General features: G+C 47.8%; 7 protein-coding genes across 55 annotated transcripts; 3 read left to right on the plus strand and 4 right to left on the minus strand.

Moving 5' to 3' along the window:
* Nucleotides 1-5354: 5354 nt before the first annotated feature.
* Nucleotides 5355-20719, minus strand: Unc5cl (unc-5 family C-terminal like). Of its 9 annotated transcripts, XM_006244422.4 has the most exons (11): nt 20087-20719; nt 19870-19953; nt 19427-19707; nt 13634-14083; nt 12856-13156; nt 11329-11591; nt 10563-10664; nt 10388-10455; nt 9477-9577; nt 8936-9049; nt 5355-6821 (listed from the first exon to the last, which is right to left on the minus strand). In XM_006244422.4, the coding sequence occupies exons 4-11, from the start codon at nt 14016-14018 to the stop codon at nt 6599-6601; spliced, it is 1557 nt and encodes a 518-aa protein (XP_006244484.1). In that variant the 5' UTR covers nt 14019-14083; nt 19427-19707; nt 19870-19953; nt 20087-20719; the 3' UTR covers nt 5355-6598. The 9 variants fall into 9 exon arrangements, 6 of the variants coding, with proteins under 6 accessions (XP_006244484.1, XP_063122913.1, XP_006244485.1 ...); XR_005488861.2 differs by lacking the exon at nt 20087-20719 and having other exon boundaries at nt 5355-6318; nt 6415-6821; nt 19427-20036; XM_063266843.1 differs by having other exon boundaries at nt 19427-19953.
* A 1023-nt stretch (nt 20720-21742) lies between these two features.
* Tspo2 (translocator protein 2) lies at nt 21743-25805 on the plus strand. Of its 11 annotated transcripts, XM_039084457.2 has the most exons (6): nt 22208-22306; nt 22755-22849; nt 23741-23813; nt 24213-24402; nt 25076-25217; nt 25436-25805. In XM_039084457.2, exons 2-6 carry the CDS (start codon nt 22778-22780, stop codon nt 25610-25612), a joined length of 654 nt encoding a protein of 217 aa, XP_038940385.1. In that variant the 5' UTR covers nt 22208-22306; nt 22755-22777; the 3' UTR covers nt 25613-25805. The 11 variants fall into 11 exon arrangements, with proteins under 11 accessions (XP_008765116.1, XP_038940392.1, XP_008765115.1 ...); XM_039084464.2 differs by lacking the exon at nt 25076-25217 and having other exon boundaries at nt 22187-22306; nt 25436-25573; XM_039084463.2 differs by lacking the exon at nt 23741-23813 and having other exon boundaries at nt 22203-22306; nt 24308-24402.
* Nucleotides 25806-42196: 16391 nt separating this feature from the next.
* Nucleotides 42197-55710, plus strand: Apobec2 (apolipoprotein B mRNA editing enzyme catalytic subunit 2). The gene is made up of 3 exons (NM_001106883.1): nt 42197-42450; nt 51314-51877; nt 55331-55710. Exons 1-2 carry the CDS (start codon nt 42320-42322, stop codon nt 51855-51857), a joined length of 675 nt encoding a protein of 224 aa, NP_001100353.1. The 5' UTR covers nt 42197-42319; the 3' UTR covers nt 51858-51877; nt 55331-55710.
* On the minus strand, nt 54143-64582 carry Oard1 (O-acyl-ADP-ribose deacylase 1). 19 transcript variants are annotated; one of them, XM_063267496.1, is made up of 8 exons: nt 64214-64456; nt 63810-64080; nt 63530-63606; nt 63026-63170; nt 60596-60654; nt 59534-59646; nt 58124-58230; nt 56207-56895 (listed from the first exon to the last, which is right to left on the minus strand). In XM_063267496.1, the coding sequence occupies exons 3-7, from the start codon at nt 63566-63568 to the stop codon at nt 58128-58130; spliced, it is 459 nt and encodes a 152-aa protein (XP_063123566.1). In that variant the 5' UTR covers nt 63569-63606; nt 63810-64080; nt 64214-64456; the 3' UTR covers nt 56207-56895; nt 58124-58127. The 19 variants fall into 19 exon arrangements, with proteins under 19 accessions (NP_001386066.1, NP_001386067.1, XP_063123566.1 ...); NM_001399137.1 differs by lacking the exon at nt 63810-64080 and having other exon boundaries at nt 54143-56895; nt 64081-64238; NM_001399138.1 differs by having other exon boundaries at nt 55084-56895; nt 63530-63609; nt 63810-64238.
* A 120-nt stretch (nt 64583-64702) lies between these two features.
* Nfya (nuclear transcription factor Y subunit alpha) lies at nt 64703-91157 on the plus strand. Of its 10 annotated transcripts, none has more exons than XM_006244411.5 (10): nt 64703-64841; nt 73477-73617; nt 74994-75077; nt 78455-78601; nt 80767-80898; nt 81005-81110; nt 81807-81973; nt 82250-82423; nt 82894-82995; nt 88782-91154. In XM_006244411.5, exons 2-10 carry the CDS (start codon nt 73543-73545, stop codon nt 88833-88835), a joined length of 1041 nt encoding a protein of 346 aa, XP_006244473.1. In that variant the 5' UTR covers nt 64703-64841; nt 73477-73542; the 3' UTR covers nt 88836-91154. The 10 variants fall into 10 exon arrangements, with proteins under 10 accessions (XP_006244473.1, XP_063122885.1, XP_006244472.1 ...); XM_063266815.1 differs by having other exon boundaries at nt 81825-81973; XM_006244410.3 differs by having other exon boundaries at nt 74997-75080.
* A 21671-nt stretch (nt 91158-112828) lies between these two features.
* Nucleotides 112829-119569, minus strand: Treml1 (triggering receptor expressed on myeloid cells-like 1). Of its 2 annotated transcripts, none has more exons than NM_001419518.1 (6): nt 119505-119569; nt 119015-119347; nt 115094-115232; nt 114433-114518; nt 113969-114021; nt 112829-113387 (listed from the first exon to the last, which is right to left on the minus strand). In NM_001419518.1, the coding sequence occupies exons 1-6, from the start codon at nt 119542-119544 to the stop codon at nt 113091-113093; spliced, it is 948 nt and encodes a 315-aa protein (NP_001406447.1). In that variant the 5' UTR covers nt 119545-119569; the 3' UTR covers nt 112829-113090. The 2 variants fall into 2 exon arrangements, with proteins under 2 accessions (NP_001406447.1, NP_001178930.1); NM_001192001.2 differs by having other exon boundaries at nt 115079-115232.
* A 5281-nt stretch (nt 119570-124850) lies between these two features.
* Trem2 (triggering receptor expressed on myeloid cells 2) lies at nt 124851-131433 on the minus strand. 3 transcript variants are annotated; one of them, XM_006244425.5, is made up of 5 exons: nt 131204-131433; nt 128693-129043; nt 125954-126044; nt 125191-125381; nt 124851-124987 (listed from the first exon to the last, which is right to left on the minus strand). In XM_006244425.5, the coding sequence occupies exons 1-5, from the start codon at nt 131241-131243 to the stop codon at nt 124971-124973; spliced, it is 690 nt and encodes a 229-aa protein (XP_006244487.1). In that variant the 5' UTR covers nt 131244-131433; the 3' UTR covers nt 124851-124970. The 3 variants fall into 3 exon arrangements, with proteins under 3 accessions (XP_006244487.1, XP_063122914.1, NP_001100354.1); XM_063266844.1 differs by having other exon boundaries at nt 124851-125115; nt 131204-131432; NM_001106884.1 differs by having other exon boundaries at nt 124853-125115; nt 125191-125430; nt 131204-131415.
* Between the last annotated feature and the right edge of the window lie 7746 nt (nt 131434-139179).

Here is a 139179-nt window from a genome sequence, read left to right on the forward strand (position 1 = left end):
AGTACAAAGTAAGATTACACACACACACACACACACACACACACACACACACACACACACACACACGGCTTTTAAAAGAATGAATAAATGTACTGGAGAGAGGGCTCAGTGGTTAAGAGCATCATATGCTCTTCCAGAGGACCTAGATTCTCCATCAAGAATGATATTGGTGCCCAAAACCATCTATAACTCCACATCCAGGGAATCTGGTACCCTCTTCTAGCCTCCTTGGGCATAGATGCACATAGTATAAATACATACATGCAGGCAAAATATCCATACACATAAAGCAAGTTAAATTCTTTTAAAGATGGCATATCTTAAAAAAAAAAAAGCCTCTAGCTCTCACACCTGTAATTCCAGCACTCAGGACATGAAGATAAGAGAATTGTTATAGGTTTGAGGCTAGCCTGGGCTACATTGTGAAATATCACATAAAAATTTATTCAAGGCTTTCGTTATTTTCAGTTTTGCTTTTTAATATAGGAAATGATGATTTCGATAATGATGATTTTTCAATGTAAGATTATCATTGTTTTTAAAGTTTTGTTGCATTTGTGTTTTATATGTATGTGGGCGTGTCCGTGTTGAGGATACTTCATGAATACAGCGTCCATAGAGCTAGAAGAGGCCAGCAGATTCCCCTCGAGCTGGAGTTACAGGCAGTTGCGAGCCTCCCATTGTGGGTGCTGAGAACCAAACTTGGATCCCCTGAGAGAGCAGTGAGGGCTGTAACTGCTACTGATCTCCCAGCCAGGACTGCCATATTTTTGTTTTGTGTAGTAGGGATGTGTTGTTATTATTATTTCTCTTAATACTCTCCCATTATATCACAGACCCTTTAACATCTGCAGGAGAGGAAGAGTGTGGTGCAGAATAATGGCTGGGCCTGATCAGGGAACACTTGGCACGTTGACAGGGAGAGAACAATAATTCAATTCAGCATTGCTGCTCAACTCTGTGTCTGTGTGTCTCTGTATGTGAGAAAACCAGAGGACAGCCTTGGATGTCGCCCCTCTGGGCTGTGTTGTGTTTGTTTGTTTGTTTGTTTGTTTGTTTGTTTAGAAACAGGTTCTCTCACTGGACTGGAGCTTGTCAAGCAGCTAGGTAGCAGGCCAGCAAACCCCAGGGATCCTCATGCCCCCACCTCCCCAGCACACACACCTCCCAAGCATGCACCGCTACACCCAACGTTTTAAAATCTGGGTTTTGAGGCTCAAACTTAGGTTTTACAAGCCACACGCTTTACAAGAGGGCTATTCTTCCAACCTTATGGTACTTTTGCCAGATACTTACTGGTCTTCTCCATTTTATTCCTGAGTAAAATGTGAGAGGCATGCAAAAAGAATAAGTGCCTTTCCCTCTGACTCCTACCATCGCAAAAACTCCAAGAGAACAAGACACTCTTCATCACTGAATTTTTATCACCAGTAACTTGTGCAGGGCTTAGCATAGGATAGATGCTCAAAAAATGTAAGATGGATAGGAGGTTGGAAGGATATGGATAAGCAAATAAATGGAGATGGATGGATGGATGGATGGATGGATGGATGGATGGGTGGATGGATGGATGGATGGATGGATGGATAGTCATGGGTATGTGGATAGACAGATAGATGTATGAATGGGTGGATGGATGCATGGATATGGATGTGTGGGTGGATAGATGGATGGATAGAAGGATGGATGGGTGGATGGATGATGGACATGGGTGTTGGGTGGATAGATGGATGGATGGATAGATGAATGGATGGGTGGATGGATGGAAAGGTGGGTGGGTCATGGATATAGATGAGTGAATGGATACAACAGATGGTTGATATGGATTGATGAATGGAGACAGATGGGTGGATGTTCAAACACAGTACAAAATTTTAATCTGCTGGATCCAAAATCTAGTCAGTCCTATCTCTAATATATATATATATATATATATATATATATATATATATATATATATATATCTCACACACATAGCTACTGAGCCTTTGAGATGTAGCTAGAGCAATCGAGGAATTAAGTCTTCATTTTACCTTGTTTCAGTAAATTTAAATTCTAAGATAAATTCCTAATTCTATTTTTTTTTTTTTTTGGTTCTTTTTTTCGGAGCTGGGGACCGAACCCAGGGCCTTGCGCTTCCTAGGTAAGCGCTCTACCACTGAGCTAAATCCCCAGCCCCCTCCTAATTCTATTTTTAAGAACGCGTAGTCTGTTTGTCTTATGAATGCAAGCGTCCTCTTTCGACTATAAATGTAACGAAAGCCAAATAGATATTACGCTCTCAAATGGCCAATTAGCAAACACTGCTTTCTATCACTGTGAAAGAACACCTGAAGTTAGTAACGTGTAAGGCAGGAAGGTTTGGGCTCGGTTTCCAAGGTTCCCCCTCGGCCAATAAGCCCAGTGTCTCTGGCCATGTGGTGGCCTAGAAGACCATGGTGGGGACATGGAGAAAGAAGAGCACCTCAGGGTGGCTGGGAAGCAAAGACAGCGTCAAGGAAGATGTTAGGCTCCATCTCCTAAAGGTTTCATTACCTCTCTCTTAGGGACCAAGCCTTTAACTAAGCATGGGCTCTGCAGAGACATTTCAGATAGAAACGAGAGCAGCACACAGGTCGAATGCGCCATAACTGTAAAGTGCATCCCAGATGCCAGACCCTTCATATAGAAAATAACCTGAAATATGCTGATGGGCCAGCAAGACAGCTTACTTAGTAAGTAGAGGTTCTTGGCTCAAAGCTCTGAGACCTCAGTGCAGTGCCTGGAACTCACGTAAAGGTGGGAGAAGTGAACCAAGCCCACAGAGCTCCTTCTGGGCTCCACGTAGGTGTGCACCCATCACACATAGCAACGACACAGCAATAATAATAGTAAATGAGGACCAGGGAGGTAGCTCAGCACATGAAGAGCTTGCTGCACATGGCTGATGACCTGAATTCAGTGCCTAGAACCCTCAATGGAAGGAGAGAACTGATTCCCAAAAGTTGGCCTCTGAGCCTATACATGCCTGCTCTATGTGTCTCTGTCTCTGTCTCTCTCTCTCTGTCTCTCTCTCGCACACACACACACACACACACACACACACACACACACACACACACACAAATTAATTCAAAATAGTAAATTTTAAAATCTTTTAAATATGCCGCTAATTTTTGAACAATTGCATGTGGAAATGATAACATCTGGGACATACTAAATTTTACAAAAATATATTATCCGAATCGATGGCCCATGCCTCTTTTTTACATTAAGTTTTTATTCCACTTGTTTGTGGAGCAGGAAGTCACATTTGTACCATAGTGCATGTGTGGAGGTCAGACGTTAACATGCAGGAGTCTGTGTTCTCTCCTCCCACCAGCTGGGTCCTAGGTATTGAACTCAGGCCGTCAGGCTTGGCAGCAAGCACCTCTGAGCCATCTCAGTATTCTTTTTTACCTCTTCTGATGTGACTCGTAGAAAACATGAACTCGCATGTGATTCTCACTGTATTTCAATCGGATGGCACAGATCTGGATCTCACTATGTCATCACTGGCGTTCAGAATGCATACTGAGCTAGGCACACTGGTGAGGGTCTAACCCCACATCACCCACGGACTCCCCCTGCCTGCTCCAAGACTCTAACCCCATGGGAGCAAGATTAGACAAGGCCTCTCTGACGTTCATGAGAGCAGTGTCTTGAGTTTGTGTCTCAGGATCAGACAGGTGTCCTATCAGGGAAAGCAGCTGGAAACGAAGTCACAAGTAGCCACCAATGGATCTAGTCAAGGGCAATGCACAGGGGAAAGCAATCTCCATCAGCTGCGTCCCTGTGTGACATCATTGCCCAGTCTGTGGACTTGTGTGCCTTGGTGAACTTCTATTATTGCTTTGTTCCAAGAATAAAAAGGCCCCACCCAAGTCAGCTCCAAAGTGAGGACTAATCGCTAAGTCTTCTGACACTCATTAGGGCACACCCTTTCTTGACTTTAACTGCCGGAAAGATTTACTAATCAGGTGAGAACCGGTCCTCCCTACAGCACCCACACAGCCTGCACCTGCCCCAGGCTGTCCAAGCATCCGTTTTCTAACCCTAGAAACATTCTGAGAAACTGGCCTGGGCAGTCTGTGATTGATTAATCTTGGTTGTCAAGTTGACTGGATCTGGAATCAACTCCAAGGCAATCTTTGGATACACTTATGAGGGATTGGCTTTGATTTTCTTATTTGAAGTGGGAAAGACCCATCACATGGTTGGGCAGGGAGGGGCACCTTCCAGTGGCAGCTCCAATAAAAAGAAAAATCAAAAGGAAAGGCTTTGCCTTTTGCCTGCTTGCCTTTGCTCAGGCTGACAAGTTTATCAACTCTGTTGCTGCTGTAGTGGCTGCAGCTCTTCACTGATTCCCCTTGCCCTTCTTCAGGCTTCCAATGTGGACCAAAGTGGCTCTCCAGGAATCATCTGTACCTTTAGCACACATCGGAACCGCTTAGGAACCCAGCTACATGCACTAAACAACTACCAGGTTCTCAAGTCTCTTCGGTGCCAAGGCAGCCATGTTGAATGTTCAGATCCTATCCTATAAGCCAATCCAATAGTCACTCTTTTAAAGGATGCACATCCTTTAAAGGGGGATAGTTTAACGGATAGTCCTGTTCCCTTAACAAGCCCTAACACAAGCCAGAAAGCATTCTGGGATGGATAACTGGACTCCCACAATCCCCCTCTCTGTAACCCCCGTAGCTTCAGTTTGCAACATAAAATTGATTGTTCCAGAAAGGACTCCAACAATGCCTTTGATTGGCCTGCAGAGCCGAGAAGGAGCTGCAGGAGCTGGAAGGGAGGAAGGTAACCTTCAATGGCCAATTCTGAGCCAGGGCACCCACTTGGACAGGCCAGCAGTGGAGTAGGAAAATAAGGGCCGAGGGGGACAAGTCTGATGTGCAGAACATGGAGGAAGCATCCACCCCAAATCTGAAGGCTTGCCTCAAGAATGAGGAATGAGCTGCCTGAGTGACCGGTCTGTGTTCATCCCAGAAGAGCAAATTGCAAAATGCTCGTTTGTATGATCTTATGATCCAAAGTCACTGGGGGCTGGAGAGACGCCTCAGTGGTTAGGGTCATACACTGCTCTTGTAGAGGACCCAGAGTTCAGTTCCCAGCAGCCAAGTCAGGAGGTTCGTAACCTCCTGAAACTCCAGCTCCAGGGGATCCGACGGCCTCTTCTGCCCTCCATTGACACCTGTGCTCACACCCACACATATCCACACGTTATATAATCGAAAATTAAAAATTCAGACCTTCGTATCAATCTTGGCAAAACAGAATTATGAAGAAAGGCATTTTCACATCTAATAATTAATATTGCTCACCAATCAAAAGTACCAATATTTTAATTAAATACCGAAGCGGATTGTTATTACCTCCAAAGAGATTGTCTACCTTTGGACAAATGAAGAAAACTATCCGTAAGCAGGAGTATTAGTAGCCAGCACTGCTGACTGGATCGGGTCGGGGATGGGGGTCCTTTAACCCCTAGTCTTTAATCCTGACCCTAAGGGGGATCTTGATCTGTGAGGGAAATAGCTCTACTCGTTCACTCCTGGAATAGCCGAGGTTCTCTCAGTAGCCTTCATACATAGCATTAGCTCAGACACTTGCCTGAGGGAGTGACTGGATTTCTCTTCCTAATAGAGAAAGAAACACAAAGATGGGATTCCATAGCTAGATGGAGACAGAGCAACATGAAGACACAAGTAACGGAGAGGCTGACTCTGAGACAGGGCAAGGGCAGGAAAAGGAAGCGGGAGACTTAACACTCTCAGCTGGAGGCGGAGAGGCAGGGGGTGTGCGTCCTGAGGCTTCTCAGCTCCGTGATGAGAGAAACAATGGCTGGGAAGGAAGACAAGGTGGGAGCTGCCCGTGAAGAGATGAAGGGGGAGGAGCAGGGCCTTGAACCCTCTGCTACCCATCCCTCACATCAATGAAGCGAGCTCGTTACAGCATCCCTGTGCACCCACCCTGTGCACCCACCTATTCCCCGAGCCCCCCAAAGATCTTCCCCAATATCCTCTCTAGAGATTTCTCTTTGTTCCAGCCCACCTCAGCGCCCTCCCTTCTCAACAAAGTTACACACCCGTGACATCCCCTAACCACAGGGAGATACTGTCAAGAATGTTGCTCTCAGCTAGCTGGTAGAACATCTCCATTTCGAAGAACCGACTCCAAGGCAAGTTCAAAGAAGCCGACGTTCCTCACAATCCCAGCTTGGTGCTGAGACTCAGTGCTCCATGAATATTTGTGGACTGAGCAGTCTCTGAGGTATGCCTGCAGGGCCACCTGGCCGTCCGCGAGAAAATTAAACAGCATCTTGGAAGCTGGCTTAGCTGTGGCCATCTCCCAGACTCCCGCGCCCCCTACTGACCAAGAGCGAACCTGCACGCAGGGCAAAGTTGGCCGGTAGGATACAGAGTTATCCTGATGCAGGGCAGATGATAAGGCTATCTGGCCTCACTGGGGGTTCCAGCTCGATCCACCTGGAACTGCAGAATTGGTCCCCAGCTCAAAGGCATGGCATGACATGGCCTCTTGAAGCACCCTGCACGGCCGCGGAGCCTGCTTAGAATTTCTCATCCAGCTCTAGGCCACAGTTCTCCCAGGTACCTCCGCGCAACCTGGTAGGGCTGTCCCCCGGAGTCCGGTTAAGGTAGTTCTGAATGGCAGAAGCGCAGTCCAGCCGCTCCATGGAGGTCATGAGGTAGTGCAGCTCTTGCAGACTGCCATTCTGTTCCTCAAACAATTCCAGAATGGCCGCGGCGGGGCTACGCTGGCAGGACAAGAACCTGTCTCCAAGGGCCAGGGGTAATGATGAGAGGAGAGCAAGGAGCTCAGGAGACGTATGAGATCCACTCCGCACCTCTGCACCCCACCCCTCCCCTCCTTGAGCTCCGCTCCTGCTAGCCTTGCCTACTTCCCATGAAGGGCGGGGGTTTGCAAGCTAAGAGAAGCCAGCCCTCGGCTCCTTTTAGGTCAACCTGAGTGGTATACTAAAGCAAGCTTAAGCAAGCCATGGGAGCAAGGCAGTTAGCAGCATCCCTCCATGTCCTCTGCATCAGGACAACTCCCCACCTCCACCCCACCTCACCCCGTTCTCCCTTGAGTTCCTGCCCTGGTTTGCCTACAAAACGGGCTGTTGCTGCGATAAGCAAATAAACCCTTTCCTTCCCAAGTTGCTTTTGGTCATGGTGCTTCATCACAGCGATAGAAAGCAAACTGAGACAGGTGTTAGCTACACATTTCTCACTCGGGAACCATGAACATTAAAGGAACCAAACAAACAAGCCCATGCTTTAAGTATGCTTATGATTTTGTGTTGGATCCCGTTCATAGTTACTATGACGACCCTCCATTGTTTGGGAACCTTTCAGAGTACCTTTTACTTAGCAGCCAATCTCCAACTCCTGACTGCCTCCTTCATGCTGGGGATGCTGTGCCTTTCTGACCTGCCCTGTCCTCCCCCCATCCTAAGCCTCCTGTCCCCACCCACCTCTAACCTATTCTGCGCCTACTCTGCACCTCAGCGGCTCCCCCCAACCGGAGCATCCTCTCTGGTGTCCTTTCTTATTCCAGTTCTGCAGCCCTCTGGTTATTTTTTCTTCTTCTTCAACTGTTTCTGTCTCTTTCTCTTCAGTGCTCTGTAATACTGAACGCACACAGGGGGCACCCGGAGTGTTTGTTGTTATTCTCAAGTTCTCAGAGCCCCTTGTTATCGATCATTTGTGCTCCTGGGAGGCGAAAACCTATTTCACTCTTGGATCCAGGCACATAGACAAGCACTTGACAACTGTTTAAATCTCTTCTGCTTCCAAGGTCTGGCTCTAGCTCATCTCTGACTGCTGCATTCACAGCCTGGACTCTAGGACCTAGCACGGAGTGGTTCTTCTACTGATCCCTTTGCGAGCCCCTTGGCAGGAGCTCCAGTTGCACTGCCACCGTGATGGCTAACACCTACTGTGTTAACAAGCAACAGGCGTCCTGCTCCACACTGTACACACATCATCCTATAATCTTCTTTTCTGTGCCTTGAGCTACAGTGTGGCAAGCTAGTACCAGTGACTTGTATGGTTCCTTGTGAAATATTTATTGCACCCCCTACAATGAGACAGACTCATGCCAAAAGAATGGGCTTGAAGCCCTGGGGCGACAGCGAGGTGTTCTAAATTCTGCAGAGGCACCCGGGACCCTTCTCTTCAACTGTGAGGCTCTCACTACTTTGTGTCTTTCACTTTCGAAATTCACAGGACAGACACAGAGGCGTGTGACAATATACAAATGGTGTCCACTCTACACCTATCCAAAGAATGAACTAGGAAGAAGGAACTTGGTCAAGCTCGGACATACAGAGGGCGGTGTTTACATCACTGCACCAAAAAATCCCGGAGACTCTTAGAAAATAACTGGAAACTTAGGATCCATCTGCATCCTTCATCCCTGGACTTGAACAATGTTAAAATAAAACTCTGTAGTAGAGAACTGAGACCCTGAGGGTGTCCTGGGACCAAGTCACCTTCCCCAGACCCTGAGAGAGTCTACCTGTCTTCTGGTCTTTGTCCCGTGACTAAATTCTAAGGCAGTGATGAGGAACTGGAGTCTTTCTCTCCCCAGTTTGGCTAAACTAGACATAGCTTTTTATCAGTTTCTATTTCTCAACTTCTTTGGGAATACGAGGAAAAGAGGTGGCCAGTATACAAACCTGAGTGTCTGGTGACAGTCACTCTGGCCCTTGAAGATGTAGAACTGACAGAAAGAGCTGTCCCAAAGGGACTTTAGAGGGACTCAGTAGCTGTTCACTAACTTTCAAGTCACCCCCTTATTCCTAGCGCAGCTCCCAGGATATCAGGAAGTCCCCCACCCCAGCCTACCTTCGAACTCCACTATAGATGTACTTGTGGCTTACCGGATTTTCATGCCACAGAGCCCCAGGTGGGAGGCCAGTTTGCGCCAGTCATTCCCAGTGACACTGCTGGGCTCCAACAACATCTGCAGCTGCTCAAAGAGCTCTGGGGGCAGCCTGAGGCAGGGAATAGGGGGTTTACAGAAGGAAGGTTCCACGCCCAAGGGCTGCCACACAGTCACGAGGTCCTGAGTTCAATAATCAGCACCCACATAAACAGTCTAGTGTGATGGCACGCACGTGTGACCTAGCCACAGGAGGAGAAGGAGACCCGCAGATTTCTGGGGTTTGCTGGCTATCTAGAGCTCCATGTTTACCTCAACAACACCCACGGTTCACCTCTGGCCTCCATGTGCTTACACACACACACGCACGCACGCACACACGCACATGCACACACACATGCACACACACATGCACACACCACACGCACACGTATGTACACACACAGAGATCCAGTCACTCTCCCATCCTCTCTACCTACTGGTGCCGAGACAGGATTGGCGAACATCCCTAGGCAGTAGCCAAAGCCACCTTTACTCACCTGTTGCACAGGGGCGGCTGGGAGACAGGAGGGGGAACCGCCCAGGTCTCCTCCTCTGAGGCCTGGAATCTGAGGATTTCCATGTATTTGGTTTCCAAGCCCTGAATCACCAACAGGGACGGGGACACACTCAGGGAGTCATGAGAAACTCCTTCCCCGAGCCCCCCTCCATTCCTCATGACTCTCTTGCAACCTGTCGCCAGAAGATACAGCCCCCTCCCTACCCAGCACCCTGGATCCTCTGCCTCCCAGACTGCAGAACCCTACAGTCAGACTGAGGTTTGCCCCTGAGAACAATAAAGTTGCATACGGTGCATCCTATGCTGGCAGAACACAGAAGACACAGGCCACCACCCAGTCACAGAGCTTGACCTCCAGCTCTCATCCCCAAATGACAAGGTGTGGCTGGCTGCCTGCCTTCATCTTGCAACATGCTACTTTGGTTTTCCAAACACTCTCAAACCTGACCTGTTCATCTCTTCCCTGAGGCTGCGGGAGGGAGCGAGGGAGAGAGGGAAGGAGGAGAAAATATCTACCCCCCCCCCAACTTGGTCAAGCCCTCCTTCCTTCCTAGTCTCCCCCCACCCCCCAAAGAGACATGGAGATGGTCACCTTGGAGGAGACCAGGTCTCCCAGATGCCCCCTAGCGGTCCTAAGTTGGAAGAAAGAGTTAATGCGGGATTCGAGGGTTTTTTAACTTTCTGATGCATTCATCCATCCATAGAAAGGGCGCAGGGATGCAGAATAGCTAGGGGGCCAGTCGGTCTAAGTCCTTCAAAGATCTGGCATGGTGGCTCTACGTCCTCTTTCACTGCTTTGTAATTAGGACCCTATGCAGTGTGTACCGGACCCATCCCCCTTCCTAGACCTTCCAAGGCCCTGCCCTTCCTCTATGCCTCTGCACAACTCACATCCTGGAAGGTGTGCATGGTGACAATGATCTCATTGGTTAAAGTCGAGCACTCTTCATTCCCATTGGCTACAAAGAGAAGCAAGATGGGTGAGCAAGAAAAAGACTCAGGGGAGGACTGCAGAGCAGGGTGGCTAGGAGGGGAGAACCAGGATCGAACGGGGCTCCTGGCCTACCTGACTTTCTCCGGAAGCAGAAGGAACGGAAGGGGCACTTTCCATGCCAGATGTGGAGATGGGGAACCAGTTGGCTACTGCTGTCATCCACATTCTCCCAACCTGGGGAAGGACAGGGCAGAGGGCCTTAGAGGGTAAGGCCTGCCCCAAGTCAGAGGTTGAGGGGAGGCATCAGGATGGCTCAAGGCAGAAGGGTCTCAAGCCAATGGGAATCAGTGAGCTTGAGGGGCCGCCTCAAAGTGGTTGTTCTATGGCTTTGCTTTTATTCTACTAGTACTAGAATATATTATACTAGTAGTATACTACTACTACTACACACACGCGCGCGCACACGCACACGCATGCACACACGCGCGCGCACACACACACAGCCCTCAGCCTCCCATCCTCTACCTGACCTCTTGAAACTGCAGAACACCCCCAGAAATGTGCCTGTCCACAATCACAGAGAGGATTCCAGAAACACGGCCAGCAGTTCGAGCTTTAAGAAAAAGGCCCTGGCAGGCAGACAAGCTCAGAACACAATTCCCAATCCAAGGTTCCTCTCACTTCCAGCCTCCCACCTAGCGTCCCTCTGTTCTAGGCTGGCAAGGGCTGAGCAGGAGATAGAGGAAAGAGAGCAAAGCCAGGAGGTCCTCACAAGGCCACTGGTAACCCATTCCAGGAAATAAACCTGGGGTTTCTGGATTTCTTGGAAGGCTAGAGGGGGGGGCCTCCCTCTTATCCAACTTCCTATCCTTCACCCCCTGGGGCCCACTCCCCTCACCCTCGGAGATGTACTTGAGCTTCAGGCATTGGTCTGCTCGGGCCCCAGTGAAGTCGAAGAGCTGGCAGGGCCCGCGCATGCGTCCTCCATGCGGCTGTTCGTTGGTGATAGCCCACTGCAGGGCGCAGGGAGTATTGTTTAGGAAGTAGACGCGCAGCTGAAGGTGTGTCTGCCCTGGTGCCAGTGGGGAGCAGAACATTGCCAGCTGCAGCCACTTGCGGGCTGTCTGGCCCAGGGGTGGCTCCAGAACACAGGTGTAGAGACTGTGGAGGGAGAGGATGGCAGAGAGCTACACATAGGCACCCAGAAAGATCGGATAGACCCCAAGGTGCCTACCACCAGGCTCCTGTCATCTGAGGGGTCTCTATGTGGGTGAGGAGACCACTCCAAATAGGCATAGAGGGAGGACCAGGTGAAGGACAGAGTGGCTTAGAGGATCAAGAAGTGAGTGGGCCATGAGGACTGCGGTGTTCATACTGACAGGCCCTAGAATCACCTTGGGGACAAATCTCTGGGCATATCAATAAGGGAGTTTGTCACTTGAGTTACAGAAGTGGCAAGACCCACCCTGATGAACAGGATGGGATTCCCGGACTGGGCGGAAAAAACAAACGGAGTAGTGAAAGCCATCTCTTTCTCCAGTGCTTGACTGAAGAGGTCAAGCTGCCTCAAACGCCTGCCGCCGTGGTTAACTGTACCCTTGCGATGGGAACCCAACTAACTACTCCTTTCTTCAATTGCTTATGTCAAGTCCATGTCACGGCAGTAAATGACAGTACTAATACAGTGACCGCCACCTCCTAGGGAGGAGAGCCAGTGTGCATTATCTGGCAGTGGAGATGAAGTCACCACAGGGTCCCCATGACTCGAAGCGGGTACACATGGTTCTCAGGTCAATGGGTGATGAGCAGTATAGGAAACAGGGGATCTAAGAGCCTACGAGATGGAGGACAGACATGGCATGGGCCTGAAGGGGACAAGCTACCCTTAAGAGTTTAGAGACCGTCCTGAAAAAAGACACAGGGTAAACAGAGGCAGCATTAAAAGACAGATGTGGAGATGGGGCAAACTCACTACAGGAGTGCCCAACCTTTTGACACTGAACACAATGACGTCATCCGCAAAGTCACATTCAAGAACCACGCAATTGAATTTCAAAAAAAAAAAAAAATCTAATGTTCTAAGCAAGGTCTACTATTTTGTGTTGGGTCTTGTTTGTAGATATTCAGGCTGCCTGTGGGTTGTGGGTTGGACATGTTTGCGAGACAGAGGGATGAGTTGAACCGCGTGCCTCCATACAGGCACTGAGACAGCAAGGGGTCATGGTCTCAGATGGCATTTTGAGGATAGGACTATCATGAACATTAGAACAGTGGGCTCAGAGAGGGACACGCACAGGGAGTTCAGACAAAGCTAAGAAGGAGGCAGAGAGAAAAGACAGTCAGAGAAACACAGACCGAGAGGACCTGCCAATGGGGACAATCAGAGATGCACAGGAGGAGGACGGGCCAATGGACAGAGCCCCACCTGAAGTGAGAGAGCAGGATACGGCACTCATCCCTGGAGGTATGAGTCCCCGGCTGGCCCAGGGGCCTCCAGTCCTTGGCATCCAGCAAGGAGGTATTGCTGCTGTAGGCACAGACTTGACTCGGCTGCTGGGCGCAGTGCTTGAATGTGAGTATGCAGGGCTTCAGGAAAGAGGCCCCGTGAGGGCCGCAGGCCACCACAGGACTCACTAGTCCCTGTTTGTGAGACAACGACGGGGCATCTGTCAGGTCCCAAACCAGAACCAAGGACACCCTTTCCTGGCGACCCACGGTCACGGCACCTGGAGAGTCAAAGGGTGGAAGTGAGTCTAGCAACTAGAAATGTTCTGCCCCTTGGAGGAGGCCAGTCATAGTGGGTACAGAATCAGAGCCCCGAGCCTGCAGAATGCTGAGAGGCTGAATGGAATGAGGAAGCCCACCATGAACTATCTTGGGGTGCAATTTCAAGGCAGTCATCCGTTTCCTCCCAGGGTCATAGCTACTTGTAATGGGGATCTGTGTGACTACGAACCACAGTTTGCCTTCTTTTGTTTGGAGAATTGTCACAGCAGGCTGGCTTTCAAGCCAAGCATTTTACCTCCACTTGCTGGTAAACTGTCCCCTGCCCAAAGTGGAGATGCCATCTTTGGAATCAAAGAAGCTAAACTATAAATACAGTTTCCCAAATTCCAAAGTTGTCTATGGGTGGAGCTCAGGTAGGGTACCCTAACCTGATGTCTGAAGAAGTCCTTGCCCAGAAGGAGGCTGGGAGTGGTTACCTGGAGGGATGAGCAGGGAGATGCCCGTGTCTTGCAGCATCAGGCATCCGCCGCGGTGATCTACCTCTCGAGCAGAAAACACCAGCAGCTTGTTCATCAGCTGTCGGGTGATGGTCTGGCCCCGGGTAGGCATGTGGAGTTCCTGATAGAATGCAGCTACCTCCGGTAGCGTGGGGGCTTGGCACTGCTTTGGGAGCTCATATTCTGGTAATGGAGTAGATGGGGACACTGGCTCTTCTGGGTCATCCGGCTTCTGGCAGGACCCTGGCGGCCACCGACAACGGTGCCATCGAAGACACTGAACCAGAAGAAGAACACTGGCCACAGGGATCCCCACCAGCAGGAGGAACTGGAAAGGTTGCACAGAACTCTCCTGGGGGCTCATCCGCCTGGTCACTCAATCAGTGCTGCTGGCTCTTCCACACCCCTGCATCAGTCAAGGCCGAGGGCCTGGAGGGAGAGTGGGTAGAGTCAGTGGGACTGGCCTAAGTCTTTTTAATGTGTGGAAGTCAAGGCTACATCACCTGCAGAAATATCCCTCCCCTTTCTCTTCCCTTCCCCCCATTTGTTCACACACACACACACACACACACACACACACACACACACACACACCCCTTCCAGAGCTAGGCATGGTGGTACACATCTCTAAATCCAGCTATAATGAGGCAGGAAGATTGGGGTTCAAGGCCAACCTGGGCTATCAACTGAGACACTGTCTCAAAAATAAAGAGCTTCCCACAGTTCTCCGCGACCTAGTTATAGCAAAGTAAATCCCGGGACATAAAGAATTGGTGTCCAGAGTTAGGGGACAGGAGTACAAAGCCTGCCAATCACTTTATCTTTATGCTCGATGTATTGTTTAGTTTACCCCAGTGTCTTCACCCGTCCAAACATCTACTTCTGAGTCAGTAGCAATACACACCTATAATTCTAGAAATCAGTAGGCTGAGGCAGGAGGATCCTGAGTTGGAGGCCAGCCTGAGCTACATAGCATCTCAAAGACACAATCCACCTTTGTCTATGAACCCTCATTTAAAAAAAAATGTGCAAGGGAAAAAAGCAACCTCCAATCTCGTGAGTGTAAAGCACATGTATAAGCTGAGGGAAGAGCTTAAGGGTAGAGGCTTCTGCACACACGAGGCCCTGGGTTTGAGCCTGAGGCATACTGCATGTGTGTGAGCAGGGGTTGAGGGGTGGAGAGAGAGAGAGAGAGAGAGAGAGAGAGAGAGAGAGAGAGAGAGAGAGAATTTGTATTTAATCCCACATGCTCAAGTGTTATTTTGGCATGCTGCGGATATGAGCTCTGCAGTCCACACTCGCTCTGTAGGGAACGACTCCTGTCTTTGGAAGAGTCTGGAAAGATACAGCCCCGGCCTGTTCTAGTGATCCCCACTGACAGTCGTGACCACTGGAGAATACGTACGGGAATGAATTCTAGCAATCTCTGTATTCCTTGGATTCTCTTCACCACAGGCATGCCCTTTGTGTAAGCTTTATAATTGTGTGTCTGTGCGTGTAGGACAGCATGCGTGTGAATGTCGGATGTCAGCCTTGAAAATCACTCTTCAGGACCCATCTATCTACCTTAGGCTTTTTTAAAAAGATTTATTTTTATCATTTTTTAATTACATGTAGGAGATCTAGTGCCTAGAGAGGTCAGAGGCATCAGATTCCTCTGAATCGGGGGTCACAGACAGTTGTGAGCTACCTGACATGGGTGCTGGGAAACCAAACTCTGGTCCTCTAGAAGAGCAGCAAATGCTCTCAACTACTGAGCTACCTACCTCTCCAGACCCCACCTTTTTGTTTGTTTGTTTGTTTGTTTGTTTGTTTGGCTGGCTGGCTGGCTGGCTGGCTGGTGAGTTGGCTGGCTGGCTGGTTTGTTTGGGCTTTCACTTACTTACTTACTTCATGTACATGGGTGTTTTGTCTGCATGTATGTCTGCGCACCAGAAGAGGATGTAAGAACACACTGGGAGTACAGACGGTTTTAGACGGTTGGAAGCTACCATTTGGGTGCTAGGAATTGAACTCAGGACCTCTGGAAGAACAAGCAATGTTCTTAACTGATGAACATCTCTCCTGCTCCTGGCTTGGGCTGTTTGTTTGTTTGATTGTTTGTTTGTTTGTTTGTTTGTTTGTTTTTGGGACAGGTTCTCTCACTAGGACTTCCTGGAGCTCACTGTGGAGGCTTGGACGGATGGCCATAATCCCCAGGAATCCACCTATCTCCCCCTTTCCAGTTCTGAGATCACTAATGCAAGCCACCACACACAGATTTTCCCATGGGTACCAGGGATCCAACTCAGTCCCCATATTTGCACAGGAAGTACACTGCCACTTGGGCCATCACCCCAGTCCTGGGAGAGGGAGACCTGGAGTCCCAGGACTTTGCACATCTTAAGCAGGCTCTCTGATACTCAGCTCTAAGTCCAATCTGATGGTTCCTCCTCGAATTTCTTGAAGGTCGGAGGGGAAAAAAAACAAAAAAACAAAAAAAAAACAAAAAAAAAAAAAACAAAAAAAAAAACCTCTACCTGGCAATTAATGGGGCTGGAGCGGGGTCATGTGAGAAACACCTGTAGATGATAAAGCACTATGCAGATGTGTGTTTATTCATGCCCCGCCTTGTGCCCGAAAGGTCCGAAGGTAGCTCCCAGTCACTCAGTACAGCATGATCAGCAAAAGTTAAAAGTGGAAATGAAAAAGAGAAAAAGAGGAAGAAGGGGGGAAAGGCACGGCCTGCAGAGATGAATTGAGGTGAGCTAAAAGCACACGTTCACTGAGGGCTCACCTGATAACCTAGCAGTGGTAGTCATTGAAAGTTTGGAACTTTCTGGTAACCTCCAGTATACATGTCAGCTCCCTTGCATCTGTTTCCCCCCTTCTATCTCCTCCTTGAACCCTGCTAATTCCTAAGGCCCCACACTCGGGTGGGACCAGACTTTCCATGCCCTGTGCACTCCGGCCCGTGGCTTTGGCTCGATGCAGCCCTCGAGTGGTTTACAATCTCCCGGCTGTCAATCGGCCTGAGAAGCTCTTCCTTACATGTTGTCACACCAGCTTTCTCACCAGCTGCACATGAGCACCGGGGAGGAGGGGTGGGGGAAGTGGGTTCCAAAAGTGCCAGCAACGTCTTGTTCAGCCCCGGAAGAGCTGTTGAAGGAACGCAATTTCTCCATCTGGCAGCTGGATTCCTGGAGACAAGATGTCTTCCTTCATAGGAGGCTTCTGTCATTTATCGGGTTGTTCGATAACCAGAAAAGCTTCCACTGCCCCCTTCCTCTCCACCAGTCGCCTGACGCTAAGCTTAGACACTTCGTTCCCTCCCGAAGACCTAAAAGACTTCTCTCCCTTCCCAGCCCCTTCCCAACAGGGACAGACACTCCTCTGCATCAGCATCATGGAGAACCTGGGAGGGACCGGTCTCCCCTGCATCCTAACTGTGTACAGGAGATGGGATTTGGCTCATGTGACCTTGAAACGCAACCTAGAGGCCTCAGCCTGCTTCAGCCAGGCCAACTGCAAGGCCACAGGTGAATGAGGCAAGTTGGCAGTAGCCGGAAGCAGGCTTAGTTAAGGAGGCAAGTTCCCCCAATCCTCATATCCTTCAGCACTTTCACCATTAATGATAGTTACGACTACGAAACCTGTAATAGTAACGGCTTGGCTCACATCATCCTCACATGGGCCACTGCTGTTTGTGTCTTCCTTGCACAGATAAGGAAGCTGAGGGGGGTTTGCCTGACGCAGGAATGAGGAAGGATTGTTAAGGAGCAGCATCAGATGTCCAGCTGGGAGTGATGGGTTTAGAGACACACACCCACTTACCCCACTCCTCCTAGGGCTCTTCATTCCCAGAGGGGGGGGGGTGAGAAAAGAACAGAAGTGAAGAAGAGAAGGATGGTTCTGCTTTGAGATAGCAGCACTTGGGAGGCTAAGACAGGAGGATTAAGAGTTTGAGGACATATAATGAGACTGCATCTCAAAGGAAGTCAGACAAGCAGGAAGGAAGGAAGGAAAAAAGGAGGAAGGAAGAAAGAAAAAGGAAGGGGCTAGAGATGGATCTGTGGTTAGAGCACTGGCTGCTCTTTCAGAGTACATGAGTTTGATTCTGAGCACACACATGGGGGCCCATGACCATACATAACTCCAGTCCTAAATATAATCTGACCTCTTCTTTGTGCGCATTACATAATCATGGTACACACACACACACACACACACACACACACACACACACAGGCAAAACACTCACGCAAAGTAAATAAAACCAAGAAAGCAGGAAATAGGAGGAGGAGGAGGGGGAGACATGGAGAAGGACAGAAGGAGAAAGAGGGAGAAGAGAAGAAACAGAGGGGAGGGAGGAGAACAGGAGAAGAGGGAGAAGGAGAAGAAGAGGAGGGGGAACTAAAGGGAACCAAATAGAATAAAGGCATCTCTGGGTCCCACGACAAGTGATGACATTTCATGCCAGCCCTTTAAGGTTCCAGTGGCAGGGAGGGGCAGATACAAGAGAATGAAATGGGAGGAACTACTCTGTTACTATAACAACAGCCTTCTCAGGGCCTCTAAAGACCAGAGTCCAAATCCCCTCCACCTCACTGGGTCACGTCCCCTCGCCCGGCTGCCTCACCTGTAAAATTGGTGTGTACCACCCTTACAGCTCCCTGGGCCTCTCAAGGGAGCCTGCTCACTTCTCTGGCCTGAAGCAACCTAACTCTTCCCCAGCCCCAGCCTGGGGTCTAGCGGATCACTCTTCCAGACTTTCTTAGCCCTCACCCCATCCCCCACTCTGATCTCAAGAAGGGAAAGAAGCCAAAGTTTAGTAGGAGGCTAGTCTATAGCGCTACAAACTCACTGGCTTCTCCAGCTCTGCACTGGACTCCTCAGAACCCAATTCTTCCAACTCGACTGTCTCCAGAGTGCAGAGCACTCTGGGTAGCATTTCCCCTAAACAAGGGGCATTAGAATTCCATTGTCACCTGCCTTCAGAACAAAGACCCAGACTCCTGCTGCAAAGATCTGTTCATATTTGCACATACTTAGCCCTCCCCTCCTTCCTGTTTCTCACCGCACCTCCTGATAGAGTGCCGAGTGCTTTTTGAAGACAGTAGTAAGTACGAGCCTGATCTGGGCTTGGCGGGCACAAGCCAGTAATCCTAGCTACCCCGGAGACTGGAGGAGGAGGATCACAAGTTCAAAGCCTGCCTGAACAAACAGATGGAATTCAAGACCATCCCAGGCAATGTTGTAAGAGCCTGTCTTAGAAAGTAAGAACCCTGCGTGGTGGGGCATGCCTTTAATCTCAGCACCTGAGAGGCAGAGGCAGGCAGATCTCTGTGAGTCTGAAGTCAGCCTGGTCTACATAGTGAGTTCCAGGCCAGCCAGGGCTACATAGTAAGATTCTGTCTCAAGCAAACAAACAGAAATGTAAAGTCAAAAGGGGACTGAGGAAGTAGCCCAGTGGTGGAACACTTGTCTCGTACACCCAAATCTCTAAACCCCAAGTCTGTAAACCCCAGTACCAGGACACACACACACACACACACACACACACACACACACACACACTCCAAGACAGAATGAATGAAGCCACACCCGGTTCAAGGCCCCTATTCATGCCCCCACTCCTGACCACAGTGGAGTCCTTCCTTAAGGACTAGCCCTTCCTTAAGACCTCTTTCCTTCTCTCCCTGTGCCACCCCACAAGGTGGTAAACCTGGCTCATCCCTGGCTCTTCCCTGGACCCCATAGTATACCCATTCCCTTGCCCCAGATAGCACTTGCCTTAATGTCGACTGGCTACCCACGGGGCCCGTCCAGAAGCAATAGCTCCCTCTGTAAGAAACAGAGAGGTCTGCCAGACCAGTCTTCAGGCCAGCAGACAAGTAGGTTTGGGCGGGGAATCCAGGTAGGTGTGGTCTACCATTTCCCGGCACAGTCCAGCCTCCTGGTCCTGCTGGTGGGGGATGGGGGCAGGCGGAGAGTGTCTTTGTCCATCGGCCAAGTCCAGGTAAAGATCGGAAGTAGCAGAGGATGCCAGAAGTCAGTACACTTCCAGGGCAGGTCTGGGAGGGGGTAGGAAGAAAGGCAGCTTTGGTGCAGGTCTTGCATCTAGAAACCCTCTTGTCACAGTGCCCTCTGCTGGTGAGCGGCCGTCCCTACCAAAGGCAGTATGGCAGAAGACTAGAGAACGGAACCTTTGCCAGAGTTTGTCAGAAGATTCTTACAGGGTCTGGGCCAGAGATTGCTGCTCAAAGAAACTCCCTGGTGACAGTGTAGCTGGTCCAGGTACTCTGGTCTCTGTAGTCCTTCTGGCATGGGGAGATCACACAGGTATAGAGTGTGGAGAACTCACGTATCTGCTCCCTGCCCCTCAGAATTGGCGGGACACTGCCCTTTGTAGCAGGACACTGCCCCTGGTGGTGGTGGGGAGAAGTTACCCACCTGATGTCTGCTGTCTGAGTATTGTCTGAATCTTCAACACCCGGTCAGCTTTCCATGGGCTCTTGCATTGACTACATATCTTGGCTTTTGAGAGGAGCGCTTCAATAAACATGGGAATGCAGAAAGGAAATCTGGGAAGAGTGGGGAGCTGAGGGGTGGGGAGATACTGATCAATGGATTACAGTTTGTTAGAAAGAATAAGTCCTGGTGCTCTCCGAGACTCCCATGCAACAATGTGTCTATAATTAACAGTGGTGTACCTTACATTTTGAAATAGTTAGAAAACAAGATTTCGACTGTTCTCACAATCCCAACGATAATGTTTGGGGAAATGAATATACTAATTACTTTTATTTGATCATTACAAAGTGGATCGGCATATCAAGACATCTTGCATTATACCCAATGAATATGTAGTTACTCAGCGATCAAAAATAAAAATGCAATTTTAATATATTTTTCATTTTTATGTATGTGTCTGTGTGAGTACATGTCATCTGTACACGGGAGCCCTCAGAGACCAGGAGAGGGCATCAGATCCCCTTGAGCTGGAGTTACAGACAGCCGTAAGGCCCTTGCTGTGGGAACTGAGTTCAGATCCTCTGCAAGAGGCATGAGGGTGCTTGACTATGGATTCATCTCTTCAGCCTCTAAACAAGACTTAAAGGAAGGGGAGGGAAGGAGAGAGAGAGAAAGAGAGAAAGAGAGAAAGAGAGAGAGAAAGAGAGAGAGAGAGAAAGAGAGAGAGAGAGAGAGAGAGAGAGAGAGAGAGAGAGAGCTGTAACGATAGCTTAGTCAGGAAAGTGTTTGTGTTATAAGCACAAGGACCTGAATTCAATAGCCAGAATCCACCCATCTCTGCAATCCTAGAACTGGGGAAGCAGAGACAGGCAGGACCCTGGGCACACTGACCAGCCAGCCTAGCCAACTTGAGCTCCAGGCCAGAGAGAGAACCTGTCTCAAAAAATTAAATAAATTAATAATTAACTAACTAAGTAAATAAATAAATAAAATATAGGCTCCTACTGAGGCTCTAGGTTGTCCTCTGGCCTCCACATGTGCATAACTATCCCTCCTACACATGCACATGCATGTACACATGTACATGCACATGTGTGTGCACATACACACACACAAAAGAAAATATAAAGTAGCTTTTTCTCCTTCTTTAGTTAATTATTCTCCAGCCTCTTGTCTCTCTCTGCAACCCCTTCTCCTCCACTTGCACCCTTGGGAATAGTTGGGAAGGAGAGGGAGATAAATACACACCAGAGAGCTTCTTTGAATGCCACTAGGTATCCATGGAAAGCAGCCAGCCTGGTAAAGGGGACCTGGAGCCTAAGGACAAGCAAGGAAGGGTGCCCAGAATCCTGACAGGGAACAAACAGGGGAGGTGTCTTTCTTTGTTACACAAAGCTGTCTGAGTCACACAGAAACCTGGACTTTGCCAGCAGACAGGGTCATTCTCCCCTGACCCCCTTCATGGTGGCCTGGAGGTAGAACATTGCCAGAAAGCACCGGGCCACTCCTGCCCAGATTCCCTACCCACCTCCACTGCCTGCCACCTTCATCTCTGAAGCACAAAGTGCTTGGCGGCTGGGGAAGCCCTGCCAACTTCCAGTTCCCAGCCAACCGGGAGGCTGTAATCAGGGACCGTGTTCATGGATCATGAACTCATTTCCAAAGCTGGTGCTGGCCTCACTTGGTGACCATCTGCTTCCAGAAAGGCTCTAGGGAAATCTGAGGGTCCCTACCATCCCCAGGGACACAGAGCTGGGACATACAGAAAACGTAGGTACCAATTGGAATGTGGCTCCAGGCTGGGTTATTTACAGACGGTCCAGATCTCAGCATCAAGGGGGCTCTCAGCAAAGATCAAGAAGCAGCTGAGGTGAGGGGGAAGATGAGAAGGAGAAGTTCCATGGTGGAGTGTTTGAAAATAAACATAAACCCTGGGCTCATTTAATCCCTACTATCACACACACACACACACACACACACACACAGACACACGCACACACACTCTAACAGATCAGGGAGAAGCTTGTGGATAGGAGCGCTCATGCACATAGCAAGAGAGACTCCCCCACAATGTCATCTCCCTTTTTATCAGAGAAGGGCAGGTCGACCAGGAGCTTGGCTCCACCTCTTTCCAGTCTCTCGTTGGCTTGTGCCTTATACACATCCTGAATCATCAGGCCTGGGAGGTGTGTGCCTGAGGTAAGTCAGGAAGGCCTGGGGACAGGAGGATTGATGGATAGCAGGTAAAAAGAGAGTGAGCCCAGTCAGTGAGAGAGACTCCAGCATTGGATTAAAAACCCTGAGGTAGGGAGATGGGAAGGCGGCTAAGTAGACAGTGAGAGGCAGATACGCACCATGATCTGTCAGTCACTCTAGCACACCAAAACAATCGGATTTTTATTTCTGTCAAGTTCCATTGATCTTAAGACAGAGGCTGAAATACCGTAAGCAACTGAGAAGATTGATACTGGCTGGGCCCTTAGCTGGAGGAGAGTCTAAACTTTGGCCTACATGCAAATGGCACACAGAGAAAGCAACATGTAAATGAGATGCAAATGACCATGACCTTTTTTTTTTTTAATCAAAGACCAGACTGTTGTGGCCTTGAAAGTCAGGCCACCAGAAATCTGGGCATCTGTGTTTACAGACCAGACCTGTGGGAATGGAGAGATGTGGAGCACATCCTGGGGCACCAGGAGCAGCCAGTCGAGAGTGAAGCCTTCAGAGAAAGGGATCTACAGTGTACGTCCGTTGGCCACGCCTGAATTGGGCAGACCAACCTCTTGAGTGTGCCAGTCTGGTCTAAAGAGATAAGATTGGGGCTGACGAGTAGGACAATTGGGACTATAACTGTCCCAGCAGTCCCTGGCTCCTACATTCAGAACATGGCTGCCGTGTGACTTCCTGGGGAGATATGGACAAACATCTTTTTGCCCCAGAAAGGACACTGATGAAAACTTAAAGAAACAGTCCCATCTAAGTCCAGCATGGTGAACCAACGAATAAGTTTCCCTTCCCCCTCTTCCCTCCTCCCTCCTCCCTCCTCCCTCCTCCCTCCTCCCTCCCCCTCCTCCCTCCTCCCTCCCCCCTCCCCCCTCCCCCCTCTTCCCTCCTCCCTCCTCCCTCCTCCCTCCTCCCTCCTCCCTCCTCCCTCCTCCCTTCCCCCTCTTCCCTCCTCCCTCCTCCCTTCCCCCTCTTCCCTCCTCCCTCCTCCCTCCTCCCTCCTCCCTCCCCCCTCCCCCCTCCCCCCTCCCCCCTCCCCCCTCCCCCCTCCCCCTCCCCCCTCCCTCCCCCCTCCCCCCTCCCCCCTCCCCCCTCCCCCCTCCCCCCTCCCCCCTCCCCCCTCCCCCCTCCCCCCTCCCCCTCCCCCCTCCCTCCCCCCTCCCCCCTCCCCCCTCCCCCCTCCTCCCCCCTCCCTCCCCCCTCCCCCCTCCCCCCTCCTCCCTCCCCCCTCCCCCCTCCCTCCCCCCTCCCCCCTCCCCCCTCCCCCCTCCCCCCTCCTCCCCCCTCCCTCCCCCCTCCCCCCTCCCCCCTCCTCCCTCCCCCCTCCCCCCTCCCTCCCCCCTCCCCCCTCCCCCCTCCTCCCTCCCCCCTCCCCCCTCCCCCCTCCTCCCTCCTCCCTCCTCCTTGCAGGAAAAGGATGTTTTGATTCAGAGGAAATCTCTACACAACAGTGTTACTTCCACGATGGTCACTGTCAGCTTCAGTGAGACACGGTCTTTGAGACACCAACCGCTTGTAATCTGCCTGGCAGCCCCGTGACGCCTCTGGAGGGAGATAAAGATCAAACCTGGTCCTGACTTCCAGGAGTCAGATGGCCACTGTAGAGAAAGTAATGTGACCACTCCAGATTAACCTCACTGAAGTGGTCCACGCCCCCTGCCGTGTCTGCTGAGTGGCGTAGGAGGGGAACATAAGGCCCAGAAAGGGGGGCGGGGTACTAGAGACGGTTCAGGGGTCAGGACTAGAACTGGGCTCAAGACAGGGGGATCTCCACGACTAGATCTCCAGTGAGGAACTCTGGCTGGGTAATTAATTATAAGGTTTGGAGGCCCAAGAGAAGGACAGAGGAAGGCTTATCCCAGCATGCTCTCTGCCTCCCCAGATCTTGCCCCTCTGTGGAGAATGCAGCTTCAAGGACCTGTCTTTGTGGGTGTGCCCCTCCTGGGGCCCATCCTGATTTGGATGTTCACTCATCAGCTATCCAGTCGGTGTGAGGATGAGAAGAAGTTACCTTGGTGCCCACCCCACAAGGTCATATTGCTCGTGTGGGCGACCATCTACTCTGTCATGGGGTGAGTGTGTGGCTTTGCAGCGGCGGGAGCAAAAGTGTCCTGTATATCCAAGACTCCAACAACTCCTCTCCAAGCCTCCCCACTTCCTGCCTCTTCTCCAGGATACCCAACTCCTCCCACCCACTTCCTTCCACAAGCTCTCCCAGTTTTATCTTACTTTATGTGTACGAGTGTCTGTGTCTGTGTGTCTGTCTCTGCGCATGTTTGTGTGAGTATATGTTACGTGTGAGTGCCTACGGCAGTCAGAAGAAGGCATCAGATCTCACTGGGAACCAAACGTATGTCCTCTAGAAGAACAGGAAGTGAAGAGCAGGAAGGACTTTTTTTAAAAAAAAAAAATTTATTTATGTATGCGAGTACATTGTAACTATCTTCAGTTACACACCAGAAGAGGGCATCGGACCCCATTACAGATGGCTGTGAGCCACCATGTGGTTGCTGGGAATTGAACTCAGGACCTCTGGAAGAGCAGTCAGTGCTCTTAACTACTGAGCCGTCTCTCCAGCCCCAGCAGGAAGTGTTCTTAACTGCTGAAGCATCTCTCTAGCCTCTCCCCTGGCCCTCAGTGATGCTCACACCCACCTGCCCACAAGCCAGAGGCAGGTCACTCCCTTGACAGAGAAGAGGCCGTAGGCAGAGGACCTTTATTCTACAGAACACCTTCTCTCTGCAGCTACGCCTCCTACCTGGTATGGAAGGACCTCGGAGGGGGCTTCCGGTGGTCCCTAGCCCTGCCCCTCGGCCTCTACTCTTTCCAGCTGGCCCTCAGCTGGACCTTCTTGATGCTGTTCTTGGTAGTTGACAGCCCCGGGCTGGTAAGGCACGCGGTGTTCCATGATGGGAGAAGAATGTGAAACTAGAGGGCTCCTCGCCATATAGTTGATATCAGGAACCAGCAGGCGACACATTCAAAATCCCTACAGTGTGCAGAGTGCCCCAGGGATGGGATCTCTTGGGTCAGAGTACCGTAGGAAGGCAGAGGGTCCTGGCTCGTGAGAAACAATGGCTGCATCCTCCCAACGCTTCTGCCCAGGCCCTCCTGGACCTCTTACTGCTCTATGGACTGGTGGCAAGTATGGTGCTTATCTGGCAACCAATCAACAAGCTGGCTGCTCTGCTCCTGCTGCCCTACCTGGCCTGGCTCACTGTGACCACCGCCATCACCTACCGCCTGTGGAGGGACAGCCTGTGTCCGTCGTACCAGCCTTAGCCACCCAAGAAGAGCAACTGAAGCACCGGGATACAGAAGGAGGGAGGACGGCAAGAAAGCGGAGAAGCTGTGGGGCTAAGTGGTGTGGCCACACTCCTGGATCTTCCTGCTGCCCTATCTCCTTACACTTGAGAGATGTAGAAAACAAGGGGCGCTTTCTGACACACAATAAAACCCTGTTGTTGACCCTGAAGGCCTGACGTGAGGTGAGTGTGGATGCCTGGGATACAGGGTTGCAGAGTGGAAGCTTCTGTAGGAGTGGCGAGTGGACCACCTTCCCTCTCACATGCCTCCCCAAGCCCAGCACAGGGCTTAGCACTCCCCTCAGGAGCAGAACTGGGCCAGTAACATGGCTCAGCAGGTACAGGACTTGCCAGCAAAACAGATAGAAACCCAATTCCTATCACTGGGATCCACAGTGTTAAAGGGAGAAAAAAATTACTTCCAAAAGTTGTCCTTGAACCGCGCGTGAGCACTATGACACACTCAGGGACACACCATACACTACATGCAGATGTGTGCACACCGTATGTGTCCATGCGTGCATGTGTGTGGTGCACTCCTGTCACTCCAGCAGCATTCGGGAAATGGGAGTAGGAGAACCGGGAGTTCAAGGTCATCCTCGACTATACAGCAAATTAAAAAAAAAAATCTTGAAATAGCGCATAAAAGCAAAACAGAAAAAGAGAGTAAACAGGGCTGAGGGGCAGCACAATGCCTCAGCAGATAAAGTTCCTGTGATAGCCCAATGATCCCAAGCCCCTTGTGGCACAGGTTGTCCTCTGATAGGGAAGAGCCTCGGAGGGAAGGGCAGTCCAGCGCTTGGGCTGGAAAGTTCAGGGTTGGGGGCAGGGTGTACGGGGAGAACCTGGAGTCCAGGTCTGCTTTGATAGGCTAAGTAGGCACCTCAGCTGCTGGTCCTGGGTTTGAAACTTAACACCATACAGTACACTTTTACATGGTATGTTGATAGATAGTGTAACTCTACCGCCTATTACGTGGGTCATGCTAAGTACTATGAGATGAGCTCTGATTAGCTAACAGCTGGCTTATTTTATTTTCATTAGGCTTTCATCTTCAATTATTTATATCCACGCATTACTGCTACAAGGGAAGGTCTGAAAGGAGGAGGGGAGTACAGGGGGTCGAGAGGAGAAACCAGCTGAGCTTCTTGGACAGCCTTGGCTCTTGCTTCCTCCTCTGCAGATGGCCTCAGTGGCGGTTCCATTTTGTCTCCTCCCTCCTCTTTTTTTTTTTTCTACCTCCATTCCAAAGCCTTCATCGAAGGAAGAAGTAGGTGGGGCTGTGCCCTTGATCCCTGTACATGGCGAGCTAAAGGACTCCACATCTTTCAACGAGGGGTCTCCACCTGAGGCATGATGGGAAATGGAGTAGGAGCATAAGGGAGTTGTTTGTGGCACCCTGCCACCCCTGTGTGTGTGCATGTTTGTGGTGTTAGATGTATGTTTTTTGCATGTGTGTGGGGTATTATGTGTGTGAGTACATGTAGATTGTATGTGTATACCCATGTTTTCATGCCTCTGGAGGCCTGACTAGAAATGCCCTCAATCACTTATCTACCTTTTTCATTGAAGCAGTGTCCCCCGGTCAAACCCCAGCTTGCCCTGGGGATCCCATCTCTGCCTTCTAAGGCTAGAGTTCAGGTGGGCTCTCAAGCCTAACTGGTATTTGTATGGGTTTCTGGAAGTCCTCACAGTCATGCAGAAAGCACTTTAACCCCTGAGCTATCTTCCTAACCCCTGTTGGCGGTGTTTTGAAACAAGGTCTTACTTATGTAGCCTCAGCTGGCCTTGAACTTGTGTACCTGCTGCTTCCGCCTCTCAAATGCTAGGATTGCATGTATTAACTGCCACACCCAGCACAAGACAGTGTCTAACACTAACCAGACACTCCAGGGAGGAGGCCTGGGCACCAATGCTTGTGGGATACCCACTCTGGAACCTCCCTGGATATGGCGAGGACTGACCATAAGTGTGTGAGCACCAGGACACTGCAGCACTTATGAAATGCATATCCCTGGAGCCCCAATTACAACTCTGTCTTGGTAACTTCGGGGGTGGGCTCCTGACATCCTCGTGTTGACTGGGCTCTGCACCATTTTGGCCCACTGAAGTTCAAGGGTTCTAGGCTGGGGTCACTTCTCAGAGCCTAACTCCTGCAGTCAGTGGTCCTGTGAACCCAATTTGGAATCTAAAGCAAAGTGAAGTCTGTCAGGAAAGAAGCAAAGTCTGCCAAAAGAAAGGCCCCATGTAGCATCAGTATTTGAGAAGGGTACACAGCGGCCCTTTCTAGAACTTACCCACCAACGCTGTGGTCTCTCTTCCTCCATGAAGGGAAGCTCAGGCTGGCAGGGCAGGTCACCTGTCCCCAGCAGAGCAAGCATGCGATCTGCCCACTTTTCTCTCTGCAGAGAGAGCAGAGACCAATGTAGATACTCAAATACCTTTGATGGATAAAATGAAGCAGCAAATGAACACATTGTCACCCTTCGAAAAAGGAAAATCAAAATGCCATTGGCCCTTGCCCCCACCCTTGCTATTGGATGGAGTGGAAAAGGGATTGCATAGTTCTAGAAACTTCTGATTCTGCAACCATGTGGTGAACCACTGTTCTGTGTAGAGCCTTGCTCCCCACAGTGTGGCCAGTGACCTGGCACGTGAGAGTCGGATCACCCTGGAGGCTAGAGACAGTAGACTGCAGAGGCTGGTAGTCAAGTCCTGGAGGCAGACTATCGTGGTGGACCTGTGAAAAGTTCCCCAGACTCGTGCATTGGAGGTGCTGATACGAAAACACCACTCTTGGGGGCTGAAGAGATGGCTCACTTGGTAAACTGTTTGCTGTGCAAGCATGGGGCCAGATCCCTGCCGTCCACAGAAAAGCCACGCAAAGCAGCACTCTGTAACCTCAGTGCTAGGATGCAGAAACAGGGCATGGATGAGCCTGGCTAGCCGGCCACCCTAACAGAAGATTCAGTGAAAGCCCCAAGCTAAAATTAATAATAATAATAATAATAATAATAATAACAATAATGTAGAAGCTAGGTATGGTGGCTCATGCCTCTGGTTTCAGCACTCTGAATACATCCCAGCATTCAAGAGGCAGAGGCAGGTGGATCTTTATGGGTTCAAGGCCAGCCTGATCTACATAGTGAATTCTAGGACAGCCAGAGCTTCACAGAGAGACCCTGTATCCAAAAAGATGGTAGTGGTGGTGGTGGTGGTGGTGGTGGTGGTGGTGGTGCTGCTGCTGCTGCTGCTGCTGCTGCTGCTGCTGCTGCTGCTGCTGGTGATGGTGGTGGTGGTGGTGATTATGGACTGGAGAATTGGCTCAGCAGCTAAAAATGTTTGTTGCTCTTGCAGAGGGCAAAGGTTCAGTTCCCAGCACCCATATGCTGGCTCGCAACCATCTGTAACTGCAATTCCAAGAAATTTGATGCCCTCTTCTGGTCTCCACTGGAAGCAGGCACAAAAGCATTGCACACTCATAACATACATGGCGGGTCAAACACGCATATGCATAAAATAAAATAAATAAATCTTTTTAAAAATTAAGTAAGATTGGAGAGTGGCTGAGGAAAATTAGCTTCTGGCCTCCACTCACATATGAACACATAGTACCCAACACACACATCTACACATACATATACACACATACACACACATGCACACACATACACACACATACACATACATACACATGCATACACACGCATACATACACACACATACACACGCATACATACATACACATGCACACACATACATACACACACATGCACATACATACACATAGACGTACACACACATACACACACCTGCACACACATACATGCACACACACATACACACATATACACATACACACACATGCACACACACACATAAACACACATAAATACACATGCACACACACATACACACACCACAAAACCCCCACACCTCAAAGGGAATAATAGGAGTTTATCCTGGAACCAGATGTGAGTGAGCATGTCCCAGGAATACAGATTCAGCTTGGAAATTCCAGATTCCAATGTGCTAACATTTTAATGAAGTTTTTACAGTGACAGAACCAAGAAAGTCACAGATCAATCATTTGCAGCTACAGTGGTGAGCCCAGCTGGCATGTGGGTCAGGGCGTGCTGCAGGTCTCTGATGCTCTGATGACACTCTCAACTTCCGGCTTGGTGGAAGCCATTAGTTCTTGAATACACTCCTAAAGGGTTTACCTCTGAACCATAAGCACGTTTGGTCAGATGCAGAGGTGGGTGAAGAATGGCTATTAAGGTGGCTAAGGATAGCTCAAAATAACTTGGCTCTGGATCAGCACCATTCCAACTTCCCACCAGCAGAAAGTTATGTAAAGGTTGGAAAATCACTGAAGGAAGACCCCAGACTCAGAGACTGTGCAAAACAAGGAGCATTTATTCTGCAGAAACATCCAGCCTACGGGGGTCAACCATTCTGCAAAAGGCCCAGACACAGGTATGCAGGCTATCTGATAGGGAACCAGGGAACTGTCTAGAAGAATTAGATGATCTAAAATCTCACTGACGGGTACTAGGGGTTCACATGTGGTCAGTGGTCTGCATTCCTATGTCATGAACATTTACCGGTAGGGTGATATAGGGCTGCCCAGCGCAGATAGCCCATTCTGAGACTTAGGGTCTGTTCCTGGAGTTGGTGCCTTGTGGCTCCCCCCACCCCCGAAATCAGTCCTGGTCCTTAAACGGAGATAAATGGGGTTTCTGTTGTCCTTTCGGTTGGAATACACAGAATCCAATCATGTCACTCATTAACTTGGCCAGCGTGAGGACTTCCCAGCAGCTAGACTTCACAGTTCTCATCTGTAAATCGGGGGACCTCGCAGCTTTGTGGAGAAAGGGTCGGTGGAATAATGGGAGAAAGGGTGTCTGGCACAGAGAAAAGGATCAACCGATATTAGTCATTCTAGCACGGAGCTCAGGGAGCCGCCGTTTAATGAACAGCCAGCCTTGAGAGAGAACCAGGCTGCTCCAAGTTGCAGGCTGTAGTCCCTGAACCTTCTAACAGCCAGGAATCACCCCCTCAGATCAGTGAGCTAGTCCAACTGTGGTCATAGGGCCAAAATGACTGGCTTTTGACCTTGTACATTCCTGTGGGTTTGTCTGTTATATCAATGAAACTACTAAAACATGGCTAGGGCAAGTTCAGTAGTGGGAATTTGCCTAAAATTAATGGGTCCAAGAAAACTTTGTTTTGCAACAGCTTTGCTTTGCTTATCTTTCTATTTATACCAGTAACTTTAAAAGCTTTATTTGTTTGTTTGTGTGTGTGTGTGTGTGTGTGTGTGTGTGTGCTTGCATGCACGCAAGCAGTTGTGAGCCATCTGGTATAGGTGCTGAGAACTGAACTTGAGTCCCCTGTAACAGCAGTGTGCACTCTTAATGACCTGAGCCATCTGTCCAGCCCCATGTCTAACTTTAAAATAATAATAATAATTGATTTAATTTTAATTTATGTGCATAGGTGTGGGAGTGTCAGATCCTCTGGAACTGGAGTACAGACAGTTGTGAGATGCCATGTGGGTACTAGGATTGAACCCAGGTCCTCTGCAAGAGCAGCCAGTGGTCTTAACCACTGAGCCATCTCTCCAGCCCCATAACTTTTAAAAGCAGTCTTAAATTGGTCCAGGGAAACAGCTCAGGTAAAGAGAGTTGCTGTCAAACTTACTAACCTGAGTTTGATCCCCAGGCCCACACAGTAGAAGGGAATTGACTCCCAGAAATTGTCCTCCGTATGTATACTGTGACCCCATGCCCCTCCCCACACACAAATACATGTACTAAAAATGTAAAAATAAATAGTTTTAAATTTACAAATTTTAGCTATGCCTGAGAAGAACAATATATTGTTTGTTTGTTTGCTTGCTTGCTTTATGGATTTTTTTTGAGACAGGGTTTCTCTGTGTCGCCCTTGTCCTGGGATTTGCTCTGTAGGCCAGGCTGACCTCGAGCCCAGAGACCCATCTATCTGCCTTTGCCCACTGAGAGCTGGGGTCAAAGACTTTCCCCTCCCCCGCCCAGCTCATTAGTTTAGTTTTTTAAAAATGTTTTTGTTACATGTTTTTATGTATATGAGATGCCTGCGTAGGTCAGAGAGTAACTTGTGGGAGTGGCTTCTCTCCTTTCACTGTGGGGGGTTTGGATATACAACTCAGGTCATTAGATTTAACGGTAGGCAACCTTGCCCACTGAGCCCATCTGACCAGACTAAAACAATGATTCTTACCCAAGCTCTGTTCTCATACCATGACCTTGGACCAGTGAGTACCTGGGAAGTACTCGCACCTGGGAAGTACTCGCCGTTGTCATCATCCTTGTCTTCTTCTTCTTCCTCTTCTTCTTCTTCCTCTTCTTCTTCCTCTTCTTCTTCTTCCTCTTCTTCTTCCTCTTCTTCTTCTTCCTCTTCCTTCTCCTCCTCCTCTTCCTCCTCCTCCTCCTCCTCTTCTTCCTCCTCCTCTTCTTTCTCCTCCTCTTCTTCCTCCTCCTCTTCTTCTTCCTCTTCTTCTTCTTCCTTTTCTTCCTCCTCCTCTTTCTTCATCGAGATCATTTTATCATCATCATCGTCGTCATCATTGTCGTCGTCGTCGTCATCATCATCATCACCACAGACATTACAATATTTGCTAATATAGATATTAAGCTGACCCTCCAAGATGATGCATCATACCTATGAGATAACTCTGAGTTCCCTCAAGACAAGCAGAAGACACAAACTTGGAGTCTATATGTATAACTTTAATTTTTCAAGCCTTATTTTTAATAATGGTTCTCAAATGCCTTAACCTCCCTTGTAACCCAAAGAAAAGATATGGGTTGGGCATGTGGGAGGAGGGAGTGGACCTGTTAAGAAAGATCCTTTAGAGCAACTCCTGTCCGTGTTGTCTGGAAATCAGCAGTCTAGGTCACAGGTTAGCAGGCAGTGGCAGCTTCATCCACTCCCAAACACCTAATGGATACACCAGTCGTCCAGCTTAGTAGAGTTGCATTAGCGACAGAAGTGACAGGACCTAGCAGAGACAGACAGGCCTCAGCCTCAGCTCGAGTCAGCAGGAAGGACCAACAGGATCACCAGGAGAAGGTCTCAGCTGTGCCTCTCTCAGGGAAGTGAAGATCAGCAAAGGCATGAGACTCACAAGTGTTGCACAGCTAGCTGTACCAGCAAGCCAAGCTCTGTCTCCTTCACTCTGTGGAGTCCTATTTATACCCTCCAAACATCACGTGTCCTCCATGTGCCTTGTCTCAGCACGTGCGTCCAATCAGCCTGAGTCCTTGAAGTGGCAGCGAACTGTAGTACACCATCAGACATTTGCTGGTGCCTTTCTATTTATGGCACTGCAAATGCAGCTCAACGACACAATGCAAGGCAGACCAATACATGCGTGTTGTTAGCAAAGAATCCTTCATCACATGTCTTTTCACATGCTTGCTTTAGCAGAACATGCTCTCTCCTGCGTCTGTTTCAATGGCACGTCCTTTCATGTGTTTGCCCCAGCAAAACACTATCCAATTGACTTTCCAAAGAACCCATAAGTTTCTACCTCACAGAGGCTCTAGTTTCAGATTCCTAGCACTGTGGAAACTCATTTGGGGTTACTACCTTTTGAGGACTCAGTTACTGGAATTTCCACAAAAACAAATAAACAAAACTACCATATCTCTGGGTCCTTGATGCCTTTTCTAATTTACAGAAAAACAACAGAAAATATACAAAACAGGCCTAGAGAAATGGCTCGGCAGCTAAGAGCACTTGCTGCTCTTGCAGAGGGCTGGAGTTCAGTTCCCAGCATTCATGTGGGGTGGCTGACAGCCACCTGTAATTCTAGGCTATCTGATGCCCGCTTTTGACTCCTACATGCATGAGATACATACATACATACATACACACACACATGCATATACACAGACTCACATACACACATACATACATACTCACATGCATATACATATACATACACACATACATATACACATACATGCATAAACACATACACATATATACACACATACATAGTACATGGATACACACACATGCATGCATACATACATATATACATATACTCACATACACACATACACACACATACATACATACATACATACATACATACATACACACATATAAAAATCTCTAAGCATATACAAAATGAGAAATGAATGGCGTATAGTTTGGGCCCTTCTCAGTCTGTCTCTGCCTTCTCTGCCGCTGTGTTGCAACTGACAGAGAAGTGTTTCAGTTAGCTTTCTCATTGCTGTGACCAAAATACCCACGAGAACTAGGAGAGAGGCGTACTTTAACATCTTCAGAGGCTCCTCCCCATCAGTGGTTGTTCCATACCCCCGGGCAGAGGATCAAGGGTGGAGCACGTGACAGCAGAACGTCTTTCCTTCACGGCATATGTGGGCTTGAAGCAGAAAGAGAGGAACCACGAATAAGGTATATTCTTCCCAGACCTCCACTCACCTAGTTTCTTCGGCTAGGCCCAGCTTCCTAAAGTTTCCAGAACCCTCCAAACGATACCACCCTGGGTTCAACAGGGAGACTGTGGAGTGCTGTACTCAAACCATAGCGTGGTGGTAAGACAAAAGGCCAGGAAGTGTGTGCGTGCATGTCTGTCTGTCTGTCTGTCTGTCTGTCTGTCTGTCTGTGTGTCTTTCTGTGTTTCTGCATCTCTCTGTATGCATCTGTGTCTGTGTCTCTCTGTGTCTGTATGTGCCTCTGTGTGTAGCTATCCATCTCTGTCTCTCTCTATCTCTCTGTCTGTCTCTCTGTGTGTATATGTCTGTCTGTCTCTGTGTCTGTCTGTCTTTCTGTGTTTCTGTGTCTCTCTGTGTGTCTGTGTGTCTATGTCTTTTGGTGTCTGTGTGTCTATGTGAGTGTCTCTCTCTATGCACCTGTGTATCTCTGTGTCTTTCTCTGTCTCTGTCTCTGTCTCTGTGTGTGTGTGTGTGTGTGTGTGTGTGTGTGTGTGTGTGTGTGTGTGTGTGTTGAGGTAGGATCTCATGTCTCCCAGGGTGGCCCTAATCTCTCTCTGTAGTCCAGGATAAAGGATGACCCTGGATTCCTGACTCTTTTTACCTCCACTTCCCCAGTGCTGGGATGGCAGCTTGTGGCCCACCAGGCCTGGTTTATGCAGTGCTGGGGATGGAGCCTCAGGTTTCCTGCACATGAAGCAAGCACCCTACTGGCTAAGCTGCATGCTAGCCCCTGTCTTCACTACTAAAGAGAATGCTCACACACCCTACCACTAAGTCAGCCAGGAAAGGGGCCGCCCCATGCCCCAGCCTTCTCTCTCTGTTCCTCCCTGTTCCTGGTGCTGGCGACTCTCACGCCTGATTCACAAGCAGAGCTGAGCTCACCATGTCTGTTGGTGACTTCTGTGGGGTCAGCGCTGTATGTCGTGATTTTGGGGGCCTCAGACCAGCAGTGAGCAGACCTTCCAGAAGAGAGCTTTGCTTCACAGTCACAAAACATGTGAAGGTCTTTCCACCATGTATGTTAAGGGAATCGTGGTAATCAAACTCACGTCACCAGGCATGGTGGCAAGTGCCTTTATCCACTGAGCTATTTCAATAGCCCCTGGTTTTGTGGGGTTTGTTTTATTTTGTTGTGTTGCTGTTTTGTTCTGAAAATATGGTTTTCTATAGCCCAGACTGCTGCAGACTTGTTATGCAGTCAAGGATGATGTTAACCTTTGACCCATTTGCTTCCACCTCTGCAGTGCTGGGACAACAGGAGTGAAATACCACGTCCAGTTCATGTTGTACTGGACATTGAGGCCGGGCCTTCCTATATGCTTGGCAAGGTCTCTGCTATGTGAGCTTTATCTGCGTGCTCCTGGCAGTAGAGACCAGGTCAAGGGTCTCTTCTCTTACCTATTCCTACAGGGACCAACACTTGGAAAGAAATAGCTTTCTCAAATTGTGTGTGTGTGTGTGTGTGTGTGTGTGTGTGTGTAAAGGCCAGTTCCCTGGAGGCCAAAGGTATTTGCTCCCCTCTGGAACTAGAGTTACAGAGTTATAGTCTGTGGGTGCTGGCAACCAAACTGGGGTCTTCTGAAATAATAGTACGTTCTCTCAACAGAGTCACGTCTTCAGTCCAGGACAACTATTTCTAAAGAACTCTAATTTTGAAAGCACTCCATTGTACCTCCACACACTCAAGTCACCTTTTCACGCACAAAAGCAGGAAGGAGCCATCATGGTTGTACTGGAGGCCTTAGGGGTGCCGTCAGAGCCCGATTCAATCACTACCTAGGGCTTAGATCACTGGGTTCTCCACACCATGCAGAAATCGTTGCTCAAAGGAGCCCCCGTCCCTGCAGGGTCCCAAGCCTGCATCCATTCTACAAACCTTTCTCCTCTTATGGGCTAAATTCCCTTCTCAAATGTTGGTTGTTGAGCTCATAGTTTATTCCAGGGAGTCATTGGTTGGCCTTACACGCACCCTTCAAAGAGGAACACAATTAGTCACCCTAATGGACACTCTTCTTAAAAGATCATTTTCCTCAAAGACTCCAGCTAGGCAATGCCAGGTAGCTTGGGTGGTGTCAGGAGTGGTCAGTGGAAAGGAAGCTCATGGTGACCAGGACCAAAGTTCTACACCGCCCCTGTTTGCCCAGGGCAATGTGTCCTTCTTGATAAGGCAACTATTGTGTTTTGTGCAGTAGAAGGCACACCCCTGATGACCCTGTGATTTGGGTCTTTTCTCCAAGCCCAGCCTCAGACTCCAGAAGACCCTTGGCCTTCCACCCCCGTCCCCAGCCTTGGTTCAGAGCCTTGGACACCTCATGTTTATGTCAACAGAGTGGTTACTAGAGAAGGCAGGCTTCTGCCCGCCAGGGGGTGTCTGGTGCCCAGCCCAGCCAGTTGTTTGTGTTCCCCGTCTCGGTAGTGACCGGAGGGGCAGCACGCCTGGGCTGGGTCTCTGGACAACACACTGTTAGGGTCCCAGCTGTCCCTGGACATAAAACATTCACTCTGTCAACACACTCCTGAGGTATCTTCTTTCACAGAGTAAGAATTTAAAGGTTCCCCTAATGGGGCTTCTATTTTCCGCCAGCCCCTCTGCTGGCCTCTCTCCTTATCAGGGAAGGCAACTTTGTATCCCTCCAAGACCCAGTGAACAAGAGAACGTCTGTTCCGGGCCTTGACCCCTCCTGCTCAGCCAGCAGAAAGACCCTGAATGTTTTCTGAAATGACTGTGGGGAATGAAAGGCGGGTGGAGGTTAAGTCTGCACATTTCCCTCAGTGTAACCAACCTCCTTCCAGCTACTACCACCAGCAGAAGGGGATGTGAAGAGAGACCAGGAGTAACCCCACTTTGGTTTCCACCCAAACTATGAGGTATCACTATACCTGTAACCACAACACTTAATGCTGCTCAGCCCCAAATATATTCCAGAGCCAGCTTTCTCAGCAAGAACTCCTTCTGGGCAGTCCCACTCCCCACCCCACCCCCACCCCCCACACTTCCCTTCCCTTCCTCTCCACATCCCATTCCTCAGATGGTCTGGGAGCCTGGCAGCCGCTGTAACTGACTAATAAAGGACATGGCTCTGGAAAAGCCAAGAGTTCTACCTTCCCTCGAGGGAGGGACCATCTTAGGCCAGTCACTCAACCTCCAGGCCTCAGTTTCCTTGTCAGTAAAAACAGGCACCCAAAACAAGACCAGCCAGAAATTATATCCTGGTGAGGAATAAATTAGTTCATTTGCAGGTGTTCAGGGGACTGACAAGCTAGCAGCCAGGGACTATGAATGCCTTCACCAGAGCTACTGAATTCCAGGCATCATGACACAGTGGGAAAAGCCTTGGCTGGGATCACATTTCAGCACCCCACTAAACTCCTTGAGTATGACCTTGAATCACGTACCCTGCTGTGCAGTCTGAGGACTGATAGACCCGTGCCCCAAAAGACTTCAAAGGGGACAGGGTGTGCTGGCCCTAAAGAGGGTATAGGGGCAACTGCATGGGGAGGAGCCAGGTTTCTGGCACCCAATCCCCCCTAGATTAGCTGCCGCATTCTGTGAGAGAAACTGGCCTGATTTGGAAAGGAGAGCCCGGGACCAGTTAGGAATTCAGGTCCCTGGGAGGTGCTATAAATAGCCAGCAATGGCCAAAGGGCCTCCAGAGGTGGAAAAGCTGGTCGGAAAGCTGGAAAGAAACTGTGGAAAAGGAAGCTGCAGTCATCTATTTGGGGACAGGCCCAGGGTGCTCTCCCAGGTGGAAGGGTGTAGTAGAAGCAAGGGCCAGCCTAGGCCACCCCTACACTCTCTCCCAGAGTCCCTCGGAGCTACAGGGAGGGTCAGGAAACTCCTGCCAGCATTCTTCAGTACCACCCTGTGGTCTTTGCCCGCCCACCCTAAGTCAGCATCGCATTCCTTAGAACAATGGCATAGGAGTTTGAGAGGGAAACTGAGGCCCAGAGATGTGAAGTAACTACCTAAGATCCCACCCTGAAGCAGGCTAAGATGGGGCTGATTCAGGCTACTTTCCCTTCCTCATCCAAGGTTTGACTTGAGAACCAAGGTGTAAGAACGGGTCCTTCGGGACAAAGTCTTTCCCTGAGGACTAGTGAGCAGACAGGGTCTGTCTTCCAGAGATCGGAGACCCTTCCTCAGTTGATCCAAGCATAGCACCGTAACTGGAAAGAGGGCGAGGGCCTCGTATTTACAATGCTTTAGAGATGCCAAGTAAGGAGTATGTGGATGCAGCAGGAGAAATGAGGCTGGGCCTGGCTAGGCTCAGAAGCCCTGAACACAACCCCACGCTGGTCTTATACAAATCAATATCCCTCTCTGAGCATTCTGCCCCTTTACTTGCAAAGGGAGCCCAGTAACTCCCATGGTGAGACTGAGTGGGCCGGGCCATGCCTGAGTGCCGGATTAGTGCCCCCAGATGTTATAAAGACAACAGGTCCTGCAGATTCATCTCTGTATTCACTACGGCACCCGGCTCATAGGCGACCTCAGTAAATGTTGATTAAACGAAGCGGCGAAGCAAAAACGCTTTGCGTCCGAGTGCTGCATGCTTGCATCTTGACAAACGAGCGTTGCCGTTTACCGCTGTTGCTGACGTTGCTTTGTGATCACGGGCGCTATTTCCCCCAACTCGAGTTTGAGTCTCCTAAGATTTATATCGTTACCTCTGAAGAGTTAAAATAAAAAACTTCATAAAAACTGCAAAAGAACAGCACATAAGGGGACAGGACAGAGCTGGCCTGAGATGTGCCCGGCCAAGCCTAAAAGCAAGGTCGAGGGATTGTTCCAGGAAGGGGGGGCATCCGGACGGACGGATGACTCCCTGCTCTACAGATAACGATAAGACGTTCTCCTATATTGAGAACACCCCAGCCCGCACGTACTGCTTGCAGATGAGACCTTGTACCCATTTCCCTTGCTGATAACCACTCGAAACCCCCTGGCTTCTCCTATATAAACCCCTGCCTGAAGAGGCTCAGGGCCGATTCCTCTGTCTCCTGTGTGAGATACGTGTCGGTCCGGGATCTCGTTAATAAACGCTACCTCTTGCTGTTACATCAAGACTGGCTACTCGCGTTTCTTGGGGGCACCCCAACCCGTGACTGGAGCGAGAGTCTCCCCAAGTTTGGGGGTCTTTCACCTCCAGACGTGAACACTATCTGTAATCGATTTAATGAGTAGGAAAAAGCATATAATTTGTTGTCCGACTAGAAAATCTCAGGTAACAAAAGCAACATTTGTGGTAATTCTGACGGGACAGCAGGGAGGCAGTGTGACCGTCCCGGGTACTATAGATGGTCAGAACCCACATTAACAGTGCACCCTGCTGCTCAGAACTCCAGAAATGGGAGCCCCACACACAGCCCTTTGCCCTAGTCCCACTCCAGACCATTTCCCTAGTATACTTTCATCATTTTTTTTTTTAAAGACAGAGCCTCCTGTAGGTCAAGCTATCTTTAAACTTGTTACATGGCCAAAAATGACCTTGGACTTCTGGTCCTCCTGCCTCTACCTTCCCAGTGTGGGAATTATTTATCTCTAGTTTATTCCATGCTGGGAATCAAACCCAGGGTTTTGGCATGCTAAGCAAGCACGCTACCAAGTTATGTACAGAGCCTGTCTACCTGCAACCAATATCTTTAGAGTCCTCATCTCAACTAGAAGGTGGTCTTGAGGGTTTCCCTGAGGATTCTAGAGCATTTGTACCACCCCAAATATAGACACCTGGAGAGGGGCATGTCAAGCACTCATCACATGAGCTGTCCAGTTGTCCTACAGTGCCATTCTAGCTCAATTCCTTCTCGGTCTGGCTCGATCGGTCTTCTAATGGTTCCCCCAGTATAGTATAGCATCACGTCACAACGCGTAGATAATATATTATAGCTTGTAGAAGGGCCTCTTAGAGCCCAGGCTGGCCTCATCCTCAGTCCATAGTCAATGCTGGCCTTGAACTCCTGACTTTTCTGCCTCCTCCCAAATGCTGGGATTACTCTCTGCCTCACTACCCTGACCCTGCAAAACCAGAAGTGGGACATATATCCCAACATGTCCATAGCCTGTTTGTCCAGCTGTCCCTGCTGCTTTCTTGAGCACAGCAGGAAATCTCAGGGCCTCTGTCCCCACCCGTAAGAATTCCCCTGCGCACACCTTTCCCTACCTCGACTTCTTCCCCCACCCCCTCCACGTCTGCTGGGAACACTTTCCTTTTAGATAGTCGGATGAATGTTTTCTTTGTCTCCCTCTGACTGTTCCGTTTCTTTCCAAAGTCCATCCCTATTAAAAAGTAATCTTTGGGCTGGAGAGATGGCTCAGTGGTTAAGAGCACACATTGCTCTTGCAGACGACTGGAACCCGGTACCCACAAGGGGCAGCTCATAACTTCTTGTCACTCCACCTCCAAGGTATCTGACGCCCTCTCCTGGCCTCTGCAGGCGCATACACTTATATGCATGTATGCACACTGACTTAAACACAGATCACTAAAAATAGAAAAGTAAGGACAAGGTGTACTGACCCCGGCCTTTAATCCCGGCAGTTGGGAAGCAGAGTTAGAGGCAGATAGATCTCTGTGGGTTCAAGGCCAGCCTGGTGTTTCCAGGACAACCTGGGCATCCTAGAGAGTCTCTCTCAAAAACAAAGAAACAAAGGAAAAGCAAACATCTTCTTAAAATGTAATCTCACCCTTTGTCTTTTTCAGACCCCTCCCTGCCTGTTATCCCCTGCGTTTACCAAAACATCTGATATTATTTTCCTTAGCTGATGTAGCAGCTGACGTCCACAAGCTGCAGGCGAGCAGGGCTTTCCCTTGCTTCTTTCTTTGGTCTGCTCTGTGCCTCGGTGCCTGGAACAGTTCCCAGCAGAGAGCATCTGCTCAGCATACATTTGCCACATAAGCACGGGACTGATGGAGGGGATGAAGGCTGAAAGTTTGCCTCGTGCACCAAACTGGCCTTTTAGCCCACCGATGCCACTTAAGGTCGAATGATCTTAACCCCAACCCTTTTGTGAGTCTCAGAGTCCCCATGTTTACTGTGACAAGAGCACATGTTGCCTTCCAGGGTTACAGTGAGTCTTATACAGACGTCTACGGGTAAACCACCAAACTCACTGACCATTTAGAAACTCTGAAGCTCAGTAAATATGACATTACTACATCTGTACACGTAGTGGTCAGCAGTTGGAGAGACAGTTAAACTTGATCCTCAACCATGAAAAAACGGAGCCTGGATTCCTGCACCAATAGAAAAGGCTGTGTGAGGGGTTGGGGATTTAGCTCAGTGGTAGAGCGCTTGCCTAGGAAGCGCAAGGCCCTGGGTTCGGTCCCCAGCTCCGAAAAAAAGAACCAAAAAAAAAAAGAAAGAAAGAAAGAAAAGGCTGTGTGGCCTTGAAATCCCTGTAAACTAGGCTCTGAGCAGGGCAGAGGCCTGAGAGTGGCTGGGGCTTTACTACCTTCTAGCCTAACTCAGACCGTGAGGCATTAGATTTGGGAGTTAGCCTGCCTCAAAGAAATAGGCGGAGATTGATAGAGGAAGATACCTGATCGGGTCTTCTGGCCACTGCACACACAGGCGGGCATAAGGTCATGGAAATGAACAAGTGTGGACCCACCCACCCACCCACCCACCTGGCTCACAACAAGCAAATGAACCTGCAGACCCTGAGTAGCAACAGACATTTTCCTCTCAAATCATTAGTTTCTATTTCAGGCCCCCACAAAGACCTTCTTTTCCTGAACCTGAGTTCCGCCAACAGGAATGGCTGGGGTCTCTACAAGTCCGTCTTACATCACAGGCCTGTTTAAAATCCTGAGAGGCCTTCTCCCCTACAGTTCCATCAAGAGATGGAGAAGAGTTGGCCCAGCCCTCCCCACCTGCCAGCTTCCTGTCTGCCTGCTGATAAATAGGGGAATACACATGGCCAGAGTTTCCATTCCCCCACCCTGTCACCCGTCAGTCATTCAATTAAAAAAAGATGAGTGAGACAGCTCCAGGGGCGGGGCGGGAGGCCCTACTTATAAAACCTGCAGCTGAGTTGTGGGGAGCACCAAACCTGGTCCTCTTTCTGTCATCCCCAGCCAGGCTTAGCTGCTGACAGCTGCTTGGGACTCTGCCTCCAGGCCCTTGGCTGGCTTGGCAACCTCTCCACCTCTCCCAGTCACAGCTCCTCCATGGCTCAGAAGGAAGAAGCCGCTGAGGCCGCGGCACCAGCCTCTCAGAACGGAGACGATTTGGAGAACCTAGAAGACCCTGAGAAGCTGAAGGAGCTGATCGATCTGCCGCCCTTCGAGATCGTCACTGGGTAAGCCTTGTATAGGGGCTGGGTCTCCTTCCTGGGAGAGTATGGGGTCTGAGCAGGCTGTGGAAGGTTAGGACAAGAGTAGTGGAGGCCAAGGTCAGCTATGAGCTCTGTGTCCAGTATGCTAGCAGGAGGCTTCATGGCAGCAAAGGCATCTTGTATGTATGTATGTATGTATGTATGTATGTATGTATGTATGTATGTATTTGAATCAGTGTTTTACCCTGTAACTCTGGCTGGCCTGGATCACACTACATAAACCAGGCTGGCCTTGAACTCACGGAGATTCTCCTCCTGCCTCTGCCTCTTCATTGCTGGGATTAAAAGCACGTACCACCAGGTCCAGCTACTCCTGGCTTTTTGAGGTGACAACTTGGACCTCTTAATCAGAAGGATGTAGGAGGAGTGCCTCGGGCGGGAACGGAAGCCACAGAATGAAACTACACGACATTTTCTTCATGGTGATCTCTGACCATGTGCAAAGGCAGGATAGGACCCCCGCCGAGAGAAGTTTCTGGAAGAGTGGTGGTATGGATGCTGTGGAGAGGGAGGAGCCCTGGTGGCAATCGGGCTTGCTGGGTATTGGGCATCACCTGCCTGTGCATTTAGCCCAAACCCAACAAGTCCGGAGAGAACAGCACATTTAAAGATGGCCCCAGCAAGACAGTCGTCGCCAAGACTGCTTAGGCACAGCCTATAGCAACTGGGCTCAAATTTGTCTACAGGGTCCCCTCTCGTCCAGATTGTGCCATCTCCAGAAATGAACACAAGTAGTCTTCCTCTTTACCTCTCTCTACTCCTAGAGAGGAAGATGCCACTAAATCCAAGGCAAAGTAGGAAGGGGCTGGGAGGGCAAGTTTCCTCCCTGAACTATGGTTCCCCTTCACAGCAATGCACAAAGGCTGGGTGAGGGCACACCGAGTCTCAGGAGGACAAAGGCATGAAGGAGGAGAAGCAGCCCTGGGGAGTAGTTTGGACTGGCTGTTTCATGTTTGACCTGTATTGCCCCAGGCCTGGCCTCCATTTTCCTATTTCTAACATGAGGAAGCTACCCGACTTGATTCTTAATGTCCCTTCCTGCTCAGATGTTTTCTGACTTCTAAGAGAGCCCAGGGGGAAACGTTGCTTGGTTCCTGAGATGTGAGTAGCCATTGAACTTCTAGTCACTCTTGCTTACCCAGATAAGCTTGCTCTCATCCTAGGATTAAGGCACCAGCTGGGCACAGACTAATATAGACACAGGGGAAGCCTAGGGCGAATAGGCCAGCAGGGCCCTCCATTCCAGTGGCTCGTCTATGGCGGAGGATCCTTTTACTGACACCCCGGCGTCCTGGACCATGCTGTCCTGGGTTACACACATACCTTCCGCTCTATGCAGCTTTTGATCTCTCAGGTACAGGGCAAGGTGGGTCAACAACACAATTAGACTGTTATTTGAATTGAACACACATCGGGGTCCCAGGGCAACGGAGCCCGAAGGTTCTCTAACAACTGACATTTGTCTAAGGCTTCACAACACAAGATGTGGTCAATAGAATTTGGTTATTCACCCTCAGGTAATGATGAGAGAGAGAGAGAGAGAGAGAGGAAGAAGAGGAGGAAGAGGAGGAGGAAGAGGAGGAGGAGGAGGAGGAAAGAGAAGAGAAGAGAAGAGAAGAGAAGAGAAGAGAAGAGAAGAGAAGAGAAGAGAAGAGAAGAGAAGCAGACTCAGGGAAACTAAACAATATATCTAAGACCAGAGAACCAGGAAGCAGTACTCGGTCTTAGGATTCCTAGCTAAGTGTCTTGCCCACAGGTCTCCCATGGAAATGAGAGTTGGAGGTTTCCTATGACTCAAGGCTCAGAGAAAGGGGCACAGAGGGGTACCATTCTGAGCTCTGAGAGCACTTCTGGATGGAGGTGGAGCTCTGTTTCTTGCACACAGACAGCAGCTGTGGTGATCTGTCTCTCGGGCCTCTCTGGATAAACAGATACTTAAAATAGCCCAGAGGTATGGCTGTGTCTTTGCAGGGCCAGTAAAGATGTCTCTCCTTCTCCTCTTTCCTACAGGGCCCGAGAAGCTGCTCCTTTCCTAGTCTAGACGCCACAGGTCTAAAATGCTCCTTAGACTTGGGCTGAAACTCGTAGAAGAGTAGGGGTCACTTGGCAGGAACAGTCTGGGGTGAGGAGGGTTTGTAGAGGAACAAGGAGAGAGATTTGTCTGTTGTGATTCTGTTTACATGGGGCACTTCGGATGGACAGGCAGACAGACAGAAAAGAGTCCCGAGTACAAGAATAAAGGAAGATAGTGGAAGATTCGGGAAAGGGTCTCAAACTATCCGTGTGGGCTGAAGGCAGATCCTCGCATCTGGAGAGGCGACTCTGCCCACCTCTTCCCTGGACTGTGTTCAGGGTTTTCCACCGCTACTCTGAGGTCTCCACAGTGCAGGGTTTACACCAGAAGAAATCAGCAAATAGTAGGCTTGCAAAATGGCTCAGAAAGTAAAGGAGCTTGTCGTGCAAGCCGGCAACCTGAGTTCAACTCCCAGAACCCGCACAAAGGGAGAACATTGTCCTCCGGCCTCCAAACAGGTGGCATGACATGCACACACTGGTATCCACACCACACAGCATGTGCAACAAACATACACACACATGATGGTGTTGATGATGGTGGTGGTGGTGGTGGTGATATAGAAATCGTGTTACAACTTAGGGAAATTTTTTTCCTTCCCACGAAGAGCTGGGTACATTTCTCTCGGTTCCAGAAGTTTCTCTTTTTGTGGTTTGGTCCTTTGAATGATTCAACTTGAGGCTTAGAGAAGATGTCATCCATCAATAGTAGCAGAGACTTATTAAGTGTCTACTATTGTTCCAAGTCCCAGAGGTTGAATTACTCGGTCATTTGCATATAGAACTAAACCTCGGAGGGACAGAACTTTACTCAAGGTTAGCCAGAGTCATAGGGCACAAACCCCAGGACTTTATGACCACAAAGCAACCACTACCCCCAAGCAAATCATAAAGAGGATCTTTATATCCACAAATATTTGCCACCCATGAATTGCTTGCTTCTGTCGGAATAGCTCTCCTACATGAGAGCAAGGGCTCTCACTCATCACTCTATCCCTAGCTCTCAACTGGTACTCAATAAATATTTGCAGGGCCAATGAATGGACCTAATGAATGAGCACTTCCGTGTGTTAGGCTCTCGCAAGCCACTGTGACAGGAGACGAAATGGAGAGAGGGATTCTTACACAGAGAAGAGCAGAATACAGAGAGACGTGCGGTTCTCAGCACAGACAGAATTTCCCAGGCATGCCCTTGCAGCAAGCACTGGGATGCTGAGGGACAACATGATCCCCATCTTTCCATGTCTGCCATGGCTGACCCTGGCTTGACCTAGCACCATCCTTGTAAGTGTGGCATCATGTATGTGTCTGTAGACGGCACAGTTGCTGTCACAGGGGTAGACTGGGGATACATGGCAGAGTGAGTTTTCTTTCCACCACACCGTATTCTTCTACGCTTGCTTATTTTACTGTATGCATGTAAGTGGTTTGCTCACTCACGTCTATGCAGTGAGCCTTCAACACCAGTTGTGTGTGCGTGCAAGCTGTGTGAGCGTGGGAGCATGCATACCATGAGGTACACATGTGGAGGTCAGAGAACTCCCTTGAGGGTCTATCCCCACCTTCACCTCTTTGAGGCAGGGCCTCGTGCCTTTTCCACAGTGTCCATTTGCTGGACCATGAGCTGCCAGGGTGGCTTCTGTTTCTACTTTCTATATTCCCTTAGGAATGCCTGGGTTACAGGCAAGGGCCCTACCACATCTAACTTTTTACTTAGGTTCTGAGAATTCAAAGTTGGGTCCTGACTCTTGCACAGCAAACACTTTAGGCTTTTTTTGAGACAGGCTCTCATTGTGTAGCTCTGGCTGTCCTGGAACTAATTAAGTAGACCGGGCTGCCTTCCAGTTCACTGAGATCCACCCACCTCTGCCCTCCCCACCACCCCCAAGTGCTGGGTTAAAGGCGTCCGCTCTAACACTCACGCCCTATTCATAAGGCCACATTGTCTCACCCTGGTCTCTGGAGCATGCTGGGGAGTGCACTACTAGAACCAGGAAACAGTCCACCGACTGCCACCCTGGCCTTCAGGGAGGTCAACACTGTGGAACGAGAGTCTCCCATAGAGAAGACACAGACTTCCTGTTTGCCTTGGGCAGAGAGCTTCATGCAGCCCTGCGAATCTGGCATCCTCGCCTGTTCTAGAATCGTCCGCTTTGCTCTACCCTCCTCTCCCTGAGCGGCATCCCATAGTGAGTGGGTCTGAGAAAGGTGGTTCCTGAGAGCGCCGGATCTACCTACACAGATGTGAGGGGAACCTGAACATGTCAGTATCGGGTCTTCCCTCCTGAAGGATCTGGACTTTCCACTTCAGGGTTACTTTGTAGCAACTCACCTCTGACCAGCTAGATTCTAGGGATTCCTGTGCTGCTCCCTCTCACTGCATATCTGTGGTTAGGAAACGCAAATGTTTTAAAGTTTACACCTTAGAAAAAACATACTACATATGCCCATATCAGGTCCCCCTCATTCAGCTAGATATTAGGTTCTGATTTTCCCTATTTGTTCCACTCAATGCCCAGTTCCTAAAAGAGAGGACTGGAACCATACCCCAGGTCTACACCCGAATGAGTGACTAAATACAGAGAAACAAGACTTCTGGCCAATTGTCGCTCTAGCCTACCCTCCCAACACACATGTGCACACGTGCACAATTACACAGAAGACAATGCCCACTGCCTCTTTAGCAGGGAAATCCCCTGAGGTCGAGAGCAATGTTTAGCCGCACTATGTTATTAGAAGAAAGGTTTGCAGTGGAGAAACTAGACGCCTCGGCTTCCTCTCTCCCCCTAAGGGGCGAAGAAGTCTTGGTTTATCCTGTGTTTCCCCAGTGGCCTGAGATACTCCTTTTACCCAGCTCCCTGCATCGATGTCAGATCTCAGCCAGCCCTTTCTTGACTGAGGTAGTTCACAGGAAACCCGAAGAACCTCATTTGACCTTTATGCTCCTCACCAGAAAGCCTTAGTGAGGAGTGGAAGGAGCCAAGCAAGCTCAGGCTCTAGCCAAGCCAAAGGAAAGTGTAGGCCGCAGGCCCTCCCTTAAGCAGCTAGAGCAGAGGCCCTGTGAGGGGCAGGACAGGCCCTGGGCTGCTGGCAGAACTGGCTCAGAAATGGATATTTATAGTGAGGTGACCTTTCTTCCTCTCCCATGGGTTTAAGATTTCTGGGTCCTCTCTTCATGCTCAGGGAAGAAGAGGAGGGGGCAAATGTCAGAGTTTATGAGGGAGGGGCTTCAAGCCATACTCAGTTCTCATCCATTGAGCTAGCTTGCTACTGTCGGCTGAGCCAAATTCTTGCTTTTAATGAGGCTACAGTGAGCAAAGTTGGAGCAATGCTTTGGACGTCGGGGGAAGGGAAAGAGCACCAGGAGGGGAAAAAAGCTCAAAGTACCATATGGAGCAACCACTGTGAAAGTCCCAGGCCCGTAAGGTAGACTTAGGACTACCGACACCTCCTTCTCCCAGGACTCTGCACAGGGGAGGCTCCGGGTTGGTCTTGGGAAGGGAGAAAAGGAATCTTGTAAAAATTTTTAAACGTCCAAAAAAAAAAAAGTTTGGGCAAATAGATAGATAGATAGATAGATAGATAGATAGATAAATAGATAGATAGACAGATAGATAGAGCTGGAGGGTGGCCTGGTGGGGAAGTGGAACTACCAGGGAGTCTTCTTCCGGTTCAAATGAAGAAAGACATCGGGAGATTTGGTCCTGATGCAATGTGAAGTAAATAATAAACTCTTTCAGCCTGGGATGGAGGGGCTTAGAGAGCTAAATATAGCCCTGAGGGAATCCGGGGGCTAGGTCCTCACCTCAGACAGATCCATCTTCATATTGGGAACTTTACCTTGACAGCAGGGTGAGTGGGAACGGGAGTGGAGAACATTTAGCAAGGGGAAGTTAAATCCCCAGGTGTGTGTGGGGAGGTCCGTGGAGGCGGGGGACTTCCTGTGCTCTAACATTCGGCTGCTTCTCTTTAAGCAGCCAAGGTTTGGGACACTAGGGGCCTCCCCTGCAGCCCTGGAGTATGCTGACCCTCCTGGGGAGAGAGAAGAAGCAAAGAGACAGGCGATGAGTGAGTTAGTGGTGTCCCGGGCCACGCTCTGCAGCAGGTGTCCGCACGTTGATTGCACGTTTATTCTGCAGAACTGGGGACCTTGCTGGCCTGGCAAGCACTCTCAGGGAGCCATGCCCCTGCCTAGCGACCAAGCAAGACCTCTGGCAGGAGTTCCTCCTTTGTTTTACAAATGCTAATAATGTTGTCCCCAAACTGTTTGCACAAGAGGGTCTGCAGGTACCTTCTGGGAACCCGCCCCCAGTTGGTTCTGATTGGTAATAAAGATACCAGCAGCCAATAGGAGTAGAGAAGCAAGGAGAGCGCCCTGGGCTCTGGGCCAAGAATGCAGAGCCCAAAGGGCTATACAAATGGGTCCGGAGTAGCCAAAATGGAACGCAGAAGTTAGTAAGTAGTAATTCAGAATTATCCATGGGAGATAGAGTCTACCAGCATGGAGGCTAGGCAGTCTCCCAGCTATTGCGCTGCATAGGGCGTATTAAAATACAAAGGTTGTGTATGTGTGTCTCTTTCATTTGAGAACATAAAGAATTGAGGCGGGCAGCGACATTGTCACCGGGATTTATTAATTAATAATTAAATCAACACCTTTCCATTCCTGACTTGGAAAAAAAATCTCATTTTCACTCCCCCCCCCCAACCTATACAGGTCTAAATTGTAGGAAAACACTCACGAAAGAGGAAAATAAGAATAATCTTTGAGGGTCACAAAGCAGCCTCAGCAGGTAAAAGACGCTGGCTTGGCTGTCAGTCCTCATTACCCAAGCTCCACCCCCACCCCATCCCCACCCCGGGCCTCAACTTCTCTTTGTCCTTTGATTTCCACACACATGACTGGCACGGGTGCCTCCTCCCCGTGGATAAGTAAGTAAATATAATTTTAAAAGAATGTGATCATCAACTCCTATGCCTCTCCGCTCATTAATGGCATGCTGGTCTTTAAAATGCCCAGCTACCCCCACTCCATTTATTGCCTGATATAACTCTCCCCTTAAACCTTCTACTTACCAAGTCCACTGTCCTAAGACATCTAGTGGGCTCTTGAGATCAACCTCAGGCTATACCCAGTCATGCTGCATCAGCCAGGTGGCACCACTGCGATCTTCCCTGGAGGTCACCTACAGCGCACTTTTCTTGAGGAACTGGGAGACATTTTGTATGGCCTCGCGAATCAAGGTGCAACATTCAAGAGCCTCCACACTTTGTCTAAAGCTTGCCCTTGTTGCTGTAACCAAACGCAATGGAAGAACAGTTTCTTTGGGCTCACAGTCTGAGGAGATATAACCCGTTGGAGCCTGGAAGGCATAAGTGAGGTGGTTGGTCGCATGGCATCCACAGCCAGGAAGCTGGAATCAGGGAACGCTGGTGCTTGGCGTTCTCTCTCTCTCTCTCTCTCTCTCTCTCTCTCTCTCTCTCTCTCTCTCTTTCCATCAGTCTGAGACCTGAGCCCATGCCATGGTTCCTAAAATTCAGGGTAGTTCTTCCCTTCTCAGGTAAATGCCCTGGAAACTTCCTCACAGACATGCCTAGAGGTGGTATCCCCGGGTGATTCTAATCTAGTCAGGTTGACGAACCAATCCTCACACTCCGGAGATTCTCTCCTGCCCACTTTTGCAATGTTCTAGCATTCTGGGCTGTTTATTTACATCTCGGCAGTCTAACTAGATTCTAGCCGCTAGATGACAGTCACATGGAGGCCAAGGGCCAAGTCTTTCAAGACTGAAATGACACAAGCTTAATCACCCAGTGGTATACCCTTGCATAGACTCGTCGTACAGGTAATTCTTACAGATAATCATGTGAAACCCCTTTCAAATGAGAAGCAGCCAATAGGAGAACACTGTATTACATGATATAGGCCATTCCATGACCAAAATGCAATCTATGTGAGCTTCGATGAGAAAGGAAGGCATGAGACACTCTGTAAAGTCGTTGTCTTGTTCCATCGAGAGAAATTTCACATCCTACTGCCTCATTGTGGAGTGTGCTGATGGGACAGGGGTGGCACTCACCCACTATCCCAGAACTTGGAAGACTGAGGCAAGATGAGCTGGAGTCCCAGGCCGGTTGGGCTAACTGGACCCTGTTGAGAGAAAGAAATGAGGGAGGGAAACTAGGTCAAATGTGGACACATCGGGGTCACTTCTTAGTGGGGTAATAAGAATACAAACTCAAATCCAGATTATCTCTGTCCCTCCCATTGAGCTCTATGTGAGAGATTTACTTTTGAGCCAAGCATGGTGGCTCATGCCTTTACTCCCAGCACTCAGAGGTAAATGCAGGCAGATCTCTGTGAGTTCCTTGTCTATATAGTTTGTTCCAAGACAGCCAGGGATACGTAAAAAGACCGTATTGTTTTGGAGGGGTGAATATTTTCATATTGATGTGTATGCGTCACTGAATGTGTACAGGTGACTTTGAAAGCCAGAAATGTGTGTCAGAGCTCTTGGAACTAGAGTTACAGGTAGTTGTGAGTTGCTGAACATGGGGGCTGGGAAGTAAACGCAAGTCTTCTAGAAGAGTAGCAAGCCCCCGTAACCTCTGGGATCCACTCAGTGTGTGTAGTCAGTGTTAGCATGGACGCGGCTCATTTTTCAATAAGAATGAAACGGGCCTTGGAGATCTGCCTGCTTTAGGTCCTAGAAACAAAGACTCACCATCCCCTTCTTGTCCCCTTGACCTACAGGGTGCGACTGCCTGTCAACTTCTTTAAGTTTCAGTTCCGGAACGTGGAATACAGTTCCGGGCGGAACAAGACCTTTCTCTGCTATGTGGTCGAAGCACAGAGCAAGGGAGGCCAAGTGCAGGCGACGCAGGGCTACCTGGAGGATGAACACGCTGGTGCCCACGCTGAGGAGGCTTTCTTTAACACCATCCTGCCAGCTTTCGACCCGGCCCTGAAGTATAATGTCACCTGGTATGTGTCCTCCAGCCCCTGTGCAGCCTGCGCCGACCGAATTCTCAAGACCCTCAGCAAGACCAAGAACCTGCGGCTGCTCATCCTGGTGAGCCGGCTCTTCATGTGGGAGGAGCCAGAGGTCCAGGCCGCCCTGAAGAAGCTGAAGGAGGCGGGCTGCAAACTTCGCATCATGAAACCCCAGGACTTCGAGTACCTCTGGCAGAATTTTGTGGAGCAAGAAGAGGGTGAATCCAAGGCCTTTGAGCCCTGGGAGGACATTCAGGAGAACTTCCTATACTATGAGGAGAAGTTGGCAGACATCCTGAAGTAGGCAACAGAGCTCAGCCTTCCGTGAGTTTTCCTGGTGCCCTGGCACCGTCTCTCTATTAACTGTTCACTTGAGCAGAAAGGTTTGAGCTCAGGTAGGAAGAAACGCGAGTCTCATGGGCTGCATTCCTCTGAATGGATTGGTTGTAGAAACATTCAAGAACATTGTTTCTGAATCCCCCTACCTAAATCCAAGTGTTAGGGTTGAAGACATGGTTTCTCCATTAATTGCATTGGCTGCTCTAAAGTTTGGCTCCCAGCACCCATACTGAGTGGCTCACAGCTCCCTGTGACTCCAGTCCCAGGGTACTTAACACTTCTGGATTCCAGACACTAGAATGCACTTGCTCAGATCCACATGCAGACGCACAAAAGTAGAAAATAAGGGCTGGAGAGATGCTTAGTGGTTGTGAACACTGGTTATTCTTGCAAAGGGCTCAGGTTGATTCCTTGCACTCACATGGTGGCTTAGGACCACCGGAACTCCAGAGACTCCAAGACCCTTACTGTTGGATGCTTTCTAGATCCCTAGTTCCAAAGTCACCAACCGCCTCTGTTCTTCTGTAACACAGGGTTTTCAGTCTTGGGTGGCGAATTTCTTTTTTCATCTTTTTTTTTTTTCATTTTTTATTTTTAAAATTATGTGTGGGTGTTTTGCTTGTATGTATTTTTGTGTACCGTGTGCATGCCTTGTACCCAAGGAGGCCAGAGGAGGGCATTAGATCCCCCTGGAACTGGAGTTACAGGCAGTTGTGAGGCACACGGTGTAGGGAATGAAACCCCGGTTGTTGGGAAGAGAAACCAGAGCTCTAAAGCTCTGAGCCATCTCTCTAGCCCTGTATTTATCCTACTTTCCATTTGAACCGGATCTGCCCTCTTGCTTTCAGAGGGCTATTCTTTGAGGGCTCTCGGTGATTGCTATGTGGGTGCATAAAGGCTAGGGCATTCTTCTCAAAGGGAATCACCATGAGAACTAACTCATGGAGAGTCAAACTCCATGAGGTGAGTGTCTAAAGGGTTAAGAGGTGTTTGTAACTAAAACAGCATAGAAGCCGGCTCCTACAGATGTCAAGAGGTGATAGGAGAACTGGAAATAAAGATGAGCTGTTTAGGCAAATAATTAGGACACAATTAAGGCCAATTTGGCCTCTTGCTGAGGGTAAATTAGACTCTCACAGAAACAGGCCAATTATCCTCAGGAAAGAGGGTAAAAGATCCTTCGCTATCTTTTGAATTTGGTCTGATCTAGTTTGCTTCCACAGAACTGCTGTGACTGAACCCCTTTCCAAGGCCAGAGTATTACTGATCAAAATCCCCTGCTGTTGGTGAAGGATCCTCACTGCACTCCTACCCGAGTTTAATTTTGGAACGACTCCCGTATTCATAAAACATGGACGCAGCATGCGTTCATGAAGATCATCCAATTTGTGTTTGACGTTTCTCACTTCCAGTACCCTTAAGAGAAGATGCAGCTTCTCGGACATGTTCTGGAAGGCTGAGGTTCCGGCCCTGTGTGTTGGCAGGTGTTTGCTATTAGGCGTGCCCACGGGGTGCCCAGGCATCCTCAGGCTGAGCATCTTCCTGTCCAAGCGGACACACTCTCAGAATAGTCTCCTTAGCCAAGGGACAGAGCAGAGATGCTTCATGAAGTAACACAGGAGACTGGGTCGTGACAGCAGTAAAGAAAGACTCATGGTGGATCCCTGAAAATGCAGAACTTGCTTAATTTAAAATTCCTCAAAGACTTTTGTTAGTGCAAGCACCACTAGTAGCCAGCATAAGACTCACCAGAACGGTGACTGCTGACTTAATTTTAACCCTGACGTGTTTTCTTTTGCGGTCTTCAAGGGGGAGAGGCATTCGGTGCTGTGTGCCTATAATCCTGGCACTCCAGAGGCAGAGAGGCAGGAGGATTATGGGTTAGAGGCTATCTTGGGTTATGTCAAGTCTCAGGCTAACCCACGCTACGGAATGAGACCTTGTCTCGAAAATAAGAGTCAAAACTAAACAAAAAACCCAAGAGTGTGGGCTGTGGGTAGTTCGACAGTAGAATGCTTACAAAACCCAAAGATTTGCGATAGGGTTGTGAAATGCTTTTCTAGCATGCATACGACTGGATTCAGTTTCTAGCTCTGTCAACGAGAATAAAAATAATCTGAGCATGGCTGTCTATGCCCATGCTCCCAGCACCAAGAGGTGAGTTGAAGAGAATAGAGAGTTTATAGGCCAGCCTGGGCTACATACCCTACCTCAAAAACAAAACCACCTCCCCTACAAAAATTCCACACGTTTAATGAGATTACATTTATTTATGTGTATGTGGAAGGGGCACATGTCAAGGCACACACGGAGGTCAGAGGACAACTTACCAGAGCTGGGGCTGTGTTTCCACTGTGTGAGCCCCGGGAATGGAGCTCAGGTGTCCAGCTTTGCTCCTTAACCGACTGAGCTAACTCTCCAGCCCCTTTGAAGACTTTTACAGCCCACTTCTGCCAGCTACCAAACTAGCAAGTCTTCAGGGATCTTTTTTACTTTAATTAAAATTGTGAATTTCAATGATAATTAAAGTTTTAGATTTGGATCACTGGGGGTTTTGACACTCAGTAAATAATCCGGTACGAGGGAGAAGTACGTGTCTAAGTCAGCTTATTTTAAAATAGAATATTTTGGGCCAGCGGGTCACCTAGTAAAGGTGCTCACCACCAATCCTGAAGACCCGAGTTTCATCTATGGGACCCACATAGTGGAAAGAGAGGACTAATCCCCAAAGTTATTCTTCAACCTCCAAACCTACATGCCGCCCCCTGTACACATAAATAAGTGTAATGTTAAAAAGAATTTAACTCCTTCTTGGGTATACAGATACAACATTTTTTTGTTTTTGTTTTTGTTTTGGAGCTAAGGACTGAACCCAGGGCACAACAATATTCTTGAACCCATCAGCACACTTCCTTTGGCATATCTGTGGGTCTTCTGAGTTCCTGAGGGCAGGTCAAATACAATCCAAAAAAAAAAAAAAAAAGCCATGACAGTCTACAAATGCCCCTTAAGAACAGCCAGCCCTACTTAAAGTTCACTAAAAAGCAAGCACTTTAGAAATACAATTTGTCTATCTCTTATTTTTATCTTTTGCTTTAAGAAAGACTGGCTGACTGGCCCATGGGAAGCTGAGGTAGACAGCTGAGTTCAAGGCTAGCCTGGTCTGTTGTAAGTTCTGGACCACACAAAGCTACAGCAGAGCATTTGTATTGTGTGTTTAACGTAAGAGAGCAGACTCCAAACAGATCTCTGGGGCTGTGCTAACACCACCACAGCAGTGAAGAGACAACCCCAACACCAGCTCAGCCGGGAAGCACAGGTGGTCCCGGAGAGGACATCCAGGGTCTTTTAGGGAAAGCAAAAGAGGCTTTAGTTATCTCTGAGGGTTGGCTGTCGGGAGTTAGCAAGGCTCTCAGTAACGTGCTGTTTTCCATGAAGGTCTGCCTGCTGCCACTCAGAGCAATGACCAGGATGGCATCCGGGACATGCCTGGCTTCCTGATTCTACTTGGAGTTGGACATCTGATACCTACCATTACCTCCCCTCAGAGAACTCAAAACACATCTCAGGCCATCATTCATTCAGCCATGCCTTCCAACATGGCTCTTGGAAGAAAGGAAAATGAAGACAAGAAAAACGTGTGATGTGGGCAGCAGGTACCTGGGGGTGGAGGGTCTTGTTGCCTCTCCAGGGGTGCTGCCTGAGACAGAGATTCATAGTCAAGGTTTGACCTCAAAATACATCTAGAAAAGTGTTTTGAATTGAGCTGGCTTTTTAAAAGACAAAATAGCAACATCAATAAAGGAAATAGCGTTTTTTGTGGCCTGTTCTTTTAAGAAAGTGGGACATTGGGAAGTTCCCATGGTCAGAGAGCGGATACCTAGGTGCAGGGATTTTGTAGGCTAAGAACCAAGCCATGGCATTAGGAAGATGAAGCCAGGTCTTGACAGTGAAGAACGCTCTCCCAGGCTGACTTCCCACCATGGTCCTGACCTGAGGGCTGGAGAGATGGCAATGGCTTAGGGTGTACAGCTCTTGCTGCAAGCACGAGAACCTGGCTCCAGATCCCCAGAACGCACATGAAGCAGGATGTAGAAGCACGAATCTGAGTACAAGACGAAGGCTCGAGAATCCCTGGAGGTATGTGGGCTGGCCAGCCTGATATACAGTGGCAACCAGGAGACTGACTGACGTAAAGTAAAAGTGTGAGGCAGCAGAGCGTCTGGGTTGACCAGAAGGTGGACTACGCAAGGCCCTCGGTCCATCCCCAGCATTACTGAACACTGAAAAAAAAGAAACAATGCGCTCCTGGGATTGTATGTAAAGGATGGCTTTTCCTGTCCTTTGAGTATGGTGGGGGACACAAGGCTCAGAATTTTATGACATCCACATCCCAGCAGCCAAGCAATAAGCAACTTTCTTCTCCCTAAAGTGGGGGTGAAAAGTAACAGCTGAATGTTCACACCGTGAGACTCCAACAAGCAGCACTTGGAAACGATGACAGGATGGGAGCAGGGGTCACTTCCCAAAGGGTTTGTCTGAGTCCTCGCAGAAGTGAAAGCACACCTCGTGTCTGTCAGGGTGCTTGGGTGTCTGTCAGGCAGACTAACTGGGCTTCTGAGGAGGTGGTGTTCATCCAGTTATCAGGCCGCTCTCCTTTCCTCAGGTTTCATGTTCGATAAGTCACTGGAATTTGACCCAAAGGCACTTAATCACATCCCTGCCAAGGTCCAGAATGTCACCGACAGCCAATCAAGCTCCCTGACAAAAATTAACTATTAACCATAATCCCCTTAAAAGCAAAGGAGCCTAGAGAGCTACTGATGTGACCAAGTGTTCAGATGTTTCCACAGGAGCTGAAGTGGAGGTGGTGGAGGAATATCTAACACGAAAGGCTGCAGAGTCGATCCACGGGAGAAGGAACGGAAAGATTTCCCCGAGTGACTATCATGATCTGCCTGCCCATCACGGCTTTCATCTGCTTCATGGATTCAGGCTTTCCCCTACAATTTTAGACACACAGAAGATTCTAATGAAAGCTTTGGCCTAAGTCAGTAATGGACTCCTCCTCCCACACCACCATGTAGAACTTGTCTGTCCAACCCCCCCACCTCCCAGCCTCAGGCAGCAGGCTGCAGTCTGCTAAGAACATGTCTCACGTACCCAGATCATGTCACCAGCGCTCTCCTGGTGTCCTCACAGCCCCTTCTAACTTACTTGTTATTTTTACACCGGAACAATCGCCCATTCCTGACCAACCAGCATCCACTAGACTAGTCTGTGGGGAGTCTGGCTGTGTTAACGTGCAGTACCACCACTCTGGGGTACGGAGGATTCCTAGCTGCCCCAATAACTCTAATAACAGAACAGTGACTAAAGCCATGGGCTTTATCTTCCCACCACAGACATGGTGCTTGTCCTTGGTTTCAGAAAAGGGACAATAATCACTGTAGTGCTCCTGAGATTCCAGTTCGCTGCGTGTCACAATCTTTAGGGAGGGGAAAACACCACTCGTCTTTGCCCCTGAGTCTTTAGTGTTATTTTGCTGGCCTCCTGATTAAGTCCAGGCATGTCCAGTCACATCAACTATACAGCAGACAGTAAAGAGCCCCCAAGCACTCTAACCCCACCTTGTAACCAGGCGGACACAGTCCTTGTCCATACCTACCTCTTACCTTGTTGCTCTTCCCAGTGAACCCTGGCTTTTCAAAATTAAGTCCCAGGTTTAGCCTGTCCCCAAGATCCAGAACACAAACGTTCACGCGTGCAAACCTCAATGAACCCAAGGGAAAAGTTTATTGTTGCACTCTTGACACACTGTGATATCATGACCATAACCCTCTCCTGTGATGATTTCTGATGACTAACACCAATGCACAAACACAAAGATGTCAAAGAATCTTGAAAGTTTACCTTTCCCACAATTTCTCTTCAAAAGAAAGAGAATTAGAATCAACGCTGCCACCCAGTGGCCAGACAAACAAATGCAGTAGTGGCTAAGCAAAGCGGGCCCTAAAACTTAAGCTTCCCTACCTGCTTTCCTGGCTAGTGACAAACCTCACCCTCCTGCTTGGGTACAGTGCCCTCCCTATCATCTTGGAGTACAGAAAGCCACAGCTGGCCTGTGACAGAGACGCCCTCACACACACTGTCCTCTGCCCATTCTGAGGTGGTACAGCTGCTTGGGGCTCCAGCTTCGTAGATGGCCTTGGGCTCACCCAACATCTTCACCTGTTCAGAGTGTGTACACGGTAATCTTGATGTCTGTTGACTCAAACACCTCTTCAAGAATTGCAGATACATTTTCCCACTGCAGACGATCCAGACCGCATCCAATCCTGAGAGCAAAAGAAAACACCATCTTTCCTTGTCTTTTGATTAAGATCAAGGGTGAAAACAACAACCCTGGTTATGGTGAAAGCACTCAGGAACCAGCTCCCTTCCCTCTCCCTCTGAGCTCTGACCAAAGCAGTCACCCTGGCTCACACCTATAGGAAGTCATGATGAAGGAGCTCCAAGTCGACTCACTCAGGACAGCTCTTAGGCGGCCCTCATATCTGTTTTCCAATTATTTCTAATTACTTTCTAATAATTATTCAGTCTTTGACTCGAGGCCACTAGCCTAGCTCCCCTCTTTCAAGGAAAAGTAACTTGAGTGGCAGGTAGGTGAGTGTACCTGTGTTTAAAACGCACTTTACATAACAATGTTAGGAGCACACAGAGGGGGAGGATCTTAGAAAACAATCAAAACGGACTGTCCAAAGACCCCGCCGGCTGCAGCCGGAGTGAGCTCTTTCTCTTGTCAACTCTACCACCTGACACTTTCCCTTAATCTGACACTGTACTGATCCTCAGCAGCCTTAGGGACAAAGGGGCTGCTTAAAACTGCCAATTTATATGATAGCGGGACAATAAAGTTCCTGAACAGTGACTTTCAAGTTCCTGTTATATAAGCCATGAGTACACTGAAGGGATGATGGGCTAGAGAGGGGCCTTTGGCTGCTCTTCCAGAGGACCAGGAGTTTAATTCCCAGCACCCACATGGCAGCTCACAGCTGTCTGTAACTCCACTTCCAGCGATCCAACATCCTCACACAGATATACATGCAGGCAAAACACTAATGCACATTAAGAAATAAAAAGACTGAAAACTACTAGAATAATAAAAGGAGAGGGGATATGGACCAGGTCCTCAAGCAAAGGGTCACCGAAGACCATATCATTTAAGTCCTCAGACAGACATCAAGGACACTCTGACTGCTACCCACAGGAACACAAGCTGGCATGTAGCATAAAAGGCAGAGGTCACTGACAACTTTCCTAGCACCAACAATTTGAGGTCAGAAGTAGCCCGAGGGGAAGGCAGTTGCTCTGTCTCCATCCTGAGATTCCACTGCTTTAGGGGTAGAGGCCAGCGCTTCACACACAGAACCACGGGCACTCCCCATGGAGGAGAGGAGGCGGGTGGGCCTCCCATCGTTCACCGGATTCATTCAAGTCAAGCTAGAAGACAGCTATGCTATGGCAGCATGGCCACTTAGTGGGGAGCTCTGACAAACAAGGACCTGTTTACACCTACACTCTAGGCGTGGCCTGGAAGTTAGAGATTAAATTTCACCAATCAATTCAGGATTCCCTTGCCTGGGCATGGAGAGGTCAGTGACGCCATTCTTCAAACAATGGGACTTCATGGCCTCTAAACTCTTCCGTAGATTCTCATACGTTGGCTTGTGTGAAGCCCGTTTCTTTGTAATCTGAACACAAAAGAAAGGATTCGAATTCTCATTAGCTCCACCTCCCAGTACAGCAGTCAACAAAGCAGCAGTGATCAGATTCCTCTACACCCAGAAAATTCTAAGAATAAACACGGCTTTATAGATTAATTCACTTAACTCTTTAAAGCAGGGATGGCAACATCCTCCAGCCAGAGAAAACCCATCAGTGACTGAGAAACACTCTGTGAGTAACAAGGAAAACGTCGGCATAGGAAAGCCAAACCCACTGCCATGCCTAAGATCCCCGGTGAAGGGGCACACTGTGCCAAGCCCTCATACTGCCTGAGCAACCCCCTTCAAAGCCTGTTCATTTAGAAATCATGCTCCTTGGCTTTTTATTTCTCTACAGCAGCAGCAGCAAGAGACAGTTCTTCTAACTGAAAAGCAGTCTTGGCTTTTAAGACCCCACGTGGCAGGTTAGTGTGTCTCCCAAGTGTTTGCTATCCTTAAGTAAAGGCTTGTGGGTTGGCTCTAAATCACTCCCACCCCGCCCCCAACTGTAAGGAAGGGAACCTCTTTTAGGACCAAGATAGGGTAAAAGATAAAGAATCCTATATCCTATATTCCCCAAAGCAGGCAGGAGAGGAACAGAACATTTAGTGGCTCTTAACAGAGAAGACTAAAGGCCCTAAGGGAAATCTCTCTTGAGATATGGTTTCCTCTCACTATGACTAAGAAATAACAGTGGATCGCCCTAGGTCTGCCACTCTTAGACCACAGGCCCATAGAGGACAGCAAAGTTGTCTCGCCATGGAACTGGGGCAGCCTGGTACACCTGCCAGTGATCCAAGCAGCCAGCACCTCTGGAGCGGAGCTAAGTGAAATGGGAGCTGTTTGGCATCCTTTGCTGTCTAGGATGGAGCGTTGCCAATGCCGAGAAGTCATCTACTTGCCAATCTACACGGTATGACGATTTGCCCCATCTTACCAAGTAATATATATATCGCCCATCTCTCTTCAGAACAGCCACTTCTCCAGACTTCTTTTCTAAAAGCAAACAGTTATTTAATAGTAAAAAGGAAAAAGAAGGTCTATTTCCACACTTATGATAAAGCAGTTTTTACAGACCTGACCATATTTACCCCAATTCCTGTGATCTGCTCACTTATGTCTTAAAATTGTCTTAGAATGGACCGCTATTCAAAAGTTGTCAAACATATTTATTCACGAGATCTTGTATATATGTGTGTGGGTGGGGGGTGCACATCCACACATGTACAGGTGGGCACGAGACAAGAGGTCAATATTGAGTGCTTTCTCAACTACTTTCCATCTAATTATTCAAAGTATTTACTTTTATTATTTTTAAATTATGTTCATGTATGCGTATGTGCACAAGTACAGGTGCCTGTGGAAGCCAGAGATATCAGATCCCCTGGGACCAGAGTTACAGGCAATTGTGATACCCCACGTGGATGCAATCAAATTAGGGTCTTCTTCAAAAGCAGTACCTGCTATTAGCCACTGAGCCATCTTTCCAACATCCCCACCCCATCTAATATTTTGTTTTTCTCTCTTTTTCTTCTTCTGTTTTTTTGAGCCAGGCTCTGTCGATGAGACTGGAGCTCCCTGAATCAGCTATACTGGCCAGTGAGCCACAGAGATCCACCTACCTTCATCTTCCCAGGATTGGGAACAAACATATTTGTGCCTAGCTTTACAAAAATAAAAGATGGGTTCTGAGGATGAAACGTCCACCTTCATGCTTGTTCAGTGACTGAATCACGCCCCTATCCCAACAACCACCTTTCAGTGTTGTATTAGACATTATAAGAACACTCCTCCTTTGCACCCCACTCCCTACTTCTTTATGCAGCCCTGGCTGCCCTAGAGCTTGCTCTGTAGACCAGGCTGACCTTGAACTTACAGAGATCTGCCTGCTTCTGCCTCGTGACTACGAGGATCAGAGGTGTATGCAACCACACAGTGCTATGAGAGCCACTGAAGGTCCTAAGTTATTCCATTATCTATTCAGAAACAGTGCCATCATTTCTGTTGTTGTTGTTCTTGTTTGTTTCCCCAAGATAGGATTTCTCTGTGTTAACAGTCCCAGCTGGTCTAGAACGCACTCTGTAAACCAGGCTGGACTTGAACTAACAGAGATCCATCTTCCTCAGTCTCCTAAGTGTTGACATTAAGGGCATGTACCACCGCCATCTGACTAATGTCATCATTTTAAATAACTGTAACCAAAGGCAGTAAGCTTTTGTCCCAGCTTTATACAAAATGGTACAGTGTCTTAGCAGTCTGGAGAACTAGCTCTTCTGCAGAGGGTAGGGCTGAACTATAGTCCGAGATTATTTCAGAAGCTCCAGATGTACTCTAATACACAGTTCTCATTTAAAGTCACTGGCAGAAAGTGGTGGACGGATCTGTAAAGTGGTTTCCAAACCACACTTCACAGGTCTAAGTACATAGCCCGGGCTGGCCTGGAACTCTTCATGGAGACCAGGCTTGTCTTGAACTCACTGTGATTCATCCCTCTCTATATCTCAATCACTGGGATCGAGGTGTCTTGCAACCATTTCTGGCCCAAATCACACTGTGAAGAATTAAGTTGAGAAGGCCTGCTGTCGTGGCTCATGCCTGTAATGTGCATTTTCAGGAGCCTGAGCCAGCAGGACTGCTAAGAGTTCAAGACAAACTTATGTTTCACGCCAAGTGCCAGGCCAGCCTAGGCTCCACAATGAGACTCTACTTCTAAGGAAGAACAGAGTAATATTTAGGACAGGACCCTGACCGCCAAAGCACATGGAACTTGATAAGGCCTTCAGTTAACCAAAGTTTGAGAGAAGTGAAATACTTTGGAAGGACAACTTTGGGGCAATGAGTTAATCAGTAAAGTGCATACTGCACAAACATGAGAATCTTGGGGTGATTCCTAGCACCCACATAAAACCTAGGTGTCAGGTACACACTGTAGAGCCCAAACTGGAAAAACACATCCAGGATGCCCGGCACTAACCCAATGGGGCTAAATGGACAAACTCTATGTTATTAAGAGATTCAAAAGAAAAAGGTGGAGAGCAAACAAAGACAGATGGTGCCAACCCCAGGCCTCCTTACATGCATGTATCTGCATACTGCAAACTCAGACACAAAAAGGGGGAAGAGACCGGAAACTTTGACAACTCTGATTAGTGTGGTAAAAATCACATCAGATGCCAATCTTGAGGAAGTTAAAAAAAAAAAACAAACAAAAAACTCTAGCAGCAGTAGCTGCACAACAGCAACAATAACCCCTTAACAGTTAAAAGCAGTCACCAGAAATCTCTTTGTACATGTACACGGAGTCTAATGGAAGACCACACCAGGCTTCAGCCAGCATGAAACAGGATACGATGCTCTCAGAACTCACGTTGACTTAACAGTTCCTGCACCCCTCCAAATCTCTTCTTGAAGAGAACAGCTATTCCAGCACCCATTCGACAATCCTCACTGATACAATGGGCTAGAGAGTCTGTTTTGGGGCATGCGAAAAGATCTCCTTTCACATAAGTGATCTAAAATGTGCAAAGGAAAAGAAAAAGGTTAAAACCAGAAAACTGTTTCTCCTTTCAGATCTTCAACAGAGCCCCACCCCTACTGCCCCAAACCTGCTTCTCTGACACTCTGAATTAAAAACATCCCTTCCCATCTTAAAGAATTAAGCACTAAATTTTAAAGTATCTGTAAAAGGGAAGTGAGGGATGATTGTTATCTGCCTAGGATTGTATTAGCCTTTCCCCAGTAAATCAGCTTGAGAGAAACAAACAGGGAGGGGCGAGAATCCAATTATTGGTTTAATTAAAAAGTGTTTATGCTTTTGACCTCAATTACTCTGAATTTCACTTCACCGATAAATTTAATAGCTGTTACGCACTCGACTTCCTTCTGGATCTTCATTAATGCGGCTGGCCATGATACTGAGTCGCTATTTCCAGAATTTAAGAGTTTCTTCTGCTAATGAAAAGGAAAAGCAAGTAAAAACGGCGCAGGCAGCCTGAACATCGCGTGTTCAGATCACCCTGACAACCCATTTAGTTTTCCCCACCTCCTTAGCGTATTATCTCTGAATTTGAGTTCACTCAATCTCTAAGAGGCAACACAAAACAGCTTTCCAGGAGCGGAAGAAAAGGCGGTCCCAAGACACACCTCCTTACTTTCAAGCCTTCTCCTAGCAGGGTAGGTTTAGGACAGTCCAGTATTTCCCCAGAGAATATGGCTTAGAATGGGAAAGACTTGACCACAAGCGCATTGAGCGGCAATCAGAGTGAATCGAACTCAGGTGGAGAGAACAGCTTCTCAGGGGACGATCACCAACTGTCTTGGAGGTGCAGGAAGGAAAGTGTGAAATGACTTCTCATTCTCTCCTACTCTAAGGAGGGAAGTCCTGGGATCCGTAGAAAAGTGGGTGCTGGGGTCATTCTTCACCTGCAAAGGAATCGGCCGTCAGCAGGCCCTCCTCCACGCAGGGAAGGGTTCGAGATGAAACCCTCGAAGATGGGAAGCAACAGAAGCGCCCCGACACAGAACAAATCCCGCCAAAGCCTTTGATTGTACGCACTCTAAGATGGCCGCCCCCATCCCTTAACGGGGCGGAAGTGAGCCTCTCTAGCTAGGTAGCCGTGCCCGCTCTCTGTAGTAAAGGCTTCAGAATTTCCGGCGGTAAATTCCGTAGGTTCCCGCTGCCGCTCAGGCATGCGTACCGAAATACCGACCCCTACTAGAGAAGAAGAGCGCTTGCGCATTTGGCCCTAGGGGGTGGGTCCCAGTGGACGCTTAGATATAGGTGGACAGTTTAAAAAAAAAAAAGGTGGAGGCGTGTTAGCGCCTGCGTAGTATATAACTCAGGGCGGTGTTTAAGAAGACTAGTACGGAGCTTGTGGAAGGCGCCTGCGTAGTCCTCTGTCGGAAGGCGGTGTCAAATCCAGGAAGTGGGTGGGGCCTCTGGAACGCCTGCGCAGTGCTCCTCCCAGGGGCGGGGCCAGATTGGCCGGGGTTATGGGGCGTGGTCTCGAAGGCGCTTGCGCGAAGGCGGTTGGAGGGAGGCCCGATTCCCCTTTGTTCAGATTCGCCATTTTGCGAGGCAGCGGCAGTGGCGGCGGCGGCGGCGGCTGGAGCCTCTGATTGGGTTTCGGGGTCCGGTACTGGAGCCAATCAGCGCGGGCAGCGAACCGGGGGAGCGAGGCACGGTGAGTATGAGGAGCCAATATCCAGCGGCCCAGAGCCGGCCCCAGCGCCCCGATTGGCGGGTCTCGCTGACCACTCAGGAGAGGCCCAGGCGTCCGTCGAGCCCGGGAGTCGAGCCGAGGCTGCCGGAGTTGGGTAGCCAGCAGCCCCGGCTTGGAGTTTGTGGAGGCCTACGGGGGCCGTCTAACGTTGGGATGGCGCCCTGGAGCCAGGCTTTTTGGGATCTGGATACTCTCCGGGTGCCGGTGGCGGATGCGCCGCTCGTCCCGGATCCTCGGGTCCCGGGAGGTCAGGTGGCCGACCGCCCAACCACGGGTCGTGGCGGTTTCCCCAAGTCGTTCCAGCCACATCCTACGGCCTGTTCTTGTGTCCCCGCGTTCCGGGCCCCGGCGAGGTCCACGTACCCTGAGCTCTCCACAGTTGGGACTACAGATCCCGAGCGAGGTCAGGCGGAGACGCGCGGCGCGGCCTCCAAGACCCACCCCGGGGCCGTTGGCGCGCCTGCCCCTCCTCTCGGCCCGCCACCGGGGCTCCAGGCCGGCGCCGTTACCACCCCTTTCTGGGTCGTCATTTCCTCCCCGCTCTGCCCGCGGTGCCGGCACACCTCCGTGCTGGATCCCAACCAAGTGCTCTTCCTCTTCGGTGTGTCGGTGTTTGAAACCTTGCCTGATAACCTTGTGCATTCTTAATGATTGGGGGCACTCATCTCTCAGTTCCTATTTATCCATACCTCCTCCCTTGAACTTTCTCCCTTGGATGCTCTCTGGTTTTGTTTTCCTTTAATCTTTTTTGTGTCAGTCTCCGCTCAATAACTCAGCCCACCGTGTCTTTTTTCTAAAACACTTTGGAATCCCGCGTGAACGTTTTCTCAATTGATGATTTAAAACTTGCACATGCTTAGATTACACCACACCACACACCCACTCGGGCGACAGGAAGTCTTCCAAGGGCTGCTAGCCATAGTCTTTGGCGGGCATCACCCAAGTGCTGCAAGGAGGAGACGGGTAGGAGCCATACCTGCTCAGTGGAGATTGACTGGTGCTAGTGTTTCATAGGGATCTAATCTAGTATCGAGAAGTGCTGTTTGCATGAGGAAGCCTATTTTCATCGCCACACTTTTGATTGGGTGTTGGAGGATAATGTCCTCGGAGAGGAAAGACTGAAAAGAATAACTGGAACAGATAGTGCTGTCGGACGCAGAAAGGCCCAGGAGTACTGAGTTTAGGCGGGAAAGACCCATTTGTAAAAACCTTTGCAGATGTTACAAAGAAATTTTTTGAAAACAGTTTGGACTGGAGGTTAAAAGTGGCCTAGAGTGGATTTCTTCCCTAACCTTTCGGGGAAAGGTTGCTGACCTGAAGATTCTACCCCATAATAATGGCTGGATTTTTTTTTTTTTTTAAGGAAAAAAAGGAATTTTTTTGCCTGGAAGAGGGAAATTATCTTTTACTCAGGTGAAGCTGGGAACCGATTTTCTGTGTATGAGTTTTTAACTGATAGGGTTTGAGAAAGCAAATCCAATGTTCCCCCTTCTAAACCAAAACAGCTTGCAATCACATTTACCCTTAAATTGTTTACTAAATTCCCTTATGTTCGTTTGCCTTTTTTAGTTGCTGTAAACACCACACCAAAAGCATTTCATTATTATTTCATTTTCCATCATGAAGGGAAGGAAAGACCAGAACTCCACCAGAAGCCATAGAAAGGTGCTGTGTGCTGGCTTGTTCTTCGTGGTTTTGACAGCCTTTCTTGGTTTGGGCCTTCCCACATTAAAGAAAATGCCCCTATAGGCTTGCCTGTTGTCCATTCTTAAGGGGGCATTTTCTCAGTTGATTCTTCTTCCTCATTCTGGAAGACCCTAGCTTATGTCAAGTTGACCAAAAAAAAAAAAAGCCAGCACACATTACTTCTTCCATTTGTGATAAACGAACTACATCAGTACAGTCTTTATAGGTCTATTTGTCTTGTCTTTGGACTGGGTTTTTTAACTTTGGTTGGAATTTTAAAAATGGATGCATCTGGCCACTTCAAAACTGCCAAATGTTTTTGTGGACAAAGGGCCATTATCTGGTCACGGTGACTCAGGCCTGTGGAGCCTCCCCTGGTTTCCTCTGCATCTGCATTTCAAGAAAAAGTAGATTCTCAATTTCTCGAGACAGAGCCCAAATGTTTTCCCTTTATTTGAAATACTTCACCGTAGACTAGTATCATCTGGGTAAGATCTCACATTTAAATCTAATTCACATGACACCCTTTCCTAATGTTTTTCTTGGTTTGTCCTCTGGTGTATGATTGTCAGGTCAGATGGGCTTATTTTAGTCGCATTTCTGGGCATTTCCGATTTTGCTATCTTCAGATAGGTTACCTACCTTTCTAAGTGCTGGCCAACTGCTTCTGTGCCATGTGAATGGTCAGAAAATGCTATGGAAAGAGAATGTCTCAGAGGCCAGAATAAATCCATTTTCATTCATATTCATTCATGTTCTCACTTTCAAAACCACATTCACAAGTTTGTGGAAGAGCTAGACAGACTAAATCCAGCTCTTGATTCTGTCATAAACTTGGGCAAAGAAATGCTTGAGGAAAGAAGTGTGTCAGGTTGTGCCACAGTTCTGCTGGCTGAGGTGACAAGGAAGGAGCATGTAGCTGCACTGGAGCCAAGAAGCAGGCACTATGAGCAGTCTGAGGCTTGCGCTCCAAGCTCTGTCACTCCCTTGTCAATACAGAATGACTGCTGAATTTGAAGCTGCCTCTGTTTTTACCCTCTGAAGCACAGTGGGTCTCAGTGGCCTGAGAATGGAGCATTTGTATCAGCGAGGTAAATGAATTAGATCCAAGTGTTCCTTACAGCCATTCCAGTCCTCTTGTCCACTTCAAGCTCCATTCTGCATTTAATCTGATATGATGCAGATTTAGGAAATTTAGCCAAGAAGAAAGCTTTATAGGAAAGAGTCTTAGGGCTAGTGGAAGTGTTGAAATACAGAGGGTGAGTGTGTTTTTTTTTTTTTTTTAAACATCAAAATGTAATCATTGTATATGTCTATATTTGGGTGAGTTTTTAAAGCTCTCCACACCTGTACAGTCCCCACTTGAGAAAAAGGATGAAAACGTTGGTCATCCCCATAATGGCTGGCTTGTTCAGTCAGTCTCCTTCCCTCCCTCCCTCAGGCTTCAGGAAATCCGATTTGTTTTCTGTCTAGGCTACTGCTGTCAGTTTCTTATCATGGGGCCATGCTTGTTTATATTGTAGCCTTAATTTATTAGTCTGGAGACAGATACATTGTTAAACACAAGGTAGACTTGGAAACATTGGGTAGACTATGGTAGTGCAAGCTTTTTAATCCTAGTAGTCAGAAGGCAGAGTCAGGTGGATCTCTGAGTTTGAGGGCAGCCTGGACCATGCGACCACCATGCAGCTACCTGTCAACACCCTTGAGCCTCCTCACCCCAATAAGGGAAACATTGGTTTCCCTAGTGCAGCCACTTAGTTTGGCTGACTCTCCGTATCGGACCTGGAGTCTCCACAACCAGCTCAGTCAACCGGCTCAAGAAAGGCTGGTGTAAAATTCTGCAAATTTAGCCAGCTTTTCAGCTGACGGGATTAATATTCAGAATACAGAAAGAGCTCAGAAATTACAAACAAAATAATCTAAGCAATAAACAAGTAAATAGATTAGACAGTTTCAGAAGAAGACAAGTGACCTGTAGATGTATTTAAAAATAACATACTGAGCCATCAGGAAAATGCAGATCAACTTATACTGTAATTCCTTCTTACACCAGTCAGAATAGCTGTCATCAAGGAAATAAAGAGTACTGGTGAGGATGGGAATAGCTCGTAAACCTCATGGGTTGGAATATAAGTTAGTTCTGCCGCACTAGAGTATATGGAAATTGGTGTATTAAGTCAGGTTCTCCAGGAATAAAACAAGAGACTGACTGACTGACTGACTGTGTGTGTGTGTGTGTGTGTGTGTGTGTGTGTGTGTGTGTGTGTGTGTGTGTGTGTAAGAGAGAGAGACTGTGTGTGTTATTAAGGTGGCTTACAAGTAATCTAACTAGTCCAGCAATGGTGTTCTACCAACAAAAAGGCCAAGAATCTAGTTGTTCAGTTCATGAGGTTGGATATTTCAATTTTAGCTGTCTTCAGTATATGCCAGAATCTAGAAGTACTAGGTTATACAGTCAGGGAAGGAATGACGTTGCCAACAAGGGCAAGCAGCAAAGGGCAAATCCAGGTCCTTTATATGGGCTGCCACCAGGCATAGCCAGATAAAAGGTAGGCCTTCCCACATCAAATGACTTAACTTGGAAACAGTTCTCACAGGGGTGCCCAGCTGCTTGGGTTTTAGCTAATACCAGATGTATCAAGTTGACCCAAGAAAAGCCATCATGTTGTAGATATCCTCCCACCCCCCAAAACTCACCACTATATATATGATCCTGCTATACTGTCTTGAGAAGAGTGTACCAAAGGACTGCACTTCGGTGCTGCACCTTCACCACCGAGTTAGGGAATCTGTAGGTAGGTGCCAGTGAGTGAACATAACACTCAATGTATTATATGTTATTGTTTGTAGGGAAATGGATGAACTGGAGCTTTATAGTAAGGGAAAGAAGGTACATTTGTCTTCAGAAAAACAAATACCAAATATGTTCTCTTATATGCATAATCTAAATACAGACAGGGATTATTTATAAAGTGAAAAATAGTCAGAGTAGTCCAGACAGGTTATGTGTATTGTAAAAACATACAAATAAAAGCCATTGTTTTATACAGTGAACACGTGCTAGTAAGGTAGCAAGCATGTTTGCATACATTGCTAATGAGGTAGTGATTAAATTTAGATATGTTGCCATTCACATTATCTTCCCTTTGCAAGACTTTAAGTTCAAGTCAGAGCCAGAAATCTATGCATTGAGTAGTCCATTAGAACCCACAATAAAGGCATAGTGGTCTATTTTGGTTATGGTAATGAGCCTGACTTATTTTTATTGAATATTTCCCCCTACATTGTAATATACCAATTTCAACTTCCAAAGAGTGAAGCTGAAGTTATGATTGAATACCCATGTACCTACTACTAGACTCTATAATTACCATCTACCAAATTAAATGCTGGTTCTTCTCAACAAACTCATTTTACTTTGTATCACTAGAACTTACTACTGAGGGGAAAACACAAGATATAGAGTGAGAAAAGAACACTGTCCCATCCAAGTACTGAGAACTGATCAGTTCCCACCTTGCTTGGCTTGTGAGATAAGGAAAGATCAGACTTTTCCAGGGCTGTATGGTAGTAAAGGATATGACCTTTCTGAGGAGGGCCGCATTGTCCCTGGAAATAGTCTTACGAACTGACAAATGGGGTTTTGTGAAATTAAGATTTAGCAAAGTACATGGCCTCCAGAGTAGAAGTTTTGCCAGCATATCATTTGTGTTTGCCTGTTGAAGGAAACCACCCATCCTCAGGATAACTACCCTCCTTTGAGACAAGGTCTCTCGTTTTGGGGCTCACCAATTAGGCTGAACTGGAGGCCCAGAGGTTGTGCTATTCCTGCCTCCCCAGCTCTGGCCTTATAAACAGTCCAGCACACCCAGTGTTCTGGGCATTCTGGGATCAAGCTCAGGAGGCAAGTACTTTACCAACTGAGCCATCTTCCCAGAACCGTGAACATTAAACACCACAAGACTAGAACTGCCGGTTATAAGATGGGCTCTGCAGTTCTCAGAAGGACACAAAGGGCTAACATTTTTAAAAGTGACCCACCTCCCTACCTAAGTCAAAACAGCTGTCATCTAGAAAATAAAGACCAACAAATGCTGCTGAGGATGTAGGGAAGAAGAGTCTTAGTCATTTACACTGCTGCTTTGTAGAAATGAATGCAGAGCTTTCTCAGGAAATAAATAGATCTACCATGTGACTCAGCTGTGTACTCCAAGGATTCTGTGCTACCTCAGAAGTACTTGTGCTCTACTGTATGCATGATAACAAGGAAGTAGGACCAACCTAAATGTTCTCAACAGAATGGATAGTACAAGTACCATGCTTATGTGGAATGGAATTTTATACAGCCATAAAAAATGAAATTTGCATGAAAAACATAAATCTGGAAAGTTTTATGTGATGGCTGTTCTTGTCAATTTGACCACATTTATACTTAACTAAAACCCAAGGAGCTGGGAATACCTGTGAGGAATTTTTCTTGATTAGAATCATTTAAAGTGGGAAGACATATCTTTAATCTATATCATTTGAGGTAGGAAGATCTGCCTTTATTTAGGATACCTTCTGCTGGTGGCAACTTATATATAAAGGACATGGAAGAAAGAAACTTTCTCACTGGGTCTTGGCCTGCTTGCTCGTGCTTCTTTACTGCATGAGGCCTTCTTCAGGGTTCCTAAGCTATATACTGAAGGCCACTTGAGACACCCAACCTCATGGATGAACAATTAATTACTGGATTCTTGGACTTGCTGTTGGTAGACAATCATTGTTGAACTAGCTGACCACAGCCTGTAAGCCGCTCTAACCTCCTCCACATACATATATGTCTGGATTTATTCTGTTCTCCAGAGAACCCTGACTAATGCATGTTACATTAAGCAAAATAAGTCAGACTCAAAAAAGCACATGTGTTTTCCCAGGGCATAGCAATCCTGGCACAGGCAATCACAGCTTGCTTCCATGATACTGGTGAGTAGATGTTTGTGTGGACAGATTGTATACCTAGAAATGGCGCCACAAGATGGGTAGAAGAAAGGATAGTGGAACATAAAATAAGTTTTATAGGGGCTGGGGATTTAGCTCAGTGGTAGAGCGCTTGCCTAGGAAGTGCAAGGCCCTGGGTTCGGTCCCCAGCTCTGAAAAAAAGAACCAAAAAAAAAATATATATATATATATATATAAGTTTTATATGTCAGTGTTTAGGCACATACTTGAATATTGTTAGGTACCTTTCAGTTTCTAAGGAACAACCTTAAGTAATCAACCAAGAAAAGGTTCATTTGGGCTCACCGTTTAGGCTTTGCTGCAGGGTAAATATACCAAGTACAGTATAGATGGGATTTGGTACTAAGCCAAGTTTTAAGCACCCCATGTGGGTATTGAACCACCATGTGCTTGGTCAAGTTTTAAATGCCTGCTAACATCGATACCGTTTCATTGCAGTCACTATCCTGGACTATCGCACAATTCCCAAAGCTTTGCTACAGTAGTTCTACTTAGTGCTACCTAATGGAGTTTGAAACAGGGTCTCACTATGTAGCCCTGGCTGGCCTGGAATGAACTCCCAGAAGACTTGAATTCAGATCTATCTGCACAGGAAATTTGGGAGTTTGGTTTTGTTTTTACTAGACATGATTCTATAAGGTGGAGTTTGTTTACAGGCAAAGTGTCTCAGTCAAGCATAGGCTGTCCTGAACTTATTGTGTAGCCCAGGCTGGCCTGACACAGGTGGTCCTTATCTTCTGTTTGCCAAGTGCTGGGATTATTAGCATAAGACACCCCCCCACAGACCCACTTAGAGTGGAGATTTTGATAAGCAAAATATTTGAACTACTTAGTTTATTTGAACCTCTAGCTTGAGGTGTTCGTGACATATGTAGCTCAAGAGAGTAGCATGTTTGGGCCCCAGTGTGTATTCAAATTCTGTGACATAGACCTGCTGCCTTGAAAGTAGACCTTGCCACAAGAGATGCTCTGACAGTGCTTCTAAGTGTTATTCTGGTAATATTGAAAGGAGGTCAGTTTTATTAGCTTAACTGAGTTAAGAAACAGGAAATAGGAAAGCACACCTGGGCTTATCTGTAATGTTGTTTATAGGAGGGGTGTTGCATCCTAAGTGTTCTGATCTGGGTGGATTTATATACCATTATTGGTAAGTGGGGCCTAGTTAGAAGTGGGTTACTGAAAGGAGTGTTTGTTATTGAGGACTAGATCTTGCCTGGCCACTTGGAGTATTCATTCTCTATGTCCTGGCCACCGTGGGGTGAAAATGTACTTTTCAACCCCACACACACTCAGAGTGAAAGTGAAAATAAAATACTGTGGCTTGTTTGTTGGTTCTGTTGTGTAGTCTCTGAAGAAGTCAATTTGTGTAGCCCAGACTGGCTCAAACTTTTAGCCTCCTGCCTCAGCCTCTTATTGCAGATACCCACCACTAGCCTGACCATGATTTTTTTTTTTCTTTTTTTTTTAGGAGCTGGGGACCAAACCCAGGGCCTTGCACTTGCTAGGCAAGCGCTCTACCACTGAGCTAAATCCCCAACCCATGATACTTTTTTAATACTGTGTTATGTAGTTCTCTTTTGTTTTTAAAAGAGGGGTGGGAGGATATATGAACATCTCCCTGTGGTGTTCTTTTTTTTTTTTTTTTTTTCGGAGCTGGGAACCGAACCCAGGGCCTTGCGCTTGCTAGGCAAGTGCTCTACCACTGAGCTAAATCCCCAACCCTGTGGTGTTCTTTTATAGTCTAAATACTGCAAATTGTATGTATGTATGTATGTATGTATGTATGTATGTATGTATCTATCTATCTATCTATCTATCTATCTATCTATCTGTATAGTAAGTATCTTAAGAGGGCCTTTACTGATTGACTCATTTTGGGCTTTTGTCCTTCCCTTTTTGATAGGAGTCCCTACCTGGCAGCTGCCTGGGATCTGTAGAGTGAAGCTTCAGGACACAACGTGGCCGGGCCATGGAGCAGTATACAGCAAACAGCAATAGTTCCACAGAGCAGATCGTGGTGCAGGCTGGCCAGATTCAGCAGCAGGTATGGGAGCAAGTGTGCCTTGACCATCACAATACCACAGGGCAACAGAGCAGCGGGGTTGTCTATAGTTCCTCTGTGGAAGGACTTGGACCCATTCTGACCTTAGGAAGCCTTGGTCTCATGACTGGTGCTGTGCTATGAATCAGTCTGTTGCCATCTGGTACCTGTTCTTCATGAAAATCACTTTAAAATTAAATCACCCTCTTTTAGCTCATTGAAATGATACCTACCCCGCTTTTCTCTGCATTAAGTCTGCTTATTTTCCTTATTTTATGCTGACTTGTGATAAAGTAAGGATTTGGCCATAACAGGCAATTGTCAGATTCCAGCCAATCTGTTCAGAATTAATTCTGAACTGTTATGGTTTAATATTAGAATAATATTTGTGTGCTATTCTATGGTTAAGTGCATATTGAAAAGGATTGCCTGACACTGGCTTCTTCCAGTAAAGTTGGTCAGATGTTTGAATTAATTCACAGATACCACTTTTGATGCTTTTACCTGGGTTAATATTAGTGAATCTCCCCCTGTCTCCTAATCCTACACTTTGGAGAGAAAGACATCATTTCTATTTGATTTTAGGCCAAGGCTATTGTCCTCAGGGTGTTTTCTCCTGAGAGTAGAGGTTCACTAGGAATAGCAGGGAGGGTGAGGGAGTATTGATGGTGAATTTGAAGCCACCGATAGGGGGAGAGGCTGCTCCACATTAAAGGGGGAGATGGCTGAGCATAGGCCTCCCCGCCTCCTTCCTGTCCACACTCTGCTGTAGCACTGGCAGCTTCCTGAAGTGCCTTAGAGAATGGGCCTTAGAGGGGTCTTCCAACTGGGCAGAGCCTCGCTGAGGATCTCTTCTGTGAGGACTTCCCCAGGGTAGGAAATAGGTTGACTTTCTGAAAACATTGCCTCTAAAGCCGTCAGTTGGATAGGAGTAAATCTTCATTTGGGATGTAAAAGCAGTACCTCCTGAGACTGCCATCTGGATCAATCGCCATGGCTAGGTCCTTCCTCCATGGGGATGCCGTTAAAGCCCCAGAAACGTCATTGTAGTTTCAAGGCTTTAAAACCCGGTGGTTTTGTTCTTGTGACCCTAAGGAAGTAGAGATCCTTAGCATGTTTAGCAGAAGGGAAAAATTCCTAGGGAGGATGCATTATAAATCTTGTATTTTAAGTCAGAAGTCAGAAGTATGCTCTGAGGTCTACTCTGGGGACAGCTCTTGCAGCATGACAGCTTGAATGTAGGGAGCCCACACCTTTGAGTTCCTGTGAAAGATGAGGCGCTTTTGAGGCTTCCTTCCTCTCCCTCAGAGTGATCTGCCGTCGTGAGCTGTACATTTCCATCCTGATACATTTCAAGCTCTTCCTCTTCCTATTCTCAGCAGCAGGGTGGTGTCACTGCTGTCCAGCTGCAGACTGAGGCCCAGGTGGCATCCGCCTCAGGCCAGCAAGTCCAGACCCTCCAGGTAGTGGTGCCCTCTCTGATTCTCTGTGAGCGCTGCATGAACGCTGCCTGTCTGCTGCTGTTTGTGTTTGGATCTCAAATTGAATGGCAAAGTTGCATGCATTTTGTGCTGCTAACCTGTCTCTGAGGCCAATGTGCCAGTGTCCCATGCCAAAACATGTAGTGACTGCTGTGTCCGTTCTCTCAAGTATGCACTAAGTGTTGCTTTAGAAAGACCAGGAAACAAGCAACAGGAATACCTTCTACGGGTGGATCCTACTCAGTGCTCAGCTCCCAATCCGGGCACATGGCAGAGTTTCAGGAATCGTGTTACACTGGAAAAGGGAGTGTGCACATGAGGAGAGTCGGCTATACCGTGTTTTGTTTTTGCTAAAAGTGCAACTTGACTACTGAACAGCCATTGTACTAAGCACAGTTTATCTGAGACTCACTTCTCTCTAAGTGGCAGCATAGGACCTGGTGACACATGGTGTCTTGTCTCAGCAATTGGGATATAGAGGCAGGAGGAATGAGAGTTTGGGTCAAAACAAAAAGTTATTACTAGTTACAGTGATGTGCAAAAAACCCCAACTGGAGCTAAGGGATGCTGTTCTGCAGTGTTAGATATGCTCCTTAAATATCCTAAATGCCGGTGAAAAGAAGAAGAACAGCATGGTCTTTTCGGGGTCCATTAAAAACTAGAGGTTTTGAGAAATTGGCAAGACTCAGGTCCCTGCCCTGCCTTTATTCCTCTGTTGAGTTGGCTGACTCAGTAGGGCCTCCAGAGTCACCTGGCCTCTCAATTTATCAAGAATGTTGCTAAGACCCTCCTGCAGTGACCACTCCTTCCTGTCACTGCTTCTCAACCTTCCTTGTATCGAACCCCTTTAAAACACTTCCGTACAGTGTGACCCCAACCATAACATTTTCATTGCTACTTCATAAGTGTAATTTTGCTACTGTTATAAATTATAATGTAAATATCCATGTTTTCTGATGGTCTTAGGCAACCCCTGTGAAAGGGTCTTTCAGCCCCCAGAGGGTTGCAACCCACCAGTTGAGAACCATTGCTGTAAGCACTTGACCCTCTCAGCCTGTCCCAGCTCTGCCACTTAGTAGTGTTTGTGATGACACACAACCAGTGCTACATGTATATTAACATAAAAGTAGTTCACTTTGTCTTCCTGCAGAGTTTTAGTGAGTATCAGGGGGAGTAGCAGCTCTCTGTTCCTGCTTGCTTTACCTTTTTAATACATGAACTGGTGTCTGGGGTTTATCATTAACCACGGTATGAATGGGAATGTAACCTGCTCTTCACTATGTGGCTTCTTGTCCTATGCATGAGTCCTTGTGATCGTTTGTTGTAGACACATGAGCTCCTCAGCCTCAAATCCTTTACCGCATGCATATATGGCATGTTAGTGGGGGAGGGGTGGGTGGGTGGGCAGAGATGATGGAGAACCAGAAAATTAAGTAATTTTACATTTGTGTCAACTTTGGGGACCGAGGCAATGGCTCAGTGTGCCTATTTGCTATGCAAGTGTGAAGACCTAAGTTCGGATCCATAGAAGTCATTCAAATATGTGGGTTTGTCCTGTAACCCCAGCACTTGGAGACAGAAACAGGCAGAACCTGTGGCTGGCTGGCTGGCTAATCACAGAGACTGTCTCAAAACAAGGTGGCAAGCAGTAGAAGACGACATCCAATGTCTGCTTCTGGCCTCCACTTTGACACCAAGAACTGCCCAGCCTTCCAGTGCGCTGTAACAACACAGCTGTGTCAGCTTACTTAGATCTGGATTGCAATGAAGAGAAATGGAAGTAATGGGGCTTCTCATGAGCCTCATCGTGTTAGGAGAATTCAAATAGTTCTTTCTCTTACTCCGAAGTTAGGCTTCTGATGCATTTCCTAACACAGCACACCAAAGCACTGGTGCAGCAAAGGGAATTTAGATGGAGACTTGGGAGGAGAGAATGTGAACAGATAGGCCGTAAAGTCTTCAAAGTCATGAGTTTCTCAAGGAACATCCCTGAGATTGGGCTGATGGTTCTGATGGAGAGTAGAGGAGAGCCTTACACACACCTAGGACAGGGTGACTGCACAGGTGGTTGGTGCTGTTGGCATTGACTTCTGTGAGTGTGTTAGTCTCTTCTGTTACACATTGTCCCTTGAAACAGACACACTCTACAAGGAGTTTAGGATTTGTCCTGTTACTCCTCAGTCCAAAGCAGCTTCTGTCTGGCATTCTTGAGTTTTCACACTTGGGTTCAAGGTGTGACTGAGCATTTCATCAGCTTCCTTTAGAGAGTGTCTGTTGATGCGGAGGACTTGAAAATTGGACATTCTATTTACACACAACAGCTGTCTGATTTCAGGGTTTCATTGCTTCTGATAACTATAACTACGATGCAGTTTGAAGAACTACCTTGATGATCACAAACTGGCAGTAAAGTATTTCTGACCAGTGTTGGCTTTGTTTGCTTTGAAATGGGGTCTTACCAGGCTTACCTGGAACTTGCTGCAGCCCATTCTGTCCTAAAACCTATGCTCCTCCTGCCTCAGCTTCCTGTTCACAAGTCTGTAGTGGTAGGCTCTAAGCAGCAGCCATTCCTGGACTCCTCAGAGTAGGTTAGAGGTGAATATTCATTCTTCACTTTTGCTTGAGGCCCTGGAGGAAGCTCCAGGTGGCTTTCCTAACTTTCTCTCCTGGATGCAAAGCTAGGGCCCCATTCCCTTTATGTATCAGTGCCACCTCCTCCCACCACTGTGTCTCCAGCCTTTACCAGAACCGGGTCTGAGTACCAACTTCAGAAGGCAAACAGTCCTGCTAATAACTTGGCTGCTTTCTTGGATTCAGCCTGGTTTTGGTGATGAATGCCTTACAGCTTGGCCCTTAAACAGAAATATCTGAAGAACATAGACTTGGAGCTGTAGAGATGGCTCAATAGTTATGAGCACATACTGTATACACCATGTCAAACAGGTCTTAATCACCTGTGTCAAGCCCCAGGGGGATCTGACTTCCCATTCTCTGTGTAGCAGCGTATGCACATAATCTGCACGCACACACACACACACACAGAGAGAGAGAGAGAGAGAGAGAGAGAGAGAGAGAGAGAGAGAGAGAGAGAGAGAAGAGAAGATTAGCGTTAAAACACTGTTTCAGGCCAGGTTTTAATCTCTGCACTTGGGAAGAAGAGGCAGGAGTTCAAGGCCAGCCAGCTAGCACTATATAGAGAACCTGATGGGTAGGTATGACTGACTGACTTTGCTAAATCTGCCTTGCCTCTCCTCTTCCAGGCAGCAGGATAGTTCCAGTGACTGATTGTCTTGATGAAGCTGCTGTGTCCTATGCTCTTTCATTGTTGTTATTTTCTTTCTTTCTTTCTTTCTTTCTAGGTTCAGGGGCAGCCATTAATGGTGCAAGTCAGTGGAGGCCAGCTGATTACATCAACTGGCCAACCCATCATGGTACAGGCTGTGCCTGGTGGACAAGGCCAAACTATCATGCAAGTACCTGTGTCTGGAACACAAGGTTTACAGCAGGTGAGTGGTATTTTAAAGTATTTAGGTTGTACATCAGTGTAGAAGTCTGGTTTGAGTGTGGATGGTGTATATATTCATAAGTGTACCGGTTGTACATACAGGTTTGTACATACATGTGGAAGCCACATGTTTTCACCTTAGTTTTTGAGACAAGGTCTTTTACTAACTGGGTGGTCTGGGAGTCCACTGGTGTCTGCCCTACCCATGCCCATACTCTGCTCCTGGGCTGCAAATGTAAACTGCCCTGCTGTGCATTCCTGTGGATGCCAAGGTTCCAGTCAGAGTCTTGTGCTGTGCACCACATGCCTTTACCTCTGAGCCGTCTCCCTAGTCTGCAGAGCAGACGTTTTGAAGAAGAAATTGCTGGAGGGTGGGGGTCGGGGTGACACACACCAAAACCCAAAACCTAGCTGCTTTTCTTTCAGTCCTACCCTTATTTTCCATTTAGTCTTCCCGCCTCTGCTGTGCCGTCATACATAACGGGAGCACAGTAATGGGGTGTAAACAGGTGTTTTTTGCTACCTGAAACCCTGGAGCAAAACACTCCAGAAATAGGTGGATTTGCTGACTTGGCTGCCAACAGTTTTAACTGTGAGTTAAGTAGTATTCTAGTCCTTAAGAAAACTTGGGCAATGTGTAGCCCAACAGAAAGGTTCCATGGCCTGCTTTCCTTCCCTTTCCCTTCCACCAGCAGTCAGTCAGCTGGAGAGTGGTAGGGACTTGAGGCTCTAAGCATGTCCTTCACCGACTCACCTTTCCTAGAGTGACCTAGAACTGTGAATCAGGGTGCTAGATCTGGGATGCTTCACAGGATCAAAGGAACTGCAGTGGTTACCAGATGCTTACCAAGCCAGGGAGAAGGAAGGTGGAGTCTAGAGTTGGGCGTATTCTAGAGTATAAAGTACTAGACATTTTGAGTTGTGGGGCCTTCCTAAATGCTTTCTCGTTAAATCTTTTAAAGGTTTATATCCAGTACTCAAGAGCATAGGCTTGTGTTCCTTAAGCAAAGTGTTAAGGCATTTTTGTTTGTCAAGGTTCCAGAGAAAAACATTTAAAACTTCTTGTCAAGATTCTGATGATACTCCTGATCCTGGTTACCTGACAGGATCTCTTGCTTTTCATATTTGTAGTGTGAGGTTTGGTGCTCTAAGACCTGCAGGGTAGAGGTAGGAAGAGCTGGTGATGACTAACAGGGGTGCTGAGTGACAGTGAGGGATATCTCTGCTGTGGAACAGCACATCTCAGGGATTGTTGGCTTACACCAAGAAGTAGTCGTATTAGCCATTTTCCTGCCAATCACAGTCCAAGGGTGCTGGTCCAGCATGGTGGGGAAGGGGCGGCAGCAGGAGGCAGAGTGGCGGGTGCTGCTGTTCTGCCCACTATCTCCTTTTCTAGTTCAGGATCCTATCTCGGAGGATGCCACCTCTGTTAATCTAAGCTAGAAACTCCTTTAACAGACATGCCTAGTGTTTGTTTTCTTGGTGATTTCATATCCACGCAAATGGATGGTTATTCATTTCAATTTCTGTGAATCAGGAGTCTCAACAGCTGATCTGTCTATCAAGGACTTAATCAAACTATGGCCTTGGCTGCCATCCGCTTAACATTTGACTTATAAAGGATATCTTTTAAAAGTTGTTTTACTTATTCATTTATATAGCACTTCAGAGTATTTTTAAGTAAATAGACTTTAAAAAATAACCATGCTACCAAGGATTATTTTTTTAAAGGGACACTAATTACGTCCCTCAGACTAGCCTTGAATTCCTGATCATTCTGCCTCTGTCTCCCAAGTTGTAGAATTACAGGCACATTTCTCTATGTATTCCTGGTCTCTAGTGGAATTTGTTCAGCTATTTCAGAAACCAGAGAGTAAGGCTGGAGAGATGGCTTATCAGTTAAGAACACTAGCTGTTCTACCAGACGACCCAGTTCAATTTCCAGCAGCCACCTGGTGGTCACAGCCATAGTAAATAACTCCAGTTCCAGGGGCTCCAACTCCCTCTTCTGGCCTCTGGACACCAGACACACACATGGTGGCACACATATCTACATGCAGGCAAAATACCCATATACCTAAAATAAAAAGCAAAAATAAAACAAATAAGGAACCAAAGGACTGGTGTCAACATGGTGCCGAGCTTTCTGTGTATTTGCTTCCACAGATACAGTTGGTACCCCCTGGACAGATCCAGATCCAGGGCGGGCAGGCTGTGCAGGTGCAAGGCCAGCAGGGACAGACCCAGCAGATCATCATTCAGCAGCCACAGACCGCGGTCACCGCTGGCCAGACTCAGGTCAGTCCACCTGGTTCCCAGAGCATGTGGATGAAGAACGTCATGGGAATTGGGTCTCTGTCCATGGGTCTCTGGCCTCCATTAAGTGTGTCATTGTTTTCTACAGACACAACAACAGATTGCTGTCCAGGGACAGCAAGTGGCCCAGACTGCTGAAGGGCAGACTATTGTCTACCAGCCAGTTAATGCAGATGGCACAATCCTCCAGCAAGGTAAGCTGCAGTGGCACTTTTCAGGGCATTAGTTTCAGCCTTCTAGTACCTGAGAAGTGCTTCAGAATCTTTATGAAGTCCATGTCACGTTTATACGACAACAGGCTTTCCACCACATCTGCAGTGACTGTCAGTCGCCATATGTGACCAACCTGTTGCTGCTTGGTGACTAGAGCTCCTCCCATTTCACTGTGGGTCTCTACGTCTACTCATATAGGTGCTTACTTAGAGTCACGAGAAGGCCTCAAAGCCTTGGTCTAGCTAAGAAGAGGTAAAGAAGAGTACAGAGTCTTAGAGAAGTGCACCCTTGGAAGAGATGGCTAGACAAGATCTCCTGTGAGAAATCTGGACTTGGCTTCAGGGAAAACATGCTCAAAGTAGACCTAAATGCTCTGGCAGCTAAGTCTAGAAAGGATATCTCAGCCAGAATCCGTGGTAGTGGGTGGGAGTACGATTTATTTGGAATTAGCCTAGACTGTTACACTTTTAAAAATGAGTTTACACCGGACTACTTAGCAGAGCAAGGTGAAGCAGTAGAAGACACTTGCTTTCTCCCATGGTGTTTGTCAGCTTATCCAGGAGGGTATACAGGAGCCAGGTGGAAGGGACTAACCGTTTTCCCTTCTTTCTGTTCCGTGTACCTGTTCTTTGTTTTTTGTTTTGTTTGTTTTTGTTTTATGTTTTGTTTTCTTAAAGTTACAGTCCCTGTTTCAGGCATGATCACCATCCCAGCAGCCAGTTTGGCAGGGGCACAGATCGTTCAGACAGGAGCCAATACCAACACAACCAGTAGTGGACAAGGGACTGTCACTGTGACACTGCCAGTGGCAGGGAATGTGGTCAACTCAGGAGGAATGGTCATGGTAAGGAGTGTCCCCACACTGGAGGTTTGGGTGGGCCCCTCCTGTCTGAGCTGGTGTTGTCTCTTGTGAAGTTTCCTATGCTAACTTTGGGGTTGAAGCTAGCTCCATCCTTATGGCACTAGCAGTGTCTACGTCCACAGGAAGCATAATTCATTCCGATGCCTTCCAGGTACCAGACTAGTCTAGACTCTGGAAAGACAGCAGGATGGGTACGAATGGGCAATTTCATTTAAACTTTTCATGCCGGTAGTAAGGTCTGCTCTCTTGTCCATGCAGATGGTACCAGGGGCTGGCTCTGTGCCTGCTATCCAAAGAATCCCTTTACCTGGGGCAGAGATGCTGGAAGAAGAGCCCCTGTACGTGAACGCCAAACAGTATCACCGCATCCTTAAGAGGAGACAAGCGAGGGCCAAGCTAGAGGCAGAAGGGAAGATCCCAAAGGAAAGAAGGGTGCGTATGGCATGGGGAGTGCTAGGCAGGACGCTGCACAGTTGTGCATCAAGGTTCACTGTAGGACCAGTGACAAAGCAAGGGGCTTTTCCCTTTCTATAGCAAAGAAGTCCAGAGAAAGCTTATCCTCAGGACTTCCTCTTGTCTTAGAGCTTCAGTGCTCATGTGTTGGCTGTGGTTCGAAGTGGCAGTTGGTCTGCAGCCAAGGGAATAAGAAGGTGGCCTTCTCATTTTAAAGGATTTGCCTGCATCCGATGACCCAATCTAACATACCTATAGATTGCATAAAAATGGGGTCTCCTCCTATTCTGCCATTTGTGCGACCAAACCTGAGTCAGTCACTGAAGCCTATCATTCCGTTTTCCTCGTTCCCTGGACTCGGGTTGCACTGTGAGGATCCTTTAACTGTAGACTCTGCGGTAGGTTACTGCCAGCTCGCTAACAGTTGAGAATCTTATGCTCTTCCCTAGAAATACCTCCATGAGTCTCGGCACCGACACGCCATGGCACGGAAGCGTGGGGAAGGGGGCCGCTTCTTCTCTCCAAAAGAAAAGGACAGTCCTCACATGCAGGTAAGGAGATTGAATACTTCCTTTCTCTGGTGCCTACCTTCTCTCTCAGCAAAGACTGCCCGCCCTCCCCTTGAGGAAGAAACATACTCTCTATGCATGCGGTCTCTGGTGCTTGGCTTCCTTTCTTTTTAGGAACACTGAAAGTTTCAACCCAGGCTACTTTTACTCTTGGTTTCTCAGGTCTTTGTTTTTTAAGGAAAAGTTTTACTTTTGTTTATTTATTTATTAGTAGTCGGAAACAGTGTTGTGTGTCAGTTCTTGTGTCAAGCATTGTAGTAAACTTTTATTTGTTGTTGTTCAACCAACTGCAACCTCAGGCCCATGGAATAGAAGGACATCACCATTTTTTACAGTTGAATATGAGTTCTTGAGACCTTAAGTAACTTGCACAGCTGAATCAGCCCCGGAAGTGCAGTCCAGTCATCCCACTTACTCTGGAAGCTGAGGCCATGCCTAGGCTAGAGATGAATTCAAGACGAGCTAATTTAGTGGGACTTGTTCTCATAAAGGACTAGTGGTGTAGCTAGCTCACTAGTGTAGAGTATTTAACTGACATATGAGTTCATGGGTTCGAATCCTGCTTCCTCCACAAACAGACCCATCAACTGAATTCAGACCCAGGCAGTAGAACCTCACTGGCTATCTCTTATGGTTCTGAGTCTGTGTATCCGAACTGGAGTGCTTGTTCATTAGACTGTACCTAACAAGTGACTTGTCACCACCCAGTCATTGCAGTTTACATGGTTCAAATTCTGAAGTTCTTTTAGTTTTGCCTCTTGAAACATGATTTGAATCTGTTTATTGTACCCTCCTAGCTGATGGCAGCCTGGCCTAGTCCTCTTTCTCTGGTTTAGATGAATAGATCTACCCACTCTCGTGCACTCTTGCCCTCGCTTTATGTTTCCCACATCTCAGGGTGGTATTCGTGGTATCACACCAGTCTTAGCCTGCCTTTGCTCTCTCACTCCTCGTATATAAGTCAACCATGGGCCGGTAAGCGCATGTCCGCATCTAAATTCGCTTTCTCGCCGTGTGTCTGTTTATCCTGCCAGGTCCTTTGTCGTTACAGTTTCTAGTCTATCATGTTCTTGTCTCCATCATTTCCGTGACTATCTCTTCTTCTCTCTTACTAGCCTAGGCTGTCCTCAAATTTGTAGTCCTCCTGCTCCAGTTTCCCACGTGGTGGGGTTCCAGGACCAGACCTCCACAGACTATTCTGTCCTCCTTACTTTTAGGCCTGGCTTAGATCTGAAAGGTTTTAGCCTGCTCTCATCTGTAGTAGAATTCTTCTTTTTTTTTTTTTTTTTTTTTTTTTTTTTTAATCTATTAACTTGAGTATTTCTTATTGACATTTCGATTGTTATTCCCCTTCCCAGTTTCCGGGCCAACATCCCCCTAGCCCTTCCCCCACCCCTCCTATATGGGCTTCCCCTTCCCATCCTCCCCCCATTACCACCCTCCCCCCAACAATTTTCACTGGGGGTTCAGTCTTGGCAGGACCAAGGGCTTCCCCTTCCACTGGTGCTCTTACTAGGCTATTCATTGCTATCTATGAGGTTGGAGCCCACGGTCAGTCCATGTATAGTCTTTGGGTAGTGGCTTCGTCCCTGGAAGCTCTGGTTGGTTGGCATTGTTGTTCATATGGGGTCTCGAGCCCCTTCAAGCTCTTCCAGTCCTTTCTCTGATTACTTCAATGGGGGTCCCGTTCTCAGTTCAGTGGTTTGCTGCTGGCATTCGCCTCTGTATTTGCTGTATTCTGGCTGTGTCTCTCAGGAGAGATCTACATCCGGCTCCTGTCAGTCTGCACTTCTTTGCTTCATCCATCTTGTCTAATTGGGTGGCTGTATATGTATGGGCCACATGTGGGGCAGGCTCTGAATGGGTGTTCCTTCTGCCTCTGTTCTAAACTTTGCCTCCCTATTCCCTGCCAAGGGTATTCTTGTTCTCCTTTTAAAGAAGGAGTGAAGCATCCTCATTTTGGTCATTCTTCTTGAGTTTCATGTGTTCTGTTCTGTGCATCTAGGGTAATTCAAGCATTTGGGCTAATATCCACTTATCAATGAGTGCATACCATGTATGTTTTTCTGTGATTGGGTTACCTCACTCAGGATGATATTTTCCAGTTCCATCCATTTGCCTATGAATTTCATAAAGTCATTGTTTTTGATAGCTGAGTAATATTTCATTGTGTAGATGTACCACATTTTCTGTATCCATTCCTCTGTTGAAGGGCATCTGGGTTCTTTCCAGCTTCTGGCTATTATAAATAAGGCTGCTATGAACATAGTGGGGCATGTGTCATTGTTATATGTTGGGTCATCTTTTGGGTATATGCCCAAGAGAGGTATAGTTGGGTCCTCAGGTAGTTCAATGTTCAGTTTTCTGAGCAACCTCCAGACTGATTTCCAGAATGGTTGTACCAGTCTGCAATCCCACCAACAATGGAGGAGTGTTCCTCTTTCTCCACATCCTCGCCAGCATTTGCTGTCACCTGAGTTTTTGATCTTAGCCATTCTCACTGGTGTGAGGTGGAATCTCAGGGTTGTTTTGATTTGCATTTCCCTTATGACTAAATGTTGAACATTTCTTTAGGTGCTTCTCAGCCACTCCATATTCCTCAGCTGTGAATTCTTTGTTTAGCTCTGAACCCCATTTTTTAATAGGGTTATTTGTCTCCCTGTGGTCTAACTTCTTGAGTTCCTTGTGTATTTTGGATATAAACCCTCTATCAGTTGTAGGATTGGTAAAGATCTTTTCCCAATCTGTTGGTTGCCATTTTGTCCTAACCACAGTGTCCTTTGCCTTACAGAAGCTTTGCAGTTTTATGAGATCCCATTTGTCGATTCTTGATCTTAGAGCATGAGCCATTGGTGTTTTGTTCAGGAAATTTTTTCCAGTGCCCATGTGTTCGAGTTGCTTCCCCACTTTTTCTTCTATTAGTTTGAGTGTATCTGGTTTGATGTGGAGGTCCTTGATCCACTTGGACTTAAGCTTTGTACAGGGTAATAAGCATGGATTGATCTGCATCTGCATTCTTCTACATACTGACCTCCAGTTGAACCAGCGCCATTTGCTGAAAATGCTATCTTTTTTCCATTGGATGGTTTTGGCTCCTTTGTCAAAAATCAAGTGACCATAGGTGTGTGGGTTCATTTCTGGGTCTTCAATTCTGTTCCATTGGTCTATCTGTCTGTCTCTGTACCAATACCATGCAGTTTTTATCTCTGTTGCTCTGTAATACTGCTTGAGTTCAGGGATAGTGATTCCCCCAGAAGTCCTTTAATTGTTGAGGATAGTTTTAGCTATCCTGGGTTTTTTGTTATTCCAGATGAATTTGTAAATTGTTCTGTCTAACTCTCTGAAGAATTGGATTGGTATTTTGATGGAGATTGCATTGAATCTGTAGATCGCTTTTGGTAAAATGGCCATTTTTACTATATTAATCCTGCCAATCCATGAGCATGGGAGATCTTTCCATCTTCTGAGGTCTTCTTCAATTTCTTTCCTCAGTGTCTTGAAGTTCTTATTGTACAGATCTTTTACTTGCTTGGTTAAAGTCACACCGAGGTATTTTATATTATTTGGGACTATTATGAAGGGTGTCGTTTCCCTAATTTCTTTCTCGGCTTGTTTCTCTTTTGTGTAAAGGAAGGCTACTGATTTGTTTGAGTTAATTTTATACCCAGCCACTTTGCTGAAGTTGTTTATCAGGTTTAGTAGTTCTCTGGTGGAACTTTTGGGATCGCTTAAATATACTATCATATCATCTGCAAATAGTGATATTTCGACTTCTTCTTTTCCAGTCTGTATCCCCTTGATCTCCTTTTGTTGTCTGATTGCTCTGGCTAGAACTTCAAGAAATATATTGAATAAGTAGGTAGAGAGTGGGCAGCCTTGTCTAGTCCCTGATTTTAGTGATTGCTTCAAGTTTCTCTCCATTTAGTTTAATGTTAGCTACTGGTTTGCTGTATATGGCTTTTACTATGTTTAGGTATGGGCCTTGAATTCCTATTCTTTCCAGGACTTTTTATCAGGGGTGTTGAATTTTGTCAAATGCTTTCTCAGCATCTAATGAAATGATCGTTTATACAATGTTTATATAATGGATCACGTTGATAGTTTTCCGTATATTAAACCATCCCTGCATGCCTGGGATGAAGCCTACTTGATCATGATGGATGATCGTTTTGATGTGCTCTTGGATTCAGTTTGCAAGAATTTCATTGAGTATTTTTACGTCAATATTCATAAGGGATATTGGTCTGAAGTTCTCTTTCTTTGTTGGGTCTTTGTGTGGTTTAGGTAAAAGAGTAATTGTGGCTTCATAGAAGGAATTCGGTAGAGCTCCATCTGTTTCAATTTTGTGGAATACTTTGGATAGTATTGATATGAGGTCTTCTATGAAGGTCTGATAGAATTCTGCACTGAACCCATCTGGACCTGGGCTCTTTTTGGTTGGGAGACTTAATGACTGCTTCTATTTCTTTAGTTGAATAGAAATAGTTTCTTTCTATTTCTTTAGTTATGGGGTTGTTTAGATGGTTTATTTATTCCTGATTTAACTTCGGTACCTGGTATCTGTCTAGAAAATTGTCCATTTCCTGCAGATTTTCAAGTTTTGTTGAATATAGGCTTTTGTAGTAGGATCTGATGATTTTTTGAATTTCCTCTGATTCTGTTGTTATGTCTCCCTTTTCGTTTCTGATTTTGTTAATTTGGACACACTCTCTGTGTCCTCTCGTTAGTCTGGCTAAGGGTTTATCTATCTTGTTGACATTCTCAAAGAACCAACTTTTGGTTCTGTTGATTCTTTCTATGGTCCTTTTTGTTTCTACTTGGCTGATTTCAGCTCTGAGTTTGATCATTTCCTGCCTTCTACTCCTCCTGGGTGTATTTGCTTCTTTTTTTTTTTTTTTTTTTTTTTTTAACCTAAACATAGTAAAAGCCATATACAGCAAACCAGTAGCTAACATTAAACTAAATGAGCCAGCAAAAAGAATCTCCAGCTCTGCAGTCTCAGGAGAGCCCACCTGTCCAGGCGGTGAGCTCTCTCTCCCACGGGGATTGGGAGCAGGGAGCTGTGGCTCTAGTAGAATTCTGTTACTCTTGGATTTTCCCATAGTTTCATCCTTTACCTTATTAAAAAACCATCAAGAGATTTTCTCTTATTTGGTCCACATTGCTTTCTTTACTGGAGAGTAAGTTCCATTAAAATAGACAGTTTGTTCTGTTGTGGTTTTGGGAGTTAGCTTAAAATTCAGTTCTGAACAAATGCTCAAAAATATGGGTTGGATTAAGGGATTCTTTTTGCTGGCTCATTTCACTATCAGCAGCATGGAATTCCTCCACACTCACAGGGCCTCTTAAGCTGGCCATGAGCCTATATCACATAGTGGTCTGCCCACAGCAGTCTGCAGGTTCCTCCTTAGTGAACCACACTGCAGACATCTTGACAACCCTCTGTTCTTGGTGGTGTCTGCGCATGTTTGTGATTAGGAGCTGCCAACTGTAGGCCTCAGTGTTAAAGGCTCTCCTTATTCTCCATGCTGACCTGGGAAGTTCCCTCACCTCTTTTCATCTGCATCTTCATCTGTAGAGTGGAACACTATTAAGATTCCTTTTTTTTCAGATTATCAGATATAAAATAATGGCACAAAACTACAGCATGGCATTGTGCTTGCTCTGGGGCTTTGTCCTAGCCACCCAAGTACCTAAACTCCTAAGTCATGAGAGCCAGGGATTCCTGTTGCTGGTGTAAAGGACTGATGTATTGTCCTTCTCTGTAGGATCCAAACCAAGCTGATGAAGAAGCCATGACACAGATCATCCGAGTTTCCTAACCACAGGAGGGTGGCAGAGCGGATGAGTCACAGTCCTCTCCACTGTTCCTGGAAATGGACTGACTTCCAGTTGGGCACTGACAGTCTCACTCTGCCCTTTCTCAGGACAGAAACTACTTAGCTCAGTATTACAGCTGCAGTGATGGCTGACAAACTGAAGAGGCAAGCTTTTGTCTCTCCCTTTCATTGAGGACCTGTTCAGACTGTTGGTGACATTGACCTTTTACAAATTTGGATGATTAAAGAGGTATTTGCCAGCCCAGCATTACAAACCCAGCACTTATGTTGAGTGGTTAAGCCAGCCAGTCAGCCATTGCAGTAGGGGAGAACAGCCTTCTCAACCTGGTCCTCAGTCAAGGCAGCCACAGCCTCTGCCCCCCTGTGGAGTCTCAACAGCGTCCATCCCCTGGTGGGATGTCGGGCTGCCTGATGCAAGGCACTGCACTCAGGTGGCTCCCTGTTAAGACAAACTAAGCTGCAGTCTTCTGACCTGTGCTGATAGGAGTCTGCCCACATGCTAGGTTGGTATTTTTTTACTTCAGTCAAGAAAGTACAAAGAAGATATTTTTGGACTCAGGATGAAAGGATAGAAAACCTAGGGGGTCTAGAAGGTACATTTCTAGCTTTGACTGTGGTCTGCGCATTTCTGTTAACAGCCATTCTGGGCCATAGTTCACACTGTGGCCACTTTAGAGACAGTTTAGAGAGTAGAGAACAAAACTTCACAACATCTGTGCTGAAGTATTGAGGATGTTCACAGTTGTTCTTCAACAGAGGCAAAGCTAGGAGATTTAATCATGGGCTTTATGGCAGCAAGTAGGAACTGGAAGGGTCTGTGCATTTCAATCCAGAGAACACGTGCCCTGCCGGCCGAAGTGCTTGGGTAGAGCATGGGTCTCCAGCACGGCTCTCAGGATGAAGAAAGCAGCCACATTCACACTGACACTTCGGACGTGCACTAGAAGAGAAAGAATCCTCATTGCCTGAAGAAGCACTGTTGAGACCGCTGTCCTGGACGCAGACTGGAGCACAGCGTGGAGGAGAGACATATGTGTCGCCCTTGCTTGGGTGGATGAATGTTCTTCCCATGGCAGCTGATTTCTTTGGTGCCAGTTCCCACTGTTTTCTCCTTTCTCTGTAGGCCTTGCAGCAAGGTTTGCTCACTGCATCAGTGCTGTGGGAACCAACAACCTGCCAGGATTCCTGCAGGGTCAGGAATTGGGCCTCAGAAATATGTTTTCTGGACAAGCACTCTACCACTGAGCCACACACATACCCTAGCCCCAGCCCCAGCTCTGTAGATGCTGAGGCCTGGAAAAAAAGACCAAGGTTGATACATCAGAAGAGTTGGCTGCCTTCTCTGCAATCAAAGTCAAACGCAGTCCTTCCAAAGACACGTCTAAAGACTGGCTCTTTGACTTTGTTAAAGATGGAAAGACTCTAACCTTATAAAGAATTATCACGGGGAGACCAGTTTAATTGGAGAAGCATGAAGTAAGCCATCTCTTCCTATCCCAGGAGTCTTGCCATTTCTTCTGGCTTCCAGAGGTCAGAGGGGGCTGATCCTTTTTAGTAAACTCACTACAAACTTCTGGCTCTCACATGAGCTTCCGGGTGTCACTGAAAACCGTGAGGAATCTCTACCTTTGAGGGGGAGAGGATTCTAAGGGTTTCTCCAGGGATTCCTCAGACTTAACTGTAGTGCTTCAGCCAGCAATTGTAGAGTGCTATTTATTTGTGTCTGTGAGTTTGTACATAACCCTAACCTCATATTGTTGCTGAGTTTCATTTTGAGGAAGGCAAGTTTGAGTTTTCTTTCCTTTAATGTAGATGCTCGGGTTTCCATTTTGTTGCTGCATTGCAGTTGGCCCATGGCCCTGTGGGTGTGGTCCTTCTGATTCTAGCACAGCGTAAAAAGAGCCCACAGAGGCCAGAGAGGCTCACTTGGATTTCTTTTTGTTTGTTTGTTTAACTTAGTTCTTTTTACTTGTTTGTTCTTGTGATTGTAGTGATGGCTTCAAAGATACAGAGTAAGTGGAGGAGTGGGCTGCTGGTCTACTGGGCACTCTACTTCCTGTTACAGGATAACTGTAAATGTACATATTTTAATTGCACTGGTAATGGGACACGCCAGTGTCTAGACCACTGCACCAACAGCCTCTCCTGGCTACAGGGTGCCTGATAATAATGTCTTGATTTTCCTTTGGGACTCAGCTATGTAGGTCTTCCCCCGCCCCCGCCCCCCAGTAGGGGAGTACAGGTGATCACTGTCATTGCAATTGCTTTTCTTTTTTAATAAATTTATAAAAATACTAAAAAGTAGCTTGACTTTTGGTGTTTTCATTTGTTTTTGGTTTTTGAGGGTTCATTTGGTGGGGGAGGGGCGTTGGTTATTTTGTTTTCTTTTAGTTTGGTTTTTTGGCTCTTTTGTTGTGTTTTGAGACCTGATCTGGCTATGTAGCCCAAGCTGCCCTCCAATTCAAGATCTTCCTGCCTTGCCTGGTGTGCACTCCCATACCCAGCATGGATGACAGCTGAGGAATCTGCATGCCCTGTGCCTGGAAACTCAGTGTTAAAGTTGTGACTTTAACACATGAACATGTGATGTCAGGGGTCAGGTCTCTCTGCTTTGTGCTCTCTTGGAAACGGACATCAAAGTAAGTAATCCCCTGAGTAAGTTAGCCTTCTATCATTTTCCATGTGGTAGACTTAAACAGTGAAGATACAATTCTAATATTTTGAGCAAAACCAAACTCCACAGTCTGGGGCTATGTAAACCTGAAGGTCTCATTTCCATTCTAATGCTCTAGAGACTACGTAGCCAGGCGTACTCAGTACTGAGGATGGGAAGACAGCAGTCCATGGGCTTTGCTCAGCAGCCAGCCAGGCTGGTGGTGTGGTTGCTGGGGAGCCCTCCCAGCCTTAGGCAGGAGAGCTGGCCCTACTCACTCGGCCAAATTGAGAGCTGGCTGTCTTAGGGTGTTATTGAAGCAAACAGACACCATGACCAAGGCAGCTCTGATAACGACAACATTGAACTGGGGCTGCCTTACATGTTCAGAGGTTCAGTCCATTATCAAGGTGGGAGCTTGGCAGCATCCAGGCAGGCCTCGTGCAGGAGGAGCTGAGAGTTCTATATCTTGTTCAGAAGGCAGCCAGAAGATTGACCCCTGAGGCAGTAGGAGGAAGATCTTGCCCACCCCTCACAGTGAAACACTTCCACCAACAAAGCCACGCCTCCTAATAGTGCCACACCCTCAGCCAAGCATATTTAAACGACCACACTGGCCTTGGTTCAGCCCAGCAGTGCTGGCAGGCTGACCAAGTCATCTTCTCCCAGGCCCAGAACCAGGGCTCTGAGTTGGTCTACCCCAACATCTCTGAGCTGCTAGAGCACCTGAAAGCCACAGGATCTCCATGACACAGGGCAACAACAGGACTTCTGAGTGCAGTCCCAGTGAGGCATATGGCAGAAGTCAGGCCTTTGACCACACCAATTGATTGCAGAAAACGTTACAAGATGACTAGACAAAAGGAAATAGATGCCAAGATGACTTTTTTTGTTTTCTTTTTATTAATTTTTCCTTTGGAAGGGGGCAGGATTGCAAGAGTAGAGGTCACATACCACGGGGCAGCAAGGTTAATGGGATCAGAGTGCATGATATTGTAAGGGCCCATGATTCGATGAAGAGTGGTGCCTCAGACTCAATAGTATGTAAATGCAAAAGAGTGTTGTATTCTGCAAAAGTCCGGTTTTGTTCTGAGAAGTGGGGACAGTTTTACTCATCCACTTCCTGCTATGACAATGAAACCACAGCTTCACATAATGGCCTCTCTAGGCCTCCGTGTAGGGATACCCCTGACAAATGCCTGACCTTAGAAGCTTTCCTTAATTATGGAGGGAGAGTCCACAACCCATTTCTTCTATTCTTGGCTCCAAAACCAGGGCCACTTAGCCCAATGTGCCAGTTTCTTCAGCTTGCTGAGACTAGATCATGGTCCCCCTTGTTCATTTACATCTTCCCCAGATCTGTTCTCCACGGTTTCCTTCCTTTCCTGAGCTTGGGTATCCTGGAATTTGCTCTGTAGACCAGGCTGTCTCTGAACTCAGATCTACTTGTCTTTGTCTACTAAGTACTGGGATTAAAGGTGTGTACAACCATGCTAATTCCTAAGCTTTTGTTTAATTCCTTTCCACAAGGTGGAAGCTTAGCTGGGTATGGTTTTGTCCTGAGATCACTGTTGTGTTTATCCCATTTAACATTGGGCTTTCTTTCCTTTAATCTTTTTATCTCCTTAAACAGAGAATTTAGCTCCTTTCCACTTCCTGGAACCCCTTTCCTCCTTGAACTACACATTTCATATTTTTCCTTGCTAGGCTTGCTTCATTTTATCAAAACACTCTTCATAAGGGTGGACATTAATTACCACACCACAGAATCTATACTAGACCATTTCGAGATTTCCTTTGCCAATAGAATTAATCTAAAACTCTTCACTTTGGCCTCGAGTAAGTTTTTGAGACAAGGGTAACAATCACATTCTTTGCCAAAATATAAGAACTGTCTCGGGGCTGGAGAGATGGCTCAGCGGTTAAGAGCACCCGACTGCTCTTCCAGAGGTCCTGAGTTCAATTCCCAGCAACCACATGGTGGCTCACAACCATCTGTAAAGAGATCCGATGCCCCCTTCTGGTGTATCTGAAGACAGCTACAGTGTACTTATATATATAATAAATAAAATAAATCTTTAAAAAAAAAAAAAAAAGAACTGTCTCTAGGGCACATTCTTCTCCTCTAAACCATCTTGAGGCAGGTCCTCACAGTTCAAGTCGCCCTCAGCACCACTGTCTCCCATGTTCCAACTAGGATGGCCATTACACCTCACTTAAAGCATCCAACACACTTTCTAATCCAAAGTCCCAAAGTCTACATTCCTCCAGACAAAAGCATGGTCAGGCCTAGTACAGAAATACCCCAGTCCCTGGTACCAACTTCTGTTTTAATTGGGGTCTTTATTGCTGTGAAGAGACGACATGAGCACAAAATATTTAATTGGGGCTGGCATACAGTTAAGAGGTTTAGTCCATTATCATCATAGCAAGAAACGCAGCAGCGTGCAGGCAGACATGAAGAAGGGCCTGAGAGTTCCGAATCTTGATCCCCACACAGCAGGGAGAGAAGTGGCCTCAGCTGAGACTTCAAAGCCTAACTCCCACAGTGACACACTTCCTCTAGCAAGGCCACATCTCCTCCAACAAGGACCCTTCTACTAATAGTGCCACTCCCCGTAGGTCTAGTAGGGCCATTTTAACTCAAAACACTACAGGGAGAAGAGAATTTATTTGATTTATACTCCATATTGGTGTTCAGTGTTGAAGGAAGTCAGGACAGGAACTCTAAACAGGGCAAGATCCTGGCGGCAGGTGCTGATGCGGAAGCCATGGAGGGATGCTGCTTACTGGCTTGCTTCCCCTGGGTTACTCACCCTGCTTTTTTATAGAACTCAGGACCACCAGCCCTGGGATGGCGCCACCTAGAATGGGTAGGTCCCTCCCCCATTGATCACAAATCGAGAAAATGCCTTACAGCTGGACATCATGGAGGCATTTCTCCAACTGAGGATCCTTCCTCTCTAATGACTTTAGCTTGTGTCAAGAACTGTCCACAAAACCAGCCAGTACATTGAATATATATCAGCCAAGATTTCTGTCCAGGAGACTCAGAAGATAGTTTAGCAAGTAAGAGCACTTGCTGTGAACAAAAGGACCCATGTTCAAATCACCAGCACTTACATAAAAGCTGGGCAGGGATGAAAAAATATGCAGTCAAAACATTAAAAAACTAGTAATTAAACACCAAACTCTCAAAGCATCTAATCAATACATTGGCTAATAAAAGGGAGCATTTGATGGGGATAATTATAGCTTTTATTGGACTTTTCTAGAGTCCATGTTTGTAAAAGATATTGGAACCACTAACTTAGGAAAAATGAAAGAAAATAAGTTGTCATAATTTTAGCATTCATCATTACCTTTTTCCTGCCTACGCAGTGTTTTATAAAAAGCATCCTAGTGCCAGAAACTGGTCTTGGCTCTGCGGCCACATGTAGCATGTTAGGATAACCACATACATGTTGGGTGGTGGATAAAAATGAGAAGTAGCAGGGGATGGTACCAAAAGCCAGCTCAGCGTCCAAAGTAAACTAAGGAAGGCTGTGAGGTGTGGTATCAGTGGGGACCAGAAGCTGGTGATATTTGGCTATTTAACTGTCTCTTGCTATTTTGAGGCCAAAAACTGATGATGGCTTCTGGCAATTAACTCCTGCTGATAGCAGCATGGAATTAAGAAAAGAAACTGAGTTACTTGGGCTCTTCACTGTTTATAGGATGATGTCATACAGCTGAAGGCAGGTACAAGATAGAATGAGGCCTGTCATTGGACGGGAAGGAAGGATGGGCAGGAGAAGAGTTTGAGGGAAAAGGAGGAGGCTGGAATGGGAGGAGACTAGAGAAGCCACCGAGAGAACATGGAAGCTGATGTTAAGATTCCACTCTACACCTTTACTGGTTGTTATGAATGTTCTTAAGGGATAGATGTGTCCAGGGCTTTGTATGTCTAGGTGGGCAATTATATCTTATCAATTGGATCAGAGGTTATTGTGTTGTGTGTTCTTTCATGTGGCGATTTAAGTTTAAGAGAGTATGTGGTGGCTGAAGACACTAGCCTGCCTTGGGGACTGGATTGGTAGAGAGATTGCTGCCAGGCTCAGAGAGAGGCCATCGGCAATGTGATAGGGGATGGAGCAAAGCAGGTGAGAGGCTTTGCTGACTGAGATTAAGATATCTACTGGTGGGATTGGGGATTTGGCTCAGTGGTAGAGCGCTTGGCCCTGGGTTCGGTCCCCAGCTCCGAAAAAAAAAAAAAAAAAGATATCTACTGGATATCTTGGGGGCACGACAGTGCAGGGCCTAGTGTGAGGTAAAAGACAACATTTTTTATAATTTTGCAGCAACAACTCTTTCACTCAGGAGTTGCTTGTTTGGCTAGGCAAGAGACTCAGAGTTTGTTGACTCTTTCTGAGCTACAGAGAAAAAAAAGAAGAGAAAGTCAGGTACACACACAAACACATGCACACTGAATGAAACAGAAAAGGGCTACATTGCTACTTTATTGTTGTTCTTAGTTTTCATACCTTTTTAGACAAAAAAATTACCTCATAGCAGGCAGAACCATTACAGCAGGATAATCGATCACATGGTTTTCTAAGCACTTTTACATTCCGTAAATTCATAGTCAGTGTAAGGCAAGACTTCATGTCATAGATTGATAAGGTTTAAGGAGTTTCAGCAGAATTGTGTACATGTCTTTTCATTAAGTCTAGCAACTGACTAAGCACTCCTTAGCTATCTTCTAGCTCTACAAGTTCAGTATAAGTTCAAAGCAACAGTTTTTATGTCACAACTTTGCGAGACAATTTATCTGCCTTGTGTCTTGTTATTTTGAAGTGTTTAGCTAAATTAGTCAGTCACTTATTTTCTATACTTACACCTACAATAATTTGTCTATTCCCAGTTTGTGATCTTTAGTTAACAGATAGTGGCCTCATTCCTAACCTATAAGAAATATTTTTCTTGATCATAGCTTTCTTTTCCTAGTGCATTTAGCCTGGGCACATGAAGGTTTACAGGGTTCTATTTATAGCTTTTATTCTATAGGGACCTTGTGATTATTTGTATCAATTCAGGAGTTTTGGACAATCATTATCAGGAATTATGAAATCATCAATTCATCTAAACAGCATTATTACATGAAAGTACATATTCATATCGATTCTATCAATAGGGTGGGTCAATGCCCAGGAATCATTAAGCTCTGTAATAGTGGCAGGACAGTCTTATCAGCGGTGAGAAGAAGTCCTGGGACAGTCTTAGGGGTCCATGCCTCTCAGAGCATACCCATGGCAGTCATGCAAAACAGTGGGCCATCTCCAGAAAACTCACTTGCTTGTCATAGTCTTTTCTATATAAGATTCTGGGAGGTGAGTTTTAATCAAGTGCTTAGAGAATGTCTTGCAGAGGTATGGCGTTACAGCAAATACCTGAAGGAATACCAGATCTGAGACAGTGAACAGGCATGAATGGAGGGACGCATGGTCATGCCTTCTGTGAGGAGGAAAGGTGAGGGACAATAGATGAGCTCAAAGGAACTGGGGAGGGCAGGTTGACAGACGGCTTCATAGGCCACCGGAGGGCTGGGTGTTTGCTCTGAAAGAAATGGGGAGCTAGTGGTGGAGCCTGCAAAAAAAAAAAAAAAAAAAAAAAAGCAAGATTTACTCTTATTTCTATGTATTTATTGTGTAGGAGGGATGCCCTGGAGAGCCTGTGAGGTCAGAGCAATCCCTAATTTTATATTATACATAGATAGGGATAGATGAAATAGAGGTAGATTAGATAGAGGTAGAAATGGTTATATGTGGATGGATGGATGGATAGATAGATATGTCACTGTGCCATCCAAGCTAGCTGGCCCATGGACTTTCACAACGCTCCTTTCTAAATTCTCATCCTGCTTTAGGAACGCTGGAATCATGGGTGAGAATTACAGCCTCAGCTTCCCCATGGATTCTGGGGACTCAAGTTCTCATGTTTACTTACACAGCATGTTCTTCACCCGCTGAGCCATCTTCTGGGTCCATTCTGGATTTTGTGTTGAGAACAAGCCGAAACAGAGAAAGAAGGAAGTAGGGAGAGACGTCAGAAGGCTATCGCAGTCAAACAGCAGCGGTGGCATGGACCGTGGTAGCAGCCTAGAGGGAAGGGGTGGGAAGGGTGCCCTTTTGTCTCGATATAGGTAGCACAGTTCATTTGTGATTCTGTTCTGGAATGTGAGATGTTCAAGAGTCAAGGATATATCCCAAGTCTCCCAAGGGTATTTCTTGAGTCTCGAGACAGATGGAAATAATTCTAAACTGCAGAAGAAACAGATTTGGGGGAAGACTGAGAGGCATGTGCTGGAGATGCTTGTGAGGAACCAGAGAGCTGTGGAGGAGGCATCTGAGTGTGTGGGTCTAACACCAGAGGAAAAGGCCAGACTAGAAATACAAATGTAGGAGTTATCACTACATACCCTGAAAGTTATGACACAAAGTGAGGGCATGTCCTAGTTTGCTTTCTGTTGCTGTGGGAAACAGCATGACCAAAACAACCTGGAGAGGAAAGCGTATATTTCACTGGTCACAGTCCATGAAGAGAAGCCAAGAAAGGAACCTGAAGGCAGAAACTAACATGTTTTCTCCCTGGATGAAGCAAGCCAAATTAAAAATATAACAGTAGGTTTATTGAAGGCAGCTCTTGGGTGGGTTCACTGGTCACAGAGAACAAGGTCAGAGAAATTGCCACACAGGCAGGAAGACAAGAGAGACAGGAAGCAGAGAGAAAAAGAGAGTGAGTATGCACAGAAAGGAGAAAGAAGAGAGACAGAGATGCACACAATGAGAGACACACACCGAAACAGACAGAGACAGAGACGGGCAGACAGATAGAGAGATCTGGGGTCACTGGCAGGTCCTTTTATCTGCAGCACACACTTGGCATGCCTGGTGCCAACAGGTGGTAACATGAACAATTGCTAGGTTCCTGAGAGCATGCTGCAAGACTCTAAGTGAGTCTTAACTACTGGGAGACCCCCCCACCCCAAGTGAGGCATGAGAACGGAATTCGATGCAAACGCAAGAGGTTTATTTTCCAGTGTGTCGGGGTCAACCTTCAACCAGCCACTCATGGTGAGTGACTAGAAGGTGACCCTGAATGGCTATACCAAGCAGTTTTTATACTTTTTAGGGGTACAGGTTACATCAGCAAGGTTACAGTTTAAACTTATTGGCTAAGCATATTGATTGACCTTTGAGTCTATTGGTTAGCAAGCATATGACATGCATGCGAACTCTATCTGGGACCAGAGGGTCAGGTGACTATCAGTCAATACATTCTGCAGTTTTTCAAGAATGTCCCTGCTCCTCCCGAGAACTGTGGGTGGAGAATGGAACTTGGCCTAGCCTTGACCCAAGGTGGGAAGCTGGTACTTGACCTAATCTTGACCTGAGGCATTGGGTGTAAGGCTGGCAAAAGCCTCTAGGGTCCTTCACATGAACCCCGTAACTTACCAACTTTCTACCAAGCCAAGCCTCTTAATGGCTTCTATACTTCAGTGATAACTAGGGTCCTTTAATGCCAGTGGAATTGCCTCTGTATTAACAGGGTTAAGGTTAACGGTCCTGGATTTGAAATCTGAAAATGACCGCAAAGGACCACTGTTTACTGGCTTGCTTCCTCTGGTCTGCTTTCTTTACAGTTCACTTTCCTAGGAATGTAACCACCCACAGTGGGTTGAGCCTTCTACAGGAATTAGCAATCAGGAAAATGCCTCACTGACATGGTCTCGGGCCAATCTGATGGAGAAGTACCTCTTCCCAGCCATGTCCATATTTGGATCAAGTTGAGAAAAACCAACCAGCACAATGAAATGAGGATAGAAAAAGCTTTAAAGGTTTGAGTGACAAGGGTTGGTTTAGCAAGAGAACCCAAAAATAACTTGTCAGCCAAGAGGAAAACAAAAGGATATGGTGATCTAGACACACAAAAGAGGCAGCGCTGGAAAGAGAGCTGTTAGAAGCTGGGACTGGGAGGATGGCTCCTAAAGTACTTTCCACCCAAGTATGGGGACTTGAGTTCAAGCTTCAGAACCCACAGTCATGGTCACATGCACTTCTAATCCCAGGACTGGGAAGGAAGAGACAAACAGATCCCTTTGGCTTCCTGGCCAGCCAGCCTAGCTAAAAAAGCAAATTGTTGGTAAAAACCCTGACTTAAAAGTTAAGGAGGAGGGGACTTGAGGAGCCACACTTGAGGTTGACATGTATATATGCACAGAAAGCGGCAGTCCATCTGTCTGTTAGGTTTGTGTGTGGTTGAAATAATGATCTATGATGTAGATTGGATGGGAAGGGTTCTAAAGAGCAAGGGTCTTTCATTAGAAAAAAGCAAAGAGGTGGTTGGTCTATGTCATTGAAAAGGAAAACCTTGGGTTGAAATGTAGAAGGAAAAGCATGGAGAGAAAGTAATTTGTCTAAAGGCCAAGCAGTGGGAATAAAATTAGAAACGTGGCAGTAGGAGCCATTTCCAGGCTGGCGTGGAGGGCCGTGCAGGCAGGCAGGCAGGCAGGCAGGCAGGCAGGCAGGCAGGCAGGCAGGCAGGCTGATGGACAGAGTGCCTAGACACTACCAGAGGTGCTGACACAAGAAAGAAGCCACATGAAAACACCACATGAATGTACGGTGCGACTGTTTGTTGCTCTTCAGGTTGCTGGGGCCTCTGTAGACCTTCAGCAATCCTCTCAGAACAGAGACACAGAGAAGTGGCCCCTCTGTGTGCAACTGCTCGCTTAGAAGAGTTCTTCAGAAAGGGACTACTGACCATGGTCCAGCTCCTTCGAGCCTTAGGCTACACCAGACTCTACCTTGGATATCTCAGTGTCTCCATCAGTTGGGAAAGGAGGCTTAGAGGTGATGGGTTTGGGGCTGAGAGTTCAAGGCCATCGCTAGACCAATACTATTTGTTTGTATGGTTTGTATGTGGCACTATTAGGAGGTGTGGCCTTGTTGGAGTAGAGTGTGTCACTGTGCGTGTGGGTTTAAGACCCTCACCCTAGTTGCCTGGAAGCCAGTATTGTGCTAGCAGCCTTCAGATGAAGATGTAGAACTCTCAGCTCCTCCTGCACCATGCCTGCCTGGATGCTGCCATGGTCCTGCCTCAATGATAATGGACTGAACCTCTGACCCTGTAAGCCAGCCCCATTAAATGTCCTTTATAAGAGTTGCCTTGGTCATGGTGTCTGTTCACAGCAGTGCAACCCTAACTAAGACAAATACACTGTCTTTGTTGTATTTTCTTAAACTATTTTATCGGGTTCTTGTATCTACCTCCCATCCAACACCCTAACACTAGGTAGGAGAGAGAGGTTAGAGGGAGAAGGAGATGTAGACCATTTTAGGCTACTTCCTGCTCATTAGGGGTGTTGAGTTTCTTGAGGCAAGTCCAATTTTTTTTTAAAAGAAAAAGATTTATTTATTTTATGTGTGTGAGCACACTGTCACTGTCTTCAGACACACCAGAAGAGGGCATCCGATCCCATTACAGATGGTTGTGAGCCACCATGTAGTTGCTGGGATTTGAACTCAGGACCTCTGGAAGAGCAGTCAGTGCTCTTAGCCCCTGAGCCATCTCTCCAGCCCAAGTCCAATCTTCTTTGTCAGGCTAATTCCAACTTCTCATCAAACCACAATAACAGCAACCAGGAGCAGCTGGGGAACAGTTAGGAGGATCAAAGGAGGAAACAGACAGGGGAGCAGCTGGCTTTTATGAGGGTGTGGGAGGCATCCAAGCTCAAGTCCCTATTCTCACCCAGGAGGTGTCCTTACCCACAGAGCCATCTCCCCCAGGAGATTATTTTTATTTTTAAATTAATATAAAGTAGCTAGTTTCCTTATGGCATTTTTCTCACATACTTAGTTTGCTCGACATCGCCTCATGTCCTTCTCTTCCCCATCTTCCTGCACTGCCCCCCATCCAACATCTATTTATATGCTTCTGACTCCGGCATGCTTACCAAGACGCAGCATCTTAAGGGCAGGGGTTCTGCAGTGAATAAACGAAAACTGGAGCTGATTTGGAACTCGCGGATACGCTCTCCTGTGGCCCGACCCATGCCACGTGCTTGCAGGAAAATAGGAAAACTGCGGGCGCTCGGGTATCTTACACTTCCCCAGGCATTTCCCCACATTCTATGCCTGGAGACAGTTCTGATTCTGGTCACAGATGTTCTCTGTATAAATAGAACCGTGAAGTGATCTTTAAAATCCAGGATTGCGTTGGAAGTAAAAGATCTCCCTCATCTCCTCCACCGGCTTCCCAGTTCTATAGCTGTTCAGCAGTTTTGCAATTTGTCCACTCGAGGAAGAGTCAATGGACAGACATTCCCAAGGTCACGATGTCCTTGGCCTGGCCTGCTCCTCCACTGACTTAGATCTGCTGCTTTATAAGGAAGATAAATCTTAATGAATGAACGAGCGACAGTTTTGTTTTGTTTTGTTTTGTTTGGAGAGAAAGAATGAACATGAAGTTGGGTGGGTAAAGAGGTGGAAAGGATCAGGTAGGAGATGAGAGAGGGAAAAACGTGATTAAAATATACTGTGTGAAAATAATTAATAAAAAAAGAAAAAGAAGGGAAAAAACTAGTCCAGGGCTCTGCTGTATTCCTAAGGAATCCAGACCTCCAATGGAGCCCAAGATTTGGACCACAGGTCATCATCCTTAAGCCATAGCCTGTGTCCTATCTCTTAAGGTTTGAGGAGCATGTGTCACTTACAGGTGTCTTCCTGCTAAGTCTTCTTTGTTTCCCCTTTCCATGAGTCCTGCACCCCAGTTCCTACCTTAACAACATAATTTGGCCCAGCTGCCTTCTCTGCCCACAGGATTATTGTACGGCCCTTTGATGAGTATCTGCACTTCATTTGACACTGAGTACAGCTGTGTTTTAATCTCTAAGGGGAGGGGCAGAAAGATGGCTCAGCAGTTAAGAACACTGGCTGCTCTTCCGGGGGTCCTGGATTCAATTCCCAGTACCCACATGGCAGCTCACCACTGTCTGTAACTCCAGTTCCAGGAGTTCCGACACTTTCACACAGATACATATGCAGGCAAAAACGTCAGCACACATAAAAATAATAGTAAAATAAATAATCTCTCAAAGAAACATGTATGGACCCATTACTCCCTAGCTACATGGTAATGTCTCTTCCTGGATTTGTGGGAGAGGGTAGAACTGTAGAGGTACACGGAAGTCATTCTAAGTCATTGTACGCCCCTCCAGAGGCTATTAAATATCTTGAATAACTTTTTTTAAAAAATAGGAGCTCATCATTCAGCCCGATTATTCTGGAACTCAAGACTCTCTTGCCTTAGTCTCCAGGGTGCTGGAATTATAGTTGCACACCACCAAGCCGAGCTTCTAAAAGCTTTTAAAGACACTTTCCATCTAGCTTCTTTGTCTTACTGGAAAGATTCTTTTGTGTCCCTCCCTTAGCCCAAGGCAAGGCTGAATATCACTGGCCCCTAGTAGGTCTTCTTGAAGTTGTGGCTACAGCTTTTATTTTTCTGTAGCATCTTAGTTCTGACACTAAGGAAGAGCCTAGAGCCTTACATCAGTGTGCTGGCTAGTTTTATGTCAATTTGACAGAGGCTATGATCGTCTGAGATGAGGGAACTTTGAGAGAAATGCTTCCATAAGATCAGGCTGTAGGCAAACCTGTGGGGCATTTTCTTAATTAGTGATTGATGGGGAAGGCCCAAAGAATTATGGATGGCACCATGTCTGGGCAAGTGGTCCTGCATTCTATAAGAAAACAGGCTGATCAAGCAATAAGGGGCAAGGTAGTAAGCAGCACCCTCTGTGGCCTCTGCATCATTCCTGCCTCCAGGTTCCTGCCCCACTGAGTTCCTGTCCTGGCTTCCTTTGGTGATGAGCAGTGCTGTTGAAGCGTAAGCTAAATAAACCCTTTTCTCCCCAAGTTGCTTTTGGTCATGGTGTGTCATCACAGTAATAGTAAACCTACTAGGACCCATAAATAATAATTTTGTTAAAGAGCCACAGTTTGTTTGGTGGTTTGACTGAAAATGGCCCCTGTCTTAGGGTCTTACTGCTGTGAACAGCACCACAACCAAGACAACTTTTATAAGGACAACGTTTAATTGGGGCTGGTTTACAGGTTAAGAAGTTCAGTCCAGTATCATCAAGGCAGGAATATGGCAGCACCCAGGCAGGCACAGTGCAGGAGGAGCTAAGAGTTCTACGTCTTCATCTTAACGCTGCTAGCAGAATACAGACTTCCAGGCAGCTAGGAGTAGGGTCTTAAAGTCCACAGCCACAATGTCCACTAGCCCATACCTAGTCCACAAAAAAAAAAGAAAAAAGCCATACCTCCAAATAATGCTACTCCCTGGGCCCAGCATATTCAAACCATGACATTCCACTCCCTGGCCCCCATAGGCTTATTCAAACAGATGAGTCTATAGGGGCCACACCTACCCATAGCATAATAAAAAATACATTTAGTCCAACTTCCAAAGTCCCCATAGTCTATAGTGGCATCAACAATGTTAAAAGTCTAAAGTTCAAAGTCTTATCTGAGATTCATCCAATCACTTAAACACCTTTTTCATCTTTGTTGACTACAACAAACTTCTTCTCCTGGGCTGGTTCCACTCCCTGTTAGCAGCTTTCCTCAGGAGATATCCTATGACTCCGGCATCTTGAAAATCTTAGGGTCTCTAAGGCAGCTTTAATGTTATAGCTTTTGGTTTCGGTGTCTGGGATCCACACACGATCTTCTGGGCTCCTCCCTTTGGAACTGACTAGCAGCACTTCTCCAGCTCTGTCCTCTGTAGCACTCTAAGCTCAGGTTGACCCACTCCACTGCCTCTGCTCTTCTTGGTCACCATCCCCTGGTGCTGGCATTTCCAATACATTGGGGTCTTCTGCTGCAACGACGCTTCACCAATAGCCTCTCCAAGGCTCTCTTCATGGTGCCAGTCCTCAAACCCTTTGCATGACCCTTTCAGTCCTGGGCTGTCAACTGCAATTGAGGCTGTACCTTCACCAATGGCCTTCCCTGGCCTCTCACAGTGCCAAGCCTCAGCTGCTCTTCATGACCCCTTCATGCCTTCAAAACCAGTACCACTTGGGTGACTCTTACACATTACCAAGTACAGCTGCAGCATGAGGTACAACCTTGGCTATCTCTGGAACACAGCTTCTTTGTGCTCTCAGAAGATTTCACCTCAGTGACGCTGGTCTCTTCATCACCAGTAATTCCTTAGCTCCGGCTAACCAGCCATCAGTTATCCCAATAGTCCCTTCTATTCTGGATTCTAAAGTCAGAGCCACATGGCTGCTTGCAGGAGCTGGAACATAGCCCCTTGTTATATTACATTACCACCATCTTTCTGCTTTCCAACTCCGTCACTGACTAAGCTTGGCTGTCCTGGATCTTGCAGACTGACTTTGAACTCAGAGATTTGCATGGCTCTGTCTCCTGTATGTTGGGATTGAAGGTGTGTGCCATCGTGCCTGGATTTAAGGTTTTCTTCACCCAGAACCTGCTTTGTTCCAGGCTGGTCCTGAACTCAGAGGTGTGTTTGGCTTTGCCTCCTGGAATTAAAGGTGTGAACCGGGCTGGAGAGATGGCTCAGAGGTTAAGAGCACTGACTGCTCTCCCAGAGGTCCTGAGTTCAATTCCCAGCAACCACATGGTGGCTCACAACCATCTGTAATGGGATCCGATGCCCTCTTCTGGTGTGTCTGAAGAAAACTACAGTGTACTCATATAAATAAAATAAATCTTTAAAAAAAAAAAAAGGTGTGAACCACCATGCCTGGATCTAAACTTAGCTGGGTAGGATCTTGCCCCAAAATTCCTTAATCTGCTACGTCCTAGGACACAGGATTCCACTCCAGTTCACTTCCTGGTGCCCCTTTTATACTCGAACCATAGATTTTATATTTATCCTTTCTAAATTGCTGTGCTTATTTAAAATTCCCTTCATGAGACTTAACCAGAGAACAAGTCTATGCTGGGCATTTTTGAGATTTCCTTTGTCAATGCAATTAGCAAAAATCTCTACCTTGGCCTCAGGTAGACTCTTCAGACAAAGGCAAAAACATTCTTCACCAAAATACCACAAAAACAGTCTCTACAACACATACTGAAATTCTTCTCTGAAACCTCTTGGGCCAGGTCTTCATAGTTCAAATCACTCTCAGCAACTAAGTCTTCCATATTCCTACCAGGATAGCCATTTAAGCCCCATTTAAAGCATTCTACTGCTTTCCAAATCCAAAATCCCCAAATGCACATTGTTTCAAAAAAAAGCATGGTCAGGCCTAGCACCACAGTACCCCAGTCCCCGGTACCAACTCCTGTCTTAGTTAGGGTTTTATAGCTGTGAACAGACACCATGACCAAGGCAAAACTCTTATAAGGACAATATTTAGTTGGGGCTGGTTTACAGGTTCAGAGGTTCAGTCCATTATCATTGAGGCAGGAGCATGGCAGCATCCAGGCAGGCATGGTGCAGGAGGAGCTGAGTTCTACATCTTCATCTGAAGGCTGCTAGCAGAATACTGGCTTCCAGACAGCCAGGAGTAGGGTCTTAAACCCACACCCACAGTGACACACCGACTCCAACAAGGCCACACCTCCTAATAGTGCCACTCCTTGGACCAAGCATATGCAAGCCATCACAGCCACCATAGGCTCATAGAGAGTGGCACTACTAAGAGGTGTGACCTTGTTGGAGAAAGCATTCCACTGAATGCTAAGGTTTTTGAAGCTCAAAGTATGTCCAGAGTCTCTCCCTCTCCCTCTCCCCCCTCCCCTCCCCTCCCCCTTCCCCTCCCTCTCCCCCTCCTTCTCTCCCTTCCCTCCCTCTCCCTCATTTCCCTCTCCCTCTCCCCCTCCCCTTCCCTCTCCCCTCCCCTCCTCTCCCCCTCCCTTTCTCTGTCCCTCCCTCTCCCCCTCCCCCTCCCTGCTGTTAGTGGGTCGAGATGTAGAACTCTCAGCTCCTCTAGCACCGTGTCAGCCTGCTGGCCGCCATGCTCCTTGCTATGATGGCAATGGACTAAACCACTGAAACATAAGCCAACCCCAGTTTTTGGTACCGTGGGGTCATTGCTGTGATGGGCCTGACCGTGTTTTTGTCTGGAGGAATATGGAACAGTTTGGGACCTTGGACTAGAAAAGTGATTGGACACTTTGAGTGAGGCTTAAGGGTCATCCTAGCAGGAGCATGGAAGTCAGTGCTGAGGGCAATTTGAACTGTGTGAGGCTGGGCTCTCCAGAAAAGAATATTAGTAAGTGGCCTAGAGATCGTTCTTGTTGAAGAATGTTGCTTTTGCCATTGTCCATAGACCCTGCCTGAGGCTAAATTGGAGGGTTTTGGATTAACAACTTTGGCAAGGGAGATTTCAAAACACTGGAGTATCGACTGTTTTAAAACATCATTGCCAGGCGTGTGCATATTTACAATGGAAAGGAGCAAGCGGGATATGGGGCTGCCTCAGGCCGTCCACAGCAGCTGACTGTGATTTGCCTCCTGCTCTAGCAAGGGTGTGGATTTGCCAGCTGCAGACAGTTTCTGCAAGGCTGTGACATCTGGGATTCTGGGGACTTTTCAGAGGGTCTATACATGCTAGGGTCCTGAGAGGTGGGTGGGTTGTTGGTTGCTGTTGGTCGTAGTTTGTTAGGTAGTATTGCGAAAAGAAAAAAAAACAAGAAGACTAAATTAGATATCCTGCCAGCAAATGTCAGACTTGCCCCATCTTGATTTTTACAGGGGTTTTAGTTAAGAGATGAGTCTTAAGAGACTTTTAAACATTATGAACTTGATACCCCTAGGTGGCAGGACACAGTCTAACGATAGCATTGCCCCCTTTCTCCGCTATCCTTTTCTCTCTCCTATTTAGTGTTAAGGGGTTGAAAGAGTAAAATAAAAGCGGTGGAGAAGGTGGAAGGAAGAAGAACCCTCAAAGTAGCAAACACAGGCTAATGGATGAATAAACAGATTAATGAAAAAAACTGATGCTAAATAGAACAAGGGGCATGGTGTCCTCAGGCCAAGATCCCACCCAGAGAAGCTTCCAGGCCAGAGAAGTTTGAGGCCAGGCATTTGCCTCATACCCAGCATTTAGGAGCAGACTCAGGCAGATCACTGAGTTCAAGGCCAGCCTGGTCTACAGAGTGAGTTCCAGGACAGCTAAGCTTAGACAGTGAAGGAAACCATTGAAAATAGAAAGCTGGTTGTGATGGTTTGTATAAGCTCGGCTCAGGGAGGGGCACTATTAGGAGGTATGGCCTTGTTGGAGTAGGTGTGTGTCACTGTGGGTGTGGGTTTAAGACCCTCATCCTAGCTGCCTGGAAGCCAGTATTCTGCTAGCAGCCTTCAGATGAAGATGTAGAACTCTCAGCTTCGCCTGCACCATGCCTGCCTAGATGCTGCCATGTTCCTTGATGATAATGGCCTGAATCTTTGAACCTGTAAGCCAGCCCCAATTATATGTTGTCCTTATAAGACTTGCCTTGGTCATGGTGTCTGTTCACAGCAGTAAAACCCTAACTAAGACACTGGTGAAAATGTATTTGAACGAAGGGGCCATATTGCAGCCCCGGCAAGCAGAGGAACTTGGCTCCAGCCATGTGGTTCTGGCTTTAGAGTCAAGGATACAAGATAGGGATTATGAAATCTTCCTCCATGACTAAGAAAAGCCACTGGGACCAGGTGGATGTTGGGGAAGGGAGTGTTTCTGCATGGAGGCTTAGAGAGGCCATTGCATGAAGCCGTAAAGGTGATGCCTGGATTGCCTTGGAGACCCCCACGATATTGGAGAGGCAGAGCTATGGGATGCCTGTCAAGGAAAGCTGCTAACAGGGAGTGGAACCAGCCCAGGAGAAAGAACTGTATTGCAGTTACCAAAGCTGAATGGTGCTGGAGACCTGAGTGAGGAACACTTCGACCTGAGGCATGAGATACGGAGTTTGGAGTTTACCCAGCTGGTTTTCAGTCTTGCTGTGGTCCAGTATTTCCTTATTGCTCTCTTTTTCCTCCTTTGGAATGGCAATATGAATTCTGCGCCATTTTACAGGGGTTTCCGTTAAGCAATGAGGCTCCGAAGAGACTTTGGACTTTTAAACATTATTGAGACTTATAGACTATGGGGACTTTTGAACTTAAACCAGATGCATGATATGGCTACAAGTTTATGGGGGCCAGGAAGGGTAATATGGTTTGAATAAAAATGGTCCACGTAGACGCAGGAAGTGGAACTGTTAGGAGGTGTGGCCTTGTTGAAGTAGGTGTGGCCTTGTTGAAGTAGGTGTGGCCTTGTTGAAGTAGGTGTGGCCATGTCAGAAAAAGTTTATCCTTGGGGGATGAGGGGTGAGTTTTGAGGTTTTTGAATTGGAATCTAGCTGAAGTTAAATGCTTTCTGTTATGGAAAACGTGATTGAACTATAATCCAGAAATGGAGGGCACACCTGTGATCCAGATTTTGAGGCTGGGGACACAGGCTTTTTGATTCGTATCTTGAGATGAAAAGCTTAGGCCCTGGCAAGGTGGTGCAGTACACACCTTTAATCCCAGGAGACAGAAGCAAACAGATCTCTGAGTTCAAGGCCAGTCTGGGGCAGAGCAAGTTCCAAATCTAGGCATGGTGGTGCAGACCTTTAATCTGGGCTATACCTTCTGCTGGAGGCCTATGTAAGGACATTGGAGGAAGGAAGTCACCTTCGTTTCCACCTCCTTGCGCTTCCTTGCCAGCACGTCTGTTGGAACCTACTTCTTCAGGATTCCAGCTTATACAGAAAACCAGCTGAAACACCTAGGCTGGTGGGACTGAACAACTAGATTCCTGGACGTCCCACTCACAGCTGTCCATTGTTGGGTTAGTTGGACTGCAGACTGTAGGTCATTCCAATAATTTCCTCTAATGTATAGAGACATTGCACAAGTTCCGTGATTCTAGAGAACCCTGAGTAAAAAACTTTCCTCTATAAGAGTTGCTGTGGTCATGGTGACTTTTCATAGCAAGAGAACACTAATTAAGCCAGCTAGTAAATAGCACAGAGCTAAGAGTTGTAGCCCTTCCCCGGTTGGTTCTCCAAGAACTCACAGTTGTAATGCAGACAATTCCAGACTGTGGTGGTTTGCCTTGTGACTTTCCAGGGACACCGGGTTACAGACAAACTCTGTGTCCAATAGAAACTACTTGGTGGGTGTCGGTGCCTGCACTGACAGTGTGTGAATATCGGGCGTAGGTCTGCGGGATTGAAATAAATCAAGCACACAGGTCATCCGTTTTTCAGCGAGTGCCTCCAAGGCTTTACTGAGATCTCCTTATATACCCAAGGCAAAAGCCTTGGAAAACAACAAGGCAGGTGAAAACCCCCAACCAGGAAAACAGGAAAAGTCTATGTGGTGAAAGTTCCGGCCCAATCAGGGGCATAAACAACTTCTTAACAACAACAAGCAGGAAGGCTCAGTGGGGAGGAAGGGTGCCATGAGAATCCCAGCCCCAAATCAGGGGCTAAGAGCAGCTCCCAGAGCAGCTCCCAAGGGTGTAAACAATTTCTTGCTATAGCAGGCTAAAAGGCTCAGCGAGGGGGGAGGGAAACACCAAGGTAGGGCCCAACAGGTGGGACCACAGATGTGGGTGCTTAGAGACTGTTCACCTGGGAAGCACAGCCATAGCATGGTAGGGCTGGGACTCTATTCAGATTTGCTTCTAAAGTTTATGTCCTTGACCACTAGGCTTGACAGGCATTCATTGGCCCGACCTAGCCTGTGGTAAGCTATCCTGGACCCAGCATTCACCATGCTCTTTAAATGACCATGATGAGACCCTCAAGGAAGGGATGGGGATGTGTGTCTATAATTATGATGTCTCACCTGCAAGTTCCCTTGTATTGATCTCTTCGCTATGTCTTGTCATCCTCACCTGTCTACCCAGTTTCCCTGCCTTCTTCTCACCCACCGTATCCCAAGCTCCCCTTTGTATTTTCAAGTACTGACGAGCAGACAAGAGCGAGGGACCTGGAGCAAGATAGACTGGGTTCTGCTCTGAACTCTGCAGCTCATTAGCTGTGTGCGTTGGTGTTTGGGAACTGCCTACCATGACCCAGGCTGGAATTTCATAATTCCTGACTATGGTGGTTTGACTTGTGATGCTGTAGTGTGCTCTGCATCCATTAGGAACTGTATTGAGAATTCTGAACTTTAGTCCTCGTCAAGGGAGTGGCATGCACAAGGCATCCCAGGATGCCCGGCAAGTTCCAGTCAGCCCTACAGTCACCCAGGAAGCAATGCGCACACAAGGATGTGCTGTGCCAGCATCCTTTCCTCTCCCCCTTTCATGTGTGTACAGCAGGGCGTGCTCATGCACATCATGTGCCTGTGTGTGCATGCATGCAGAGGCCTGAGGTTGATGTCATAAATCACATTCTGCCACTCTCCCGCCTTATTCATTGAAGAATCAAGTCCAGAGACCTCCCGGCATGGCTACTCTTGCTCTGAGGATCAGAGGTCTCTAAGTCTGGAATCACAAGGAGATGCCATGGCATCCAGCATTTACCTGGGTTCTGGGGACCCAAATGCTAGTCCTCATGCTTAAACGCTGAGCCACCTCCCCCGAGATCACAGCTTTGAAACATTTGCCAGAAGATGCTCAGGACATCCTGCCAGAGCGGAGAAGCATGACTAGGCTTCCATAGCTTAGTGGCATTGGCATGACCTCTCTTCCAAGGTATTTAAATCAAAATTATGGCCCTTTCTAGCTGTACCCTGTCATTGTCACAGTACCGGGGTCCCAAGGTTTCATCTCCCCTTCCTGAATCTCTTATCCCAGAACGAGCAAATCTTTTCCAGTCAGTTTCAGAAGAAATTCCTCAGGGACATTAGACATCCGTCTACCTCTTTTCCCTCTCTGATCCCTTTTCTTCACTGGGCTCTTCCAAGGCCAAAGGGAACAGAGCTGCCACATGGCTACACAGCTAGGAAAACCAGCTGTGGTGGGTTGAATATGCTTGGCCCAGGAAGTGACACTGTTAGAAGATGTGGCTCATTGGAGTAGGTGTGGCCTTGTTGGAGGAAGTGTGTCCCTACGGGGGTGGGCTTTGAGACTCTCCTCCTAGCTGCCTGGAAGACAGTCTCCTGGCTGGCGTTGGATCAAGATGTAGCTCTCTCTGCTCCTCCAGCACAATGCCTGCCTGCATGCTGCTGTGCCTTTTGCCATGATGATAGTAGACTCAAACCTCTGAAACCCTAAGTCAGCCCCAATTAAATGTCGTCCTTTAGAAGAGTTGCCTTGGTCATAGTGTCTCTCCATAGCAACGGAAACCCTAACTAAGACATCGGCTTTGGTAAGACTAATGTCTGAGAAGCTGTCCCACCCCCGGGGCTTGAAAATGCTAAGTCCCTTCTGAGAGGGAATGTGGTGTCTGTTTCCACTCCTGTCTTTCCTCCTGTTTCTTTGTCGTCTTTGCTCCTACCCTGCATCTGTTCTGAGTCTTTATCTCCTCAGTGTCTACTCCACTCCTCGGTACCCCTCATACCCACCCGCCAGCCTATCAAATGCTGTGGCTAATCACAGGTCACTTGCTCACAGGGTACAGAGTGGAAGAGCTTCCTAGACTCAAGCCAATGAATCTGTACTCTCGGGCATCGTGACAGGCAGGGAGGACTTCTGAGCAAGCCCTCCCTAATCCACTGTTCTGTAGTACCCTGACCAGGGGAGAAGCTTCTTCCCCACGGGCACTGCGGTCTCCAGATCAGAGTCGTTCTGGTTCATAAAACATGTGACTAGTGGATCAGGCTTTGTCTTGCCCATTCATACCATTAAGAGTTCACATACCGGGCCCAGGAGGGAAGGGCCATCAATAAAGACTTTGCTGTGTAAATCTGAGGAGTTGAGTTTAGTTCCCAAACATCCGGATAAAAAGCTGGGTGCCACAGCAGATGCCAGCAATCTAAGTTCTGAAGAGATGGAGAAAGGAAGGTCCTTGGGCTTCTCTGGTCATCCAGCTCAGCTTAATTAGCACTGATCAGTGGAAGACCTTGTTTGAAAAAGGAGACTGACATTGACCTCTGGATGCACCTTCACGCATGCACACACACACACACACTCCCCCCCTACACACACTCATACACACACTTATACAAGCATGCACACTCATACATGCACACGTATACACACATGCACACTTACATACATGAACACACATGCACACTCATATGCACTCACACACACATGCACACACGAATGTGTGCATTTATACGCACACACATGCACACACACACTCATACACACACGTGCACGCACACACAGGAAGAGCTTCCACATCCTCTGGGTTTATTTAGCCCAAGATGTAATGACAGCAGATCCAGCACCAGGAAGCAGCAGGAAAGAATTCTTCCCCCAAACACCTCAATCATAACTGAGCACCACTTCCTATGTCCACCAAACCAAGATACTAGATCAGAGCCCCCGAGTCACCGGTTGCTGACATACTCTGGGCATAAAAGGCAGAGCTAGTTGGACAGGCTGCCGAGAATTCTCCAGGGGTGATCCCAAGAGTATAAACTAAGGAGTATCATTTACTGGGTGGAGTTTGTCTGTTTGGTAGATCCTGAGCCGGCTCACCGGAGGCTTTTTCACCTTTGCCCCTTCCCGGGAAGACAACTGTGGCATATGTCACAGGCTTGGAGGAGGTCAGAACCTTAGGAGGCAGAGGAGGCTCTGGGGGTGGGGCTGGGGGTTTCCTTGATGGTGGATCAAGAGAAGGGTCCGTGTAGATGGAGTCAAAGGAAGGTGGTGAGTCGAGCCTCATATGTGGTATGTCCGAGGGGAGTCCAGAGTCACTTCTATGGTGGGCTGCTGAGGAAGGGTCCTGGAATAAAAGGCGGGCAAGTCACACCGAGTCACTCTGCCTGCCTGCCCTTTAATGGGAGGTCTGAGACCATAATGGACCCACTGTAATAATCCCAATAGACCAATGGGACAAGAGGGCATTGCTTTGGCCAGGGATGGTGGCGGTGCACACATACCCAAATGCACACACATTTAATCCCCGTATCAAGAGTTCAAGTTCAGCCTGGTCAACATAGCGAGTTTCAGGCTGACCAACGGTACTTAGTGGGACCCTGAACACAAAACAACAAAACCTGGGAGTGGTAGTGAATGCCTTTAATCGCAGCACTCAGGGGACAGAAGCAAGTGGCTCTCCATGAATTTGAGGCCAGCCTGGTCTATATAGGAAGTTGTAGGCCATCTGAGTATAAAGAGATTCTCTCTCTCTCTCTCTCTCTCTCTCTCTCTCTCTCTCTCTAAATAGAATGGGATGCTTTCAAGACATCCTTAACCCCAAGGCACTCCCCAGAAAGCACCCCAAGGTACTTCCCAGGAAGGTGAGGGTCTTTTCCCCACCTATCAGTAGTGTGATGATTGAGGGAATCTGCAGAGGTCTCTTACCATGCCTGAATTTCCGGTGTTCTGGGATGGGCCACAGACACCAAGCCTGTTCCCTGGCAACAGAGGACAATAGTCTAGTCCCTTGCAGAGTAGTTCCAAGCCTCTCAAAGCCTCTCAAAAACTTTGCAAGTTCATAGCCACTTTCCCCGCTTCAGCCTCTAGCCCTCTGCCCCTCCCCCTCTGCACCCCATAAGCCTGCCCTCCTTCCTCGCCCACCTTCCAGCGGCCTCAACGATAATCCGACCCCCTGGAGCTCTTCCCTTCCATCCTCTCTCTCTCTCTCTCTCTCCAATCCTGCTCCTCACTCTTCACCAGCTCCCTCGGGCCTGGCCTAGTGAAGCCCCCTTTCCCGCTCCTCCATCAGACGCTGGGATTCCAGCAAGATTTTTCAGGTGGGAAACATGCCTGGACTCCTGGCCTCGTCTTCAAAACTGAGCCGCTGGGGTAGGTAGGTGGCTACCTACCTTTCTTTCTGGCCATCACAGCAAACAGCACCACAGCCACCACCAACAGGCCCAGCAGGAGCGCCGCACCCCAGATCAGGGGGATACTGAGAGACACAAAGGGATAGGCTGGTTTAGCCCTGGGACCTGACCTAAGCTGCCAACAAAGAGCCCCGGAGTCGTGGGAGAAACTGCCACTTTCTTTGGGACCCATAATCGAGAGGAAATGGAATGGAAGAAGGAGGGTGGTCCCAGATGCGGGTAGAGGAGAGACACATTTTTATAGTGTCTTTGTTGGAGATCTACCAGAGTTACTGAAATGGATAGATGCCAGTCTGTCTGCTGATAGGAAGGTCACCAGCAGTGGCATGAGCTAGCAGTGGTTTGTATTGAGCCGATTTTACTTGTGCATGTCTGCGGGCGTGTAAATGCATATGCATGCAAGTGACTGCAGAGGCCTGAAGAGAGCCCCGAGTCCTGGGGGGAGGCGGGAGGCAGCGGCGGCTGGAGCCACAGGCTTCTTCGAACTGCTGAGGATGAACTCGTCCATGGCAAAAGCAGCAAGTGTTCCTAACGGCTGAGCCATCTCTCCAGCCCTCCATCTGATTCACGCCACAGGTCAAAACCAGTTGTATGCTTAGTGCCCAGTTCCCCTGGCGTCCCACACCACTGCTTCAGGTACCTGTTCTCACGCCGCCTGAACTCGTGAGGACCAGCACTCGCGGAAGGGTCCAAGGAGGGGTCCTCGAGCTGACTTCCGGCTCTGGTTCTATAGGTTTCTTCCTCTTCCTCTGCTTCCTCCCCGTCTCCTGGGCCAGGAACTGAGCCAGAAAGAAACATTTAGTGAGCACAGAGCCCTTGTAGAGCAGCTTTTCCATAGCCTGTTACGATCTGAAGAACCTGGGAAATGAAGTTAAGGAAAGAGAGATACACCCCCCACCACCACCCGGAGGAAGGCAGATTGGGAACACACCGTTCAGTGGGTTAGGAAATCACCTCCTCTCTTGGTACTTCTGTCGGGTTGTAAGCACAGCCATGTCCCCTCTGCCACCAGCTCCCACCCATGGCCCCCTGCATCTCTGCCCACTCCGTCCCACACACTGGTGTCTCTCCAGCCCCATCACACAACGTCCAACCGTCACTGTATGATCTTGTATCTCCTTATCATCCTAGAACAGATTCTCTTGTTGTCAACCTCAATGTCAACCTTGCTCTTGGCAAGGGCCTCCTCCCCTGTACCTGCAGCCCGGGTGACCTCATCTTCGAGCTGATAGGATTCTATCCTGAGCTGCCCTCAGGACTTACAAGGATTCTGGCTCAGCACTAGTGGGAGGCACGACCCGGTGACCTTTCTGAGAACCCAGCTAGCAGCTGGATTCCAATGTGAAAACTCTTCTTCCAGTCCTACAACGTCTTAACTTTGGCTGCAGGACTCAGTGGTGTGTTGCTGGGAATAGGTTTTAAGGCTTCAAAAGTCCATGCTATTCTCCCCCTCCCCCTCCCTCTCCCGCCCCTCTGCCTTGTGCTTGTGGATCAGGATGTGAACTCAGCTACTGCTCCAGGGCCAGGCCTTCTTGCCTGATGCCATGCCACCTCCCATGCTCTCTCTACCCACCTGCCTGGGCATTCCCTCCTCCCCTTCCCCTCCCAGACAGACTGGTATTATTGCAACCTTTTTTTTTTTTTTTTTTTTAGGAATTGCGCTTGGCATAGTACAGCCTACCTATAATCCCAGCATTTGGGAGGCAGAGGATCTTTTCCAGTTTGAGGCCATTGTGGTCTGTGTTTTGAGTTTCAGGTTAGCCAGGGTTACATAGACCATGTCTTTAAAAGTGAAGAGGGGGCTGGGGAGACGGCTCAGTGGATAAAGAGCCCGTCGCTGAAGCGTGAGGAGCTGAATTTGGATCATTAGCACTGTATACAAGCCAGACATAACACGCAACGCATGTCTGTAACTCCGGCACTGGGACAGCGTATCGATGGAGACAGGAGAGTCTCTGTAACATCCTGACCAGCCAGCCTGGCAGAGCTCCAGGTTCCATGAGAGACACTGAGTCCAAAAATAAAGTGGAGAGCAAGACACCCAACATCAACCTTTATCCTCCACGTGCACACATGCACCCATGCACACATGCACACAAATACAAGAACATGCCTGTAGACCACAGATGCACAAAAAAAGAGCAAAAAGTAAAGCAAGGCAAAACCTCAGCCTGCCAAGGATGCGGGATCTGAGAAGGACTCACATTAGCTCGCATCTGCTTGCTGTGCGAAGTGACCACCACGGGCCAGCAAGACGATTCAGCAGGTAAAGGGGCTCGCCGACAAGACAGGCCTCGCAGCCTGAGTTTGAACTCCAGAGCCCGAAAGGGGAAGGAGAGAATCACCCCTTGCCAGTTGTCTTCTTACTTTTGCACACATGCACGCGCACACACGTGCGCGCGCGCGCACACACACACACACACACACACACACACACACACACACGGAGGGATGGAGGGAATGAGGGAGGGAGGAGAGGAGGTGAAATTTTAAATAATCTTTGTGAACCAACAATCCGACCCATCCCTCTTATCCAGAAAAACCAAAGGAATGAGAGTGACTTTACCATCAGGGGATTAGACATAAGTTACAGCTCACAAAAGGTGAAAGGTGCCATTATCTAAAAAAGCACCAGCCACCTCCAGCCTTCTCCCTCCAGAGCAGTCGCTTTAGTGCCACTCGATTTTTAAAAATTCATTGTGTATTGTTTTATGTGTCTGCATGTTTTGCCTGCATATATGTGTACACAGTGTGTGTGCCTGATGCCCAAGGAGGCCAGAAGAGGATACCAGATCCCCTGGAATTGGGGCTTCAAAAGACTGAGCTGCCATGTGGGTGCTGGACATTGAATCTAGGCCCTGTGGAAAAGCAGCCAGTCAGTGCTTTAAACTACTGTCCCATCTCTTCAGACCCCTAAAAATAGACCTCTATTTTTAAATTGCATATTTATTTTAATAAGTACCTAGAAAGATGTGAGCTGTAAGAATATTGCAAAAGCAATATGTTTTCTATATTTAGGTTGCTTAGTGAGTTTAAATATTAATGTATTTAATATTAATGTATAAATATTAGGTTTCAATATTCTTAATTTTTTATTTAATTTTTTTAAAAAAAATCCCCCCAATTTTAAAAACTGAATGGAATCAGGCACAACATTGTGCACCTATAATTCTCACATTCAGGAAGATGAATTCATGAAATCAGGAAGATCATAAGTTCAAGGCCAGCCTAGACTACATAAATGGGTTCTAAACTAGTCTGGGCTACAGGGAGATTTCTAAAAAAAAAAAAAGTCCTGCATGAATTGAAGTCCAAAGCAGGAACTGGTGGATCCCACTTGTAGGTCAAGCCCTTACTAAACTCCGTTAAGATAAACTAAATCAACAAAGAAAGGCGGGACTGGGGAAATGGCTCAGTGGGCAAGGGTGAGGTCCTGAGTTCAAATCCCCCATACCCACATAAAAATGGTGGATCTGAAATCCCAGTGCTGGAGGCTAGAGATAGGCAAATCCCCACATGACCAGTCAGTCTATCCAAAACGGGGAGCCTCGGGTTTAGTGAGAGACACTGTCTCAAGGTGATTAGGTAGAGTGTGATAGAACAGGACATCCTTTGTTGCTGCACACACACACACACACACACACACACACACCACATACACACACCACATATACACACACACCACATATACACACACACCACATACACACACACACCACATGCACACACACACCACATATACACACACACCACATATACACACACCACATACACACACACACACCACATGCACACACACACACACCACATGCACACACATACACCACATATACACACACACCACATACACACACACACACCACATATACACACACACCACATATACACACACACCACATACACACACACACCACATGCACACACACACACCACATATACACACACACCACATATACACACACACCACATATACACACACACCACATACACACACACCACATGCACACACACACACCACATACACACACACACCACATACACACACACACCACATATACACACACACCACATACACACACACACCACATATACACACACACCACATACACACACACCACATACACACACACACCACATATACACACACACCACACACACACACACACACACACACACACACTTACACACACACACACACGCACACAGTGGAAGGCAAAAAAAAATTAATTGCTGTTCACATGCTTGAAGTTCCCATAAAGTGAAACAAAGATAGTATCAGCTTGGGAGAGTTGGAGGAAGACGCAACGCCTTGGAGATGCTGTGACAGAAAGCTACTGTGAGGGAGAGAGGAAGAGGTGGCTGCTTAACTTCTTATCTCCAGCTTCCCAAACAGTTCCGTTGGCACTCAGTCCAGTCGAGCTGTCAAAACGACATCTCACCCCAGTGCCTTCCTAGTTGGCCCCATATCCCAAGGCCCCACCCAAAGAGTCCCCATCACAGATCATCCTCTGACTACAGCGGGGGCGGGGGTGGGGAGCTGGGGCGGCTCAGGGCAGCTCACCTGGTGGAAGCACCAGCAGCGAGATGTTATGCGGGGTCTGGGGTCCGGCAGCTCCCTCCACCACACAACCATACTTCCCTGTGTCCTCCTCCTGCAGGCTCACCATTTCCACCTGCAGGAGTCCCCCACCCATGTCAGTGAGGAATATGCGCCCGCTTTCTGGAGCTCTTCGGTCCACCGCTGAGGTCACTAGTGGGCGGCAGCCTTCCTGCACGAACCGGCACCACACCTTGCGAGCCCTCACATCCTGGAGCCGGTAGTGGCACTGCACTAGAATGGATGACCCCACTGCTGCCTGTAGAACCTCAGGATGACTATCAGCTGAGCCTTGGCCTTCGGAAGGAAGAGATGTGGGAGTGAGGGTTGGATAGAAGCAAGCATGGTTCCTAGCCCACTCTCTGACATAGGGACTTGGGGATCCAGTGGGAGTAGCTATGGCATCTGTGATACTTAGGCTGGTGAGGGAGGCGTGGTTACATCTGCACCTTACCTGCTAATCCCAGGAGCAGCAGCAGCAGGTAGCAACCCATGGCTAGGCAGTCAGTAGCAGGTTCTGAGGGTAGACTCCTCTGTAAAATGCCTAGCCCCTATGGGCAGGAAACATCTGTCTCATACAGTCACGTGGGCTCTCCAGCTATCCATAGAGACTAAAAGTTACACTGGAGGAATCTCCAAGGTTGGGGGCAGGGAGTTTTTCCAAGGACTTCTTAGCTCAAGGTTCAGAAGGCCCTGAGAGACTCGGTAGGCAAGTGGGGAGAGGTTGGAAACAGGGGGTCTGACTCCCCACCAAAGGGAACAGAGAGAAGACTCAGCAACCGGAGGGCAGGAGAATAAGGAGAGATAATATTCAGTCTCCTACACACAGATCTGAAGAAAGAGCTGTGAAGGAGGAAGTTAAGAGCTGTCCATGTGGCCCGAGGCCATCTGATTCTCAGGTCTTTGTGGGTGTTTCTCCTAGCCTGGCTCTACTCACATACACACCATTCCAGGGGACCTCCACACTCCCTCACAACCTCTTCCTTAGAAACACACTGGACTTGTCTTTGCCTGTGTCCTACCTAGACTCTGTAGATCCTTTTCAAACCCAGCATCCTCAATTCCAGGAAGTCTAATTTTCTTCAGAGAACACACACATATCATACTCTCTCTTCTCCCTGTTCTGTCACCCACCCAGTACTTGGCACGAATCCTTCCTTTCTTGCACATTCTTTCTGTCTTCATACCTTTCCTTTCACATTGTTCATCTCCTAATCCATCACATCCAAGCCCCTAGAATCTGCATGCCTTCTATTAGCTTCATTTTCCTTTTGGAGATAGGGTCTCATGTAGCCCAGGCTAGCCTCAAAGTTGTTATGTAGCCAAGGGTGATCCTGAGCTTCTGGTCTGATGAGTCTACATCCCGAGTGCAGGAATTTCAGACTTGCATCTCCACCTGGGTTTCTGTGCTGCTGGGATTGAACCCAGGGCTGTGTGCACATGAGCGAGTCCTCTCCCAATGGGATACATCCTTCTTTTTCATTCTCTCATTTTTAAAAGAGACTTATTTACTATTATTTTATGTGTGTATTTGTGTTGCCTTTATGAGATCAGGAGAAGGTGCCTTATTCCCTGCAACTGGAGTTGCAGATGGTTGTAAACTACCATGTGGGTTCCGGGACCTGAGCCTGGGTCCTCTGCCAGAGCAGCAAATGCTCTTAACCGTTGTGCTGTCTCTCTTACCCAATTTTTCTTGACAGTTTTAATTTTAGACGTTCTCTTTCTTGTTTTTCAGTTGTTATTATTTTTCTACACGCAGACTACTTTGGTGCCACAAACCCTGTGTTGTCCATGAATATTTCCACCTCCCTACATGGCCCTGACAATATGTGCAAAGCCCTTATGCTTCAGTATGGCCGAGCATAGGACATCCCTCAGGAGCTAGACTGGGAAACACCCAGAGAGACTCCCATTTTTCACTTTCCTCCCTAAGAACGTTTATACTGCAGAATAATGGTCTGTCTGGTTCTTTCTCTGTCTCTGCTGCTCCCTAAAGGGGAAAAAGTGTCAATGAGCCATTGTATTACTGACAAAATCACCCCGAGGAAGGAAAGGTTTATTGGGGTTCATCATCTTAGGGGATGCTGTCCTGTTATGACAGCAAAGGCATGGACACAGGAGCATGGGGTATCTGGCCCCACCATGGAGGCAGACAGGAAGCAAAGGCTGATTAGAAGCGGGGCCTCCCTGCTGTGACCCCCACAATTTCCATACCCTCTTCCCCACCAGCACCACCTATGTGTTCAAGCACAGGGGCCTGTGAGGGCCATTTCAAAACCCTAGAGCGCACTTGTTTCTTGAACTGCAAGTCTATTTTGGGGTTCTTGAGATTCAGATTCACTGCCTACGGAGGAAGCATCTGACTTCCAAAGTGCCCTGGGGCGGGGGCTTGGGCTCTGGGGAACCAGACAGAACATGTGACAAAACAGTCTGTCAGAACTAGAGCTACACATTGCCCTGGTGTGGAAGATGAGCTTCAGAGAACAGCAGCAAGATCTCTCCCCCCCCTCCCTCCCGCCCTCCCTTCCTCCCTCTATTCTTCCCTTCCTCCCTCCCTCCCTCCCTCCCTCCCTTTCTCCCTCCCTCCCTCTCTCACTCCCTCCCTCCCTCTCTCATTCCCTCCTTCCCTTCCTCCCTTCCTCCCTCCCTCCCTCTCTCCCTTTCTCCCTCCCTCCCTCTCTCACTCCCTCCCTCTCTCATTCCCTCCTTCCCTTCCTCCCTTCCTCCCTCCCTCCCTCTCTCCCTTTCTCCCTCCCTCCCTCTCTCCCTTTCTCCCTCCCTCCCTCTCTCACTCCCTCCCTCCCTCTCTCATTCCCTCCTTCCCTTTCTCCCTCCCTCCCTCCCTCCCTCCCCTGCCTATAACTAACTGTTGTGGTAAGAATGAAGAGACTCTAAAGAGACCCTCATGCCCCTGCTTTCAACTACGAGACAATTGAAGCAAATGATGGAAGCCCTGGTGTCATCTCTCAGGGGGAATTTGTTTCCCAGGGAGAGACCTCCCGCAGGTATAAGAATCACCAAGCAAGAGCCTGAAGCCTGGACAGTGATGGTGAGCAGGATCCTGACAGAGACTGCCTCCTTCACACCTCTTGGCCTCAATTCAACCCCAATCCTCATATTAAGACCCCAAGGGTGGGCGCTGGGGTGATGGCTCAGCAGATAAAGCACTTGCTGTGTAAACATGAAGACAGCAGTTTGGATCCTCAAGAACCTATAGGTTCAACTGCCATGGGCGTGGACCTGAAGGTCCATCCCCAAAAGACAGACACAGGAGATCCCAGCGTGTGTTGGCTAGAAACTAGCCATAGTGGGATTGTCTAGAGACCTTGACTATAATAATAAAGTGTAATGAAGTGGGAAATCCATCAAGGATGATTCTCTTGTTTTTTTCTTTCTTCCTTCCTTCCTTTCCCTCCCCCTCCTCTTTCCCCTCCCACTTTCTTTCTTTCTTCCTCTCCCTCTCCCTCCCCATCCCCTCTCTTCCCCTCCCCTCCCTCCCTTCCTTTCTCTCTCTCTCTTTCTTTCTTTCTTTCTTTCTTTCTTTCTTTCTTTCTTTCTTTCTCTCTTGGAACCTCAATGTAGACCGAGCTGGCCTTGAACTCAGAGAACCTTGAACCTCCTACCTCTGCCTCTCTGCTGTAGGCATTAAAGGTATATACCCCCATGCCCAGCAAGGATGATTACTTGGGCCTCCACATGTTTCAACGGGCACCCACATACTCATGTACTCATATATGCAAAAGCATGCAGACACATGTGAAAAAGTAGAGGAGAAAAAAGATCCTGAAGATGGTTTTGGGAGACCATGGGACCTTTTTGTTCTTATTCCCACTGTGACCAAATTGGGTACATTTTCTTTCTCTGCTTTCCCCAGTATTCGACTCTCTAATTGGCTTAATTGAGGAACCAGGTTCTGACCTTAGCAACTGAGTCCCATGTCTTCCCTCCCTCCCTGCCTCCCTCTCTCCCTCTCTCCTTCTCTCTCTCCTCTTCCTTTCCTTTCTTCCAGGCACAGTCTGTTGAGAACTGGAAGTTCCTGGGAGCCCACTAGAAATTAAACTGAGCCCAGAAGAAGGGGTGATGGGGTGACCCACTGCTCCTGTGTGTTAATGACAGAGCAGGACTTTCTCCTATCTTAACAGTGCACATAATCCACATGGGTGTCGTGTGCACCTGGGACGGTACCATGCATTAAACTGAGATCTGCAGATGAATATGGTGGAGTGCTGGACCAGAGGACCAAGAGGGACCCTTGCCTCTGAGGAAGCATGAAGTGCTGGGTTTTCCTTTTCTTTTTTTTTTTTTTTTCCCTTCGGAGCTGGGGACCGAACCCAGGGCCTTGCGCTTGCTAGGCAAGCGCTCTACCACTGAGCTAAATCCCCAATCCCGAAGTGCTGGGTTTTACAGTGAGAGAGACAGTGTTTGTTGAGGACCTACAAAGTACTGGACCCCTGGCCAGGGACTTCCATAAATGTTACATCTTCTTTCTTTGCAAAAATCCAAGATGACTCAGCAGATCAAGCTGCTTTCTGCCAAGCCCAACAACTCGAGTCTGACGCTTGGGATCCACGTGGTGGGAAGTAGTAGAGAGAATTACGTATGGATGCAGCTGTAATCTAGAATTATGGGTTAAAATAAGCCTTTTCGGGGCTGGGGATTTAGCTCAGTGGTAGAGCGCTTACCTAGGAAGCGCAAGGCCCTGGGTTCGGTCCCCAGCTCCAAAAAAAAAGAACCCCCCCCCCAAAAAAATAAGCCTTTTCTCACCTAAGTTGTTTCTTTGTCGCTGTTTTATTACAGGATATTTTATTAAAGTGACAGAAATGAAACTAAGGTAGCTTATTACCTTTCCCCCCTTTCCTCATCCAGACGTGCAATCTTACCCTGGGAATTATCTTAGTGGTAAGCTTGTGCCTAGCATGCACAAAACCATGAGTTTAGTCCCAGCACTGAGAAAGAAGACCTTTATGAGGCACAGAATTGGGGGACAATGGACTGTACCAGAAAGCTTAGTAAGGTAGAGCATATGTGAGACCCAGGCACTCAGGCACCCAGCTGAGACAGTAGGCGTCTTCCTACTCCCTACCAGATTTCTGGCCCGGAACTCATGTTCACACTCCCCACATCAGTCACATAGGCCTAAATGGAGCTCTCCTTGCTCACAGGGTACCTAGAGGTCCTGAGTATTTAGCTAATAAGCCTCCCTTCCCTTCCTGCAAAAGGTATTTAATCTCTGGTCCACCTTGAGAAGTAGGTACGCAGCCATTTTCCACAACAGTCAATGAACAGCATGGATTAGCATGGGCTGTCTCTTTCATTGGGAACCACTGTGGAGAAGCATGGAGAAAGCATGCAACTACAGAAGCCACTGCCTCAGTCTCCCACAGAAGGCCTCTCTGTGCTCCCAGACGACCGCTGCTAAGCTATGGACTTTCACCAATGATCTAAGCTGAATTCCTCATCCTCCCAGTCCCAGGTCCGCTGCCATGGTCGTCGTCTTCAGCACGTGGGCCCCCAATGGTTCCAGCCTCTTGCAGAGCCTCCGATCCTTCATCCTGACTCGACTGGATTTCCGGGAGTCAGGAAACCCCAACTTTGGCCTGCCACATCTTAGACCGCATTCTCCCACCCCTGGAGTGGAGTCTCGGCACTTCCCTAAAGCCCAACACCAGCGGCAGTAGGACAGGGAGATGCAATCAAACTTCCCAGCATTTTGCCTCCCCAGCAGCTGCACCCAACGCCCCAGTCGCAGGGCAGAATGTGGACCCACACGAACCATCTAGAAAGAGCAGACAGTCCTGGGTTGGTGTGTGAGAGTGTTTAATGTCCAAAGTACAGACGTTTACCAGCAACCATCCAGCTGTCTTCCCCACTCAACGCAGATGCAGCACACCAGTATTCCTGCTCCCGGGATAGGTGGGCTTTAGGCAGACGTGGCCTCTGAAGAAAAAGTAGCAGAACAGAAGTCTTGGTGGTGGAGGGGAGAGTATGCCAATTGGATTGGCTCCTGGCTGGACTTAAGCTGTAATTCTCCTCCTACTCAGACTTCTCTCACATACCTCTGGGTCCTGCAACAGATACTGTTCAAGGCTCCCACCCCTCCCTTGTCCATGCCCAATGTCCCCCTGGCGTGCCCCACTCACCAGTGAGGATCTGAAGTTGGTGCCCAGCATCTTGGCTACAGTCTAGCCCACTGGCCACAGGTGTCTCCAGCTTCTGCCTGCCCCTGGCCACAGCCCAGAGGATGCTGGCTGTAAGAAGCTTGCTCAGGAGGACACAGGCCAGGAGGAGAAGAATGGAAGTGGGTGGGGAGAAGGTCTTTCCTGATTGGCTCCTTGGGAGGAAGATGGTAGGTTAGAGGTGACCCACAGGATGAAACCTGACTGTGGAGAAGGACTAGAGAGGAGCCAGGGGTTCCTAGGGACCTGGGGAGGGACTTTATGTGGTCCAGGAGCTCTGCTGTCAATTTTAGGATCTACTAAGTGCGTGAAATTCCATTTCCCAGATGAGCTCTTCCCTGTAGGATGCTGTGGTGATGCGGTCAGTGCACAGGCACACGGCTGCACACATGCTCAGGGGTTGTCCAACACTTCTTTATTAGTGCATTGGAATGGGCCATCCAGAATATTCTGATTCTCCCAAAGAAGCAGGACTTCAGTTTTAAGCTATAGTACTGAGATTTATTGCTGAATTTTAGGGGGCTGTGGGAGTCTCTGAATGTACTTTTGTGAGTTGCTACGAAAGGTTCTAATTTCTCAATTTCTAGCCCCAAAACATCAATACACTAGTGGACGGAAGGGATACTTAGACAAGATGATATCTGGGCCTTTGCCTGATCTGTTTGCCCTGAGACCTCCATCCGAAGTTGCTGCCGGGAGTCTGAGAAGGGACCAACCACTACTGTACCTGGAGGTGCTGTGCTCCACTTGGGCCCCTTCGAAACTCTCTGACTCCTCGGGGACCCAGAGGTCTCCAGCATCTTGGTCATCTAGAGGGTCTGTGATAGACAAACCATGGATCACAACCCTCTATCCATCCATTTAAGCCACTGCTGCTGGGGGAGGGAAGAGTCCCTGTACACGTAATGAGGTCCTCAAGGCTCCAGTCTTAGGTAAATCCTTAACCCCTAGTCAATTCCCTAGCCTATAAGGGGATGGGGTGGACGTGTAGCTCAGTTGACAAAGGCTCGCCTACTATGCACAAAGCCCTAGGTTTGATCCCCAACACAACAAGAGCTAGGAATGATGGCACAGGCCTCCTGTGAGCCCAGCACTTGGAAAAGACAGGAGGACCAGATAGCAAAGTTACCCTTTGCTAAAGAGTGAGTTTGAGGCCAGACCAGACTACACAAGACCCTATCTCATAAATAAGAGGGGCTGCTGGGAGCACCTCCTTAACAGTGGCAAGGTTTGACCTCAGCCTAGTACCTGGCACCCCACTGGAGTCAACTCTCATTCTGTCATTTCCCTATGAAGAGCAAATGACTATTGGGAGGCCTGAAAATCTGCAAGTCCGGCATGGTGACCTGTGACCCCAGTACCAAGGTTCTGAGACAAAAGGACAGAGCATTCCGGTCAGCGTGCCTCAAAACAAAGAAAGCAAACCAAACCATATCAAATTATTATGCGAACTGTGGGGTACAGGGCTGGCCCAATGCTACTGAACTAGACCCCAAGAAGTCCTATCTCTTGAACCCCTTTTTTAGGAAGGTGGTGGAAGTAGGGTTTATTAAAGAGCTACAGTCTTGCCACCTCAGAGTCTAGATATTCGATTCCATTATAGAGGCCAGAGTGTGGGCAGAGACCCGGATCCCAGAAGCAGCTTGTCTATAGGCTTCTGCTAGTCCTGTAGATTAGGCAGGACTCCCTTTTAAGAGGCCATCATCCCACCTATCCCCATCGCAACCCAGTTCAGAGCATCCAAAATATGCCGCCATGTCTCTTTAAACTTATTTTTTTCTGGGGTACTTAGAGCTGAACCCCATTATCTCCTTTGAGAGATGAGGCAATGTAGGCTGATAGAGGGACAGATGGCACACTGCCCAGGTAGACGGACAGACAACACACTGCCCAGGTAGAGGGACAGACAACACATTGCCCGGTACAATAAAGAGGTGTTTTTCTGCACTGGGTTGCCTTGTTGAATAAGTGGATGGATCTGCTATGCTTTAAGAACCACACACACAGTGCTCACGTACTAATGGGATGCCAATTAGATTGAGCAAGGAGATGGAGATAGCCCTTCACATATATGTCTGAACTTGAGTGCTGTAAAGCCATTTCCTCTGAACTGAAATATGTCCTCATGGAAGGAAGAGTGAGGGCCATGTCACTCAAAGAGTAAAGAAAACATACAAGGCTCAGCCACCTCATGGAACACTACAGGATTTATACACAAGCCCCAAGGTTATATCTGCCATTACAGTTGTTGGGGAGAAGAGACTCTGACCAGGACCTACAAGTTTCCCAGGGAGCTCTAAAGATGCAGGGAGCCTCAGAGACGCAGGGAGCCCCAGGGATCAGGGAGCTCCAGGGATGCAGGGAGCTCCAGGGATGTAGGGAGCCCCAGGGATGCAGGGAGCACCAAGGATGCAGGGAGCACCAGGGATGCAGGGAGCACTAGGGAGTAGGGAGCCCTAGGGATGCAGGGAACCCCAGGGATGCAGGGAGCTCCAGGGATGCAGGGAGCTCCAGGGATGCAGGGAGCCCCAGGGATGCAGGGAGCACTAGGGATGCAGGAGCACCAGGGATGCAGGGAGCACTAGGCATGCAGGGAGCAGAAGGGAGCAGGGAGCCCCAGGGATGCAGGGAACCCCAGGGATGCAGGGAGCACCAGGCATGCAGGGAGCTCCAGGGATGCAGGGAGCCCCAGGGATGCAGGGAGCCCCAGGGATGCAGGAGCACCAGGGATGCAGGGAGCACCAGGGATGCAGGGAGCACTAGGGAAGCAGGGAGCACTAGGGAAGCAGGGAGCACCAGGCATGCAGGGAGCCCCGGGGATGCAGGGAGTACTAGGGATGCAGGGAGCCCCAGGGATTCAGGGAGCCCCAGGGATGCAGGGAGTACTAGGGATGCAGGGAACACTAGGGATGCAGAGAGCACTAGGGAAGCAGAGAGCCCCAGGGAAGCAGAGAGCCCCAGGGATGCAGGGACCAATAGGGATGCAGGGAGCACCAGGGATGCAGGAGCACCAGGGATGCAGGGACCAATAGGGATGCAGGGATCAATAGGGATGCAGGGAGCACCAGGGATGCAGGAGCACCAGGGATGCAGGGACCAATAGGGATGCAGGGAGCACCAGGGATTCAGGTAGCACTAGGGAAGCAGGGAGCCTCAGGGATGCAGGAGCCCCAGGGATGCAGGGAGCACCAAAGTTGCTGTTTTTATGATTCATCATCCATGCTGGGATGGAATTTTTGGATGACACAGTTGCTTTTGAATTCCCTGTAAATAAACCCTTGCCCCTGCACCTAGAAGTAGCCCCAGTACACTCACTAATTCACTAAGCTAGACCTGGACCAAATCATTTCTTAGATCTGTCCTTGATGGCTAATCTGGGGCAGGCTTATGTCCCCCTGAAAAAGTCACACAACAATGAGACCTGGCCCAAGGAGCAGCCAAAGGTGCAACCAGCCAGTGTACTTACCCTCCAGCACCTCCACCACGACCTTCTGGAGGACCTCAGCCTCTCGGCCTCGGAGGCTCTGACACTGGTAGAGGCCTGCATCACCAGCTTGGAGGTTCCTCAGAGTGATGGTGACAGTTCCAGCAAGGGTGTCATCTGTGATGACCGTGCTCCCATTCTGCTTCCTCAGGAAGGCCAGCAGCCACACACCGTGTGTGCTCACCACGCGCTGGCATGGCCCCTCCTCAGCCAGCTGGCGACACCAGGCCTTTCGTCGTCCCCAGTGCCTCAAGGCGTCATAAGTACATGACACCCTCAGGGACTGACCAGCCACACCCTGCAGCACTGTGGTGTTGAGGGCTTGGGACAGCTCTGCAGAGGAGACAGCTACTTGCCATTTTCATCCACCCACCAATATTCACTGAGCGTCTACCAGGAGCAGCAAACTATATAGACAAGGATCGTACCTTTAAAGAGCTCAGAGTCGGTTGGGGATTTAGCTCAGTGGTAGAGCGCTTGCCTAGGAAGCGCAAGGCCCTGGGTTCGGTCCCCAGCTCCAAAAAAAAAAAAAAAAGAACAAAAAGAAAAAAAAAAAAAAGAGCAACAAGTGCTCTTAACTCCTTAAAGAGCTCAGAGTCTCTAGGGAGAGGTGGCACACCTTAGAACTAGCCTCCCTGCCCCCTAAGATAGCGTCTCTATGGCCCAGGCTGTCCTGGAGCTCACTTTTTAGACCAGTCTGGCCTGTCTTGGAACCTACTTTGTAGACTAGGCCAGCCTTGAACTCAAAGACTTCTGCCTGCCTCTGCTTCCCTAGTGTTGGGATCAAAGGCATGCAGGGAGCACAGTGTGTGCATGGCCATTAGGGTAAGGTCTGGTCCTTGGGCACCTTCTACTTCTTGTTTGAAACAGGATACCTCACCTGTGGGCATGGTAGCTAATGACTGTCCCCCTGACAGGCCCTAGAATCATCTAGGGGCAAACTTGTGAGCTTGCTTGTAAGGGATTTTTCTAGGTCAGATTAGCCTATAGAAATAGGGAAGAGAAAGTATCTGGACTCAGTTCTTTGGGCAGTAACATTCCATGGACCAAGGTCCCCAGCTATATCAAAATGACAAAGAGAACCCAGAGGCTGCGTTTATCTCTCAGCTTCCTGACTGAGCATGCAGTACAGCTGCCTCTAGCCACCATGTCTTCCCCTCCGGGAAGGATTATATCCCAGACGCTACAAGCCAAAATGGACCCTTCCTTTGCTGAGTTGCTTTTGTTGTTTTGTTACTTTGTCACAGTAACAAAACAATAGTTAACACAGTGCAAAAATTCACACCCTAGACCAAGCTGGCCTGTGTGCGTCTAGGGATCTAGCTACCTCTGCTTCTCATGTCTCTGTTCCTGGGAGACAGGCATATGCCACACTAACTGGATTTTTCTCATGGGCTCTGTGCATCCTCATGCTTGCAAGTCAAGCATCACGTGACTAAGATGTATCTTGTCCTTGAACCCCCTCTGGCTCTATCTTCCCTCTGGTCACATGACCAGGATGCCTATTTCACCCTCTTCATCTTGGGAGAGCAAAGTTAATAGATCCTTGGAGCTCAGGCTAGTTCCCTGAGGGTTGGGATGGCTCCTCCCTGCCCTTACCTTGCTGTCCACCCCTCAGTCTTCCATACTGGATGCCTCGCCTTTCCTAACTTTGAACTCAGCTTCCCTGTTTCTGTGGCTCTGTTCCTCTTTTACGAAGAACTTGTCTCAGAGCTATTTTGAGGGGAGACATGAGACTGCTATTTTGGAGGAGATGGCCTTGGGGCACCCTCCAAGTTGTGGCCAGGGCAGAGGGACAAGGGTTCACCCAAACATCCTCCCTCTTGCATCCTTTCTCCAGCTATTACTGGGATGGGAACATGAAAGGGGGCATCAGGGAGCTGGTGGCCTGCCTTTCAGAACTAGAGACCTCCATCTACCTAGAGGCAGGCTGAGGTACCCTTCCTCTCCTTCCAGTTCCAGCTGAGATGCTGCAGGGACAAGACTGCAGGCACTGGGACCAGACGCAGGGCAGCCTCTTCTCTTACCTGGATTGGTCCATGACTCTCAGGAGCAGGAGGCGCCCGGCCTCATAGCTGTTAAAGCCTTCAGCATCCCCACCTCCCACTGAGCTCCAAGGTTGAATATGGGAGGGGCTCCAGGAAGATGCAAATCCTAGTCTGTCTTTCTCCCTTCTCTCCATTCTGCCTCTCCACTTATGATGTAAGAGCTCCTTGAGTGTTTAAGTGCCTCGATGGGTCCCCTACCTCACAACTCCTTCAGAGACCAAGTCCAGCAGCCCCTAATCCCTTCCTATAGGTGGGTGTCAATCCTGGGGAGGATGGCTTGAAGAACACGAGCCAGTGAGGAGGAAAGCACAGTCAGAGCAGACACTGGAGTGTGCCAGGGCTCCAGCCTTCATTACAGTTCCCTCCATGCCACCCCGCCCCCACGCCCCCCGCCATCTGCCCAAGAAAGGTGAGGAAAAGAAGGCACTGTGGAGGCAGGTCCCACCTGTGACCAGCAACAGGACAAACACGTGGAGAGGTTCCATGGCACCCTTCCTCAGCCAGCCGGAGGGGACAGACGCAGGGGTCCCTTGTGTCAGATCTTGTTTTTCCCTTGAAGTGCAGAAAAGAGATGACCAAGCCAGTCAGGCTCAGCCCACAGGAACTGTGCTCCTGGATTGAGCAACCAACAGCCAGGACTAGGGTGGGCGCTGTGATTCAAGGAGGAGAAGGGCACGAGGGAGGAAGGAAAGGAGGCTTCTGCATAAAGGTCAGCTGTCTTCCGGCAATGCTGGCATGGCTGGCCCAGCATAGCTGGCACCAGACAGGCTTTTAGGGAGTTCTATCTTCTTGCAGAGCCTCACTTGGGGGCCATTATCCTGACACTGTAGCCAGGGTGTCTGCCATCTCCACTGGTCCCAGCCTCCCCCAGAATGAAGGACAGGCCGGCATGTCACCGGAACACAACCCTATTGTGTAAGGCAGCAGCTAAGGATGCAGACTAGAGCCACAGTTCCCATTTGCTGTGTGTATACTCAGGCCTGTAACCTTTCTGTGCCTCGTTCCATACATCCATAAGGTGGGACTATTAGTGATAAACAAGTTTATCCCGAGGCTAAAGGTAGTTCCCTACAATCAAGGATCCAGATGCACGGAAGCCCTCAGCAAGGGATAAGTGTGTCTAGTATCCCAATCAGCAGGGGACGGGGAAATGGTCAATCTCTGGTGTGTTTCCGTGGGGAAATGTAAACAGCATCTATTCCTCCCTCATAAGATCCCAGCCACAAACTAAAGTAGGATTCCAAGATTCACCCTGTCTCGGTCACTGTTCTATTGCTGTGAAGAGACACCGTGAGCAAGGCATCTATTATAAGAGAAAGCGTTTAACTGGGGCTGGCTTACAGTTTCAGAGGCTTAGTCCATCATAATCATTGCAGGTGGCATGACAGCAGGCAGGCAGGCGCTGGAGCAATAGCTGAGAGCTACATCCTCATCTGTAGGCAGAAAGGGAGGAAGGGGGAGAGAGCACTTTTGCTTGCCTCCCAATTTGCCCCGAAGAGCTGAGTGTCCCCCTCAGTGCGCATGTGTCCATGCAGCCCAGTCTTAATTTCTGACCATCCAGTGACACGGTCTCAGCATATCCTGGAATTCTAGAGGACAGGGATTCCATGGGTGGAGCTCCCCACAAGGGATGGTCCAGGCACAGAGGTATCTAGCAGGTCAGGGTTGGAGCTCAGAAGATCCAAAGGCATTCCCAGCCTGGAAACAGAGCTGGGCCAGAGGTCATGAGCAAAGAAGCCAGGAGCCTGGAGGTGCGTTACCTGACTACGGTTCTGGTCGCTGTTGTCGTGATTGTGTCCATTTATTCCTCTGTGATGGTCAGGGAGTACACCTGGGGTGTAGAAGGAATAGAATAGAAGACAGAACTTCACACACGACAAAGTCATTAGACGGAGTGGTCCCAAATCACTGTACAGGAACCATTCTTAAGTTGTGTGTGTGCGTGCATGTGTGCTTGTGTGAGTGTTGCAAGGTCAGAGGTGTCTTTCCTCAGGCACCATCTGTTAAGGGCTAGGTAAAATGTTAAGGCCTAAATAACTATTACCTTACTAGCCTGCCATTTTGTGCTGCTACTAATACTATAAGGAAACTGTCTCACATGTTGTTTCTGCTGTTACTAGGAAATTTTCTCAAGCTCAAGTTGGTTACATATTCTGTTATGTCCTGTGCCCTTGGAACCCAATTGAGATAGAAGTTAGCAGAACTGCTTTGTATCATTACCCACAATAGGGTTGGACCCGAACCAACCACCCAACAGCACTTCCTGCACCTGCATCTAAGCTTTTATGGTATTTGCTTTTAGAAGCTGCCCTTGGGATGAACCCCAACCTAAGAGAGACATCTGTACCAATATAAGGAACTATTTGGAATAACGCTTCCATTTTGAGTAGGGGTCAAGTAAAGTTTAAGTTCCCAAGACTTCCCTGGAAACTGACATCCTACTTGGCAGACAGAGACATTTCCGGGATAACTGACATCTTGGTTGGCAAGTTAAGGCATGGATATTAGACAAGTCCCTTGCCACAGTTGAATACCCCAATCAGTGGGAGTAGGATAAGTACACAACAAAGACATGTTCTGAAGGAAACCCCCTATTCTTAAATCCAGATTGGTGGAATAACTCTTGGCACAGATGTTTGTTGATTTTAGGCTTAAAAACCCTGTAAGATCTTAACTCAAAGTCACAGTTCAGCTCCTGAGCCTGAGTCTTGGCCCTGATCAATCAGTCCTGAGGAATAGGTTCAATAAACTATTCCTATCTAACTGATATAGGGGTTCATGTGGCTTGTGAGGTGACTCCAGAACACCAGTACCATCTACCACATTTTTTGAGGCAGGGTCTCTCACTTGGCATGAAATTCACCAACTGGACTACACTGTCTGGTCAGGGAGCCCCAGGGCTTTACTTACCTCCACCTGCCCAGAGCTAGGATTATATGTACACACCGCTACACCTGGGTCTTTTTTCTCCCACGACTGCATCAAACTATAGTGATTTATGTTACTCAATTTTATCTACAATGGATAACAACTGTTAACTCTGAGATTCACCAGAGAAAACCAATTCCACCATTTTCGGCCAAATTTGAAACAAGCTACATTAAATATTAAATACTGATCACAAGATGGACATTGGTCAAGACCACTTCTTGGAACTTCCCAGCTAAAAGTCCCAAGACTAGTGTTGCAAGGGTTTCTAAGACCAAACCTATAGGCCACTGTAGTTTCCCATGGGGCTTTGTTATTTTCCAAAGAACTACAACTCTTAGCATTCCGAGAAGCTCCTGGGTCCTTGGGCAGGTGGGGCTTACTGGTTAATTTTGGGCATTACGAAACATCTTTAATGACACATCCATTCTGACCTAAGACTATGAGGACAAAATACTTTTAGCTTATTAGTTCTTTAAGATAGTTATTTTATGAGTTTTGCCGTTGAGACCTATCCACCACTTGTTGCACGTTTTCTGTTAGGTGCCTCCCTCACCAAGTATCTTCCTTTGAAACAATGAGAAAAACCACGCAATGTTTTCACCTGGCTTTTTATGTGGGCTCTGGGGAATGAGCTCAGGTCTTCATGCTTGCAAAGAAGGTGCTTCATGATGGAGCCCTCTCCTAGACCCTCCACAGTGCCATACGCGTTTTATAGGTTTGAGAAAACAGGGATACAAACTAGTCGGCACAGAAGGTTGGCAAAGTCAACTCCTCTGTGCCTATTTTTAGTCTCTAGTCCCTGTCTACTTTTTCTCTTCCCTTTTACTTTATTTGCTAAGGAAAGCAGATAGTTTATCCCGCAGGGTTGTCCACAGAGTGTGGCCTGCTGCTGACTCACCCCAGTGTTGCTTCCTTTTCTCCTCTGGCTTCATCATTTCCTTAAGTTGACTTAACTGTCGAGGAGAAGCTTTGTAAATATGTCAGGGGTGGTGGTATGGTCCCAAGGGCCTCAGTCAAGGGGCAGGGCTTTCTTTTCTGTGACAGTTTGTGCTTAATCCATTAGGGGCTGTGTAACTGAGTTGCTGTAGTCGATTAAAGCTACTCAAGTCACCCCTATGTCGGCAGCTTGAGTTCCTTGCTAGGCACCCCAATGTTCTGGATTCCCGAATGAAACACAGGCACTCTCACACACGCACATGCACATGCTCATACATGCATGCATACATGCAAGCATGCACACATGCACCAGCATTCTATCTTAATAAGCCTTAAAATGGCTCAATGGCTGAGCCACTCCCAAACTTCCACTCTGCTAATGCCTCTCCTCCAATACTCCCGAGTTATTCCTTACTAAAATCTATAGTCCATCTTTACTACCATAGACCTAATTGGGGAGGGGGATGCCCTGAGGCTACTCTTCCCTGGCTCTTACGTGATTGCTATGCTCTCTCTTCTGCAGCTCTCAAGCCCGGATCTTATTCCTTTCCCAGCATGGTGATTCTCCTTTCCCGTCAGTCCCCAGGCAACTTCATTTACCAATCAGAACCAACTGGGAGGAAGGGACTCTTAGCAACTTACATTCGGATCCTCATGCAATTTTAGGCACCTGAATAACAATGCAAGCGACACAACAGAGATGAATGCTCTGTCCTCACTTCCATGAGACATAGCTTGCTCAGAAAAGCAGGAGATGGGCGTGTGTGAGGTGGCTCAGTGGTTGAGGCAGCTGCTGTTCAAACCAGATGATCATTCTCTGGAGCCGATCCAAGGGAGCAAGGAGACACAGAGTTGTCCTCTGAGATCACACATATGCCCACACATTGCACACACACATACACGTTAATGTGCATATTAATAGTAAGTAATTTTAATAATAAGTAATTTCTAAGTGACAAAAAAAAAAAAAAAAAAAAGGTGAAGAAGCAGGCTGTGCTGAACGCCCGTGATCCCACTGCTGGGGAGGATGAGACACCATTGAGAATCGCCATCTCAGAATAAAAAGCAGGAGTGCCTCTTTCTCTCATTTATAAACCGTTTTGTTGGTCGTTGGTTGGTGGTGTTTGTTTTATTGGAACTCTAGTTGCCATTAGTATCTTTTAACGTTTTATGTAGCTATAAAAGAACAAGGTCAATGGATTTGATACATTTAAGATTCAATGTATTTAAATAGGCTCGATGCATTAAATAGATTGATGCATTTACATTTGATACATTTACATTTGAAACAGCTTAACTTGACCATACATAAATTTGCTGGCGGCAAACTCATACAGTCTGCCTGCCTCTGTCTCTCCAATGCCAGGATTAAAGGCACCACCACCCTGGATCTGTAGCTGTTGCGTTTGTTGCCATGGGAACCACTCAGTCTTTGACCCCTGGTTAGTCCTTTCAGTCAATGTTATCCTACCATCTTCCTTGCCATATGGCATGACAAGATGTCTAGGGCCTGGCTTGTTCACTTCTTATTTAGACTTGTCTCAGTCCATTTCAGGGAACGCTGCTTCCAGTTTTAGTGAAAATCAGTATTTTAATGCCAGGCTTGTGTCTGAGTTTCTTCTCCCATGCCTGTGGTAAAATACTTAGACAAAAGTGGCTTTAAAATGAGATGATGTATTTGACTCACAGTGCATCCTGGTGGGAAGCCATGGCTTCAGGGGCTTGAGTGTTACATCACAACCATAGTCGAGAAGCAGAGAGAGACAGTCCATGTTTTCTGATACTCAACTCCCTTTCCCTGTGTTTTTTTTTTATGTTTATTTAGTTCTATAAAGGTAATTGGGATGATCTCCCACAGACAGGTTCCAAAGCCCATCCCTAGGCAATTCTAGAGTTGAACAAGGTGATAATTAGCACTATCACTTGTCATAGCAGAAGCCTGCGATCCCAATAGTTGAAAGTCAGCAGGAAGATTGCTTTGAAGGCCAGCCTGAGATATGTAGGGAGGACATGTCCCCAAATTTAAAAAAATATATATGTTTCAAGAACACTGCAGTGCATGCGATCATCTGTAAAAGTATATTTTATTCTGGTGTTGTCATCTTGAAGGTTTACTACCTCTGTCTGATAACCTGGGCTTAGTCCTGGAAGCTTCTAGTCTCCATACAATCTTATCTAGGCCTAGAATGTTTGCGGCCTCTGAGACTTACTTCTGAAAAAGTACGTCCTTTCTAGCTCTTTCTGAACTCTGTCTGGTCAACTCAGCTAGCTGTTCGGTTCAAACTCTTCTCCAGGATGATTGATTCGATCTGACTTCTCTCTTGGTCTCTGACATTTTGCTCTGCTTGGCCTGGAACTAACTCTAGTAATCTGTTCCAATCTTCTGGCTCCTTCTCCTTCTCTGGCCCATTCTGTCTTCACCTGTGTCTAGCTTGTTCTTTTTTCAACCTGTCTTTGCGAAACCCTCCTGGTAAAACTGCCTCTGTTCTCTCTGCACTGCCCCTCAAGTAGCTTCCCTTTCCTCTCTCTTCTTGTGAGAGTTGGGCATAGCCTATCCTGTCAAGTCTTTCTCTGATTCACTTTGTCTGCCACTCAGTTAGACATCACTTTTAAACATGGGTGCTTCTGTCTACAAACTAATTTTATCTTCATTGTTTGGGATTAGAGGTGTGTGCTAAGGACATGTCTGTGCTCCAGTCAGAGGGATTAAAGTGTGTGCTAAGGTTAAGCCACACCGTAACTAGAAACAGGTATTTTTTTTTTCAGTAAACACAATCTCAGAGTTCACAGTGTGATCAAATATCCTGCAACAATCATCAATTTGGTACAGCCAAAAATCACCTGAGAAGACAGTTTCAGCTGGGGGTTGTCTAGATCAGGCTGGCTGTGGGCATGCCAGTGGAAGAGGAATGAATGATGGTCTTCATTGTTAACTGATGTAATAAAACCCAGCCCACTGTGGGTGGCACCATTCCCTAGGTAGGGGATCCTGTACTAGATGAATAAAGAGAGGTGGCAGAGCACAAGAAGCTTGCATTTAATTATTCTCTCTGTGCCTTTGACACTGGATGTGTGACCTTTGCTTCTCTGCAACAGTGAACTGTAACCTGGAATTGTAAGATGAATAAATCTTTTTCCTCCTAAAGCTGCTTTTGTCAGTATATTTTATCACAGCAACAGAAATGAAACTATGAGGACCACAATCTGGATTCCATGGGGCCTCACTGCTATTGGGTTAGTCACTGACTCTAGGCCTTTTTAGTGGGTGGAGGCAAGAATTCTTCAATTCTTTATTTTTTAAGATGGCATCTTATATAGACCAAGCTAACCTTAAACTTCCTTTATATGTTAAGATAACTGTGAACTCCTGACCCTGCTGCCTCCACATCTCTAGTACTAGGATTACAGGATTACAACCAGCCATTGACTAATTCTTTGTTTGTACAGACACTTTCTCTCTCTCTCTCTCTCTCTTTTTTTTTTTTTTTTTTTGGTTCTTTTTTTTCGGAGCTGGGGACCGAACCCAGGGCCTTGCGCTTCCTAGGCAAGAGCTCTACCACTGAGCTAAATCCCCAACCCCGACACTTTTTCTCTTTTATTGGATTTTTTAATTTACATTTTAAATGTTATCCTCTTTCCCGTTTTTCCCTCCAGAAACCTACTATCCCCTTCCCCCCTGCTTCTATGAGGATGCTCCCTCACTTACCCACTCACTCCCTCCCACCTCCATGCCCTGACATTCCCCTACACTGGGGCATTAAACCTTGACAGAACCAAGGGCTTCTCCTCCCATTGATAACCCGACAAGGATATCCTCTGATACATATGTGGATGGAGCCATAGGTCCATCCCTGTGTACTCTTTGGTTGGTGGTTTAGTCCCTGGGAGCTCTGGCGGTCTGGTTGGTTGATATTGTTGTTCTTCTTATGGGGTTGCAAACCCCTTCCGTTCCTTGTATGTCCTTTCTCTAAGTCCTCCATTGGATTACCCACACTCAGTCTGATGGTTTGCATTGAGCTTTAGTAAAGTTTCTTTTATGAATGTAGGTGCTCTTGCATTTTTTAGAGCATCCTGCCCTATTTTTTTGATAACTTTTGGTTGAAAGTTGATTTTATTTGATATTAGAATGGCTACTCCAGCTTGTGTCTTGGGATCATTTGCTTGGAAATCTTCCCCCAGCCTTTTATTCTGAGAAAGTGTCTGTCTTTGTCACTGAGGTACGTTTCCTGTATGTGGCAAAACGCTGGGTCCTGTTTACACATCCAGTCTGTTAGTCTATGACTTTTTATTGGGGAATTGAGTCCATTGATGTTGAGAGGAATTGGGGACCAATGATTGTTCTTTCCTATTACTTTTATTGCTAAAGGTGGAATTACATTTGTGTGGCTATTTTCTTTTGGGTTAGTTGAAAGATTATTTTCTTGCTTTTTCTAGGGTATAGTTTCCCTCCTTGTGTTGGAATTTTCTGTCTATTATCCTTTGTAGGGCTGGACTTGTGGAAAGATAAATTTGGTTTTGTCATGAAATATCTTGGTTTCTCCATCTATGGTAATT

Source organism: Rattus norvegicus, chromosome 9 (genome assembly GCF_036323735.1).
Source record: "Rattus norvegicus strain BN/NHsdMcwi chromosome 9, GRCr8, whole genome shotgun sequence".
NCBI classification, from domain to species: Eukaryota; Metazoa; Chordata; class Mammalia; order Rodentia; family Muridae; genus Rattus; species Rattus norvegicus.

What these genes read in the sequence shown, in the direction of transcription:
- Unc5cl (XM_006244422.4), bottom strand. Translation starts at nt 14,018, where the DNA reads ATGAGCCCCCAGGAGAGTTCTGTGCAACCTTTCCAGTTCCTCCTGCTG. An exon ending in ATCCTGCTCTCTCACTTCAG is followed by an intron (nt 11,592 to 12,855) that starts GTGGGGCTCTGT and finishes CTCCCTCCACAG; the next exon opens with TCTCTACACCTGTGTTCTGG. An exon ending in CTCTGTGGCATGAAAATCCG is followed by an intron (nt 6,822 to 8,935) that starts GTAAGCCACAAG and finishes CCTTGGAGACAG; the next exon opens with GTTCTTGTCCTGCCAGCGTA.
- Tspo2 (XM_039084457.2), top strand. Translation starts at nt 22,778, where the DNA reads ATGTGGAGCACATCCTGGGGCACCAGGAGCAGCCAGTCGAGAGTGAAG. An exon ending in GATGGTCACTGTCAGCTTCA is followed by an intron (nt 23,814 to 24,212) that starts GTGAGACACGGT and finishes CTGCCTCCCCAG; the next exon opens with ATCTTGCCCCTCTGTGGAGA. An exon ending in ACCATCTACTCTGTCATGGG is followed by an intron (nt 24,403 to 25,075) that starts GTGAGTGTGTGG and finishes TTCTCTCTGCAG; the next exon opens with CTACGCCTCCTACCTGGTAT.
- Apobec2 (NM_001106883.1), top strand. Translation starts at nt 42,320, where the DNA reads ATGGCTCAGAAGGAAGAAGCCGCTGAGGCCGCGGCACCAGCCTCTCAG. An exon ending in CCCTTCGAGATCGTCACTGG is followed by an intron (nt 42,451 to 51,313) that starts GTAAGCCTTGTA and finishes CTTGACCTACAG; the next exon opens with GGTGCGACTGCCTGTCAACT.
- Oard1 (NM_001399137.1), bottom strand. Translation starts at nt 63,568, where the DNA reads ATGGCCAGCCGCATTAATGAAGATCCAGAAGGAAGTCGA. An exon ending in GGCGATATATATATTACTTG is followed by an intron (nt 59,647 to 60,595) that starts GTAAGATGGGGC and finishes TTTTGTGTTCAG; the next exon opens with ATTACAAAGAAACGGGCTTC. An exon ending in ACTGACCTCTCCATGCCCAG is followed by an intron (nt 58,231 to 59,533) that starts GCAAGGGAATCC and finishes TTTTGCTCTCAG; the next exon opens with GATTGGATGCGGTCTGGATC.
- Nfya (NM_001413345.1), top strand. Translation starts at nt 73,543, where the DNA reads ATGGAGCAGTATACAGCAAACAGCAATAGTTCCACAGAGCAGATCGTG. An exon ending in AAGTCCAGACCCTCCAGGTA is followed by an intron (nt 75,081 to 78,454) that starts GTGGTGCCCTCT and finishes CTTTCTTTCTAG; the next exon opens with GTTCAGGGGCAGCCATTAAT. An exon ending in AGATCCCAAAGGAAAGAAGG is followed by an intron (nt 82,424 to 82,893) that starts GTGCGTATGGCA and finishes GCTCTTCCCTAG; the next exon opens with AAATACCTCCATGAGTCTCG.
- Treml1 (NM_001192001.2), bottom strand. Translation starts at nt 119,544, where the DNA reads ATGGGTTGCTACCTGCTGCTGCTGCTCCTGGGATTAGCAG. An exon ending in GCTGCTCCTGGGATTAGCAG is followed by an intron (nt 119,348 to 119,504) that starts GTAAGGTGCAGA and finishes TTCCTTCCGAAG; the next exon opens with GCCAAGGCTCAGCTGATAGT. An exon ending in GCTGCTGGTGCTTCCACCAG is followed by an intron (nt 115,233 to 119,014) that starts GTGAGCTGCCCT and finishes TTTCTGGCTCAG; the next exon opens with TTCCTGGCCCAGGAGACGGG.
- Trem2 (XM_006244425.5), bottom strand. Translation starts at nt 131,243, where the DNA reads ATGGAACCTCTCCACGTGTTTGTCCTGTTGCTGGTCACAG. An exon ending in CGTGGTGGAGGTGCTGGAGG is followed by an intron (nt 126,045 to 128,692) that starts GTAAGTACACTG and finishes TGTCTATCACAG; the next exon opens with ACCCTCTAGATGACCAAGAT. An exon ending in GTGGAGCACAGCACCTCCAG is followed by an intron (nt 125,382 to 125,953) that starts GTACAGTAGTGG and finishes CTTCCTCCCAAG; the next exon opens with GAGCCAATCAGGAAAGACCT.